The 144,179-nt window shown below is 42.6% G+C and overlaps 7 protein-coding genes and 1 long non-coding RNA gene across 17 annotated transcripts in view; 6 read left to right on the top strand and 2 right to left on the bottom strand.

Annotated features, from left to right (window-relative positions):
• Positions 1-591: 591 nt before the first annotated feature.
• On the top strand, positions 592-10,408 carry hsf2 (heat shock transcription factor 2). Its single transcript, XM_077017864.1, has 12 exons — positions 592-810; positions 1,505-1,613; positions 1,703-1,830; positions 2,320-2,444; positions 2,550-2,625; positions 2,756-2,817; positions 2,915-2,993; positions 3,521-3,645; positions 8,518-8,778; positions 9,139-9,241; positions 9,469-9,532; positions 9,675-10,408. Exons 1-12 carry the CDS (start codon positions 718-720, stop codon positions 9,971-9,973), a joined length of 1,524 nt encoding a protein of 507 aa, XP_076873979.1. The 5' UTR covers positions 592-717; the 3' UTR covers positions 9,974-10,408.
• An 83-nt stretch (positions 10,409-10,491) lies between these two features.
• On the bottom strand, positions 10,492-15,251 carry serinc1 (serine incorporator 1). Its single transcript, XM_077017865.1, has 10 exons — positions 15,112-15,251; positions 14,546-14,707; positions 13,517-13,710; positions 13,226-13,305; positions 12,884-13,021; positions 12,470-12,639; positions 12,225-12,315; positions 11,990-12,131; positions 11,656-11,880; positions 10,492-11,506 (listed from the first exon to the last, which is right to left on the bottom strand). The coding sequence occupies exons 1-10, from the start codon at positions 15,148-15,150 to the stop codon at positions 11,368-11,370; spliced, it is 1,380 nt and encodes a 459-aa protein (XP_076873980.1). The 5' UTR covers positions 15,151-15,251; the 3' UTR covers positions 10,492-11,367.
• Positions 15,252-22,098: 6,847 nt separating this feature from the next.
• pkib (protein kinase (cAMP-dependent, catalytic) inhibitor beta) lies at positions 22,099-41,350 on the top strand. The gene is made up of 3 exons (XM_077016249.1): positions 22,099-22,299; positions 38,892-39,063; positions 40,355-41,350. Exons 2-3 carry the CDS (start codon positions 38,919-38,921, stop codon positions 40,441-40,443), a joined length of 234 nt encoding a protein of 77 aa, XP_076872364.1. The 5' UTR covers positions 22,099-22,299; positions 38,892-38,918; the 3' UTR covers positions 40,444-41,350.
• A 7,785-nt stretch (positions 41,351-49,135) lies between these two features.
• Positions 49,136-52,966, top strand: smpdl3a (sphingomyelin phosphodiesterase acid like 3A). Its single transcript, XM_077017863.1, has 8 exons — positions 49,136-49,333; positions 49,536-49,749; positions 50,200-50,344; positions 50,483-50,579; positions 50,761-50,924; positions 51,063-51,243; positions 51,542-51,666; positions 52,069-52,966. The coding sequence occupies exons 1-8, from the start codon at positions 49,231-49,233 to the stop codon at positions 52,381-52,383; spliced, it is 1,344 nt and encodes a 447-aa protein (XP_076873978.1). The 5' UTR covers positions 49,136-49,230; the 3' UTR covers positions 52,384-52,966.
• Positions 52,967-64,295: 11,329 nt separating this feature from the next.
• clvs2 (clavesin 2) lies at positions 64,296-81,263 on the top strand. The gene is made up of 5 exons (XM_077017862.1): positions 64,296-65,909; positions 66,749-66,923; positions 73,905-74,015; positions 74,169-74,389; positions 76,790-81,263. The coding sequence occupies exons 1-5, from the start codon at positions 65,521-65,523 to the stop codon at positions 76,881-76,883; spliced, it is 990 nt and encodes a 329-aa protein (XP_076873977.1). The 5' UTR covers positions 64,296-65,520; the 3' UTR covers positions 76,884-81,263.
• Positions 81,264-85,460: 4,197 nt separating this feature from the next.
• Positions 85,461-120,553, bottom strand: trdn (triadin). 9 transcript variants are annotated; one of them, XM_077017860.1, is made up of 29 exons: positions 120,237-120,553; positions 118,137-118,349; positions 111,962-112,090; positions 107,489-107,515; positions 106,860-106,886; positions 104,306-105,589; positions 103,013-103,093; positions 99,456-99,539; positions 97,991-98,083; positions 96,120-96,173; positions 95,865-95,909; positions 94,677-94,709; positions 94,471-94,524; positions 94,316-94,363; positions 93,408-93,458; positions 93,263-93,310; positions 93,106-93,150; positions 92,849-92,884; positions 92,615-92,662; positions 92,492-92,533; positions 92,360-92,389; positions 89,572-89,613; positions 88,845-88,946; positions 88,722-88,751; positions 88,160-88,204; positions 88,039-88,068; positions 87,775-87,803; positions 87,154-87,198; positions 85,850-86,017 (listed from the first exon to the last, which is right to left on the bottom strand). In XM_077017860.1, exons 1-29 carry the CDS (start codon positions 120,241-120,243, stop codon positions 85,988-85,990), a joined length of 2,832 nt encoding a protein of 943 aa, XP_076873975.1. In that variant the 5' UTR covers positions 120,244-120,553; the 3' UTR covers positions 85,850-85,987. The 9 variants fall into 9 exon arrangements, with proteins under 9 accessions (XP_076873969.1, XP_076873970.1, XP_076873967.1 ...); XM_077017854.1 differs by lacking the exon at positions 87,775-87,803 and having other exon boundaries at positions 85,461-86,017; positions 87,154-87,195; XM_077017855.1 differs by lacking the exon at positions 87,775-87,803 and having other exon boundaries at positions 85,461-86,017; positions 104,306-105,583.
• Positions 101,082-103,115, top strand: LOC143523416 (uncharacterized). 2 transcript variants are annotated; one of them, XR_013133333.1, is made up of 3 exons: positions 101,082-101,269; positions 101,377-101,754; positions 102,806-103,115. It is a non-coding gene; the product is annotated as an uncharacterized LOC143523416 (long non-coding RNA). The 2 variants fall into 2 exon arrangements; XR_013133332.1 differs by adding an exon at positions 102,314-102,400 and having other exon boundaries at positions 101,082-101,754.
• Positions 120,554-127,346: 6,793 nt separating the features above from the next.
• Positions 127,347-144,179, top strand: part of nkain2 (sodium/potassium transporting ATPase interacting 2) — a 99,877-nt gene continuing 83,044 nt past the window's right edge. The window contains exon 1 of the mRNA XM_077017850.1: positions 127,347-128,458. Within this exon, the coding sequence (XP_076873965.1) occupies positions 128,405-128,458 (54 nt within the window). The 5' untranslated portion in view covers positions 127,347-128,404. The remainder of the gene's footprint in view (positions 128,459-144,179) is intronic.

Below are 144,179 nucleotides of genomic sequence, written 5' to 3'. Positions count from 1 at the left end.
TTTTTGTTGCTGTTTTTTGTCCTTTTGATATATACCTATACACTATCGACCTACCCATCCAATACATTTACGTGGGGGTGATTTTAAAAATCTAGTAGGCTTATAACTTAGACATGTATATTGTATATAATAGACACTTAGTATATTGGTCTAAATAGCAAATGTGTTCACAATGCCTTTAAAATGAAACACTGATGGGTAGATAAGCCAATTTAAACCTATTTTACAACTCCGCAGGAACATTATTTGAAATTGTGGTTGGCTGGCTGTCTGACACAATCTAATCTATTGGAATATTGAAATAATGAATTTTTTTTTTTTTCTGCTCCAAGCTATTTTTTCACAATAGGCCAACCAGCGAATACAAAATAGCCATGCATTCCATTTTCACGATAGCTTGATCACAGTTAGCCGAAAGTTCATGTTCGATCATGCTATAATGAAATGAAATAAACACCCCAAGATGATAAACAGTGAAACTTTGCGAACCTGTAAGATTAAAAACCCCGTTTTACGGCGCATCTGTACGTGTCGGTTTACGTCATGACGTTGCACGCAACACACGCAGGTCCGCGGCGGACCAATCACAGTGCGGGACTCTGTCGGGAAGTTGTGTAGTTGCGTCGTTGTTTTCTACGGTGTTTTGTCCTAAGAAACTCGCCGAACTAAAACGCGTATTTCTTTTGAGGAAAAACGTTTAATTTCCCTTTAGGCAAAATGAAGCACAACTCTAACGTGCCCGCATTCCTCACAAAGCTCTGGACTCTGGTGGAGGACTCGGATACTAATGAATTCATTTGCTGGAGTCAGGTAGCCTAAGCTCACAACGTCTATAGGAGTTCAGCACACTGGTTAGCTTAGCATAGCCGTCGCAGCTAACAGCTAACCGCTAGTTGTGTTGCAGAACAGCTACACGGCCCATAAAACTGCAGTGGGCTTATTCAGCCCGCAAAATAACATGTTTAACCAACTCGTATATATGTTAGCGCGCTTAAATAACTGCCCATGGCGTATAATCCCCGTTTTTGTTGGCTAACTAGCTAAGAAGCTACTAAATACGCAGTTTGGGCCATTTCTGTATGATGTGGACTAATGTTGCACCACTGAAGTCATGTGTAACTGGGCTGACTAATGTGTTCTGTGTTCAGGTGTTGTAGGTATCTATGATAAAATATAATCATAATCTATAGATATGTTGTAGATATCTGTCTACCAGTAGCTTTATTATAGTGTTTTTTGTATTGCCAGTTAGGTATGGCAATAGGTAGGTGCCTTAATCCTGCTGGCAGATTTAAGTAGCTATATTTAACTTTATAACTATGTAGATATTGATGCAGACAGTCAGCATAGATAAAGGCTGATTCTGTTTTTTCCCTCTACAGTGAACACGTTTCTTATTGTTACTTGTGTTGATTGACGAGCAGAAAACACCAGCTATGTAAAAGTGCAATCTTTGTGGTCGTAATTGTTATTTGACCAGTTTTGTCTTTGTTTTTTTTTACAGGAGGGAAACAGTTTTCTTGTGTTGAACGAGCAGCGATTTGCAAAAGAGATCCTCCCAAAGTTTTTTAAGCACAACAACATGGCCAGCTTTGTCCGACAGCTGAACATGTGTAGGTGTTGTGATCAAGCACATACGGCCCCTTCCGTCTTCACTTTATGGAAATGAAGTGTTTGCCTAATTTGTTATTCCTTTTCGCAGACGGCTTTCGCAAAGTGATGCACGTCGACACTGGCGTAGTGAAGCAGGAACGAGACGGACCGGTGGAGTTTCAGCATCCGTATTTCAAGCACGGCCAAGATGATTTGCTGGAGCACATCAAGAGAAAGGTCAGTGGTCTGGGAGCAAACAGATAAAGACACTTTGCTGTAAAGCTGAATGATGAGGTTTGAGTATAACAGAATAGCCTGAGAATACATTCAGGTTGTGAATCAAGAGGAATTTTTAGGAGAGTAACATGCAATTGATGATTGGCTCATACACTATAGTGTTAAATCGACAGATATTATGTCCGTTTTTACACTTGAATCCAGGCTGTTAAACATGGTGGCACTGACGTGTAAATATTAGTGGTTAATGTCATTGACCAACAGCCGTTATATTGTGTATTCCCAGTCATAAGAATTGGGACTTTTGAGGTGAGATACTGGGAGTAGTTTTACCTTTAGATAGAAATGCCTAAATTTGTCCACTAAATATGGACTGGCTTATAGACGTTGACATTTTAATATTCTAATTGACTGAATGCTTAACAGTTAATATATCAAGGAGTGTTATTGGTCATTATTTGGAGTCACTTGAGAATTTGCATATTTTAGGTGTCCAACGCCAGACCAGAGGAAAACAAACTGAGGCAGGAGGACCTATCCAAAATTCTGTCTAGTGTACAAACTGTTCATGACAAACAAGAAAATATGGATGCTCGCCTTGCCACTTTGAAACGGTAACTTTAGACACTTTGTAATATGATAAGTGTCTGTTATGTTTTACAACTTTGGACTCCATACATGTGGAACCAGCTCTTATTTCAATTTCTGTCATTATTCAGTGAAAATGAGGCTCTATGGAGAGAGATGTCAGATCTGAGGCAGAAACATGTCCAGCAACAACAAGCTATAAAAGAGGTACATTCAATACGTTTGGATCACACAAATTAGCTCACATTTTTTTTACATATGGCATAGTGTATGAAGAAAAATCCTTTTTTACGCACATTATTTAGTCTAACACCAATAATTCTTTCTTCCCTTTTAGCTTGTACAGTTCATTTTCACGCTTGTCCAGAACAACCGAATGCTAAACTTGAAACGTAAAAGGTAAGAATTACCACCTTGAGGGGGGGCACCATGAATGTATAAATGCTCTGCTTGGACTAGCGGCTAATCTGTCTCCCCACCACTGTGTTGAAACCAGGCCACTGTTATTGAGCAGCAATGGAAAAAAGTCCAAATTCATCTCCCAGATCTATGAGGAACCAGTGGACCACGGGATGGTATGTGTGAAGAGGGGTACAGGGATGATTACTGCTGTCTTCGTTAGTGCTGCAGACACAGTCATGAGAAGGAGAACAGTGAAGTGGTAGCCTGTGCACTCCGCTGTTTTAAGGAGGACCGGTTTATGCTCCAGTACTTTTCCAGGCCCCATGTCCGTTGCCAGGTTTCCCCTAGTGAACAATGCTTGGTGTCAAAGGTTGGAGATTAAAGCTTAAAGCTGTAGCGCACAGAGTCTTAAGACTCTTGTTTAAATATTCTGGGCTATATTGATTTAAGAATTTTTCTTCAAATTGTTGTTGTGGCTTTAATGCCCCATAGTGCTTTTGGCTTTAACTCTCACATTACTGTAGTTGATCCTCCTATGTTTTCTGTCACTGAGATGTAAGGCTCGCTACGGTATACAGTTTACGTTTGGGAGTCGGTGTCTTATTTTTGCTTTGTGACTGATTTAATGATCTATTAATAATAACTAGCTTATTAACATAGACGTGCTGGCTGTTGATGCATGTTGAGCGTTCTGTGTTAGTCTGCCGTCAGTGAGCTCAGCGGACTGACGAACAGCTCGGACGTTTCTGACGACGTCGTCATCTGCGACATTACTCATGAGGATGCAGAAGTCGTAGTGGATCCGTCAAGAACGCCAGATGATGGGTAAGTGTTCATGAGCATGTGTGCGTGCATGTGTGTGCAAGGCATCTTGAAGGATTTTCTTGGTTTTTCTTTTTTTGTTTTGTTGGTTGGTCTTGTTTTTTTAATTTGTGTTATTTACATAATATGGAATAGTCTTTCATGTATTGGAGGTTCATACACACATTTTTTGGAAATTCTTTGCTTTTGATTTCAAATTTATTTCTGATTTGACCAAAAATTTAAACCAGTAGTCAGTCAACAATGTGGTAACAAAAGGAAAATGAGCTTTATCCTTCACTTTGGAAGGCTGTTCAAATAGGCCCCTCATTAAACAGCCAGTTGCTATAAATAGCTGTTTTTCTCCAGCCGTCGCAACCAGTGAAAAAGGAGAATGACTAAAATCAGCTGCACTCTATGCAGTTGCTCGCACACAGAACAGAAATAAAAACGTTTCCTTTTCTCTCATAGCTGAGAGTTCATAGCTTTCTACATGAGAGGCTTTAGATGAACTTGTCAGAGCCAGTACAGAGCCAATTGACCTTACAGTGGCCTTATTGAAAATCCATTGTTAGAATTCACATGGGCTGAAAGACCTTTGACACTTGTAATGCACACGCTCTGTTTTCTAATGGTATATATTTCATCCACTGAAGTCTGGCATTGCTCATGTTTCAGAACTGTAATGTTTTCCAAGCTCCATCAAATCCTAAATTTCTTTAGAACTTGTTAGTATAAACAAAAGCGATCATATTGAAATATGAAATTTCAATTTTTTATGGAAGAAAAAAATGGTTTATTTTCATAAACAATAACAAACTTAATTTGAGAACACAAATAAGTTGTGACCAACATGTGACAGAAAAATACTAATGGTGTTTCTGGACTCCCATATAATGTGAAAAGTAAGAGTGTACCTCATTACCTACTGCAGAAGAATAAATTGCAATTCATCCTGGAAAACTTTCATGTACCTTTAAACATTAACTCACCTGCATTTGCATGCAAATGAGCTTGAAGAAATTAGCATACTCCCGTTGTTATCCACTGTATTCCCTTGTGTGCCCGACTAAGAAATTGTTCCAGTTATATTTTTCCATTTGATGATTGTAACTGATTTACCAACATGGAATGAAAAATTATCATGTGAACTTGGTTAGCTAGCAGTTTGTAATATCAGACTGACTGATGTCATTTTTTGCAGTTATTATTATCTAAGTAATATAGTATGGTAATAATTTTATAAGCAGTGAGTATTAGGTAACTCGCAAACCTTCCATTTCAAACTAATATGGGAAATAAATAAGCTAACAATAATTATATTGTTTATATTAGGGGTGCACGATATGGACTAGAATTACGATGTGCGATAACATTGTTGGATATCCCGATATCGATGTGAACCACGATAAATTAAGATTAAAATACAGAGATGTAGTGTCTCTCTGAACAGCAGCACGTTAATTAGTTTTTTTTTTACTGTGTAATGAATCCAGAATAATTCCAAATATTTTGCAGGTTTATTCAACAATAGATTCAATCTAGGTTTATACTTTCACGAGTGACCGTAGCGCGACTCCGCACACCTCGCGTAAACCTCCGCGAACGACGGAAGCGTTTAATCATGCCATGTCACATTCTTTGCAGTGTTGTCCGAAACGATATGTAGGCCTAGTAGTATAGAAAAAAACACCCCTCAAATACAGGGGAATGAACATTTACCTGACCAATTTTAATGTTGCTTTGTGTATCAGGTTTGAAAAGTGCTGGAATTTAGGCTAAAGTACTTGAAATTGTAACTACTTCGTTTCACAACAAATATCTGTCTGACTGAACAGTTCTCTTAGGCCCCGTCCACACGACGCCGGAGGTTTTTAAAAACGGAGGTTTTTGTCTCCGTTTTCAAAAATATCTCCGTCCACACGATCAGCGTTTTCAAAAATATCTACATCCACACGACGCCGGAGGTTTTTAAAAACGGAGGTTTTTGTCTCCGTTTTCAAAAATATCTACGTCCACACGACGCCGGAGGTTTTTAAAAACGGAGGTTTTTGTCTCCGTTTTCAAAAATATCTACGTCCACACGACGCCGGAGGTTTTTAAAAACGGAGGTTTTTAGCCTCCCGTCCACACGAAAACGGCGTTTTCGGTCACCGAAAACGGAGGTTTTTGAAAACGCCTTCCAAGGTGGAGACTTTTGAAAACTCCGGTCTCGGCGTATTCGTGTGGACGGGGGAAAACGCATGTTTAGGAGTCTGCGCATGTCTTTTTTTTTGTTTACATTCGCTCAGCTTGTTCAGCATGGATACGCAGCTGATACGCAGCCGTGAAACGCTGCAATTAACATGCCAGCCCAGTAGAGGGCGATCGTACTTCCCACAGAATGACATCAAAACACTTGAAGAATCAAATTAAAGCAAATATATTTGTATAACGCTTTTCACAACACACGTTGTCCCAAAGCGCTTTACAGGATTTACAAAGTTAACAATAATGTAGCGTGTAGTGCGGATGATTGATTCAGGGAACGAGCCATTTTGAATACTTGCTTTCTTTATTAGAAAGCAGCCCTGTTTCAACACAACGGTTAATGCTTGTGAACTCGGACTTACACATACATTGAATGGGTGCGGGGTATCGAATGAGTACGAACACACGGGGGTGGTAGGTTTGACAAGCACATTAAAAACACTCATACATACATCGATTAGAAGCTTACATTGTACAGACACATTCATCACATAGCACTTTGTCACAAGCACATTACAGACATTATAACACTAAACTTAGCGACCAAATATGACACGAAAGGGATTATGGGAACGATTTGAAAAAACTGAACGCAGCGCATTTAGGCACCTCCGCTGTGTTATGTAATGCGAAAGTAACATTAAATTAAACTGTACACATGTTAATAATCCGCCAATTGCAGTGACAACGAAAGCAATCACGGAGCTGTCCATGCTGAACAAGCTGAACGAATGTAAACAAAAAAAGACATGCGCAGAATCCCTATGTGACGTCAGCGTTTTCCTAAACATGCGTTTTCCCCGTCCACACGACAACGCCGAGACCGGAGTTTTCAAAAGTCTCCACCTTGGAAGGCGTTTTCAAAAACCTCCGTTTTCGTGTGGACGGGAGGCTAAAACGGAGACAAAAACCTCCGTTTTTAAAAACCTCCGGTGTCGTGTGGACGGAGATATTTTTGAAAACGGAGACAAAAACCTCCGTTTTTAAAAACCTCCGGCGTCGTGTGGACGGGAGGCTAAAACGGAGACAAAAACCTCCGTTTTTAAAAACCTCCGGCGTCGTGTGGACGGGGCCTTAATTACATTAACAAATACGAGCCTCTTGTAATTCCAGGACGAAACATGAAAGAACGTGAAGACGTTAAGATTGGGCGTTTTGAAAATAAACAACCATTAAATAATGTGATTAAAAAAAAGCGAATTATTTCAAATCATTTAGAGTATATGTATAAATATTTAACTCAATTAAGTTTAACGAGCTGGGAATTATTGAAATGGACCTTGAAAGTGACGTACAAGTGCTTTAATTCCACCTTGTATAGGTGTATGAACCCTGCAAATATGACTGTTCTCATTGCGCTGAGACGCGGCGCGCGCGAACTTACAAAATTCGAGAGGTGCACGACCTCGTGAATTGACAGCGCGCGAGACCATCGCACACGGGCGAAGCCACCGTGATTACGTTAAGCTGGGCGTACACTGTACGATATTTTAAATCGTGTACTCAGCTCCAGCTCAAACTGTACGACTAAATCGCAGGGTTTAAAAATTCACAGCTCAGGATTCATATACTCACACTATACGACCCGACGCTCTCATGCGATCTCACGAGGAGCGATTTGAATTTCAAACATGTTTGATATTCTTGCGACGCTGCGATTTCTGATCGGGAGTTGGTCGTGAGGTGTGAATCGCTCCTCGTTTACCTGTGTAAACTATACGATGCACGACACGCGATTGAGCCGAAACTCGGCCCGATCGAAAAATAGTCGCACGAGTGAAAAATCGGCTGAAAATGGGCCAAATATCGTACAGTGTACGCCCAGCTTTATTTTCGCCTTGCGGACCCTCGCGCTGCATCAAGTGTAAACCAGGCTTAAACCAAATCGCGTGTCTGATGAGCGTGTTCACCTCACTCTGCCTCTTGCCTACTTACGTCACGTGATCATAGTCTGCAGCGCGAATAGCTCCCTCTATTGCTGGACGAGGATAATGCAATTTGAGTTTGCTGTTATTCAAGGAGTTATCGTGGCTCTTTCGATGTGTTTATCGTGAAACTTCACATCGCGATAACGATAAAAATACGATTCATCGTGCAGCCCTAGTTTATATGCACAATTCAAATGAAAACACATCATACCACAGCCATATATGTTGTGAATATGCCACTTCCAGGTGTAATGTAAATTTACATGTACAAACAAATATGCATATGAAAAAAAAAACTTGGTGGTCAAAAATATTTCTCAGGCATTGAGTGACAAGTGTAGAGAACACAGAGAGCAGTCTGTAGATGGGTGAGAAGATTCAGCATGTGATACAGCAACGTCTGTTCTTGTTCACATACTTATCTTCTAGCTCTAATTCTGGTTTAAGATGTCAGGTTTCTACAGTTGGGGTTCGGCATTGTCCTGGGCTGACGGTTGAGGACATTGTCCATGATCTGGGTGTGTAACCACACAGGGCCAGAGTACTACGCAGTTTAGTCTCCAGACTGAACTCATCCAGAGCTCCATGTTAGTGGCATGGTGCTTCAGGACTGCTGTTTGATGTCTCTGTCCTAGATATTACTCAGTTCCACTCTTCTCCAACGGTGCCATAAAGAATATACTTGAACTCATCTGTTTCTCAATATATTGTCCTGTAGGGACGTTGAAATTGTTGAGATAAACTATGAAGAACAGCAGACAACGGCAGAAAAGACAGATCCCACGAGAAATATATCGGCAGACATTACTATCGAAGATGAAGAAGAAATACCCAGAAGCGCTGTAAACACTCCGACAGCCCCCAGCATGCCACAGCTGAATAATAGCTCATGCCTAAATCATGAGGACCCTGTGAAGATGATGGACTCCATCCTGAGTGAGAGTGGAGCCATTTCACAGAACATTAACCTTTTGGGCAAGTAAGTAAGAACTACGCTTTACCTCTAAGACTGCATTGATGCACTCTTAAGGTAGAGCTCGTTGCTCTTGTCAGATGAAATGTGGGCCTCCTTGTGAACAACGTGGATTTGTTGATTCATCCGATTTTTAAAGGCTTAAGTGATTAACTAATTGGTTTGCACTGAAGCCCAGGGGAAAACAGAGTAGTAAGTCGCTGGGTCCTAAGCTGCAGTTGGAGTTGTGCTATATTTACACATTTTAATGAAGAATTTTGAAGGGTCAGGAAGTAGTTAACCTATCCCTGTTTTAAATGTGGATTTAGGTGATGGGTGAAATCATGGGTTTGCACTGCTCTAAAGAAAATGTGATCTGTCCAATAGAGTTGAGCTGATGGACTATTTGGACAGTATTGACTGCAGTTTGGAGGACTTCCAGGCCATGCTCTATGGGAAACAGTTCAGCCTTGACCCCAGTATCCTGGAGGTGGGTGTAATTCCAGCGATCAAAGGCCATATTCATCCATGTTGATTTTCCCTGTGAATTTTCCATTTACCTTCATTTTGCAGTTTCGTGTTTCTTAGTGATCTCGTGCTTCCCTTACTCCCCTTGAGGAGCCTGGCCCAGCCTAACGGGCATTTCAGTGTGGAAAACCTTTCAGTGACGTCAGCCCTCTTTGTTTTTCTCCCTTCTGCCCACAATGGTCTCAACAGGAAACACTTTCAAACTCAAAAGGTGAACTTTCCACAAAAGACGAGACGGGCACAGACAACGCAGGTAAAGGCTTCCGCCGATTCATGAGCCTGTTGCGAGTTCAGTTGGAAATATTAGAACAGGGTTTAAAAAAAAAGTGCATTTGCTCTCTAACACCAAAGATTGTCACCAGTGTTCAGACTGAAACATTCACCCTTCTCCTCAGACAAACAGCTCATTCAGTATACCAGCTGCCCCCTGCTGGCCTTCCTGGATGGCTGCAGTCCCCTCCCCTCCGAAGCAGATCCCCAGCCTGAAGACCCGAGCCAGTCCGCCCTGAAGCAGGACGCCGAGGCGGCCGTGGACCTGCTGGACTCTGCCCTGGAGGCAAACGACGCCCCACGCAGCACGATGATCCGCCTGGAGCCCCTCACAGAGGAGGAGGCCAGCGAGGCGACGCTCTTCTACCTGTGTGAACTAGACTCAGACCTGCCTCCCTCTGACCCACATCAGCTCGGGGTCTGACGGGTAACCGTGGGGCGAGACCGGACCTAATCTGTACATAATTGTCAAAATGATCTATTTATTAGATGGGTTTGTTTGTTTTTTTTTTTTTTTATCTTTGAACCCATCCCCTTCTTGGCCATGTAGAAGTATGACATTCCATATACACTTCCTGTTACCATCCCGTCACATTTCAAGAACCACAAGGGAACATGGCTGCAGTTGGGACGCTGGTTTACTGTATTCCAGATTTGTTTGTTTTTCTTCCATTTTGATTTCTGTGATGAGATTGGTGTGGGTGTTGTACAGTGGTATAGAAGTACCTGCCTTCAGATCTCTGTGCATACCAGTACTCTTTCTTTAGATTGTGTTCTGAAAGTAGCTATTTGCATCCTGTCAAGCTTTGTCAGTATCCAAAGCTTATGGTAATTCCATTAAAGATGTTAGCGGACATCACCGCCCTGTCGAGCTGCTTAATGTGACCACCACTCACACGGCCTTTTCAAGCTGAAGCAATCATGGTGCAAACATAGTAATCGTGAGGGTGATGGGGTTTTAAACCTTTAATGATTGATATAATCAACAAAAATAACCCATAACAGCCATCACTAGACCAACGTCAGTATAGGTGTGTGAACACAAGCTGCAGATTTCAAATCAGGACACATTCATAAATTTTTTTTTTTTACATAAGCAAAGGATCAGTGCAGAAATTCACATGAATAAAGTAAAATAATGAAAAAAAAACCTGTGCAAGTTGCAAAAGAGTTAGCACTGACATTGTACAGTCCTAACTAATATTTGACTTCGTAAAGCATGCACAAAACTAGCAACAAGGTAAGAGTTATCTGTTAACTGATCATATTACTGGAACACCACATCTGTTCAAATGAGCAACACCTCTCCAGCGTAATGTCATTATCAACAGGAAAGCAGCACAGCCAATGTTCTTGTTAGCAGTGAACCTTCTCATGCCAAAGCAGTAATACTGAATTCTGATGCCCATTCTACAGGAAATTACAGTATCATGACTTATGAGCTTCAATAATGTGCGCTGTTGCTATATCTCCACAAACAACTTAACGAACGTCTTAACATAATGGACAAGTTCACTCATATCTTAACACTTTTTAAAGGAAAAAAAATGCTTCCTTCCTACTCTGTGGGGCGTGTACACAATAATCCCATCTGCCGTCTTTAAAAACCCGAGCGGAGCCGATCGTTTGGACCATATAACTTTACGCCACAAATAAATATTACTACACGACATGCACTAGTTTAAAAACAAAGCAAAGGGCTTAGCCACAGGGGAATGCTCAGGTATTTACAACAGACACAACTTGCCCATTCCTTTATAGACGTATATTCACAACACAGATGAGCGAGCTTGGCGCAGGACTCCTTCAGCCAGCTCGTCAGTCGAAGTCACGGTTGGTGAGGACCAGAGGAGCCACCAGGGTCCACACGTACAGGGACACGCAGATCCAGCTGGACGAGATCTTCACCCAGACAGACGGCCATTTGCTGGTCATCACTTCATAGTTGGAGTCGGGGCTGAAGGGATGGAAAAGATGTAGATGGAACCGAGAGCAGGGCTGTTGTGTTGTGTTATGAATTTCATAAACTAAGGGTAACCAAGTCTTACTGTTGATGATAGGCTAAAAGTCATAATCAAGTTATGATTATTGTACCAAGAGACTTACCTGTACCAGTTGGTCAGCGTCATCATGATGTAAAGTGAAGCCAGGAAGAGCATGAAGTGGAAGAAAGAGTAGCTGTACGTGACGCCGTCCTTCTCGTTGTCCACGGCACGGTTTGAGCCGTCTCCTTCATCGAAGTTCTCTGGGGCGGGGCCGTCCTCGATTAGAGCAGACTCGTCACTGGTCAAGGTCAGCTTGTTCACTTGGGTGTTGTTGGAGTTGCGAATGCTGGGGGGAAAATTTTTTTTAAAATCACCGAGACTGACAAAGAAAAGTGCCTTTCGTTTCATGACAAAGCAGATACTGCATTCCATTGGAAAAATAAAATAAATCTCACCTAGAGTACAAAACGCACAACAGGAACAAGATCAGTCCCACAATGCCCTGGGCATCCCACCACTGGACCACTTGCGTCTTGCCTGCCGGGGTGGTGCTGTTCATGCCGATAATCCCCAGCAGGCTTGGGTTGCATTTGCGGTCTTTAAAAAAATAAAACAATAATTTTGATGGATGCTTTTTTAAATACAGGCTGGCGTGTGTGTTCGTATGGAGAAATACCACAGAAGCCCTACCAGGCTCATTGGTCATGGCAGACCACGTCAGATACATGGTGTAGAGGGTAACGACAGAAGACTGTAGGAGGCCAGACCTGGGCTGAGACTCCTGGATGAAGAGGGAAAAGAACTTGATTGTGGCAAAATGTGGCAAATATCAAACCATGGTTTAGAGGTTCTAGCAGTGAAGGTCCAGTTTCCAAAGCTAAACTGCAGCGCTAGGCTGTAAAACAATTACTGTGCTTTCTGCCGGTGCTCATTACCTGGATCTTTGGCAAGATGGAGACGATGGAGGCCCCCACACACAGCAGCATGTTGATGCTGATGAAGACCTTGTTCTCAGTACAGCCATCAGCGTGGGTGTAGTAAACGTAGAACAACACCAGCGACACCGAGGACAGGATGTAGTTAACAGCCGTGGCAGAGAGAAGAGCTATGAAGAACAAGAAATAGAGACGTACAATGGTTTTGGGGGGGTTTTTTGTGCCACCATCACTCCACTAGTCTTTTTCTTCTTCTACTCGACATTTCCACAGCTCCACGAGACCTCTAAATGACACCAGCTCAAATGGTCATCCTTGCTCTGAGGACCACGTGCCTGCATTGTCCTCTCTGGGGGGCAGTGATGCCAACTCCTCCTGCCAGTGCAGAAGTGGACCACAGCATCTCATGCCTACCTGCATACCAGCAGCGGAAGTTCCCCTCCTCCATCTTCTCCACCCAAGACTCATTCCAGGAGTGAGCAAAGTCGATGAGAAGCACCAGCTGAATCAGGATGAAGCAGAAAGCACCGGCCATGCCAACATAGAACCACACTGGAGGAAAAACAAGAAAAGACCAGCTTACTTTCCTGGTATATCAATATCCAATGTATATGAAGGGTTATCTGATCTGCCAACCGACAGCATGCTTGTAGACATTTACGGCACTTAGCATTTATAGACTCAGTATGCACTCTTGTTAACATGGTTATGAACAGATTTAGTAAGTTTAAGTGAGATATTATTTGACAAAATTACCAGTTGTAAAGGGGCCCTCAGGAATGAAGAAAGCTCCAACTGTAATTGCGGTAGCAGCAGCAAACTTGAAAAACCAAAACCTTCAGGAAAATGAAAAAAATACCATCATACAGACCATCTCTACAAATAATTACATAAATTCTTGGCAAAACCAACTTGTGAAAAGAACTACTACCACATAATTTGCCTACCGTGCTACGTATAGTTTCTGGTCAACAATTTGTTACAAAATAACCAAGACACCACCCCCCCCCCCCCCACCCCCCCCAGCAGTGTGCGTGGCTCATGTACCCATTATGCACAGTGGCACGCGGATCCTGGCTGCTCTTGACCTTGATCATAAGGAGGGAGAAGAGGAGGAAGAACATGGCCATGCCGAAGCACACGCGGTACACCGCCTTATAGCCCACCAGCACGTCACAGTTAACGTGCCCCTCAACACCTGGGATAGAGGAGCCCATCCCCCCTTCACAAAAGCCCGGGATCTGCAGGGAGAACACACAACGACGTCAAGAACGTCCTCAATACAGACGTGTTTTGTTAATAAGACCCTTGGCATTAGAGTAAATATCACATTGCCTATTTTATATAAAGAGCTGTTTTTCTCTGTGAAGTGGAATGATTTCAGTATATTATTGAGTACATTAGATTGCATTACAGCTATAAAAGACTTGTTTTCCAGTAACATTTTTAAAGTAAATGAAAAAAAGACGGAGATCCTGATCATCAGAGATTTTTCAAAATATGTGAAGGCAGCTCTTTGTCCACAGACACCAATAATTAATCCATTGCCACTAATGTCTATATTTTTGACTAGCAGTTAAGTTTCAAATTGTATATAAACTCAGTGAATCATGTTTTTTTTTATTTGACAAATATAGCAAAAAGCAGGTTTAGTATAGTGAGAGTTTCTCTCATCTCATCCGCATTAATGCAATGCCCTTTTCACTCATCTTAGTCAGGGTTAATGCAGCAAGCTCCAGCGTGCTAGTTAAAAACAGCTGCTCATATTCTCACTGGGACCATGTGTGCAAACACATTAGTCTAAAACTGCCATCACTTCACTGGCAACCAGTGAGATTGACTGTAAATGACTGGATCTTTCCTTAGGCATCGTCAGGTGAAGCTGCAGAGTATATACATGAACGGTTAGTGCCTCATGTTGGTAGGGGACTACTGAGGGGCACTTGTTTGTTAGTACAGAGGACCAAACCTAAGTGGAAGGATGACTGTGCCCTCGCTGCTCTGACTCCCAACCTCTACAACAGCCTGCCCCTTAGAAAAGTGCAACATAAATCAAACCGTCTGCCTGCTGGCTACCTTCTTCAGCTGCCCCTCCATGCCCGGCATCAACATGATGCAGGCGATGCCTACTCCCAGCAGCATGAAGAAGGCGTAGATCAGCCGTGTGACCGTCGAGTTGTTTCCACTGGGGCAGCATCTGCACAGCAGGCACGGGGCACTGCCACACAGGCAGGGGATCTACAGGGGGACGCAAGGTTTCAGGTCACGTGACACGGCTGAAAATGAACCCGACCAGGCCCAGGGAACCACCCAGAAAACTGGCTGGCTAGCTCACAGGCTAACGAAGCCATAAAAGGATTGACATATGACATTATTTATTATAAACCGACAAAACATGGATGTTATTGAACTGTAACGTGAATATTTTGGTTAATTAATGTAAATAAAACTGCATATTCGGAATACGAGACGTGATAAACAGGCACGGCCCTGGCTAGCATGACACAGTAGCTAAGCGTATTAGCTACACAGCTAGTTCGCTAATTAATTTAATATTTTTTACAGTAAAATATTGGCATTTTGTTTAAACGATGTTTTATATTGATGTGAATTAACACAGATATGAAAAAACAATTACGTACCCAACTCGCCATAGAACAAAGTCCAAGAACGGACCCCATATTCGCGCTGCGGGAAGATGGACGCGGTTCTGAGAATGTTTACAACGCGCTGCGCTGTTCGAGAACCTTATCGGAATATGTGATATTTCAAAATAAAAGTCCGAATTACGTCACCCTTTCTGTTTATTGTAGAAACAGACGGCCTCTTTCTGGAACCCTTTCAGTCAAGGCCTGACTGAATACCAACACTGTAGCCTACCTCACCAGTCTACCTACAGTTGCTTTATACACATTAATTCATGCCCCTCTTATTCATTGTGTGTCTAGTCCATAATACACAGTCAGACAAATGTTTCTTAAACTGGCATTTTAAACATAATTTATCATAACATAAAATATGTATATTATCAAAACATGCCATCAGGAAAATTCTTATTTGTCCAGTAGCAAGTTAACTAAATATGACATTCATTTATTGCAAACCAAATATGTAATCTAGCATAAATGTTTAGGCTAACGTTACAGAAGGCTTTGACTTTGTATTCTGTTGTGTACTGTTGATGTGGTGGAGAGGTCCATTTGTAACAAAGATCCTGCACCTACAAATACCACAGTGCTGTGGGTGGCCATATAGGTGACATGGCTCAACATCCCTCCAGACATCTTCCGTCGTTTAGTGGAATTTATTCCAGACAGAGGGGGTCCTACATGATATCAGCACTCATAGAACATATCTGGACCTATAAATAAATTGGCATATATAAATTGGTGTATGTACAGTATACACACATATAGTGAACATATATACTATACTGTAGTGCTCATGGACGTAATTTTGATTTCAAAAGTGGGGGGGACATGGATTCGTCGCTACTTAAATATTTGGTTTTAACCGTAAAAACTGGGGGGGACCAAAACCGCCTTTTGAAAAAGTGGGGGGGACATGTCCCCCCCGTCCCCCCACCAAAATTACATCCGTGGTAGTGCTTGTATAAAACCTCCACACTGAAATTAATTAAACATACAAGACTGATCACTAAATCGCTAAAAATAAAGTCCAAATCTGACCCGATATATTAGGTTCTCCACTATATGGCATATGTCTATCACTGGCAATTATACAAATGTCACTGGGGTAAATATAGGACCACCTGTGCCCTGGTCCAAAAATAGATCAGTCACTCAATGTGCCAAAAGTCATGGGACAGGAACTAGTATATAACCATGTACAGAGTGCTGATCGATTATCAATTGTCATGCTTATTTTCAGTATAACAGAACTCGCTCTTTCTTATGTGATATTGACAGATTTAATCATCACTAAACTGAGAAACATATTTACAGTATATTTGAAAATATTTACAAAATAAAAAGTATTTACTTAACATTTATAAAAATGTATTCAAACTATATGGAATTGTGCAAATAGTGCAAAAGTGTTGAGGATTTTCTGTCAGACATGTAACTTGTTTGGGGTACTTTTTGAGGTACTTTATACTTCTGTTAAGTAAAGGCAGTCTGTCAGTGATGAAGCAGCAGCTACATGGTGATGTCTCGCGTGTTTGTTTCAACTTACTCTCACCTTACTCTTACTCTTATAACAACCATTCACGCCGCTAGGGGGTGCTGTGGGTGCTATACACTAGCACTCTTGCCAGCATACAGATTATCACAGCTAAAACAAAGAAAACGGATCATTTATAACTAAAGTGGATTTAACTGAAAATAAATCAATTTTAACAGGTAAGGTTTGAATTTCCAACCAATCTAAACGTTCTCTTCTACATTTTTTTTAACGTATATTTTGTTTTGGAGCATTAGACCTCAGCAAAATATTAAACTTTAAATATTTAAATAAATATTAAATCTTTTATATTTTCAATCTCAACACTAAACGTTTCCACCCATGTCGTTTCACAAAGGCCTAAAGTAATGCGAGATGTAGGGATAAAAAAGAAAACAGACTTTACACTCGTTCAGTTACTGTACATTTATATTTGCAGTTGCACAATCCCTTAATTTCACCACCTGTCAAACCGTAGCTCAGCGGAGACATAAAGAAAGCGTTCAGTCGACGAATATAGGCAATTTCATAGAACTGTTAAAAGTAATAGTCAGGTTTAACAGAATTTAAAGTATGCGCACCGTAACCTTAAGAGGGCCATTCTCAGAAGAGAAACCCATGCTCCTTTGGGCAACACAGCAGGTCTCATACATAAGATCACATAACAAGGGAGTACGTACAACTACAGCAACCTGTCCTGGGTCATCAGAGAGGCAAAACATACTGTACACACAGACAACCCAATGCTTTCTTGACACTAAAGATACATGGTGTATGTGGCAGGGCCCTTGGCCCATCGCTGACATCAAAGTGTGCTCACGTGTATTTGATGGAGATCCGTCACTCTCAAACCCACAATGTCATCTCTGCATGAATTGTACCATAGGGCCACTGGCTGGAACGGGAGACCCCCCCATCTCCCACAGACCAAATATGTTGTTCAAACGTAGCGGATGTCAGGAAAACACAGTCTAGAGTTAACCTGTGGAAAAGTGTTAGCCCTGGCAGGGTTCTCGGTCATTAACATCTCCCTGAACCAGGATGTTGTTCCTGAGAGCTTCAAAATGACTGCTATCATTCCTGTGCCATTCCTGTGAAATCACCCGTGTCATGCCTCAGTGACCATCAACCTGTAAGTCACACACCAATCACCACAAAGTACTTTGAGCACATAGTTTTGTCATGGAAGACAGAGAGAAGCCTCTCCATCACCTCCCACACTGCACTTCCTGACTGGGAGACCTCAGTCTGTCAGGAAAGGCAGAAGAAAAAAACCCCTGCGTGCTCAGTCCTTGCTGTTTGCGTTGGTGACTCATGACAAGTACAAATCGCATCATAATGTTTGCTGATGACACAACAGTAGTGGGTCTCATCAGCAACAATGATGAATCAGCACACTGGGAGGAGGTGTTTCAGTTTATGGTGCAGGCACAAGAGTCTAGCACAAATTTGTCCCTCCTTCCTCACAACCTTCTAGAAATGGACCTGACCAACTATCTTAAAGCGTGGTAAAGGAATTGCACTGCAAAACCCTACATCTGAGATCACAATCTACCCACAATCAACAACACCTACCAAAAGCAATGCAGTCCCTGCACCCTCAGGCCCATCTGGCAGTGGTATCACTACCATCAACACAACTCTGGCCTAGACACAGTCAGACTGTTTTAACACACTGCCTGTACATCACTGCACCCGCACTTTAAATTACAGCATTGCCTTGGGGACTCTAAGTGTGAGTGATTCTTCGCATTCTGATCTCCCACAGTCTATTTTACAGTATTTACAGACTACTCTAGTTTGCACACAATGATCACACCTAATTTAAAAACCCCACAGCTATCTTCAAGCTATTTCACCTCTTCTTGGATGACAAAGAACCCAGCCACTAAAATGTGTGATGTTGTCGTGACAAGTCAGCACGCTCTGTCCTGCACGATTGTGTTAATGTCCCGTCTACCTAATGCCCTATATATTTCGTATTTCCTCCCTTTCTCTTCACTTTTCTCACACCGTTGTGCATTTATACATATGTAGTGCTGAATACTCTGCTGCTGTATCATTGCATTTATGTGTTGCCTATGTATTGGAAGATATGTTAGCATGTTATACTCTGCATGGTATCACTTGCCCGTACTGGCCCGTACACAATATAAAAACTCCTTAAGGCAACCGTGAAATGCAGGTGTTGATAAGGAGGTCAATGAGAGTGGCGATGAATACAGATAACACTACCGTTATCTTACTCAGAAGATGAAGGTGAACACAGCCCTGCAGGCCTGATCCATTCTGCTCTTTGTTACCTTACAGAACACAGCAATATAAGTGGACATCCTTAAGTGTACAGGCTCTACCTCACACCACTGCATTACTGAGATAGACGATGCAAAAGGTATAGCATCCTATACGCAAGAGCAGACAAGGAAATGCTGAATAATCTGTATTCTTAACAGGAAATGGTTGTGGTCAATCTCAAAAAGTTCATTAATAATCTTCTGAGAGATGTTACCTATAAATGCACATTGCATATTTCTGTGAGATTTTCCTTATTTGACATGAATGCAGATATAAAAAAATATATATATAATATACATAATATGTAATATGTGTTTATGTGTTATAGTTTGAATCATTGAAATGAAAAATGATCAAGGCAGGTCTGCCTGCTGTATGACTGTGGCACTGAACTGTGGGTGTGTCAAGGGGTGTGACCTGTGGGTGTGTCAAGGGGTGGGTGTGTCAAAGGGTGTGACCTGTGGGTGTGTCAAGTGGTGTGGCCTGTGGGTGTGTCAAGGGGTGTGACCTGTGGGTGTGTCAAGTGGTGTGACCTGTGGGTGTGTCAAGGGGTGTGACCTGTGGGTGTGTCAAGCCTCTATCCATGCCGCGCGTCTCACTCCAACACACCCTTTTACCCGCCCACTGTCACCACTGTCATACTTGCCACTAAATGCTCCCACCTGTTCCCCATCCTAAATTCACTCTCTCTCTCTCTCTCTCTCTCTCTCTCTCTCTCTCTCTCTCTCTCTCTCTCTCTCTCTCTCTCTCTCTTTCTCTCTCTCTCTCTCTCTCTCTCTCTCTCTCTGCAGACACACCCACTTCCTCTAAGTCACTGCTCTGTTCATCCTCCCCTCAACATTGTTATTCCCTTCACCTGATGCTCGTTTATGTGCGTGCTCCTCTCTCTCTATTTAAGGCCTGCAGGTCTTACTGTCTTTGCTGTGCATTGCATGTTGAGTGGTTGAGATGGCAGTCTGAGATCTATGGTGTGTTGAGTGTTCGTTCTGCTACATTCTCTAAGCCAATGGATGTTCTGCTGCACAGCCAGCTTTTACTGTTTTGTTTAAAGTCTTATGGTGTATACAAAGCTCATTCCAAAGCTCTCATCTCTCACTCCCTCATTGCAGCTGTTAAAACCCTTTCCCCCATTTTCTCCATTATGTTTAATCTGTAGTGTGTAGAGTGATTGATCTGAGTGGGTTTATTATGAAAACTCTATTCGTCATTCATTTGTAATTGATTAATTTGGTTGGCCTTAACTGATCTCCAGTTGTGTCTATTGTATTTAACTAAACAAGTATACCAAACATGAGCAAGTAAGATCTCTTTTGAAGTCCATCGTGGACTTGAAGTCCAATACATTTTCAATAGTATTGTTTAAAGGAGATATATTCCTTGAAGGTATTGAGATAATAAGTATACTGTATAATAAGTGTAATTGCATTGTTGTCTATTAAATACACTGCTCAAAAAAAATAAAGGGAACACTCAAATAACATCCTAGATCTGAATGAATGAACTATTCTCATTGAATACTTTGTTCTGTACAAAGTTGAATGTGCCGACAACAAAATCACACAAAAATCATCAATGGAAATCAAATTTATTAACCAATGGAGGCCTGGATTTGGAGCCACACACAAATGTAAAGTGGAAAAACACTACAGGCTGATCCAACTTTGATGTAATGTCTTTAAAACAAGTCAAAATGAGGCTCAGTATTGTGTGTGGCCTCTACGTGCCTGTATGACCTCCCTACAACGCCTGGGCATGCTCCTGGTGAGGTGGCGGATGGTCTCCTGAGGGATCTCCTCCCAGACCTGGACTAAAGCATCCGCCAACTCCTGGACAGTCTGTGGTGCAACGTGACGGTGGATGGAGCGAGACATGATGTCCCAGATGTGCTCAATCTGATTCAGGTCTGGGGAACGGGCGGCCCAGTCCATAGCTTCAATGCCTTCATCTTGCAGGAAGTGCTGACACACTCCAGCCACATGAGGTCTAGCATTGTCCTGCATTAGGAGGAACCCAGGGCCAACCGCACCAGCATATGGTCTCACAAGGGGTCTGAGGATCTCATCTCGGTACCTAATGGCAGTCAGGCTACCTCTGGTGAGCACATGGAGGGCTGTGCGGCCCTCCAAAGAAATGCCACCCCACACCATTACTGACCCACTGCCAAACCGGCCATGCTGAAGGATGTTGCAGGCAGATCGCTCTCCACGGCGTCTCCAGACTCTGTCACGTCTGTCACATGTGCTCAGTGTGAACCTGCTTTCATCTGTGAAGAGCACAAGGCGCCAGTGGCGAATTTGCCAATCCTGGTGTTCTCTGGCAAATGCCAAGCGTCCTGCACGGTGTTGAGCTGTGAGCACAACCCCCATCTGTGGACGTCGGGCCCTCATACCATCCTCATGGAGTCGGTTTCTAACCGTTTGTGTAGTAATAAGTAGTCTAATCTTCAGCTGTTATGAAAGTGAGCCTATGGTGTGATTAATGGAATCTTGTGCTCCTGTGTTTAGTTGAAGGCATTACCTAAAATCAGATATAATTCTCACAGGATGGGACTTATTTTCTGAAAGTGCTAAGTAGCTAAATCTACTGCAAGGAAGCAAAACAAAAGGTAGGACTATGCAAAACACACACATACACAGAGTCCTGCATGTGCCCACCATCAAAATAGGCAAAAGACCTGCCATTCAGTGCTACGCAAATCTATGTAAAATAACCTGCTTGCCGCACTGACCATGACACCTGGGCTGCTTGCTCTCGGCTGTCACATATTTGCACATTTTAAAACATTCAATTTTACCTCAAAAGTTGAATATTTTCTGTGACCACTACAACAACTGTTCTGTTACCAAATAAGATGTCCTAGAGCAGGGCAAAGGGGTCACCTGCAGTGTATTAGCTTTAGAGAAAAGCCATGTTTCTAACTGCCTCTTTGACTTGGGGAATACTATAGCCACCCTATACATCACCATCATTTTAAATGTGGCTCCCATACCAGCCAATCAACAATTAAATGAAGGAATGAATGGATGAATGGGGCCATCTTAGTTTACTCTTACTCTTCCTCGGAGTAAACACTCGGGTTACATTTCATTTCGAGTCACTACGAGACTGGAGATGTAACACTAGACCCCAGCGCTGAGCTCGCTGCGCGCTCCCGTTTCTAGTGCGCGTGCACGTGTGATGTCACCGCCGCGGGGTAGTTGCGCTCGCCTCTGAATCGGTGTCGGGGCGAGAGAGAGAATCACGACGAGGATGGTCTCCGCATGCGGACTTCTCCTTGTGGACAGCCAGTGTTTCTCCTGAGTGTCGGAGTGTGGGCTACACGGCATCTCGACACCGGCTTCGTACACTCGGTAGGTAATGTGTGTGTTTTTGGCGTTCACGGTACACGGACCTTGGGTCAGTAACACGTTTAGGAAAACACAGGCGGCGCTTTGAAGTTCGTCAGTGTTGAATTCCGCTGGTTGTTGTTGTATCGTATATTTGTTGCCCTACTATTAGTTTCTCACTGCTGTACGGACGAAGATACTCAGAAGATGCCATCCTGTGTCTCCCAAAGCAACATCCCATTGTTCCGAACCAAACGTCTACCGGTCCACTTCTGACCCGGTCCTGCATGACATGCATTATACCGGCAGGCGAGCATAGCATTTCATGTCTTGGCTCAGTATAAATATTTGAGATCTTTTTTATTTTTAGGGCTACATTATTATTTTTAACATTTCTGTGTAAATATAAAATGACAACGTGTTTTTGGACTACGTTAAAAACGAGTGTTTTGTGCACCTAATAGGAGAAATGCTGCAAAAACCAGACATGACTTACCTTAACTGTAACTTGAAATGGTGTGCTTATTGAATGATCTAGAATTTATTTATGACTTTAAATCAAACTAACTTGAAGTATTTTGTTTTGTTTGCGTCCCAACGCACTGATTTGACTTGGTATATATGCCTGTTGTGGGATTACTTCAGGAAATATTTACTAGGCTCTTGAAATAATGTCTTTATGGACAGCACATGTGAGGAAAAGGAAGACTGGCTCCTTCCTGCTCAGTTTTAGGAAACAGCCTTTAGGCTCATAGCGCCTGAATGTCAACCAGTGTCCATCAAATGCATCTCCGCCCAGACATGTTTAGATAATGTGCTCCATCTTCCCTGTGGGAACAGTAGTACTGGTAACATAAATGTAATGTGATGGCTCAATTTGTTAAGCCCCATACCTCTCCCACACACACATACACACAAACACACACATACACACACACATACACGCGCTCGCACACTCAGAGGAAAACTTGAGATAATTGTATTGCAATTCTAGAAGAAAAATTCTGCTGTTTCCTTGGGTCGAACAGTATATTTATTATACCGGGATAATTGGACTTTTGGGAGTCATGTAAACTCTATAAATGTTCTTTTTTTTTTGTATTTTTTACTATAAATGACCTAAAATGTGTGTGTGTGTGTGTGTGTGTGTGTGTACAGTTTTCCAAACCTGTCACGCTCTCAGCATGTGGTCAATAAACTCTTCACCTCCATTCTCCTACTTCGCTACTCCGTACTACTGACTGAACCATTGTGTAGGTGAACCAGCCTTCAGGTCAATTCTGTAGTCATGACTACTATCATGATTCTGATGTCATGACATCCCCGTCAGTCACTGACACAACATGCTGCACGTTGGACAATTCCGTGCTCCTGCTGGGAACTCACCTTTTAATTAGCCTCATTGATAATAACAGAAACTTTGCAAATGTGCGTGCCTGCTAGCAATGCTAATTGAACTCAAGGGAATGAGCGAGTATTGTTTGCCACAGTTTACTGTCCCCATAACCACATGCACTCTGGGTCCTCATTATTGCGGTGTAGAATTTCTGTGTCCATGCGTTTTGGCTGAGCTCATTATATTACATGCTCATTATGTTTATGTCTATATATGAAGCACATATGATGTACCTGAAAGAATAAAACAGAAATCAGAGACTAATGATAAGATCTGGTCCTTGCAAGCCTCTTGTTCTAGAGCACGTGATTCGCAGACTGTTTTGAGGGAATTTGCATATGCAACGTTTCAGGTTTGACCTTGATAAATGCAACATTTGTCTTAGATGGCATGCATATTGCATCTCACTCTGTCCTCGTCTTTCTTTCTCTGTCTCTCAACAACTGCGGTTCAGTTCATCCTCCCCTGGAGTGCTGTGAAAACCTTCACTGCTTTTCTGCTGGAATTGTGCTGGCAATTCTCCAGGAGGCAAATCTCACTCCTTGCCCAACTCGGCCTTTGCTTCAAATATTCTTTCACCACTATATTATTCTGGATTTCTATACAAATCCAGCTTTTTACTGAACCAAAAGGGTGTGTCCCCTGTGGTCTGTACAACACCTGTGTAAACCTTATGGTTTATCTTATGTGCTTTCACCTGGACCCAACAATTGGCACTTTTTCCCTAGCTGACAGTGTGCACACATGCACCTGGCACTGATGCATCGGTTGTAGTTACAGAGTATAATGCAGTTGGGAAAAAAAGGTGTTGCTTTTTATAGCAGAGTCCATTTGGCACATGCATAGCGGCGATTACCCTCACAGCTCGTGGAAGCATTAAAGACCTCATGAACACTCGTAGGATAAAGGATGATCCCAATCCCCAGTGTTGGGGCTTAGTCAGAGATGAGGAGATGGAGAACTTGCTGTGCTATCATGAATCGCTGGATCTGAGCGAGTCATCACCTGCCCTAAAAATAAACCACAGATCTGGGCTACGAGGCGTCTGTAATGTCCTGCCACCAACCTTCAAGACGTTTTGTACCAGGAATGTCCCGCGACACGCGGCGCACCGTGATTTACTGTCTTGGTTCGGCCGCACAGATGTCGGGTAAATAGATGCAGTAGCCGCACACACAACCAACCTGTACGACTCCCAGTTTTTGTCCAATAAGGCTTCTGTTTACACTGATAATTGGCTGCAACAGGATAGACGGAGCAATAAAAAGCCAAGCGTAGCACTCACAAAGAGCTCACAATCGATCCCACACAGAATCCCTGTCTGGTCATAGGGATACATAATTTATTAAGGCTTTTGGGACTGTAGGGGTAGGATGTATCTTATAGACAATGTGTAGACATAGATCACCTGGATTGTATTGTACTGGTGCAGTGAAAATGGCAAAAGGTGAATCAATGCTAGTAAAAGTGGAATGACTAGCAGTGTTTAAGATTTACAGTCTTTGAATATGTGAATTGTTGCTGTGTCAGCAAATGTAGCTAAAAACACCTTATAAAAATACCTTATACATTTACTGCTTGACCAAATATCGGTATTTGACATAGGTGTGAAAAGAGCAGTTTGGAATAACTAGTGATCAGTGCTCAGTGTTCATAACGACAGCACAGTAGACTTTAGCTGGAGGATCCGTGTTTATTTTTAATGCTTAACTTGCCATGCATAGGACTGCAATCTGTGGGTTTGGCTGTGTGTGCGCATGCGCCGTGTGTGTGTGTGTGTGTGTGTGTGTGTGTGTGTGTGTGTGTGTGTGTGTGTGTGTGTGTAATGACTACAATTTTTTGATCAATTTTCATGTCTGTTTCAGTCATCAGTCCTTCTCTTGTAATTTGTCTCCAGTGTGTAGTAGTTCCAGGTCACATACAGAGTTAGGCCAGAGGTCATGGTAAATCCTACTGGGGTTTTCTGATCAGCAACACACCTTTATCATAAAGACTGAAAAATGCAGGAAACCTGACACGGTTTTGTAGATTTGAAGAAGGGCCAACATTTATTTCCCTGATGAAACATAACAGTAATCCTTGATATGCATTTAAAACTGTAGCCTTGAATCAGTTTTTGTAATGTAGGCTATTACTGCATTACAAGCTGATGAGAGTCTTTTTCTGCATAGATGTGTGGGAGATGTGTGGGAGATGTGTGGGAGATGTGTGGGAGATGTGGGGCAGATGTGGGGCAGATGTGTGGGAGATGTGTGGGAGATGTGGGGGAGATGTGTGGGAGATGTGGGGGAGATGTGTGGGAGATGTGTGGGAGATGTGTGGGAGATGTGGGGCAGATGTGGGGGAGATGTGTGGGAGATGTGGGGGAGATGTGGGGGAGATGTGGGGGAGATGTGTGGGAGATGTGTGGGAGATGTGGGGGAGATGTGTGGGAGATGTGGGGGAGATGTGTAGGAGATGTCTAGCCGACTATCCGGTTCAAAGAGATTGAGCAAATCCCTAAGGGGATTTTTTTTCCAACCTAGTTAAAAACCCGATTTAGCAGCTCCAAAAGGAGTCGGAAAAAGATGAAGATGTTTGTATGATTTGAATGATTTCATTAAGAGATGTAAAAAGCAGGTGATATCACAACTGCATAAATTATGGTTAAGAATAGATACATAAATATATACACAATAATATATACACAATATGACAATGAATACAGATTTGAGTAACATTTTGTTGAATGTGAAAATTCCACTTTATTTGTTTAAATGTATTTTACGCTATGGACTTAAATGTTTTCCCTTGCATTGCAGTTGTGGTCTGTTTTAGGGAACAATAGTGACTTTGTTAGAGGTCCATTTATCATGTTCAGTTGACTTTCTAATTCATCATATGGTACAAAATGTTTCCTGTCGTATTAAAATCTGCAGAATTGCAATATAGATGCCTTGGGTTTAATTTTAATATTTTCTCCAAGAACAAAACCAAGCAAGCTACATCACATTTGCAACATTTTTATCATCCAGCACCAATATGTAGGATTAGGGAGCATGTTGTCATTAATTACCAGATATCACAGTACTATGGGGCTTTGGAAAATATCTTGTCAGTATCAAGCAGCACTATTGTGGACCGAATCTACACTATCAGCTTTGGTCAGCATGACCACCGTGTTACACCAACATGATAATAGATTTTTTTCATGTGGTCCACTGGTACCATGGCAATGACACTGAAGATTCTAAACACACCCACTCACCACACTAATTCATAGGGCCCTTCCTGACTCAGTGCCCCATTATGTGCCAAGCAAGCCAGCCTCGTTCTTGGTCTAAATAGGTTTAATGAGAGAGTGTGGAGCACTAATCAGAAAAGAGTATTTGATTTATTTATATAAATCCCTCTCTCACCCTTCCGGTGGGTGAGTCATGTATGTTTTCTCACAGTTAGGCCGTCTGCCTGGGAGACTGAGGGCATGGTTCAGTATTTTGACTTTTCTCTGCCCGCTTCGGGTCAATGTTGTCATTGCTGGGATCTGTTGGTGCAAATTCCTCCAACTGTGTCCAACGTCACTGGAACAACCTTGGCGTTAACCTTCCATATTCTGTCTGTTTCATCTTTCAGTCATCTTTCTGGTCTTACATTGCTTACTTTGAATGCTTCTGTCACTTGGGATTGCCACATCTATTACCACAGCTGTTTTCTGCATCTGATTCACCACCATCACATCATCTGGTTGGTTCGATGCTTTGCCATTACATGCTCGTCTCTCTGGGTCTGGACCACCTCTTTGTTGTTTTCCACCTGTTTGGACTCGGGGAACCCAGCTCATGTGTTTCTGGGTGGGTGTGTGTGGGTGTTTGTGTGTATCAGTGGGAAAGCTATTCAGAGGGGACATGTGAACCTGATTCGTCTGCTTTCCAAAGCACTCAAGATGATGAACCGCATCTAATCTGTGTATTTCTCCTGCAGTCTGAATGTGTGGCCTTCATCTCAGATATTCCAAATCATCAGCTGCAGTAATAAATAGGCTTGAATTAAAAGGTTTTTTTTTTTCATCTAGTCGACCTGCAGTGCGTCTTCATATCTCCTTTATTTCACTACCATTAAGTATGTTTGTGTTTCAGTGTTTGCTCCAGCCAATCGGAGGGAAATGTACTTGGTGCCTGGTTATTTTTAGGCCCTGCGTGTGCTGTGATGTAGAGAATCACTTTCATAACTATGGTGATAGCTTAAGGCAACAGCATAATGCTAAACTAACTGTCTCTGTTCATTATCACACAGATAATGAACAGATAACAGCGATACTGGTGATCAAAATGTCAGGACTACATGTAAATTTGAATGAATCCAGTTAGAACTCAAAAGCATTTGTCTGATCTCTGTACGAGCCAGGAGACAGACTGACGTGCATTTGAGTTTGTGTGGCAGTATCTGCATGTGGATAAACGCGGCCCAAACATCCTCCGATATCTCATGGCTGTAAGTCACGAAAATATCCAGTGTCCCCATGTATGGAACACATTTAAGGGCACACTGGATATTTTAAACAGAATAGTTTAAATGGAAAAGTCTCTGTTTGCTGTGTTTGTTTTGCCTTTGATCAGTAAGAAGTCTTACCATGAACCCCTCAGGAATATTCAGTGTGAAATCACATTGTCACATTGTTTTATGATTGTACCCAGCAGCTCCCCACAACATGATTTACTTCGAATGCAGCACTTCAGGTGCTTTCGGGACAGAGTAAAAGTGCAGATGGTTGTTGTGGATATATTTTCAGCATCTGCTATGCGGCAGGCGACCTCAATCAACTGCTCTCCTGACAAGCTGACAAAAGTGACTTAGTCACACCAGACCTTAACTGACGGACATCCTTCCTCACCTTCAATAAGGCAACGGCAGTTGACTAAATATGTCATCGTTGTAATTGTGGCAAAAAAGAACATAAAAAATAAAATAACAGACTAAATTGGTAACGTTTGGAGTGTATTTCATTAAACAATCAAACCTTGTCTGCAGGCTGCTGACAAGAGAATAGTATTTTCAATAGGGCAGCTGAACCTGCCCCCACACAAGCTTGAGTTTGCTCGTGTGGCTCAGACGCATATCACTGTAAGGGCCGCATGGTGCCGGGGGGGGGGCAGCCCCCGTACTGGGCTCCTGCTTTCCAGCGCTCATCCACTTGTTGATGTCAGCGTAAGCCTCCTGAGACCGAGGGCTCGCCTGCAAGCCTCTGACATGACAGAATCACGTTCTAATCTTGGGCCAGTTTTAAGGCAAAGCACTGACTGCCTGTCATGATGTCCCTGGGTGCAAAGTGGATAAGATTTAAACCGTTCTGTAGCAGGAAGACCTACCCGGGGTCTGTTAGCCAACCAAGTCTGTATGTGTCCTCATACTGAGCTCCTGGAAGCTATGTGCAGTCAGTGAATATTAATAAATGATTATTACCCAAAACACACCACCACTATTGTAAGGCTAACTGTGGGCAGCTGTATGAAGGGTCATAGTATTAGGGTTTATTTGATAAGGCCCTGAAACAAAGTGAATTATCACTGACATTACAGTCAATGTGCATTATGTCTCCAATTAAGTACAGTGTGATTAAGCTGTGCTCTCAGGTTCTGCTTGGCCCTGTTGTTCTGACTAAGCACAACTCCAGTTTCCACGGGGCATCGCTGAGCTCTGGCAGCTGAACGTTTGGCACTGGCCCAGACAGGACTCCTGAGCGCCCACTCTGAAATCAAACAGGGTAGAGTTTTATTCCACACACACCACAGAAATGTCAATGTAGCAATGTAGTATTTTTACCGAAGCAAAATATTACAGACCATGACCTCGGTTATTTCTGGGTCGCAGCCTAGTGTTGTCCGATAGTCATTTCTTCTTCTGCTTCTCACGCAGTTGAACACATGAAGGCAGATTTGCAGTTGCAAAATTGTATTAAATATAGCCATTCTAAATAAGATGAAGTTGTGACCACCACCAAGATGACGGTTTGTTTGTGAACACCTCCTGGAAATTGTCATGGTCTCCTGAAGAAACTTATCACTGATCATACACCACAATTCCTGAACCATTAATTTGGGCAGCAAGTGACCTATTTTCCTATATGATGTGCCATGATAAGATCATACTGCGTTTCAAAAATGTAGGGATACGTCTAGAGCACTTGTTTGGGAAACTAAGTCTCGAATTGGCCGTTAAGGTAGATGGCTTCAATACCTTAGCAGCTGTGAAAAAAGGATGTCTTTGCACTCTGCATTTCAAGCTCTCGTAGGTCACTTGTAGACCTCTGATGCCAGCAGTCTGATTTTGGCCGTGTCCTCCATGGTAGGATGACATGATGCAGAATCGCCTAAATTTCCTTCTGTATGTTTCAGCTTCACTCCTTCGGGTTGCATCTTTTACTTAAAAAATAGGTAATCTCACAACAGGGCTCCAGACTGTGACATAAATATTAATTTGCGAGTTATATAATTATTTCACTCGCCTGTGGCGACAGGTGATACAGCAGCATTTTTATGGGTGAGGATTTTTTGTAATTGGAAAAAAAAATCCACCATTTTCTTTTGAGTTTGTATTTTATAAGTTAAACGACTTTAGCTCCCACTCACATCGACGTCTATGCGGGAATTCGCCCACCAGAGTCACTCGAAAAGCAGCGCAGCCGAGCTGAAACTTTAGCACTAAGCGTTAGCTTGTTGAAAATGGATTTTTCACATAGTCTACATCTCTGTCGGACCATAAGAGTCCACACTTCTTTATAACTGCACATAGTTTTCATTTAATTTTAAAGTCTAATGTCTTACAGTTATTGAAGACAGAATTGCGAATATGCGAACGTGAAACCAACGTTACCGAAGTTGTATGCATATGAGTGACTTTTGATCCTATTAAGACATTATGCAAAACCTATTAATTTGTATATTATCATGGCATCTAGAAAAAGTTATTGGCGCCTGATTGTTTTCCTTTTAGGAGCCGCTGGCTCTGGAGCCTTGTCACTACTATAAGTGCCTTCATGAAGAGGAACATCTGGTGTGTGTCAGTTTTTGCATGCTCTTACCTCCTATGGGCTTGTTGCCAACTTATGTAAAGTAGGTTATGTAAAGCTTTATGTGAAACTTTTTCCCTGTTCCCATGTAGGTGTGCTAGATAGTTTTGGTAAGCTTCCATGCTTAGTCATCAGCCAGCTGTTGTTCATGCTTGCTTGGACATAAAACATCATGATAAAATTGCATGTGTTCAAGTAATAATGGAACACAACACAGACGATTCCCCCAAATATGCTACTAGACGGACCGATAGGTGTTGGAGGCCTTGCGCAGAAACTTTTCACGATTGCTTTTTTGTCTCTGTGCTTTACAAATCGTTATCTACACTGTTAATTTTCAGACAATTTGACAGGTCTCACGCATCTTAAGTGTTTGGTCTGCTTGGTGTCCCTGACCATTTGTGTTACTTTGTGTGGCAAGTTGTGAAGCTTTGACCGCCACTGGTGCCTTTCGACCGTCTCGCTGGTCGTTAACTGTGCTAGCGCTTAATTTGCAGCAAATGGTGGCACACCAGAAAAATACATAAGAAAATACATCCTGCTTATCAGCAATTTGGCATCACGCACTTCGTTTTCAGGTCACCGTTATAAATAAATTGGTAGTTGTCCTCTTTATTGCCCTTCTGATGAGATCCCGAGGAAGAGAGATAAAACACAAGATGACAGTCTCAGTGTAATACTGACAGACCACAGAGGACTCATCTGTCAAACACAAGCATGCATTTGGAGGCCGTGTCCCCTGCTGTCCCGTACCACCTGAGGGACACTTGTGCCATTAGAGCAAGTAGTCTGTATAAACTAGTGAAGGAGAAAAAATACTAATAAGGTTCTCGCCACCAAAGGACATCTACAGGTCATCGGCTCTGAAATGGCTTCCCAAGACCTTGTCGTCGATGTCACTACCTGTGAACAAACAAAAGCTGTGTCGTGTTTGTTGTGCAGGACAGAAGTAGCTTGCCCACCACTGCAGTTTATATCTGGATGACTGTTAAAAATACACATCCTTCTCATGGAGGAGTTACTAATGTAGGCCTGTGAGGTCATTTCGTCTTATCACTGTTCTTTCAAGACGGAACATGTTGAAAGGATCCTGCCAGTGCAGCAAAGTAAGGTTGTCTTCAAATGTCATCTTTCTATGGACTTACGCAGACCCACAGAGACTGAGAGAGAGGACAGAGAGAATGATTCTCCTGCGAGAACGTCTTTGCTGTGTCCATGAATAAAAGAGATGGCCAATGCCCAGAGCTTCCTGTTACAGTGTTGAGATTAACTTGTCTTGTTGGGGCTCAGAGTGGAGAGAATTCAACAAGCTTTCTCTCCACTCTCCTCTTGAAGGAGCAACAATTCAAGTGCTTTGATTTCCATTCATGATTAAACCTAATGACCTTTTTTGGCCCTGTTATGTTAATTGTTGTTTGCGAAGTCATTCAGCACGATTTAATTTGAATAACTGTTAAATATACATATTCATAACTGCCGTTTTTTTCCTATAAATAAATTCCTTGTCAGCTAAAGAACTCATGAACATACACTGAGTGATCATGTCTAAGGAAGTGCTTCATTAGGAAATGGGGTGAATGTTTCATAAATCTATCATTATTATAAGTAATAGTAGCAGCAGTAAGAGTAGAAATAGGAGTAGGGCTAGTAGAAATAAGAAGTAGGGTTATGAGTAGGAGTAGTAGGGTTATGAGTAGGAATAGTAGGGTTATGAGTAGGAGTAGTAGGGTTATGAGTAGTAGGAGTAGTAGGGTTATGAGTAGTAGGAGTAGTAGGGTTATGAGTAGTAATAGTAGGGTTATGAGTAGTAGGAATAGTAGGGTTATGAGTAGTAGGAGTAGTAGGGTTTGAGTAGTAGGAATAGTAGGGTTATGAGTAGTAGGAGTAGTAGGGTTTGAGTAGTAGGAGTAGTAGAGTTATGAGTAGTAGGAGTAGGGTTATGAGTAGTAGGAATAGGGTTACGAGTAGTAGTAGTAGGGTTATGAGTAGTAGGAGTAGTAGGGTTTGAGTAGTAGGAGTAGTAGAGTTATGAGTAGTAGGAGTAGTAGGGTTATGAGTAGTAGGAATTGTAGGGTTATGAGTAGTAGGAATTGTAGGGTTATGAGTAGGAGTAGTAGGGTTATGAGTAGTAGGAGTAGTAGGGTTATGAGTAGTAATAGTAGGGTTATGAGTAGGAGTAATAGGGTTATGAGTAGTAGGAATAGTAGGGTTATGAGTAGTAATAGTAGGGTTATGAGTAGGAGTAGTAGGGTATGAGTAGTAGGAGTAGTAGGGTTATGAGTAGTAGGAGTAGTAGGGTTATGAGTAGTAATAGTAGGATTATGAGTAGTAGTAATAGTAGGGTTATGAGTAGGATTAGTAGGGTTATTAGTAGTAGGGTTATGAGTAGTAATAGTAGGGTTATGAGTAGTAGGAGTAATAGGGTTATGAGTAGTAGGAATAGTAGGGTTATGAGTAGTAGGAGTAGTAGGGTAATGAGTAGTAATAGTAGGGTTATGAGTAGGAGTAATAGGGTTATGAGTAGTAGGAATAGTAGTAGGGATGCACCGAAATGAAAATTCTTAGCCGAAACCGAAAATGAGGAAACCAAGGCCGAAAGCCGAAAACCGAAACACCGAAATACATTATGCCAATTATTAGTAACATTGGATTTATGGCTAACCTCACTAAAATCAAAGCATTGCTATTCAAAGAATAAATCAACTACAAAATTTGATTTGAAAATATGTATTTAGCACTGACATTACAGTAATGCATATTATAAAATAAAATTAGTGGTGGGCCGTTAACGGCGATAACGCTGACAATGGCCGACCATTAATTAAATTTAACTCGCTTCCAGACCGTTTTTATCTGAGAGGATAAATATATGTATTTTATACGAGTTAAATTTTATTATAACTGACTGGCCTGAAAGATAAATATAAATTCTCTCATAAAAACGTGACGTGAGTTGCAACAACATTAAACAGCTCAGGTAAACACGCTTTTGAGAAATGTCGTCTGCTCGGCAAAACATAACGGGGCTCAATGTTCTCTATTAGCCTACGAAATCCCGCATCCTCTACGACAGAGAACGGCTGATCATCTAAGGCACATATGTCAAAGTCAAGGCCCGCGGGCCAGATCCGGCCCGCGAATTGATTATCCATGGCCCCCTGGATGATATTTAATTACTATTAGAACCGGCCCGCAGGCCACAGCCGCCTGATGGTGTTTTGCACGCACAAACACTACATTCCCCACAATGCAACGGTAGCCTGCGAAGTCACTGCAGCGCACACAAGCGGCGAGGGTCTGCGCGGCGAAAATGACGCAATCGCAGTGGCTCCGCCCGTGCGCGAGGGCGTCGCACGCTGTCTACTCGCAAGGTCGTGCACCTCTCGAATTTTGTAACTGCGCGCACCAGTTAAACTTAATTAAGTTAGATATTTATACATATAGTCGAAATGATTCGAAATAATTCGCTTTTTTATTCACATTATTTAATGGTTGTTTATTTTCAAATAAACAACCATCATGTTTTGTCCTGGAATTACAAGAGGCTCGTATTTGTTAACGTAATACATTTGTTGTGAAACGAAGTCGTTACAATTTCAAGCATTTTCAAGTACTTTAGCCTAAATTCCAGCACTTTTCAAACCTTTATTACTTTATTAATTTAATGTACAGGACATGTTTTCTTTGAAGGAAGTTTGTTTTTATCTGTTTGCTTGTTGAAAAATGTTTTCACTTGAAATTACTGACAGATCCATAAGAAAATATTGCTTTATTCATTTAAGCATTAAATAGTATACACTGTGTTGGGTCTTGGTTCAATAGGCTATGTGCAATCATTTCAATATGTTTTAATAAACATTGAACCAGTCCGGCCCTCGGCTTGTAGCAAATTTGTTTTTTTGGCCCTCGGTGTTTTTGACTTTGACATCCCTGATCTAAGGCAACGAGTTCCATAATTTTTGGTGTAATGTCCTTTTCCTTGGCACCATCACTGGAAAACGTTTTTGCTAGCTTTATCCAAATAAACACGTGCAGGCGATTTTTGCTTGCGTCATCACAACACATTGTTTCGGCCGTGTTGTTTCGGTGATGAAAGTATTTCGGCCGAAAACCGAAAATGCAAATTTAAGCCATTTCGGCCGAAAATTTTCGGTGGCCGAATTTAGTAGTAGTAGTAGGGTTATGAGTAGTAGGAGTAGTAGGGTTATGAGTAGTAGGAGTAGTAGGGTTATGAGTAGTAGGAGTAGTAGGGTTATGAGTAGTAGGAGTAGTAGGGTTATGAGAAGGAGTAATAGGGTTATGAGTAGTAGGAATAGTAGGGTTATGAGTAGTAGTAGTAGGGTTATGAGTAGGAGTAGTAGGGTTATGAGTAGGAGTAATAGGGTTATGAGTAGTAAGAATAGTAGGGTTATGAGTAGTAGTAGTAGTAGGATTATGAGTAGTAGTAGTAGTAGGGTTATGAGTAGGAGTAATAGGGTTATGAGTAGTAGGAATAGTAGGGTTATGAGTAGTAGTAGTAGTAGGGTTATGAGTAGTAGTAGTAGTAGGGTTATGAGTAGGAGTAATAGGGTTATGAGTAGTAGGAATAGTAGGGTTATGAGTAGTAGTAGTAGTAGGATTATGAGTAGTAGTAGTAGTAGGGTTATGAGTAGGAGTAATAGGGTTATGAGTAGTAGGAATAGTAGGTTTATGAGTAGTAGTAGTAGTAGGGTTATGAGTAGTAGGAATAGTAGGGTTATGAGTAGTAGTAGTAGGATTATGAGTAGTAGTAGTAGTAGGGTTATGAGTAGGAGTAGTAGGGTTATGAGTAGTAGGAGTAGGATCAATTTTCATGATAACAGAATATTCACAGACTAGTATAAGATTTCTTATAAAAATGTGTGTGTATACCTACATGTACAAGTGAGCTTCTTCACCCAGTTACTATTTGCTTAATCTGTAGAAGTGCTATCTTAATGCTATAATGCTTCTTACACAGCTTTGCATGGGTGGCTGATCCTGTATAGATGTGTCTATAAACACTTAACAGGGCTGATAAACATGTTAAATGAAGTCTTTTGAGACCCAAGCGCAGGTGCGCATGTGTGCGCATGTGTACACGATGCCAGCAATTCTGTTTACCACACACACTCTCAGATGGTGTCATACAACATCTCAAGCTGCCAACATAAGTATAAAGATGAGTATAAAGGTTAATGGGTGACTTCTGTGGGGTTTTTTTTTTTTTGCTTTTGAGGGGGTGTGAACACCCACACACACACACACACCCACACACACACACCCACACACACACGTTTCCAGACAAAGGCAGCTGAGACTACAACCTCACAGTATCTCAGCTGGTTGAGAATAACACACGATTGGCTGGGGAGATATAGGGCCTCCCTCTTTTTTTGTTTTCTAAGCCCACTGGAGTGCACAGAACCGTTCTTAAAGACAACTCAATGGCGTGTGTCTCGGGCCGCCCACCCATGCATGTCCTGTAGCTCATGTACACAAAACACACACACACACACACACACACACACACACACACACACACACACACACACACACAGAGACTTCTTACCAAAGCCATCGCAAATCCCACACTAAGCCCTTAAGGATCTCTGTGTTAGTAACAGCACAAGGATGAGTTTGGTTTAGGCACGTTACTTTCAAGCCACTATAGTCCCTCAGCAATATCTCAGAGTGTTGCACAGAGCCGACACATCCGTGCTCATTGTTTCATCATACAGAGACAGATCCATCGATTTTGGTACCATCTGAGCCCTGTGGTGGCAGAAGTTTAAGCCTGAGCCATGTAACGTTGACCCAGTTACCACTGGTGTTAGGTTGAGGGTTTTTTTTAACCCATAAATAACTGCGGGCTAATTCCCAGAATAGTTATAGCTGACCTAAGGGGACTTGTTTAAATTTTAAATCTTGCTCCATCCAACAGGTGATTATCTCCTCAAATATCTCTTCTGGGGACAGAGCACCATATGTTGAATAGATAGAGCGCAGATGGAGGGAGAGATACAATTTTATACATATATACAGATTTTATATAAACTAATATTTTGGAATAAACAGACAACAACATAAGAATTTTTTGTTATTTCTGCCATCTTTCAACACCTTAACAGTTGAAACGGTATTGGAGCAAATTGAGCATAACAATGTAATGCAACCACCCTGTTGGCCAACATTTTGGTCCTGTATGTGATCGCCTGATGACGATCCATTAATAAGTAATATTTTAATTCAGTTTCTACCCCTATGATAACTTGGTATATTACATTCTTGTAACTGAGGGTCAGTGTTGGCTTAATTGTTACTGATTTCAGAGAGCAGAAGAGACTTCTAGAGTTGTGCTGCTGCTCCCCAGAGCCAACTAACATCACATTTAATTACAGTAGAAATAGCAACCACCGTGACATGCACTGGACTGCAAATGGATTAAAGGTTAAAAATATTTTCCCCTCCTAGTTATTTAGGAACTCTAGCAAATTGGATTTGAGATGAAGCGAAGACTCTGACATTATAGTGCAGACTGTAAGCTTTAATTTGCCAATACATAGATTAACTCAAACAGAAGCGAGAGAGAGAGAGAGAGAGAGAGAGAGAGAGAGAGAGAGAGAGAGAGAGAGAGAGAGAGAGAGGATAATAATTATATACATATTGTAAATGCAGTTTTTATTATTTATCTTCATTTGAGGGGAGGCCTCCGGAGGACATTGAAAGGCTGAAAATCTTGAACCAGTGCAGTGATGGGCTTAGCAAAAGCAAAGCAATCATAGAAGACCACAGCAGTGATGATAGTCATCATGTTTATCATGTTTGAGGTTCAGTACTGCCAATGCCTCCAGCAACTGAGGTAATATGTGAAAGATTTATATTTTACTACTTAAACATTGTAACACAGTAAGTTACATATTGTGGTATACTGCTGCATGATGGTTGTGGTCAGAAGGCCAATCACATTCCACTTCTATATGTTCTGGGATGAACCCTAATCCTAACCCAAACCCAGATTGGCATTATGATTTATTTGGACACAGAGACAACAATGCTGTGGTCCCACAGTCCGTACACTGAAAGAGTAACAAAATGCTCGAAATACAAAATATACAAAATACTGAAGCTTCCTCGAGGAATTTGACTATAGAAGGTTTCATACATACAGTAGCTTAGAATTTATGTAGAAGTGCTATGAAAATATTTTCCAATTGAAAACTTTGCAGTTTTCAGCAGAGCTGCCTTTGCATTCAGTGGCAATTTGCATCAGTCTACATTTTGTACCTTTGTTCACTCAATAATTTTCTAGGTGTACTTGTGAGTTTTTAATCATGCATTTTATTGTTTCTCTATTTCATTTTTTTAATTAATGTTAAGTATAAGTTCTCAACTTTCAACAAATATACTTTCTTCTAACTTTCTACAACATTCAATATCTGTATGTCAGTTCTAATACTTTACAGGCTTAACTAAACTCAGATGTTTTAGATCAGGAATTCACAGTTCCAGTTGTGGACACACTGCTTCTCGTAGTTTCAAGCACTCTCAATCCAGCCCAAGAAGGGCTTGGTAATTAGCTGATGAGCCCGATCAGATGTGTTGGGTTAAGGAAAAACTCTTCAGGGCGGTGACTCCCTAGAGCTGAAGCTGAGAGTGCTTACTTCTCAGAGCCAGCAGGCCTATTAGACTAAACGCTTGATTTCTGACAGCCATTATACCAGTGTGTGTCTAGCTAAGCAGAGTTTCAGATAAAATCAGCATAAATAAATTAGAAGGCAGTAAGGTGGTTTGTTTGGTGGTTGGTTATGGCCCTGTATTTTAAATAGCCTTCATGACAGCAGTCATTGCTGGTTTCACCCACACTTTTGCGAGGATGCAGGCCCTGCTATTCAAACTTATTCATTTTTCTGTGTTTATGTATTCAGTAGTTTGTGTATTCCAACTGGCTCGTTTACATTAAATATTTACAAAGAAACCCACATCATTGTTCTATTTATAATGTTGCCATGGCATCTGATTTCTTAGACCAAAAGCAAAAAAGAATTGAGACAAAGAAACTGACATATGCTTATTATGAATGGAAAAGCCTGATCATATTATATATATATATGTATATATTATTATAAATGCTACATGCATGAATAAATGAATGCAGAGCCATCTGATGTCTTGCAGATGATGATATGAGGAGAAAGTCCAGAGATGACGGATGTGGAGCCTGTAGTCACTGACTTTGCTGCCACAGGAAGAACTGGCCGGCGGAACGCCATGCCGGATATTTTGGGTTCCACCGCCGGGCCTGGAGCAGCGGAACTGCCCGGCAAGCTCGCCGAGCTTTCTGTTGGAGGTACGCTACCCGCTGGACCATAGCGCCTGTGTCGTCATCTTAGGCGGGGGGACCCATCTGTGGTCCTGGAACTCTGCCTTACTGCAGAGTCCATTTCCCATCCTAATCCGACCTTGATTACCTGACGCGGTTAATCAAACCCTTCAGTAGCATGTGGATATTAGTGGCAGGTGTTGGAACTAAACTCTGCAGGGTCATAGCTATTCAAAGGCAGACCTGGGCACCCCTGACCTGGGCTCAACCTGCTCACTGTTTCCAGATGTCTAACACAAGTTGAAGTGGTGATGTAATACAAATTAATATTGTGGTTTAAACCTGCCTTTTGGCCAATGTAAACATGTAATATGCACCCGCACTGCATTGTTTAGCTGTGAGAGACAAAGGGGCACTTTGCTTAGAAGAGAAAAAGTGCTTTGTCATTACAGGAACACTTAAGCTCAAACGCTTAAGTGGCTCCATGTGGTTTGGCTATTGTCCATCACTGTTATCAAGAGGGTGTTTGGAACTGCCAGACAGCACAACTATGACTCGCTTGATCTTGGTTTGTAGCTGCTGGAGGTATAGAAAGTCTGTGATGTATTTATGTATTTATTTTCTGATTGATTTATCTACTTAATTATTTTTGAGCTAAATTGTTTGTAGGCGTAATATAAAAGCTTAATATAAAGGATTTTTGCCTTTTGTCACAACATCTGAAATCAAATCCCAATGCCACCTTTATCTGAAAAGAGAGGTGTAGGAAGGAGGCATGAAGACCGTGTTTGGACTGTTGTGGGGTGATTTTAGTAATGAGCCGTTATTCCAGAGTCATCCTCAAATACACTAAAGTGCTTTCCTTTCATACACTTGATGTTGGTTCTACATAGCCGAACCCCACCCAGCAGGAGTGTTGTGAAAATCTATAAGTCAGACTACAGGAGAGTAATTCACAGGATCCACCCAGGTGCATGTATGAAGGCCGTGAGAGAGGCTCCGTTAGTGATGTGTAGCGTCGGCTACAAAAGATTCCCGTCTAAACAAAACAGAAGGCACAGTGATCAGTAACGTTTTTGCATTGTGCATATCGGAGGAATCTCACTCCCAACATCACAGCATAAACATCAGTGTCATGCTTGTAAGTCAACACGGTCAAAGCTTCAAAAAACCTGTAGAATAAAATAACGCTCATAGCAGTCAAATACGGAAAACGATGTCCGCTAATTAAAATGTGTAAAGCGGAGGAAGGAAGCGGCGTTAGCTTGTACAGTAATGCAGTCTCATGTTTCTGTTCATGTGGATACGCTTTTCATAGACGACGGGGAGCAGGAGGGAGAGGGGACGTCTTCAGGTGTCCGGACCCAGGACGCCGCAGAGGACGAAGCCAAAGTCAAGGACACATAGCTTCACCCGCCGCAGTGGTGAACCAGACCAGGGACAGTGCTGCGGGCCCCCCCGGCGTCCAGCCGCCTTGACCAGACTACTGTTATTACCTCTCTCTGTGCTATGCAAGGGTAGCACCACCACCAGATGATGTTCTGATGGAGGCCAGTGGAGGAGAACACCACCCTAAAGGGTCAGCTGATGGTTGATTTTCATACATCTTAGTGGATCTCACATGGCACATAAAGTCTGAGGAGGCCACCATAGGAAGAGCACAATGGTGGGCTGTTTCATCTAAAAACTGATGGGACTGATGAAAAAATTAGCTTTTGATTTATTTACAGGAAAAACCACTGAATGTTGGTCTGTAGTTCCAGGAACATCCTTTTTGCACAACCCCCCCCAACAAAAAAAAGAAAAGAATAAAAACATTCCATTCAGTGATGTACAAATAAAATTTTGAGCGAAATTTGTTTAGTAATCTACCTTGTTTTCTTACTGTAAAGAATATGCATTGTTCACATTTCTGTGATGAGAAGTTCTGTGATGTGTAAATATGGAATTGTGAGTCCTGTTTACTGACTTCACTGTCTGATGATGTTGAATGTAATGCTTTATGGCTGACTGTATTGTTGATCATGTAAACCTCACTTCTGGTTGTTGTGTGGCTAAAACGGTACATAACGGTACATCATTTCCCTCAGTGCGGTCAACAGCAAGGTAAAGATAATATCAATGATTCAGTCAGTATAGAAATTAACATTTTGCTTTCCTTTTCACTCACTGTTAATATACAGTTCAACTGTGTGAAATCAAATGTATAATTTCTTTGTAAACACATCCTGTTTATTGTCTTGTTATGAATCCCCTTTGTTGTAGGATACATACAAAATGCGATCATACCGGTAAAATAAATCCTTTGCTTATTTTTTTGTTGTTTTTAGCTTGGTCGTTGTAGATCTCTAACAACTGGTGCCTACATTTAACCATCAAATGGCACTGCATATTCCATTATGTACTTACATTCTGTAAGCCTTAAAGTTCTCATATTTAAGATTTAAGCCACGTCAGACATCTTTAGGTACAAATATTATACATGGTTTAAATGGAAGGTATCGATAAACTGGCTGGTTAACTTAGTAATGAGTGTGGATGTGTCTCACAGTCCTGAAAGTTAACGAATGAAAAAAATGGATATGGCTTAGTATAGAAACAGTAGAATGGCGAAAATCATAAAGTCGCCTGCTGTGGCTTCACCGATGGTCAAAGCAGAAAGACATTTCTGAAGAGAGCTGGCAAACTCCTAGCTAGAGCTAGCACCCACGTCAGCATCAGCATGGCTTCCAAAGATCAGAGATGAGAACAGCACTGTGTCCTGAAGAAGTTCAGGATGTTCTGTCTTCTGTACATGAAAAATACACGCTGGAATTCTGTGGATATTACACAGGGAATACGCTTAGCTAGTAATGACAGCACATGACAGTTAGCCTACACTTCAAACCTGAAACTCCAAACATACAAACAAGCTATGTAAGACACTGATGGTTTTTTAAAATGTTCTTACATTGCTTTTCACACACTGTTTTAGCTACTAATTTATGGTGACGCTCCTTGCTATGGTTTAACATAGTAATGGAACACAATATTGTAGTTGCAAATTGTTTTGTGTTTGTACCTCTGTCCATATTCAGAATGCATTAGTGTTTCTTTGTTTTCCCATCCCAAAATGAGCAATGTGAATTTTTGTTTATAAAAATCATAATAATAATAAGAATAATTTTCTTTTATATTTTTAAAGGTTTTACCAACTATTTGCTGGAGTAAGGTGATCAAAATGATAATGTAAAAGGCTTTTTTAATGTGAAGAGCAGACATGGAGAGATTGTGGTAGTGTGTTCCACAGTTTCGGGGCCATGACATTAATCTGCCCCATGTAGAGACCAGTCTGAGTTTAGACCAGCGTCAGAAGACCTAAGTCCATGCAGAGGTCCATTTGTATGTGAGCAGGAGGAGATTAAAGTGAAGACAGAATGGAAGTCAAGTGCATCTGATCCGGAAGAGGCTGAAGTAATGTTGGCAGATTTTTTTAGTATGTGAAGCAATTCTGGCAGCTGAATTTTGGACATACTGAAGTGAGCGAATGCTTTTGTTTGAGAATCAGAGAACTGCAAAAATCAAGATGGGATTAGATGAAAACAACGAACTAGCATTTCAACATCTTGTTTGGTGAGCATATTTATTATTACAATAATAATATTACAATATTACAGAGGTGGAAAAGGACATTTTTAACCAGTTACCTGACGTGGGGTATAAAGTAAAATGTGGAGCCAAAGCAACAAAATGATGATATGTGAAAAAAAAATGAAATATTAGAAGTGAATCGTACAAGTGCAGAGCTAGAGATTCCAGTGGCTGGTGGATGGGTGATGTCGTGATCACTTGTGTCAAATACGGCTCTTCAGTCTAGAAGGAGATGAATACAGACAATGCCTGGAGTGGTGGGGGAGGAGATTGTTGAAGGCCTGCAGCAGAGAGATCTCAGTGCTGTGGATGGTGCGGATGCCAGACTGGAGAAGTTCAAAAGGTTGTGAGAGGCTGCAACCTTTTTGAAATGGGGAGTTTGGAAATAGGTTGATTATCAAGGATCACTATATATAGAGCAGAATGGGAGATATGGCTGAGGTTTTGAGGGCCATGGGACGAAATCCTAAAACAGGATGCACTGATGAAATGACGAACAGCAACAGAATAACGCGTGAAGAACACGTCTTAAAGAGAAGTGTTTGGGTAGGATCAAGCTGGCTGGAGAGTTTAAACGTTGATTACAGTGCCACCTTGTTCACAAGTCACACCACACACCATGAATATACTTGTGCTTGTATATGCTTATGATGTAGGGTTTTGCTCTTTCCCTCAAGGAATTATTATAATTTGATAATCATAAGTATAATCTCAAAATTATACTATTAAGTATCCATGCACCTTAATCACATTGGATATGTCAGAACAGCGTAACTAAACGTAAAGACTAAAGACCTCAGAGATAAAGTATGAGTTTAGAATCTTGTACAGGCTTATTTTGTGCAAATTACAGGTGAGGCATTGCTTCTAAATCTCTTTGGTAAGCCATGTCAGTTCGCCTCACTGTGACTTCCTCTCACAAGCTCTCCGTACTCTTTCCTGCCATCACCGTATCAGATTCATTATGACCTATATAAACTGCATTACCCAGGAGGCACTGTTTCTTTGAATATGAGCACATTATGCTCTAAAAAAAACACCCACTGTTGATTGTCTCAAAGCATCAAAGCTTCTGAGTGAGTCAGGGATCATCATATACTTCATAATGTAATAATAGTAACATAAAATGTTACCTGACACTTTACTCAATGACTTATTAGTCTATTGTAGTGTACTGTAGCATCCAGCAAGTCAAGGAAGCCATACAAGCATTGCTCAATTTATGATTTTTATTAACAGTGTAAAGTTTTCACACTAGTGTTTGAAATATCTGTAGGGCTGACCTAACCAGCTGGCAAAACCCATGGAACATAAACTAAACAAACAAAGAAAGCCATCTGCTGTTTACTTCTCACGGACATGCTTGGCCATCGTAGGTAGCAGCTCTCTGTAGTTCTGCTGGAAATATGGGGCAGCGGTCCATACGCACTGCCTACCACGATCTCCACAAAGGCTCGGCAATCCTACACCACTGCATAATCTTCACACACCATCAGTTTGTGAATTTAGAGAAAGTCTCTTTCCTCGTGTGTTAGCATGAGAACACTCATTGCACTGGCGACACCCTGCCAGAGGAAGCTTCATGGAAGACACCAGAGAAGCGTGCGAGGCCGTGTGCACCCCACGGTTCTCCTGCAGCTCCTCTACATGCTCATCTAAGGACTCCCCCCCCCCCCCCCCCCCCCCCCAACCCAGGGGGAAGGAAAGTCTTGTGCAAGTCAGACGCAGTCCATGACAGGAGGTGCGTTCCTGTGACTCACAGGTCCAACATTTGAGTTAGACTCGTTGTCGAGGTGGACATCCCAATGCTCACACTCTGAAGAGCTCTGATGTCTGAAGAAGAAGAATTTGTATAACACTTTATACTGAATCTAAAATGTCAGTGATTTACACAAACACAATGACCAAAACGTTAGTTAGTTACAAATCATGACATGTAAAAGAACTAAATCAAAACAAGGTATGAGTAGGCCAGGCTAAACATGCAGGTCTTTATTCTGCAGTTAAAAAGACCCATAGATCTTGCCTTCCATGTCACACCCTGCTTGTCAACCATAGGGACCGTAGTGTCTTTAGGAACCACAGTGTCTTTAGGAAGAGGCTTCAGTACTTTTATAGCCAGCCCTATAAACCTGCTTCTGCCAGCTGGTGTTTCTTAGGCCGTGTGCATCTTCATTAAAATCTTTTTGAATTCTTTGTGGGTACTCCCGTGCTCGTGTGCTTTAAGCTTTAAATACATTTCTCTCTCTCTCTCCCTCTCTCTCTCTCTCTCTCTCTCTCTCTCTCTCTCTCTCTCTCTCTCTCACACACACACACACACACACACTTACAGTAGAAATGCACCAATTATGACTGTTACATGTTCATCTCAACCAATACCAAATTCATGTATCTATGTATTTAAAATTATTGCCATTATTCATAGCCTGGGGTTAAGATCATCGCCTCACAGCAAGGCAGTCTGGGATCAATTCTCGGTCTGGGCTGCTCTGTGTGGAGTTTGCATGTTCTCACTGTGCGTGTGGGTTTTCTCTGGGTACTCCGGTTTCCTCCCACAGTCCAAAGACATGCGTGTTAGGTTGATTGGTGACTCTCAATTGCCCGTAGGTGTGAGTGCGTGTGTGTTGACCATGTGGTGGGCTGGCGGGCTGCCCAGTGTACCCTGCATTCGCCAGAGATGCTGGGATTGGCTCCAGTGCCCCTGTGACCAAGACTAGCGGGATTAAGCGGTACAGATAATGGATGGATGGATGGATGGATGGATTAAGATCAAATTATCTAATGAAAAGTACAACTTTTATGATTTTATTTATTTAGTCAAAACTAGTTAGTCAAAACTTTTTTTCATTATCCTTCCCAGGTTCCCAGGACCTTGCTAATAAGAAGATAACAACTACGTAGCTTCTTGAGCAGTTTAAGATAATTAAACAAGCTATTGTTTTGTTTTGACCGTCAAGAGCTCCAGGCGTAATTCCTCAACGTAGTTCACCTATAAACCTGCCATTGTGCAACAGAGAACATTCTGACACTGACTTTAACCCAAATTTCTTTGAGGTCTTGCAGAACTCCAGTTCCCACAGTCCACAGTCTCAAACTAGTCTAATAAAGTTTGGCCAGAACTAGCTCATGAAACGCCCCATGTAATCCAGGAAGGCAGCATATCAACACGTATTCTGCTGCTCTGGTTGGGGACCGCACCCAAGCACCCTTCAGTGATACCATGTTGAAGAATGTTAACCAAAACTCCTTCAGTCTTGTTAAGGAGTGCCTATGTCATGCATCAGATCATGAAGGAGGTGGAACTTTTTGCTACTCTGATAGGTTTCGAAGGTTACATTAAATCAACATCGTTTGTAAGAACATTAGCCTGATCAGCTACTGAATCAGTGTTTGTTTGTTCAGTGTTATGTCTTCCTGATTTTTCAATGGCCAATAGCAGTAGCAAGATCTATGCTAACATCAGGGATCAACATCGATTCGATGGTTATCCATGACATCAAATCAATGTTGTTTCGATCAATTTCAGCTATCTGGGCTACCACTGATGTGTACGTGTGTGTGGTGGGGCTTTCTCTTTTTCCTCACATGAGTCGCAAGGCAAGGAAAAACATTGTTTTCAACAGACGACAATCTGACTTTGTGAGGTCTGTTTGACCTTGTTCCTGGGCTGTAAAGGTGAATGTGACCAGTCCACAGCACAAAGACTTCTGTTTGCACACAGGCAGGCCACTAATCATAAAAACTTGCATTAGCCAGCCAACTTAGGGTAGTTAGTGAGCTAACGCAGCTAGGGTTCAATAAGGCTCACGGCCTGCACTAAAATGGATTGCAGTATTATACACGACTCAAGTCAGACTCAAGTCAGACTCAAGCCCAAAGACCGACTGGATCCCTCTAGCAACCAAATGATCAAAAACCTCCCAGAATTGCCGTTCAAGCTCCAAGCATGTTTGTCAGGAGACTGATACCTGTTGATAGACGGCCAACACTCAAGCCCAGGTTTTCTCTATCAGCAGAGACATAAGGCATAAGATCCTGCTTGCATCAGTGGCACTGCAGTCCATGAGCAGAGAGTAGTAAATAGAACATTGTATTCAAAATCCCTCTGCGTTTTCCTGCTGAGGCATTGTGCTTATCTGAAGGAACTAAGTATTCCGACAAGTCAGAATGGGAATACAGATAAGGAGGCGGTGTGGATCGGGCTGCTACCTGGTGTGCTGAAACGTTTGCCGGTCTGAAGGCGGCAGCGAGTTCCTGTCAAGCGCCGAGCGGCTTCACTTGGGCGACGTGAGTTCCCAGCATTGCGCCTTGGCTGGATAAGGCAACTCACAGTTCTTGCAGTTCGCTGGATCTTGTGATAACAGCAAAGTCTTTTGTAACATTGCTCAGTGAGACGGTTGGGATCCACATGCGGTGTAATAATAATGATTGGGGTGAATAGGTTGCGAAATTCAGCATAATCCTAATTATTTTGTGAAATATAGTCAAATAATCAGAGATGCAGAATAGAAACAGCCAAATGAGAGTTTGTAGCCTACGCATAAATTAATGGGCACAATAGTAACCGAATTAGACTGAACAAAGTTGAGAGGAGACGTCACATTGAGAGGATGACTGAACAGGTTTATACTGGGAACTAATAAGGGATAATAATAACGAGACAGATTGAGAGAAGTGAGAGGTTAGAATTCAGATGATGGCTCCCTCTGGTGGTAGGTTAGACTAACAGCAGTGATGTATGCCACTGTGATAAGTGACCTGGAAGGGGAGAAGATGTTGTGACCCCTAGGCTGGACAAGTGGCTGCAACAGATCCCAAGAATGACACAGTTTTTAAGATCACTTTCTGCTTCACCAATTTCATCTTCTTTATTTCATCTTCTTGACTTCATCTAAGGGGAACTATTGTGTGTCTACCGAAGGAAGAAGGTGCAGGTTTTTTTTTGCAAAGGTAATATGGTGACTGAACTGTTGATTTTATGAATTCCAAATCCAATGATCAGTCTGGACATTGATAAATGTCTATAAATCATTGCCCACACAATCAGACTGCATTCATTAGCCTGTCCTGCTGATTCCAGATGGCACAAGGACTTAGGCTGGTGTTCTCTATATGAATCCTTCCTTCAATATGCTATCACAGAAACCTAGATTCATCCATCTTCATTATTCTTCCTTACTCTTTGCATGGCATTCTGCCCAACAGCACTGAATATGGACCTTATTTGTCTTGTTTTAAAGATTTAAGGCACATGACAATGTGAAGACTTCAATGCAATTAGTAGGTGTGATTCTAGGGACCTCACTGTGTTTACGGGGACCTGCAGGAGTTGAGCTACTAACATTGATGTGTTAACACTAAACAGAAAGTGTAAAAAAGAACAGTGCACTCCACCTCTGTATACTGTGTAGTGAGTGATACAGAAAGAGGATGGACATCACCACAGTTTCCTCATCGTGCGGGAACCATTTTGCAAGTTCAAGAAAAGCTAAGGTTAGTAAATGAGATGAGAGGATGAGAAATACAGTGATCCGGGAAAGAGGGAGAGCCATTAACAATACATGGAGGCTCCCATATGAAGAACTAGTAGTATTTAAAATATATGATTAGTATTTATATCATATTATTAATATTTACAACATATTATTAGCATTTAGAATATTTTAGGGCTGCATTAAATCTTATGGGCACTGCAGACATGCATGTCAAAAACAGATTTAGATTTCTTTTTTACCAGTTTTTTCAGAGACATAATGTCTGATTTGATACACTATTTAAAAGGTTGATCGAACAAAAAAGATCAGAAATGCTCCATGTACAGCACGACCTCATTTGACAGAGAAAACACAAATGGGTTTAAATACACAGCATAATAATGTGAACAATTCAAAAGCTACACTAACTCTGGTGAACGCTCCCCCTGGTGGTCAGAGAGGGTATGACGGGGGCTAGCATGGCTTTATATTCCTGGTCGTGGTCCGTCTGGGTTTTCCTATCGTCTTTCTCCTTTAACCCTTGTAATCCAAGCCTGATTTTGACATTGCAATAAATTGATGTCCTCCATATTCGACTGATGACTGTACTGAATAATTATTAATCACTGATTCATCACAAGACAAGCTGTGTCTTCTTTTATTGTAAGATCAGTGTTGTACTGAATCAGGCCCACCTGCCATAACTGTCGCCACCTAATGGCGCTTGGGGAGCGTTGGTTTTGGTTTTCCTGAATTGCTACAGACAAGTCCATATTGTGAACACACTGATAGCCTATAGTCGTTAATTTACGGTGAATTTGTTGCTATTAACTGTAAAACTAGATACAATATAATAACAAAGACCAATAAACCAAGCAAACAAATAAATAAACAAATACATAAATGCACACAAAGCGCTGCGGACTATATGATGGACCGTCCAGTCTGCTCCAGTGAACGCCTGAAGCGGTTAAACCACAGCTGCACGTCACGTGATCAAAATACACTTCCTGTTTGGATTTTGCTCGGAAAAGAATAATAAGGTTCGTGGGGAGAAGGTGTCGAGAAGGTTCTGAGAAGGTGTTGAGATATGGGGTTGATGTGGCTCTTCTTGGCGTGTGCGCTTTTGTATCGGCTGATTTGTGCTGCACCAATAAACGACCACTTTCAGGACTGGCACAGACCGAATATAAGTAAGTGTTTGGTGGTCTTATGGATCTTTGTATATGTTTGTATTCGCTAAAGTAAGAATTTCAACCATAAACCCAAATGAAGATCTCGTATTATACATTATATATATATATATATATATATATATATATATATATATATATAACACGTAAGAAACAACATGGTCTAAACATTCCTGCTATGGAATTTTGTTTTCATTTGCAGGAAAGTTCTGGCATATCTCTGACCTACATTTGGATCCCACGTATCATATCACAGAAGATCCCACCAAAGTGTGTTTCTCCTCCAAGGGCTTCCCTGCGTCAGACCCGGGGCTGTTTGGAGATTTCCTCTGTGATTCTCCCTACCAGCTAATTGAGTCTGCCTTCAGTTACATGAAGGACGTGGACCTACAGCCTGAGTTTATTATCTGGACAGGGTAGGAGGTTTTAATTGCTGTAGCTCTGCAATTAAATGTACGTATGGTGTCTGTTTTTTTTTTGAGAGGTCAGCTGTTATATCTAAGATATCAGAGCAAACTTCTGCAAACACCAAAGCGGTCTTTTAAAGAGGAATTACACTTTTCCCCCACACAAATATCTGTTCTGGACAGAGATCTTGGACATTGTTCCTGGGATCTGCTGCAGACATTCTCCCAGTGACCGCCCCTAGCGCCTGATTACCATGGCAACCACTGTTGCCTTTACTTTCCACATCTTTTCTACCTGTTCTCTCAGCCCTTGATATTTCTGAAGCTTAGACTCCTATTCCTTGTTCTGTTGCAATTGCTTGGGTTTGATCTTCCTCTTCTATCAGTGGTGTGTGTGTGTGTGTGTGTGTGTGTGTGTGTGTGTGTGTGTAATGCCCCTCTGTGTGTGATTATCTCTAGAGACAGCCCCCCTCATGTTCCAGTAGATGAGCTCTCTACAGACATTGTGATCAGTGTAATCAGCAACATGACTCACACCGTACGCCAGTTCTTCTCCCAGCTGCCAGTGTACCCTGCTCTGGGCAACCATGACAACTGGCCACAAGTAATTCACCTCCTTACCCTCAGTCTGACCAGTCACAGTGTGTGTGTGTGTGTGTGTGTGTGTGTGTGTGTAAATAGATCTGTCAGATTGTGTAATGATACATCGGCCGATTTTGAGTTTTGCCGTGGTCTCTTTCAGGATCAGCTTGCAGTGAACACATGTGCCATTTATGAGGCTGCTGCCAGTCTATGGGCTCCATGGCTGCACCCAGAAGCCCTTGCTACTCTGAGGAAAGGTACATTTAATAGACAGCAGCATTTATTGTATGCTCATTATGAGTATTATAGTGTACTAGTAACAATATTAGATCTGTGTGTGTGTGTTTGGGAGGGGGGGGGGGGGTGTCTAAAATAGAAATAATATTCATAATGTTTTTGTTTGTTTTTATTTCTTTATCTGCTGCTCCTCCCGTAAAGGCGGTTTTTACTCTCAGCTGATTAAGCCGGGTCTCCGTCTGGTGAGCCTGAACACAAACCTTTACTACAGTCCCAACAAGGTGACCGTCAACATGACCGACCCGGGGGGCCAGTTCCAGTGGCTGGAAGACACGCTGGAGCTGTCCAGACAGAGCAGAGAGCGAGTGAGTACATACTTCACCACATCTTGGATGCTTTGAGTGAGGGTTGCACACAGGTTTGTCACAGAAGGGGGGGGGGGGGGGGGTGTTTACATGCAGTTCCACTGATGCTTTCACACTCTGTTTTTCTCTGTCATTGAGGCCTATGTGATTGCACATGTTCCGATCGGTTACCTGCCGTACGCTAAAAACACCACGGACTTGAGGGAACATTTCAACGAGAGACTAGTGGATGTTTTCCGCAACTACAGCGACGTAATTCTGGGCCAGTTCTACGGTCACACTCACCGTGACAGCATAATGGTTCTGCTGGATCGTCAAGGTAACAGACTGTTCTAGGTTCAAGCGGTTTCAGACTGCAAAAGCCTGCTCACCGTCTTGTCCTGAAGTGACCTCAGTGGAGAACTGAGTAGAGGGCTTGTCTCTGCCTTTTCTTACCTCTATATATAGTTCCAAACGAATGGTGTCCCTACCCCAACATAAAAGCCAGCATTACAGCTGGGAGAATAAATGTTGTATTTTTTTTAAATACATGCTGTTAATACTCAAAAGCCTGTATAATATGGATATAGTTCTTTGAGGGTCCTCTTACTGTGCCTTAAATCCTCACTCATTTATAGGGAAGCCTGTCAACTCTGTCTTTGTCACTCCGGCCGTGACCCCAATCAGAAGTGTTCAAGAGCAGATTTCAAATAACCCTGCTGTCCGCATGTACCTCTACGATACCCAGGACTATGGCTTACAGGTAGGTAACACCAGGTAGAAACCCACATCACAGGAATGTGCCCCTTTGCTTGTCTCAGTCAGACTTAACATCTGTAAATCTATACTCATTCAAATTCTCACATTTCCAAAAGCTTTTGCAAGTTTTTTATGACAGAAGTTCCAAGTAAGCTTTGTAAGAATCTAAACAAAAGAACGTGTGCATGTGAAAAACTGAAAAACTCCCATTTGGAGAGAGAGGTCATTTAGTTTCAGAATGTGAGCGTATCAGCTGATTGTATTCACCCGTGGTCTGCTGTGAGTGATTAATGACAGTGTCCGCTTTAATTGTATGGTCTGCTTTAATCAAGGTGCTTCTGCAGAACAGAACTCCCACAATGCCTTTCACCATTTTGGTAAACACATTCTCTTCCCTTTTCTAAAGGATCTTTGGCAGTTCTATTTGAACCTCACCAAAGCAAACAAAGAAGAACGACCCGGTTGGACTCTTGAATATGTCATGACTGAAGCATTTGGTATCAAAGATATTCAACCACAAAGTCTGTATGAACTTGCCCTGAAGTTTGAGGAGCCACAAAGCAAAGCCTTTCAGAAATATTTCAGTCATTACATGGTGAGTTATAATGTCACCATTACTTGTGAGGACGAATGTAAAACGGTACAGGTCTGCTCTGTTCGCTTTTTGGACAACGAGTCCTACTCACAGTGCATAAAGAATGCAGCATTAATTAATGCTTAAAAGACAAAAGGGATATTCTATTTTGCACTTTACACCAACAAAGGAAGTGAACCATAGGGAGTGAACCATAGGGAGTGAACCATAGGGAGTGAACCATAGGGAGGGAACCATAGGGAGTGAACCATAGCTTTTCTGTTCTTACAGTGAGTATATATTTTTTAATAAATACAAATACTTTATTATCAGGGAAGTGCACAAAGCTGCAACTTTGTTAAAGAGATTTGTGGCCACTGTTTCTTCACTTGTTTGTCCTTACATGTCCAGCTGATTACTTGAAAATTATTCTTTACTGTTGCTGTTTTCCTGGAGCCAGTCGTCGGATCGCATTTAATTCATTTTAATATTTCTGGCTGATAATGCAGATGTATTGTGAGACCACATCTCTTCATACGACGCGAGTGCAACATGAGGTCATTTGTTTCCCAATGATGAGACTCTTTAATCAGAACCAAACCTGCTGCTCAATGTTTACTTTAATTTAGGTGTGATTCATTGAAAATGCCACGTATCCAGGCCAGTTAACAAGGATCATGAAAGAGTGTCTTCTTTGCACAATAAATCAATTAACCTGAAACAGCTGCTAGTCTGTAGTTTTTCTCTATTACAAATTCCCCTAAATGCAAATCTAGGTTGCACAACAGGGAATTCGGACAAGGGGGTTGAGTATTTGGGGTCCAAGGATCCTGTACTCTAACACAGGATGTACATATTCATCCCAAACCAGCATTGCTACACCTCTCTGTCCACATGTAGGAAATATCATTAGTTTGTGTAGTTGCTGCCATTGTAAATGTCTTCACCATGATTTAAGGTTTGACTTTAGCATGGAAAACAAGAGGACAGCAGAAAGTTCTCCACATCGATCAGTTATGACATTTCTCCAAGCTTAGCTGATCGTTACCATCATTCTTCACAAAGACCGGTGTAGGTTAGCTGGGTTGGTCTTTCCAGGGAGTTTGACTGCTCTGGGTAAGCACATGGTCCTTTCCTTTAACAATGCAGCTCAATCACACACGACTCTCACAGAATGTCTTGAAGATCTGCTGACCTCCGCAGTAGCATAGAATATGAGCTTGTGCTTTGTACATCGGCTGAGGACACTTCAAATTTGTTTCGCTTTTTCAGCAGCCAAACTGGTCCTTTCGGCCCATTTAATCAGGCGGTCATCTGACACATGTTCCGTTGCTCTATAAACAGAACTAACACAATGGGAATCGGACTTGGATTTCACCTCTTGCCATCTGCTTTCTGACCCCCAAGGGCTTTGACAGAAATGATGTTCCCGTCTCTTACATCTATTTAGCATGTTTTCCCCAATGGCCCGTTAGCTGGTTCTTGATGTCACATATGCTGAGCCTCCCTGACTAGCAGTCAGCTCAGGACTGCCTACAAGGCCTCGTAGCACTTAAGCACATCCTCATCTCTGCACTGTGTTCAGGCCCTGCCTTCTGCCATCCTGTTTAAAAACTGGATATTCCCTTATTGATGACAAGTCCATGAGCAGTTGTAGGGGATGAGGAACTGCTCACTTGAAAAAAGTGGAGGTTATTCCTCAGTTAGCTTAGCCCCAAACAGCTTGTTTAAGAGTATTTACTATAGGAGCACGAAGATTCAGTATGACATCAAAAGATACCCACACCTCCTTAATACTGATGGATTTCAGTTCTCTGGGCCTTTGTGAAGATACTCTGCTTACTTTGATCATCTTCAGTGAACCTGTCAAATGAAACAGGGATGTTTCAGCCTGCCAAGAAAAATGGTGATGTTTTAGTCTGTCCAATGAAATGGTGATGTTTCAGTCTGCCCCATGAAATGGTGATATTTCAGCCTGCCAAGAGAAATGGAAAGGAAGTTGATTTATCTTCGCTCTTTTGCAGTATCGTATCAATGCAGTTTTCCTTACAATAATTAGGTACATTAAACCAGACATGCTCCTGTGTTTTATTTGTATGCATCGTACATGAGTCTGATGTAGTCAGTCGGCTGGTTCCAGAGTGCAACGGATCTTCTAGTAGTGGTAGATTTAAATGTATAACTGGCTGTAGATTAAAGAGCAGCTCATTAGGTTCAACGATGGAGTACCTGTGCAGAAATGATCACACACAGCACTGCACAACGATTCTAGAGGCAAATGAATGAGTGAGTGAGTAAGATCACTTGATTACACCTGGAACCCAGGTGATGGCTGTCTCTGATGTTGACATTAGAAATGAAATGGCTCAGTGGTGAAAAATCTATTTATCTCGTGTTCAGTAGGGACAGTGCGACTGCTCTCAATGGTGTGCTCAAGATACAGTAATGCAGTGTGTCTGTTGTTCTGAGACCAGAATATAAAAGGTTCATCTCTGCTGCAGCGCTCTCTTAGAACAACCTGAAGAAAGAAGAAACCAACCTCCTCCTTCCTCCTATCTTCTGCAGGTTCCTGCATCTCCATCTACTTCATCTGCTTACTGCAGAAACTGGAGAAGCACCAGCTCATAAGATGCCATGTGCATTGTACTTTCTGCTGCATTTTTAGATTTAAACCAATTATTATGGAAGAGATTAATGTTGTTAAATGAACTGAAACATCTAAACAAAAGCTCTGTACCGCTCGACCTACATCCCCTTTACACCTATGATCACGAGCGGTGGCTGAAAGAATAAGTAAATGCCTCTTACTGGAAGGAGGCCCAGAATCAGACCCAGAACCTGCTGGATGGATTAAACCTCACAGCGTCTAGGTGTCCAACAGTATGAGCTGGAATCTGTCACAGGGAACAGGGAAGCCTGAGCTGATCTTCTGAGCCTGCTACCGCCGCAAAGCCCAACGTTTTATTGAACACTTATTAAAAGATAGATTTAATACTTAATTAAAGACTCCCATGGCCTCCCTCTGCAGCACACCCAGGGTGCTACAGGGGTGATCTAGACAATTACGCTGGGGGGCTATCTGTCTTCTGCCCCTCCTCACAAGCAGATCCAGCCAGCAGCTCCCTGCACCATCCGAGAGGAAGTGCGATGATCTGAAGCGGCAGCTTCCTGCACCGTGAGAGACGACCTGAAGACAACCATCTTCTACAGGCTCCATCAGACCTCCGAGCAGCACAGACGGCATTTAAGCACGCTTACTCTCAGGGAATTCAGATGACCTTCATGCTCAGACAGAAGCTCTGGGATTCCTGGAGGACATGGCGTCTCTCCAAAAAAAAAACAAAACATAGCTCGGAAGAGGTCTTGACCTTACGATAGTGGAGCAGTTTGTCTCCTGAACGCCAGAGGGGATGATGGTGTGGAACCAGCACCCTGAGCCACCAGAAGAAGCCATCAGGGTAGTAGAGGCCTACATTTGCATAACACCAAGGTGCATCACCTCATTCCTCATCCCTCTCTACCGTTTTTTCACCTCCTTCACGGTAAAAGCACACCGCGGACACCCAGACGTGCTGGTGGACGTGACTCACTCTCAGTCTCTCTAATGACACTCAGCCTTAACCCGCACTGGCCGAATTTTGTTTCAAGTGATGACATCATCTTTTATGTTGGACATGCCTAATAAAAGCAGGTTTTGAGAGGAATGCTGTGCTCTTAGATTGTTATTATAATATATTAAGTCCTACATCACCCACAAATTGTATTTCGTGTGATCAAACCAGCCCTCAGGGTTTTGGCGACTTGTGAATGTGAACTGACAGCTAGGCTAATCATTCTCTCACCTTGTGCATTCCCACTTTGTTGTGTGTTTTTTTTATATTCTTCACCATCAAAGTGTGTCATGCTGAAAACCCATGAGGGGTTTTTAGAGATGGGCAAATCGATATTGAAGAAACTTTTGATCCTGACAGTTCCTTTTAAATTTATTCTGACATGCATTTGTTTTTGGGTGATGTGAAGAATCTCAAAGGCGTTGATGTAGTGTATTAGTATAAAATTAACATTAATGTAGTAGTATTAATACACTGCACATTAGTGCAGTTTATTAACACTACAAAGACTTTACATTTTATATATTTTGATGTACATGTTTACAAATTGTTACCATAGATATGGCAAAGATTTTCTCTTTTATGTATTAAAAATCACATTGGATGTAAAATCAATCAATCAATCAATCAAATTTTATTTATATAGCGCTTTTTACAACAGTTGTTGTCACAAAGCAGCTTTACAAGTGCCGAGTCCTAGCCCCCAGTGAGCAAGCCAAAGGCGACAGTGGCAAGGAAAAACTCCCTAGTTTTTTGCATGAGGAAGAAACCTTGAGAGGAACCAAGACTCAGGGGGGGAACCCATCCTCCTCTGGCCGACACCGGTCACCATGACAACAACAACAATATAGACAGAATGTAGACAGAATGTAAAAGATGCAATAATGTCCATTTAGACCGAAAAATATGTAATAATGTCCATCATGGTGTAGGCATCCGGTTAGGCAGGAGGTGGCCGGCCAGGATGGATCGCTTGTCTCTCCTCATCTCATTATTCCTCAAGCAGGCGGGCAGCCATGTGGAGAAATGAAACAGGGAAAATTAGCTCTGTATGAGGACATATACGGGACAGGTAAAATTATAAACATTTCTGGAGTGTGGCAGCAACTCCGGCACTAAGTTAAATTATTACAGCCTAGCTAAAAAAAAGGCAGAACCAGAAGGTAACATAGGCTTGGGGGCATTCTGAGACAATGGCATCCGTCCACTGCACTGTCAACAAACTTGAGTGACCACGAGCAGTGACAGGATGACAGCACCAGCACCCCAGTCTACCATAAAACCCTTCGTCTATGAACCCCTGGATCTGTACCTTTATCTAAGGGGGATATTAATTATCAAACGCTAGACTAAATAAGTGGGTTTTCAACCTAGATTTAAAGATTGTGACTGTGTCAGAGTCCCGGACACATTTAGGAAGATTATTCCAAAGCTGGGGGGCCTTATAAGAAAAGGCTCTTCCCCCTGCTGTTACCTTGTTAATTTGTGGAACTAATAACAGACCAGCACCCTGTGATCTTAGTTGACGTGGGGGTTCATAGTAGGAAATAAGTTCCTGGAGGTATTCAGGAGCAAGCCCGTGTAGTGCTTTATATGCTAATAATAGAATTTTAAAATCAATACGAAATTTAACTGGGAGCCAATGCAGGGCTGATAGGACTGGTCTAATATGCTGAAATTTTCTAGTTCTGGTCAGAACTCTAGCTGCGGCATTTTGAACTACTTGAAGTTTATTTAGATTCTTATTTGAACATCCTGACAGTAGTGAATTGCAGTAGTCTAGTCTAGAGCTAACAAAGGCGTGCACCAATTTTTCTGCATCATCCTGTGATAATGCATTTCTTAATTTGGCAATGTTGCGGAGATGTAGAAAAGCTATCCTAGTAGTATTATCTATATATTTATCAAATGATAGGTCGGAGTCGAGTATGACGCCTAGGTTTTTGGCTACTGTGCCAGGTGTAATGGGATAGTCTGCAAGATTAAGCATTAAATTAGGAATTTTCTGTCTTGCGGCCTTAGGGCCCACAAGGAGAACTTCTGTTTTGTCCTCATTTAATTGTAGGAAGTTTAGAGACATCCAGCATTTAATATCTCTTACACAGGCCTCAATTTTTCCTAAACTGAGTTTGTCATCGGGTTTGGCTGATATGTAAAGTTGAGTGTCATCCGCATAGCAGTGAAAATTGACACCATGTTTGTTTATAACTGTGCCCAATGGTAGCATATATAATGTAAATAATAATGGTCCTAAGATGGAGCCTTGCGGGACCCCATATTTAACCATTGTACGTTTGGATGAAATATTATTGAGCTCTACAAACTGATAGCGATTTGTTAAGTAAGACTGAAACCATGAAAGGGCTGTGCCTGAGACTCCAACCCAGCGTTCTAACCTTTCTAGCAAGATCCTATGATCAATTGTGTCGAAAGCTGCACTAAGATCAAGAAGCACTAACAGTGATACATAGCCTTGATCTGATGCAAGGAGGAGATCATTTGTTACTTTAACTAATGCTGTTTCAGTACTGTGATGGGGCCTAAAACCAGATTGGAACTTTTCAAATGTGTTATTCCTATACAGATATAGGCATAATTGCTGGGCAACAGCTTTTTCTATGATCTTAGATATAAATGATGTGTTTGAAATGGGTCTATAATTAGACAGCACAGTCGGATCAAGATTTGGTTTCTTGATCAGAGGTTTGATAATTGCTAATTTACATGATTTGGGCATGTGACCTATTGTAATGGATGAGTTAACTATAGTTAGAAGAGGTTCAGTTACAGCTGGTAATACCTCTTTTAATAACTTTGAGGGAACTGAGTCTAATGTGCAGGTAGTACAATTTAAGGAAGAAATTATTTTCTCTAATTCTGATTTTGGGAGTGGATGAAAAGCATCAAGTTTTTCTCCCGGTATGTAATTTAAAACAATATCAACCAAACCAGATGACATACCAGTTGTATTGCTAATAAAGGGTTTTATATTTTGTCTAATATTCTCTATTTTATTATCAAAGAAATCTATAAATACATTACTAGTGAGGTTTACTGGAATCTGAGGTTCTGTGCCTGCTTGATTTTTTGTAAGTTTAGAAATAGTATTAAAAAGAAATCTAGGATTGTTTTTATTTTTCTCTATCAGTGAGGCTAAGTATGCTGAGCGTGCTTTAGTGAGTGCCCGTTTGTAGTCAATAATGCTATCCTTCCAGGCAGGGTTGCAATTACTTACTTTCTGAGGTGTATGCAAACATACTATCGGCGCCCCCCGCACTCCACCCGAACGTAAGATGGACACAAATTCAGTATTATATCTCATCGATTTGGCGCCCCCTCTAGTGCAGCACCCCTATGCGTCGCATACACTGCATACCCCCTTTTTGCGCCACTGCTTCCAGGCACAGTGGAATACTTCCAATTTAGTAGATCGCCATTTCCGCTCTAATTTACGTGCTATTTGTTTTAAGTTTCTAGTTTGGTCGGTGTACCATGGGGCGAGCTTTTTGGATCTAGCTTTTTTATATTTTAGTGGAGCTACTATATCTAGAGCTGATCTGCAGGTATTCTCTAAGTAGTCGGTTAGGCTATCTAACTCTCCTGGATCGGATGGCGAGTGGGCTAGAGCAGTTAAATCAGGGAGGGTTTCAATAAACTGTGTTGCTGTTGATGAATTTATTGAGCGCTTTATACACTGCCGAGGAGATGGGCGGGTATTTATGTTAAGGTGAAAATCAAATTTTACTAAATAATGATCGGAGATTGCTACGGTTTGCGGGAGTATGTTTATATTATCTACGTCGATACCCAGTGTTAATATTAGATCTAGGGTATGATTTCGATAATGTGTAGGTCCTACTACGTTTTGTTTAATGCCGACAGAGTTCAATATAGAAGTAAAAGCCCTTGTCAGTGGATCCTCCGCATTATCAAAGTGTATGTTAAAGTCTCCTACCATTATTATTTTGTCACTACATACTGCTAAATTTGCTGCAAAATCGGTGAAATCATTTAAGAAATCTGAGTAAGGCCCTGGTGGTCTGTATACATTAGTTAGGGAGAATGTACTTTTATTTTCAGATGGACTAATTACATTAATAGACTGCATCTCAAATGAGTTTGAGATATCTAAGTATTTCTGATGAATTTCTAAACAATCACGATAGATTATACATATTCCACCTCCTCTGCCTGACAGTCTAGGTCTATGTATATAACTATATCCCACAGGAGTGGCTTCGTTTAGAGTTAAATAATCACCAGATTGAACCCACGTTTCAGTTAGACAAAGAATATCAATTTTCTGGTCTGTTATAAGTTCATTTACAAAAACTGCTTTTGAGTTGAGCGATCGAATATTGATTAATCCAATTTTCAGATCGGTCATATAGGTTGTAATAATTTGATGTGAAGTCTGAATATTAGTTAAAAACTTCGGGCGGACTATTTTCTTATGATTTAGTTTAACCCGGGGCACAGACACAGTCTCAATCCTAAGGGAACTGGTGACGCCTCTAAGCAGCTCGCAGACAGGTTTAACCCGTTAGTCTGCGGCCTGGTCGCGACCCTGGACAGTCAGCAGCTCCTAGTGCTACTCTGCCGACTAGCTAACAGGCTATGGGCTATGCTGCAAGATAACAGGGCAGCGCCATCCCGGGTGGGGTGGACACCGTCCCTGCCTAAAAGACCAGGCTTGCCCTCGAACTCTTCCCAATTATTAATAAAGCCCACTTGATTTTCTGAACACCACTTGGACATCCAGCGGTTTAGCGACGTGAGCCTGCTGTACTGCTCATCACCGCGCCGCATTGGGATGGGGCCAGAGCAGATTACGGCATCGGACATCGTCTGGGCTAATTTAACCACCTCTTTAACATTTAAAAGAAAATGAGCCTGTCATCTTCTTAATCGTGCGACCAGGCATCTTAATTCTGCACTTTGATCGCCATGCTTTCTAACCACACAGCATGATTCTTTTATCTTTTCAGGTTCCAGTTACAAACAAAACATTTGAACATGAATAAATCTGAATGGTAATGTTATTTAAAACATATAGTATACTAATCTCAGGGATCACACTACATATAATTTAGATTTGAAGATTACTTCGGTTTTACTACACTTGTATATTAACATATGAAAGAATACAGTGTATTGGTTGACATGGTTCATCAAGCATCTTCTTTCGGTAATGTATCGCATGCAGTGAAGGTGTCATTCTGAGCGGTACAGTACTGCCACCTTCTGGTTAAGTGTAGTAACTTTATTCAACCTGGGAAAATCCCAAGCAGGACCACACTGGTTAGATCCTCAGTAGCAGTAATAAAACCTGCTACAGCAAGAAAACTTCTGTCCCCACAGACTCTTTCATAGAATTGTGTTACCCCCCCTTATAACAGGGATGCATAAGATGAAACATAAGAATAAAGCCAGCAAAGATAGCAAATTTATTTTTCAATAAATCAAGGTGATATTTGATACCACACAGAGACTACCACCTCATGCTGAAAAATATGTAGATTTTATACAATGCATGCAATGATTAAACATGACATTATTTGTCAGCAAATGGTATTTTGGCCACAAGCCAGCTGATTACATTCTTTTTTTAACAATTTTATATTAACTGGACCTGTCTGTACGAATAACAATATGTGTGTGTGTCCAGATGTCAGTAAGAGGAATGAGTGGGTCATGCCAATGCCGATGGCGGACTTACCATATGGCGTGTAATTTATCGTGAGTTATGCCAGGATGAGGGCTTACCACTGCCCTGAAAACAAACACACCACAGTGCCCACAATAGCGACATCTCTGGCCACTCTCCAGTGAGAGCCACAAGCCCAGTATGTGTCTGCTGAACTGAGGCAAAACATCCCAGGGCCGGTGGAGACGCTTCGCCTGGCTGTGTGTGTCCTTGATTAAACAACACAAAACAAAAGATGGCTACGAATAAACATAATATAACGTTTGCATGATAATTATCAGCTTTACTTCTCATGGACAACTGTGTAGTCAGATTGATGCAATGCGGTGATTGTGTGTACCGGGGCTGAGACAGAAATAGCTGCTCTAACCATCTGGATTTTCAGAGGAGCTCAAGTACACCACGTTAATGAGTTCCCAGTCTAATATTTATTGGTTAAGAGTGATTTTCACACATATGCACGTGGAATCATCTAAGGTCAGATACTTGGCACTTTCAATTGACATTTTGTTTTTACTAATCTTTACAAGTTCTTGTAAGTTCCTCAAGCCCCAGAATTTTTGTCATCTCACCAAATTCCTCACTTGTACACTGTCATGGTTCCCCTTACTTGTGTATGTCCTGTCCTGTTCTCTGTTTTCTCCAGTCTGCAATGTCCCAACTGTCTGTAGTGTTATTAGTCTTGGTCTACCTTGTTTTGCTGTTTTTTGTGTGTTTCGTTTACAAGTGTTTTCTGAATGCTAGGGCTTAGCTCTTCATTTTGTTTCATTATTGCAGTTCCTTGTTATTATCTAGTCATATTCTGTTAGTTCTGTATTCTTTTTTTCTTTTCTTTGTTTTTGCTAGGTTTTCCCCATCCTTGGACACCAGGAAAAAATAATATATGTTTAGTGAATGAATGAATGAATGAATGTTCAATTTATATAGCGCCTTTCCAGATTCCCAAGGCGCTTTACAATTTAACACAGGTACAAGTCACAGACAATCAATCACACACACACCGTTTAGTGTTTAGTGTTAATAAATTATTATTATTATTATTATTATTATTATTATTATTATTATTATTATTATTATTATTATTATTATTATTATATTTTCCCCCAAAGTTCAGTTGAATGTTTTTTATGGATTTGATTAGTGGATTGGCTTGTTACAGTTGTAATTATAAGGGTAAATCAATTACCATATAGCAAAGGTTAAAAGGGTGCTGTCCACTATTTAGGTGCTGAAACTGATTTTGCCAAACTGATTTTTACCAGTGTTTTCTGGGAGATGTAAATTCATTTCAAAATGAACTGCCGTGTCACCCTTACACACATGTGCTATAATTCATTCAAAGGTTAATAGACATTTGCAGGAGAAAAATTTAGACATTGATATATTTTATGAATCTTCAAGTTTTCATGCTCTAATAATCATATCACCCTACTGAGGTATATAGATACACAGCTCTATTTGTTAATGATAATCCTTGTCGTTCCAAGAAAGCTCAAGGACCCAGATCCTAAAAATAGAAGACAAAATGGCTGACTAACCCATTTTAAGTGACAGCTGCTTTTCTGCAACAACGGTCATTTCTGATGCGAGGAAGGGCGTTCATTGGATATCCTCAACATCTCCTGGAGAGCCGAATGTAATTATCACGCATCCATCTCGCTGTCCCTAGGGAGCCCCTCCCCCTTGCTCACACTACTGCGCTGTCCCCGCACCCTCGGGCCCCTCCCCTGGGCGGGGCCTTCACCCTACTCCGCCTACTTCCTGCCCCACACCGTACCCCTAGCCAGATGTATGAACTGGATAATTCCCTGCGCTAAAGATAAACAATAATCTGGATATTAATTTTTAATGCTTCACTTTAAAAAAATTGTATATGGGACTTTCTTAAGTCTGATTGGATTTTTCACACCTAGATTGAGTCAGCAAAATAAATGAGGCTTCACCACTGACACTCTGAAATGGGTTGTGGGTGATGAATAGGGTTGTAAAAGGTGGCTGGTGGCAACAGCTGTTGTCTTCAACATCCCAACCAGTTGTAGCATAGCACTGTGTGGCTTCCAACCATGTCTTCCAACTGAACATTTCAAATACTATGTTATATCAGTGTTGTGCTTAGCCAGTTTAGCTGTACAGTTTCAGAACAGTCACTGGAATCCACTGAACAATGATCAGTCCACTCACAGTGTAATAGAATGAGGCTGCCTTGTCACAGATGGGGCATAAAAGCAGGGGTTGCATTCAGTCATGTGTCTTTGTATGTATGTGGGTTATGCTGTGTGGGTTCATGTGCACAAAAGTAGGCCTGTATAATCCTTAGCCCATAGGTTTGTGTGTGTGTGTGTGTGTGTGTGTGTGTGTGTGTGTGTGTGTGAGAGAGAGAGAGAGAGAGAGAGAGAGAGAGAGAGAGAGAGCGAGCGAGCATTGATTTTCTGACAAACGTGTACATGCAGACTAATAGCGTAACTAAAAAAAACTATTTTAAAAATCTTATTATTATATTAATCTCTTTCATAAGGTAAATACCGTTGCTAATTCGTAAATTAATTCGGTATCATGAGAAACACTACATGGACAATGGAGAAAACACCAGGTAAAAAGAGTCTTTGGAAGCAATCGTGAAAATGCCCATAAGGAATTTCGATTCCGCTCCTGAATGAGACAGGGGACTGGGTTTATACGTCATATGTTATAATGGTATGGTCCAACGCACTGTTGACGTAATGCCAAAATGTAATATCTTCATGCCTTTTATGCATGCTAATTCTGATTTGTATCCATTAATGTGTGATTTTAAAATTATTTATTAAAGTCCAGCGTGTTTGTCACATAAGGACTTTGCGATTGGAATGTCTGTTGACTTGCATAAGGACTGACAGGTCTTTCTCCGTAGGCGATTCATCCCGGGTTAAACGTCTTCAGCACGCGTGCATATAGACAGCTCCAGCAAATATTCACAGCTGCAAAATAATAATAATCTGGGTAGCAATTAGGAAACGGTACGCTACGAATGCTCAGAACTAGGGTAGAGAATTTAGGGAAACGCGATGCCTGGTTGCACCGAGCAGGTGTTAAGGATGACATGAATAGCGAGTGGTCACTTCCCCCTCCTCCGCCATGTGACGACGGACGGACTGACTCTATCACCGGAGCCCTGGTTTTAAGTCACTTTCACCAGCAACAAAGCGGCAACAGCAACACTGACGCAAGCCATCCGCCACAGCACCAGAACCGTACGGCGACGTGAACCTGGGACCGCAACCGAGACCTTACTGGTACCGGAACATACAGGATGGGAATCAGCTGCTGGGAGAGACAGGCACCTGCGATCGATCCTTTTTTCCTGATGAAGCTTTGACTTGATTTTTTCTTCATATCTGTTACTGCTTGGCCAACATTTGAGATGCACGCTAAATGGAGACTTATGACAAGAGTTGCTGCAGGGTGCCGCATTGCATGGGCGCTTCATGGTAGGATAGTGTAGCTTCATGTTGTTTTATTCCATGGTGATGCTACATTTTTAGATCTTTCGGGTGGGGAAGGATGAATGACCGTCTGCTGTTTTAACGTATTTTGTGTTAAGGTACTAACGTCGTGTTCAAAGCTTCCTATTTCATCATTCTCATGCAATTACGACTTTGGACCACCGGAGCCATAGACGGGGCTGTTTCAATCGATGAGAACGACCGGGTGAATGTACGCAAACTAATTTCATCAAGAAAACAGTCAGATTTCTTCATTACAGGTAAAGCCATAGCGGCTCGGTTCGGGAAGTAGACCGGTACAGCCTACAGGAAACCACAGTGCGTTGGTAGCTTACTCAGGACGGTCTCTGAAGTCCGGTTTAAATTCGACAGACCCACAGAGAGGAGCATTAGTGACGCATTTATAGGTACCGCTTGGTCCTGTCTTTTGTGGCCCACGTTCTCTCGCTTCTCCATACGCATACGTACTGGTACACGGAGGACAATGACTCATTTGCAGGCAGGCCTTTCTCCAGAAACACTGGAAAAGGCCAAGGTGGAGCTGAAGGAGAACCCCGACACTTTACATCAGGACATACAGGAGGTTAGGGACATGATCATCACTCGTCCAGACATTGGCTTTCTCAGGACAGACGACGCCTTCATCCTCCGCTTTCTCAGAGCGCGGAAATTTAACCATTTCGAGGCTTTCCGTCTCTTGGCCCAATATTTCGAGTACAGACAACAGAACCTGGATATGTTCAAAAACTTAAAGGCTACCGACCCGGGCATCAAACAGGCTCTGAAGGACGGATTTCCAGGAGTTCTGTCGAACTTGGATAGATACGGCAGGAAAATACTGGTTCTGTTCGCTGCGAACTGGGATCAAAGCAGGTAATATTGGATTTTCGCTAATTGTGAGTAACGGTGCGTGTCATTCGGTGCTGTCCTTCAGTAGCTACCGACACACCGTAATTCATGCTTGACATTTCTCCCCGAGCCTGACGTGTCAAGTTGTGACACTTCCATAGTTTTACAAATTTTAATAGACACTTTATCATAGGCATATCTTTAATAACACACATGTGACATGAGTACGTTTAGAGGGATTTATAGTTTTGGAAACGTGCGTGAGTCTGAACGAATAACATATAAATGTTTATATTTAGTGACATTTAACATTGAATGAGTTCATTAACACAAGTAGACCATACTGTTGTGTGTACTTGGATGAATAGTGAACATTTGTAGCTATTCGCCACAATGAAATCTAATGAATCTCAGCTAATTAGACTCAGAAGTGCACACAATGCCTCAGTCAATTTCCAAAGGTCTTTGAATACTAGCCAGTCACACCACTACCTCAGAGGGCAGTAGAGCCATTTGCAGTGGCTCACTAAAACGTGTGACAAACCCCAAAGAGAGTAAAGATGTACCTCCATTAGCTTGATTAATTTATGCACATCTAAAATTACTTCAGTTTTTTTCTTACATTTTTATACATTTCTTTATCAAATGTAATATAGGCATGTTCAGAAACCTGTCTTGGTCGTGTGAAATTTGTCTGTGTTTCAGAATGATAGACAAAATAAGAGGATGCTGTGCTGGTCAATTTTACACAAAAAGTGTAGAGAAATCAACACCTTTCCACACTAGGAGAGTCAATGTACCCCGTCTTCAAACTGGGGCCAAGGTGGGTTTATTTACTCCAAAAATACTTCATCTGTTTTTAGATACACATTTGTGGACATACTGCGGGCAATTTTGTTGTCACTGGAAGCGATGATTGAAGACCCGGAACTGCAAGTCAATGGTTTTGTGCTGATCATCGACTGGAGTAACTTCACGTTCAAGCAGGCTTCCAAACTCACACCAAGCATGTTGAGGCTGGCCATCGAAGGCCTACAGGTAACATTACACACATCTCAGACATTAGCTGTCACACTTCACACTGCCATCACACTGTCGGTTAGGTAGCACATTCGAATATCATACGTTGATTTCTTTAACTGCTCTGAAATTTGTGGCAAAATTATAATATCCCTTCTTAAAAGTGCAGGCGGTAGAAAGTTTCTGGACAATACTCTTTAAGATGCCTGTGCAGGCCTGCTACTTATATTGTCATATTTATTGCCATAGCGCTTGTCATTATTCATAAAGCTGCTTTCTGAAAGTTCATCAGGTGACCATCCCAATGGCATCTTCAGACAAGGAGGCCGTGTAAGTAGTGGGCTTATCGTCCAATCAGAAATGAGTAGCTGCCAAATACATGTAGAATTGACCACAATGTGGACTGAAGCAAAACTCAGAGAGTTGCATGTCATGTGGCTACAGCAGGTCGGTTAAAGTCATAAGAAAGATGGATGTCATTTTAGTAACTTGCTCCTGGTCTTGAATCAGTGCATGCCCATTTGAACTGCAGAAACCCAATGAGCCTCTGAATTGTACGTCAGGTGTCTGCTTCACCTGCCGCACCGACCAAAAGCAGGTGCTCGGGGTCTGCTGGAATCTCCCTCGCAAGGAGCATTTGCTATTCTGTCTGTAAATTACACGAACAGGAGTTGACCTTATGCTCGGAGACTCTAAAACACAGCCCGCATAGCAATTAAGAAGGTGCCCTCCACCACGATCATCACTCATCTCTGCTGCGTAGCTCCAACCGTTTCTCCCATCGGAGTGTGTCGGCTCGCGCCTTTCGCTTTCAGAGTTGTTGTTACAGTGCAGGAATTCTGTTAGTCAGGGGCGATTTTAGGATCTGGTCTTTAGGGGTGCCCAGCCCCCAGTGCTCACAGAGGCACAATACCAAAGTATTGCGCAGGTGCAGAGCAAGGTTTTTGCATAATATAATATTTAAAAAATGTGTTGAGCCAGGGGGTGCTGAGCAACTTCACGGTGGTGCTCTAGCACCACTAAAAATACCCTAGCCTCGCCCCTGCTGTTAGTTATAGCTAGTGAATGCACGGCGTAGCAGTACGTGAAAGATCTCAGGTGCGGTGACCTGGGTTTAAGTCCTGTTGCTGGCATGTGGCGTCTGTGGCTGAGTGTGTAGCTGTGTTTTCATTGGGATGGAAAATGGCAGCGAATGAACTGATTATATGGTTGCATAGCACAGTGCGTAGTGTTTTGCTCTGAGTTCACTAGAGTGGGCCTACATGCAACCATCACTAAAAACACTGCATAGCCGACAGTTGGGAAAGATTCACTTGCATTAATATGCGTTCATTTACCTTGATGGTCTCACTGATGTGATAGTGGAGAGACTGAAATGGAAATTTGTCTATAATTAAATTGATATCTTTAATTAGTTTTTTATTTTACTGTAATTTAATTCTGATATATAACAAGGGCTGGATTTACAGTAATGCCTTTATCTTTATTACTGGGAACATTTTTAATAACCTTATAATTTCCAACTTTTCTGACCAATCTACCAATTTTAGCTATTTTGCAATGTAACAACGGTATGGTGCTGTGTTTTAAGTCTTGACTATCCAGCTGGTGTACGGTGGTGGTCCATTCTTGGTCCTGCGTGGAAAGCTCAGCCCTGACGCCTCACGCAAGCAGGCGGCGTGGAGCGAGACCTGTCGGCTTGATATGAAAGCGAGCCAACATTCCGGGGCCTCTTCAGACAGATTAGCGGATGAATAATTGATCGTGGTCATTAGCATCTCGCCTCCGGACCGTGCTGGATCGCCAAGCGAACGGGACCGCGCTTTTGTGGCCGTTTAATAGAAAAACAAGAGCTGTGCGTGGAAAAGACGCCTGTAGCTCGTTAGTCAAATCGAATGCTCAACGGTTAACGTCTGCAAGTATACTTGTTTGCACGTGTTCGAGCGTCACTGAAGGTTTCACACCATTTAACGTCCAGCGTTTGAACTCTTAACACTTTAACGCTACAGTGCGGGCCTCGGCCCTGCTGCGCCTGTGTGACGCTCGAAAGGTCGCGCGAGGCATCTGCGCGAGCCCCTCCCGCGTGCGCTCGAGGCAGGCGGGTCTGCTCTGATTCCGTCTGAACGCTGCATTTCATACGCGTGCTTGATTATGGGCGGAGGTATTACACACTTCACCCTTAAGCTGTGGCATCACGTTGGGTCCATTTACATGCATTTACATGTTAACTTGCAAGTGCTAATGCCAGCTAGCAGCTATACAGAGAGGCAGAGAGAGGGAGAAACCTGCATCTGTGCATTTGTTGATTTTCTGTTTAGTGGATAGTGCAAAGAACCATGTACAATCCAGTATATTAGTGTGACAAAGCAGATAAGCTGTATATTCAGACCCCGTGGGGAAAACTCCTGTGTACCACAAGGTTTTGTCGGTCTGATAATTTGAAGTGAAAGTTCAATATTTTTCACAGTTAATGACTCTTTCTTATCTTTCTTATTAGCCACACTAAGATTTTTATTTTCACTTTGCAGTGCATTTTGAAAATCCTTCCCTTAAAGATGCAAGTTGTTTCTTTTCTTTTGTTGAGTTTTCCTTTTTTCAGTGTACGGTAGTTGAAACTCATGATTGCTTTCGTTGACAGGGTCCTTCCATATGCACACCCACGTCTGAATCTATTGTGTCATCCAACATCCACCAATGGCAGCGCAGCTCTGTGGCAGGGCTGTCTGTCTCTTTTGAAGTCTATATTTAACTTAGTAGAAGCAGAACTAGTATAGTAGGAGGATCTGTAAGGACATTGAAGGAGAATAATCAAAGACACAGTAATGGAGCTATGAAGCTTCCAATGCATTTAGTACACCGAGGCTAGTCACAGTAGTTTTTAAGGTAATGATGCTAATTTTGGGGTTTTGTGGCTCCCACGGATTCCACGGATGTCTATTCCTTAATCTCATAAACATAAAATAATAATAATAAAAAAAAACATTTGCGAAAACTTTCAGGTAGGAAAAATGTTTCGGTTGGCAAAATGTTGAACGTGTAGTTTTCGTGTTTTAAAGGGTCCTTGGAGAGGCCAGAATGCTGACTCTTTAGGGTCGCGTTTTTAAAAGGGTTTCGGCACAAACGGGGGCCCAAAGAAAGCACTTGATGCGGGCGTAGAAAATGGCTGTTCTTCACCAGAGCGGCGAGGCGGCGTGGTCCCCAGCTGAAGGGAGGACGGCGAGCGTGAGCACGTCTCTCTCGGTCCTCTATGTTACCGCAGCCCTCTGTTGTTTCTTTCTGTGTCTTGGACTTGCCTTTTGTCTCTCTTATTCTTGAGAAATAACCCACGCTTGGCAGCCAATCACAGCGGACCGATCTTCCTCATCCCACCCCATGCCGAGTTTCCCTGGCAACCTGTCCAACCGCCATGCTATGCACCCTCCAGATGGGCTGTGCTCACAGAAAGACACACACTCATGTCACTCAGCCACCATGACTCTGTGTGTGTGTGCATGCATGTGTGTGTGTGTGTGTGTGTGTGTGTGTGTGTGTGTGTGTGTGTGTGTGTGTGTGTGTGTGTGTGTATGTGTGTGTGTTGTGATTTAGGTTTATATATGAGGTTTTGGAATGCGTGTGTGAAAGAGCGTTAGGTCTGACAGAGGATATTAGAATCTGCTCTCTAACCAAGTGTTGTCAGGTAATTCACACAGCATTGCTTGTCTTTTCCTGGAAATGCACGGAGGTTTAAAAGGTTTAACTGCTACAGGTCTAATAATACTGAATGACATCACCATTTCAGTCACCGTGGATGATAAAACCTTACTCAGCATTTACATACATACTAGAGCTTAACTGATGCACTTTTCTGAAAATTCATCAAGAAATTAATGAGATTTGAAGCTAGCAGTTGACTTTATGAATAAATAATGAAGGAGACTCGAGCCGTGTATCCGCATCGATTTAAACAATCACAATCTTTTCAAGTCTGTATGATGTTACGGATCGATTCCGATGGCCAGAGTGACGGGGCTTTCATGGCCGTTCCAAAAATAGGTCGTCGGGCCACTTGCCTCCTGATGACCGCGTTATCAAATCTGCACGACATTATTGGATGAGAGCAGCCAGAGATGAAAAAAAAAACCAGGTCTTAGTGGAACAGCAGCTGGGTTGCCTGTTACATCCAAATCTTTACCACAAAATCTGCTGATTCCTTTAATAAAGCCTGTATGTTCTGACTGGCAACCTTTATGCCCGTGTATATGCACAGTGAAGTTCATAATCTTTGTGCAAAGGACAGGGGGCGTATGCAATATTTATTGGGCAGCGGTGGTTTTCTTAGTGCAAACACAGGACGGAGGGAGTGGAAGACAGAGACCGTTCCGGGGGGGATGTCGGAGACCCTGCTGTGCTGGAGCAGTTTACACTAGAGACAAGGCTGCCTTTCTCACTGTGGCCGATGTGAAGGTGCCGCTACAGCACAAAGCCCCAGACCACGTCGCTGTGGACGAGAGGCAGGAGTTGGGGCAGTTGTTTGGCTGGCTAGGGGAAAGTAGGCCTTCTTCATAGTTCTACCTTCCGGGTACACTGAAAACCACTTCAGCCCAGCTTCAGTTACGTTGCCCAAGCTTCTGCGTTCTTAGTGGCTACTTGGTTCTTGGGAACATCTGTGCAGATGTGTGTGACTAGTCTGGGACAGCTGTGTTTGGCTTGTAGAGTGGACTAGAGTTTGTGTTTGAGACATCTGTATGGCTTGTCTCGAAAGGCTTGCTCCAGATACGGACTTAGTGACATGTGTGGCTACATCGGCTGGCGTGCTATTAGTGGAGGGAGCTGTTGAAGTATGCATTGACTCGTGTGCATTATTTGGTACAGGAACGGTGCTAAAGGGCTAACCTCTCCACGGGGCTACGGCTGTCAACAGACCCACAGCGTATGGGTGGTTTTCTAAGAGTTACCTCAGTGGAGTTCCCTCTCGCTCAATCAATAGGTCCTGACATGATGGGACTGTCAGTCACTAGCCAAATGAAGCGGGGGATGTGTGTGTGTGTGTGTGTGTGTGTGGGGGGGGGGGGGGGGGGGGGGGGGGGGGGTGGAGGCTGGGGTGGAAAAGGATGGAGGCATCATATAGAGCAAAACAAACGACGTGAAGCTGTCACAGCCTGTCATGTAAAATGCATGTGTCCTGGCTCTGGGACTCCGACCGACCGCACTGCTTTCTTCTCTGGTCCAAATTCGATGGACTCACTCCATGAAAGCAGCCCGGTGGCCTGGTGCTCCTCCAGTCATTAATGAGAAAGAGCATCCATGCTTTATAAATGTAGCTCTGCTTCCTAGAACTCCCATTTCACCTGATATAATAAAAACCTAGCCATGAGCGATAGCTCCAAGCAGGCTAGGTATAGCCCGTGAGAATAAGGGGTGAAATCATAGCATTAGAATTATGCCTTAATTTGGCTTGAGAATCTGGCATTAATGTATGTATTAACGACCCTATAAAATTAGATCCCATTTTCACACCACTGGTTGAAACTAGATTCCATTTTTGTTGTGATACGGGATCTGATCAAACAGAAATACTGTAGTATAACTTGAAATAAGAGTTGTGTTGTGATGTTCTCAAATGACCTTCACAAAATAGATGCGCCATAACTGCTGTGGACCAAACACGCCATATTTGAATGTTTTTATATGAACCACGATATAGTTTTGGAAGTGCTGAGTGCTTCTGTATTCCTAAGCAACAGATGAACATCTAATTTACTGAATATAAGTTCCTATAAACAATAACAGCCTGGCATAACACAGCAAGCACGTCCATCTGTTCATGTTCAGTTCTAGTGTGTGATACTCTTATAATGCCATATTCTAGACAACAACAAACGGGAGGCCTCCCAGATGATTGGCTCCACCGTGGGCCAATCAAACAGAGCTCTGTGTGTGTTCCCTCTCCACCTCCCTCCCCTTTTCCTTTCCTTTTTTGTCTTTGGTGCCTCGGTGCTGTGGATCAATCAAACCTCAGTGGCTCACGCAAGAGGAAGAGACAACCGTCACGTATTCCGGCCTTTATCTCTTATATCTATCGCGGTCCTCACGTTTGCCAGTCTGAATGGTGGAATCGCAGGGGTCGGGATCAGCTCAGGCCTACGGCTGCGCTGATTGGTTATTTCTCCATGCCCCTCCCCTCGAGGCTAGGACAGGCTTCATGCCCTCACCCCACTCGACATCAGCAGGGGCTGCATTTGATCCGGAGCCAGGGCCCCCCCTCCAGGGAGCCTCCACCCTGATGACAGACGTAGCCCATGCTCCACCCGCGGTCTAGCCCCGCCCTCAGGCTCAGGACCCGGGCAGTGCAGAGCAGTTTAGTCACTGCCTCAGGTCCTCTGTCTTTGGAGTGCCACCTCAAAAGAGATAAAACCACAAAAATTTCATTTTTGGCAAACTGGGTGTGCCCCCCTCCCCTTTTTTTTTTCTTACATTACATATTATATAGTAACTGTCTCTGAAACTCTATGGTTAAACAGTAGGTGGCTTCTTTTTTTCAAAGATTGAGATCAAGCTTTTTACAATCAAAAAATCTCAAAGTTAGGATTAATCAAGGCACATCTGGGGACTGTTCAAGTTAGGCTTAAAAGGGAGAAGCTGTTCACATCAGATTAGAGAATGAATCGTTTGGAGACATTATCAACCTCTGACAGGTAGGCGGTTATTCATCTCTTGGGATGAATCCTTCATAATCCTTTATAATTTGGTACTAGGCATGAAGGTACTCAAAACCTCCACTAATGTGTCACGTGTCAACACCATTTTCCTCTGAGTGCCTGAGGGAAACATGGGAATTCTGGCACTGAATCTGACTTGTTCCTTTTTTAGTGTCCATTATACATTACATTTTTATATACTCTCTAATATAAACAGCAGTGTAATTAAATGTATTTATTCTGTGAATGTAATGGTAAGTGAATATTTTAATCATTAATAATTGGGGGAGGGTCATTCATTTTTGTGTTCTTATATTTACAGGATAGCTTTCCAGCAAGGTTTGGAGGGATTCATTTTGTTAACCAGCCCTGGTACATCCATGCTCTCTACACGGTCATCCGGCCCTTCCTGAAGGACAAAACAAGAAAAAGGGTGGGTGACAGAGAGAGAGAGAGAGAGAGAGAGAGAGAGCACTAATCAGATTAGCACAGACATCAATAACCTGATAGAATGTGGCTAGATAAGAGCCAGTAGGACTGCAGATAAGCTTTAACTGTTTGATTTCCTGTTGTGTGGCCGGGGCAGATCTTCATGCATGGGAACAACCTGAACAGCCTACACCAGCTGATCGTGCCCGAGATCCTGCCCTCGGAGCTGGGGGGCATGCTGCCACCCTACGACATGGGCACGTGGGCCCGGACACTGCTGGACCACGCCTACGACGAGGAGACGGACTACTGCCCCGAGTCCTACACCCTCTCGGTCAAAGACCTGGAGAAAGATCTCTCTCCCAAATCAATGAAGAGGTCAGTGCACCCCCCCCCCCCCCCCCCCAACTCCCACATATGTGACGTGTGTTTATGTGATGAGTATGCATATTTGATTAGCCTTTATGTATTGTTCATGCTGTTATGAAATTAAAACTGAATCCTCAAACTGATTTGCACTGTGTTGCCGAGGATGTGAAATCATTATAATGTGCACACATTACAAAATGTGGTGTGGTGTGTGTGTGTGTGTGTGCGCGTGTGTGTTTCTTCTTCATTAAAAGTGCTTCAAGGTTTCCATTATGTGAGGTTATTTTGAGGTTATAACGCTCACAGAGAAATTATGATTAATGAGAGACGTAGGGACTGGAGTTTAACATTAAGCAAAAGCAGTTACACTGACTCATGGGGTGGCGGGCTATAGAAACCCAGAACCTGTTCGGTCCATGGCTTCCTTTCTTTTGAATCATCCAGGGGTTCTGAGTAATCACCTCACTGACTCTCTGGCTATGAACGTGAATGAGATCCCTCAAAAATTCTCACCACTCCTTACATTTATAAGTATTTACTACAATTTAATGCTCACAAGCCAATACTGTGTATTAATGATTTAATATTGACAAATCTGTCAATGTTTCTTATTTCTCCTTGGTAGAGGTAGATGGCAGATGGTTAAGTTATATTAACGAGACTGAAAGTGTCAGTTTGTGGTCTTAACATGCTGTCTTGAGGATCAGGGCTGGTCGGGTCCTGACATCAGCATTAGACAGGTAAAGGTGTTTCTGTGAGACCCCCTCAGTGTGTGACAGGCTGGGCCTGCACGCTGACCTTCGGAGCAGGAACAGACCCAATGGAGCTTCACCCCTGGCTTCAGTCTGCCTCTCGCACTACCCCCCCCCCCCCCCCCCCCCCCCCCCCCCCTTCCGCGTGCAGCACCACGGACAGCTCCGTGATGAAAAGGCGTGTTGACTTGTGCGAGATGGCGTGGCACCACGCCGGGCACAGTGGCTCCAGCCGCGTGTGTCCATCGCAGCCTCGTGGTGCGACTCCTGTTCTTTCCGGTCCTGTATCATCCAGCAGATCTCCGTCCTGCCCACAGACATCTCCGCCTCCACAGCCGCTGACCGAATAGATTACGCAGGCTCGCGTTTTTGATTTGATTGATTTCGTCAAGGCCCACATTGTGTTTCTTACTAATCCTCCTCTTGCATAACAGTGTTGCAGATAATTCGTTAATTCCTAATATCTGCTCCTAAACTGCCCACCTCTTCCACAAGTCGTCAAATGCTGCGTTAGTCGCAGTAATTATCCACACGCACATCCAGTCGTCTGCTCTTAGATGGTCATGGGGACATTTTATAAGCATCGTCTCGTCCCCTCTCCGCTAAAGTTGCAGCGTGCGGTACACCACTGTGAAATTTGTCCCACGAGACGCCGAAAATATAAAGCCGAGGTACTCGAGGTGGCGTGGAGCGGAGAGGTGGTGGAACGCAAGAGCACTTTGGGGGGGGAAACACATCTGTTAACACGAGCGAGCGAACAAAAGAGAAAAGAGCGACTTCAGAGAAGAGCGGCGAGCAGCCGTAGCGAGGCTGGTGTCTCCGGCGAGGACGTGAACGTGACGTCGTGCAGACAGGTTCCTGTGGGCTTGAGGACGTTAGCATGAGACGGGTGTGAGTGGTTCTGACAAATAACAAAGGGGTTGAGAGTGTGGTGCGCGTAACTTTGGCTGGACCGTGACCCTCGCAGTGATTTTTGAGCTTCTGCAGATTCTTGCCCTGATTTTGACTCGGACACGTGGACACATCGTCTGTTGATTTTTATGAATTGCTTAGCGATTACTTAAAAGTGCAAAGGGTTCAAGTTTAAGGGGCCAAAGTTGAGTATAAAGGGTATAAGTTGAGTATAAAGGGTATAAAGGGTCATGTGTTTTTAGGAGGTTTTTACTATTTGCATCATCGGTTTTTGTCATAAAAAGTGAAATGTGTTCTGTTTGTTTCATTGGACTGTCATGATGTTACAAGTCACCAGAATCATCCATATAAATGCATCTGTCACAGTGAACTGGCCCAGATTTGCGCGTGATGAATGGTAGCATGCTGTCCCAAAAGCTGCTTATGCCTCTGCTTGGTAAATTATATCTAAACTAGGCCAACGCCGCGTCCTGTGCTGACGGCTTTTTTGTACTAAATGACCCTTCCTGGCTCAATCAGCAGATGACACACTAATTGGAAACACGCAGCACAGCACATGTTAATGATGAAATGCTTACTTATTACATTTCATACTGCTTCCCCCCATATACGCGTCTGTTGTAGCGCGTGTGATTTCTGGGCCTTGTTCGCTTCCACCGAGCGCAGAGGGAGAAACGGAGCCGTCGGTGCCGGCTAGCGTACCGCACCCCCTCTCAGCCCGGTCCTGTTTTATTCATGCGTGCAGGTCCCAGTCGGTGGTGGAGCCCGGAGTGCTGAAACGGGCCGAGAAGGTGAAGAGCGAGGAGGACAACACGCAGCCGCTACTCTCGCTGGACTAACGGCTCCGAGCTCCTCGAACATTAACGCCCGGACGCGGGCGACGAGGGCGATGCGGGCGACGAGGGCGATGCGGGCGACGAGGGTGTGCGGCTCCCTCGACCGGAGGAGGAAATGTACAAAGAAAAAAAAACAACACGTTCAAGGGGAGAAAGAGAAGGAAGATGTGGAGAGCCACCCCCACCCCCTTCCGAAATTTAAGGGGAGGGGCAGGGGGAGGAGTCATACGTTCAGAGCGAAGACCTCAAAGGAAGAATTCCATATGTAATTGTTAAGTGCCAATTTAAGTCTGTAAATACATGTCAGATCTAAGCTTAGGATGTGGGGAAGTAATCGTGACACGAACACATGTAAAGGCCGCTGTGAATATTCTGTACGTGCTTCTCGTAATGCGTTTGTGGAGAGCGCTGTTGTAGGAGACTGGCGGGGGGGCGGGGCAGGGGGGCGTGGCTTTTGGTATTTCCAGTGTCCAAATCACCAAGTGCAGCTCAGGATTTACGATCGTGATTAGTACCTAAAAGAGCAAAGCATATGGCTTCTAACTGGCGTACGAGCATATGCTGCTTTCATTAGTGGAAATACCAAGCACCTATTGTTCAGGTCTTGGGCTTTCAAAAGCAAATACCCCTTTACACCACAGCATAGTGAATTATAGTTTTCTTTTTCTTTTTTAAGATGCTATTTCTGCATAGCCCGAGGTGTGTCAGGACAGCCCAGCGAGTATGGACTGGGGGTTGGTTGTTCACGTTTATTATAGTGACGGAAACTTCACCACATTTCCATCTTCATTTAGAGCTGAAGGCCTGCAATTAATTGAGGTCTTGACTAGTTATAATGCCTACTGTTCAAATCAATATGGAAATGATATTTCTTGAAATACATTGAAAGCATAATTATAGTGGCGTTGTACCAGGACAGCGTAATTTGTCGATATACCGAGAGCAGATGCAGCCAGAGCATTTTGCAGTCTGTGATCCTGTTTTTGGAGTTTGGAAAATCTTTCATAACTGACATAATTGGGTAATTTTGGATATGAACCATTAATTTATGGATGTTTATAAGGGGAATAAAGATAGGCATGATAGGATTTGGAGGGTACTGTGCTCAGAAGTGTATAGTTCAGTATTGTGAGGTAAAAGTCCTCCTCAGTATTTCATTCCACTTGTTTAGCTTTGCTAATTAGTTCAAGCCAGAAAGTAGAATTAATTAGTGAAAACAAGAGGGTGATACAAATTCAGGGCAGGACTTTTATTTTGTGAGCATAAACCTTTACACCTCCGACTGTGTTCAGCTTTCAGCCACAATAATGAAAGGTGCTGTGTCTAATTAGGCCTGCTAATGCTAGATGAGAAAAATGCCAGTGTGGAAGGATTTTAAAGGCTGAAAAATCTTATCCGGTGGATAATGGCTTTTAATCATCATTTGGCATTTCAAATGCGGTATCCATTTCGTATGCTTCCGACTTTTTTGCAGGTTTTAACAAACAAAAAACCACCGCATACCTTTTTGCAAGTTCACATAAGATAGCACACTGAAGAAGTATGTTTTAGGTCTAACTACTTTATTCCATTTTTGGTTCTAACATGTGAATTAGATGATCCACATTGTACTTTGTAGAAATTAACATTGCTATAAATTATTATCTGTTAATTTTAGGCAATTTTAGTAAACACATATAATGCTTACTGGAAATGGTTTGGCCTAACCATGTTGTCTATAGTAAAGCTTTGGCCATGTCTATAGTAGTTTCCAGATTGGGTGTTGATCTCTGGTTGGTCTTTGCAGACTGCCTCATTGAGTTCTTCATTTTGGCTCTAATGTGGTGTTTCCCAATCCTGGTCCTGTAAAAGCTTTGCAAAGCTTTTTCAAATTTTTGTATTTTTGTGCAAGCCTGAGATCACTTATTTCAAAGCTACAGGTCTGGGGTGGGTTTCCCGAAACGTTCGTAGCGCTAAGTACTTCGTAACCTCATATGAAACGTACAAGGTTAAGAAGTACTTAGCGCTACGAACGTTTCGGGAAACCCTCCCCTGTTCTGTATGATGTTCCTGAATGACAGTTGGATTGCACACGGCTCTTGTCATCGAGAAGAGCCGCACGTGTCGTCACGTTAACGTTTCCAGCATCACGTGTATCACTCCACGTATGAACATGGTCCACGTTCTCCTGTAATGTGAACCATACCACAGTTCGATTGGCGCTGTTCTTGGGTGATCTCACGTACAGTTTCTTGGTCTGCTCCTGAGTTTAAGAAAAGCTTTTACTTCAGCAATTTTTCGACACAATCCGTACTCTTCATGGACAGAACAAGGTGAAAGGCACCTTGGTGGGTTTTTTTTTTTTTTTTTGCTTCCAACACATCCCCAGACCTTACTCCACTCAGCCAATAAGCTAATTTAATAAACCCTTCACAATTCTAAAACGGAGCTCAGAACCACCCAGCGCAGGGTCATTCCTGGGCCAGGACTGGAAACAACGGTTCTGTCACACTGAATTTGGACAAGACAATTATTCCCCCCTCTGCCCTCCTAAAAACATTATTTTCTTCCTCCCCTGCTTGAAAGTACAAGTCACGATAAGGCTACAACCCCAAGATAGCACAGGGATTGTGCAGCACCTCTATTACGGAGGAATACATGTACGAGGTAAACAAGTAAATCGTCCTGGAGTACCACACCATTTTCCCTGATCTAATACAAAGTCTGAGGCCAGTTTGCATCCAAGATTTGCACCGTGATAAGCAGCAACCACTTGCAACTTGAATAAAAAAAGATTAAAAACCCAAGGCAGTTAGTATCAAAACAAGGAACTGAAATACTTTGTGGAAAACACCCACTTTGCACCATCTGATACGATGGTGAGCACCAGAGCTATCCATTTTAACCAATCAAAAACAAGCACAATCTAATCAACCAACGGGCAAAATCCCAGAATCTAAATTATTATGGGTTAATTCGAGGCTATTTTAAGAAACACAGGGTCCCTTGCTAGAAATGTATGGCAAACACATACAGAAAAAAGTCTCCATGCCTCGGTAACACTGAAGCAATTTGAACTCGTTGTAGATCTTAAATTTAAACTGGCCTTAAGACCGTGGAGCAGGGCGGTGTAGCCTGGTTTCTTTCATGATGTCTGTTCTGCAACACCCGTGACTCAGGCCCTGAAGGGCTCGATAATTATCTGATGAGTCCAGTCAGGTGGAGGGTTTAAGTTTATGCCGATAAACTGAGTGAAATAGCAGCACTGCAGGAATGTTCAACTTCAGCGCAGTGGTATTTCAGGACCAAGACTCTGATACACTTAATTAATGATTGTGTATTATGTGTTTGTGTTCAGATTATATGTACATGTAAGATAAGATAAATCGAGAACTTTCAAAGATCTTCATGTGGACAAAAGGTTAGAAGACAGCTTGGTGCAAGTTCAGTGCAGTAGAGTTTTAAGACAAAACTTACATAGGTTTAGAACTAGACAAGCCATGTGCATAAGTGTTTTTTGTACCTAAGTTTTCACATAAGACTTTCAAGGGCATATCTTAGACATGTAGTTTTATTTTTCTTTTTTTTCTGACCAAGTCTAGACTGGACAAGTCCCCTGTCAGACTTGGGAGTTTAAAAAAACAAACAGTAACACTTTGAATTCAACAAGCAAACATTGTTTTTTTGCTGCTCTGTGTTCTGCCAAAAGATTTCCTACAGCCAGTCTGTATTAGTTTCACGGTTTTTATAGAGTTGTGACTTGTAAAAAATGTAGAATTTGTTTACCAGCAAAGTGTTTGCAGTTGTTGGTCCTCAAACGGTGCTGTGGACTGAGCCGGGTTTGGGACGCTAGAATTACTGTCAGGACCAGTGTTTTAGGACATCGCTAATTTGTCCTTTGTACTTCGTCATGCAACATTGTGGACAGCCTTTTAAAAATATTTTTAAGCATTCGGAATGTTTTTCGAACTGTCGTCATGTTCACGCCTTGCTTTATATGAGCACATTCATGTACTGAGAACAGTGTATCACCACTACAACCAAAGCCACCCAACTGAATGAAACCAAGACGAAACCTTGCTATAGGAATATCTCAGTATTATTACAGTATTTCTTGATTATTCAAAGCATTTTTTCTTTTGTTGTTGATTTCTTTCGCATATCACTTTGATTGTATGTAATAATAATAACAATAATAATAATGAATAATAATAATAATAATAATAGAAATGAAAGGCCCCATACAGTATAAAGATATCAGAAAGATAACCATGTGTGATTGACAGGAATGTATTGAACAGGAGTAATTATGTGTATATGTCTTTATGAACATAATGCTGAAATAAGTTATGTAACTGAAACAGAACTATGAAAGATAGAACCAATAAATATTGATACACCTCGTTTAAACCGTGCCCATTTATTCATTTAAGCGTTCGGTCTCTGTTTTGTTTTATGTATTTGCATGTTGTTTATGCAAGCGTTGGTTATAAAACTTGGTTCTTTTCAGTGCAGTGCTTCAGAGCACTTATTCCGTATCATTATCTAAGAGCTCACAGAAGATGCAGTGCTGACCCAATACACATCGGGCCACACGTGTACATGGACAAATGACAGTATCTGGCTGTCGATAACGAGCCTTTGTCCCCCTGGGCCCTTTTTTCTTCTTGAAAAGGAGGCAGGTGACGTTTGAGTGCTGCACTAGTGCATGCTGGATCCTTCCTCTGTACCCCCTCACCCCGTGATGCCCATTCATGTTCTTGCTGATGCTTGTTACCCCCACCCCACCCCCACGCTCAACAGCATATGAGGGTCTACTGCATTATTTAGTGCAAGATTCCCTGGAATGTAGCATAGTGACTTCAGCACAGCAGCCATTGGTTCAGCTGCCCGGCGCATGCTAACAATCTACGCTAGCGGCACCTAGACTAATTAAGACGTGTTTGTCAAATTCGGGCCCGTCCCGCAGCGTCAGCTGTATTTCGGTATGCTACGCTTCTGCAAAGTGTGCCTGAGGGGAGACTGAGAACTCCAGTGCGTGTTTGGCTCGGGGCCAGCGAACATCCTTCATCAGTACGTTGACTGAATTCAACTCCAGGGCCTCTCGCTGCCTGCTGAGATCACGAGACGGCGGGGTTAATAGCAGAGTCACAGCCAAGATGCATACTGGAACCAGCAGCCTGCGTATTGTACAGATTGGTCTGGTCGACACCAGACACTCTCCCGTTGGAAGGGGACGAGGGGAGGTGGCCCTCAGGCTACCGCAACGCTGCTACTATTCCCATATTCACTGTGTCCACATATTATGCTACGAAAACACCTGGAACATGTAAAGTGGAACACTGAACATGTCACATGCAGATTAATAACATGGGTGATGCTGGTTTAAGTAGTAAAACAAGTAGAAAACATTACATACTTGATGTCATTTGTTAGAAGGTGAAGGGGAAAAGGGATTTTGTTGGATGTTTAAGAATAGAAGCACATTTCAAGGGAAAAGTGATAATATACGGACTATAATTACTTTAGAAATATCTGGATATCCTGTTAGAGATGCTTTAGACACCACAAGACATCATGTAAAATGAGAAACAATCTGTTTGACATTTGCTCCAAACACTTGTAGGTCAAGCTCAATATAGTACACGAAATGTTTTTGGAGCGGGAGGGGGCAGTGCTCACGTGGCTTCGAAAACACTGTTTATACGGAGAGGCAGTTCTGTGTTAAACATGCAGCACATTGCAGCAGTTCAATCCCCTGACTGACCCACATATCCGCACCCATCAGCAGATGTGGCCTGCTTGAGTCGCTCTCACATTCTGGGGTCCGGAGCCCGCACCTTGGCTAAGATAATGTTTATTTTGGCCGTGGAGAATTTGGCTTAAAATAGTGCCTTCCTTTTAATGGTGCTCTTAGTGAATGTGGGCTAAGTCAGGTGGTACGGCAGGGAAGTGGAGCTACACAGAGTCACAGTCAGTTCATCTGCTTCTGCCCAATAGGGGAAGAGATTTGATTCACATTAAAACCAGCATGAATAGCTGCACCATGGATGCCCAAGCAACAAGGATTAAAGTGCATCCTCTCTCTGCAAGGATGAACCTAATCTTTCCACTTGTGTTTATACATATATTATATACATATATATGTATGTATATACATACACTTGTATATACGTATACTTGTGTACTTGTGTGAGTGTATATATATATATATATATATATATATATATATATATATATATATATATATATATATATATATATATATTATAGAGAGAGAGAGAGAGAGAGAGAGAGAGAATTTAGGCAATTTTGACTATAATGTATGGCAAGATTTTTTATTATTTGTAAACATTAATTTAAATAATAAAAGATGCTTTTCAATATAACATTCAGAATGCAACACTGTAAAAGCACCCCCCACCTCCCTCCCCCCGCTGGCTGGCCCGTGTGCTGTGAGCTGTCAGGTTCACCCCTCCCTCCAGGACGCACTGTATGCAGAGGTACAAGTTTAAGCAAAGGCTTCCCGTAACATTTTCACTGTAATGAAATGCAAAAAAAAAAGAGAAAAGCTTTTGAATATGTATTGTAAAAAGAATACAGTTAGTATTAGTAAACAGCCTCAGAAATAGGGCATCGACAATGGTTCAAATGGGGAGAACTCTCAATTATGCATGACATCATTAGTCGTATAATTATTCGTATAATGACATCATTATTCGTTATTATTTGATGTTTTAAAGAAAACATGTCTTCTCATTCTTAAATATTTCCCAAATAAGCCAAGAATAAACAACAAAAAAGTCACTTATTTAAAATCCTCAGTAGTGGTAGGTCATATTCCCAGTTTTACATTACTAAGCCATTTAAAATAGATTCCTCGTGATTCATTGTTACCGCAGATCAGATCATCAAAGCACATTTCAAATCACAATGGCCAGGCTGTCCCAGACGGGTCCCTGGGTTCAGAAAGCACTGGCCTAAATGCATTCGCATTCTATAAGACATCAAGGAAGAAAGCAAGACCATAGAGAAATAAAGCCCAAGTCAGCAGAACCATGCAGGAGGAATAGTCAGTCTAGCAAGCTATAATAACCCTGGGGAGAAGCCTGTTTTGTTAGTGATGCATTTTTCTACTTTAATGACAAAATTATGTGACAATGTGCTATTTAATAGAAATATCTACAACACAACAGACTTGTCATGCAAAGGGGGGAAAAATCAATTACATGGGCAAAAATTAAATGTGCCCGCAAAATGACAATATTATGAGCAGCATGAATGGGCCTCCCCAACTCAATTTGTGGGGTGTCTTTTATTGAGAGTTGATGAGTCAGTACTTGTAATCAAGGTTACTTAATAGCATCATTCATTATTATCGTCACTCATTACCACACACACATTTGGATGTAACCGTTGTCCGTCAACAACACAAAGCTGTTGCACGTCTGGACACCGTGTCTCATAAAGCACATTTCCTCGGGACGTCTAACTCAAGGTCATCCCAGGATCCTCATAAACAGCGCAGTCAGAACAGGGCGTTTCTGAGGTCCACGGTTCTGATCTCAGCCACCCCGGAACAGCTGACCGCCCGTCGAGATCAAAGTCACGACCACGGGGCAATAAAACGGGGCAGAAAGCATGCGGTCCGTTCCCGCCGTGAGACTCGTTATGCGAATCACGTCTGCCCGCTCGTTCCTGATCCGTCCGGTTAAGGGTAATACCATTACGGCCCAGCTCCAGGTCCAGTGACCCTTCACTCGACAGAGATGAACGATCGATAGTTTGCATAAATGAATTCTTGAATAAGACAATGAAGGAAATCAAGTTAAATGCCAGTCCGGGAATATTTACCCACACGCTGTGAAAGCGGTGCGGCATTGGGACGGTGGTGCGTTTCGCATGCGTGTGTGAACAGGCATGGAGCGAGCGGGCCACCGTCTACAAATATCCATTGGTCATAATAAGAAAGTCAAAACACGTCCTTGCACCCTTATCCTTGTTTTGACACGATGTGCAGAATACACATTCGAAGATAAGATCTCTCCCTGTGCATGGGAGCATCTGGTGGCTAAATATTTCTTTCACCTTTCCACTTAAACAAACAAAAGAAGAGTTAACCACATAGGCTAAATGGGTTACAAAAGTTTAACACACACACATGCTCTTAGCATTCCGAGTTTAAGTTATCAGGTTTCGGCTATCAAATTAGGAGCATTAGTTGCTTGCTCTGTTTCAGTCAAGTCAAGGATTTCAAGTGTTTCTTCTTGGTAAACAACACGTTCTGTCTCGATATAGGCCTTCTGCGAATGCACATTAGTAGGAGATGCGTTATAGTGGCCAAGCAAGCCAACTCTTTCCCTAATCTTATTACACTAGGCCAAAGAAATTGACCTGGACCGAGACACAAGGCCCACGGGGCACAACAGGGACAAAAACACATTTACTGCAGTTTTCATAGGAGTCTCAAAACCTAGATGGCTATAAATAAGTAAATAAATAAATATTTAGAGCATGTAATGTTTAGAGCATGTATGTACGTTTCTGTGAAATATATTCTGTATTATGTTCAAAATAAAAGCAACAGAATTTTCCCCAAACTTCACAAATGTAAACAGATTTTATGAATACTGTACATTCTTACAGTTACATATTACAGTATATTCAAATACTTACTCAACCACAGTTCAAAATGTACATAAACAATAATTTTGTGAATAGATTTGTCCATGTAGACTTTGAGTGACTGTGCTCCTCTTGCTGTAATAGTGATTGTAATTGTTAAACTTATCCATAAAGGAAAAGGCTCTGAAACCCCTAACCTCACAAAAAGATGATCGCAATAAGGTTTGGGGTCTGTCTTGGGTGTTTAGTCTCGGTGTTTAGTCGTTTAGCTCTGAAGCTCTACTGTCAGAGGAGAGTCAAAAGTAGCTCAGGAGAGTAGCTCAGGAGAGAAGACCTCACAGAGTTGGGGGAGTGGCTTCTGGGCTACTGCCCCGCCCCCCGGGCCCTCTGCTCCAGGACACTGGCTCTCTGCTCCATCATGGCCCTCATCATGGCAGGGTTTATAGCAGGAGTCACAGCAGGAGATAATGGACGCAGTGGATACTGGCCAGACTTCCCTCCGACTAGCACACACTGGAAGTACGGAATCTTGCCTGTTGAACAGGGAAAAATACAGCTGATTTTTTCAAATACTCCTCCATAAGTATCAGTTTGCACAGTAGTCTTCATTAGGCTGCACTGTCAAATACATTTCCACATTAAAATGTAAATGGGATTCATGTGTTTGACAGTTCTTTTAGATTTTTGCTAATAGCTTTTGATATCCTTTCATGCCCTGTTACAAGCAGGTCTGGTATTAATTATCTAGAGATATTAAATTGAGTGTGTCCCGTTTATTTAGCATCTCAGCATCAACCAATAAAATATGCAGATTGGTGTAGGGGTGACAGGATGTTCCTGTGGCGGGATGCAGGATTTGGCGTCCCTGTGTAAAACAATAGGTGCCAACAGATGGTGGTCTTTCCCTGGAGGTCGCAGACAGCCACAGTTTGGGAAGGGTGCCTCAAGAAGTTCCCATAGAAATGGGATAAAACCGACCATTTGTACTTTGGTTAAATTAATGTGTTTGCTTGGCTTGTTGGGACTCATTTTGCAGCATGTTTTCTAGTGGGGAAGACGTTAAGATTAAGGGTTACATCACTTATTGGGAAAGTGAATTACTCTGCATGTAAATGTACTCTGTCGTCGACAGCATCAACCTGATTCTCATCGGCTAACCTGTTGTTTATATCTGCTCCCCAGATATGCTGGAGGGTATAAAAGGGAGAGGATTTTGGTGTGGACCCTTTCTTTTTATTCTCTTCATCTTCTATTGTTTTCTCCTTTTCTCTTTCTTCTTCTATTCTCTTTCTTCTTCTCCTATTCACTTTCTTCTTCTTTCTCTTTATTCTTCCTCTTCTATTGTTTCTTCTTCTATTCTCTTTCTTCTTCTCCTATTCACTTTCTTCTTCTTTTCTCTTTCTTCTTATTCTTTTTCTTTTCATCCCTTTATTCCCTTTCTTGCCCCTTGAGGCTCCCTGCACTGGTGCACTGGTCTGCATAACTCCATTTCATACACTATTTCTAGTTACTTTGATTTAGAAAAGTTGTTCTATTGGTTAATATTTAATTGGTTGATTAATAAATCAGGCTAATGGTGTAACTATGGTCTCCCTTGTTTATATTTATAGTGGGCCAGATGAACTCATAATTTATATATATAGTATGTGTTGAAGTGTGTGCAGCTTACTTGGCTTCTTCTCCTCAGTAACGTTTTCTTCTGCTTTAGACTCTTCTATTTCATAAACACAGGGAGGAATGGAGACAAATTAGGGGCATGATGCACCCAAACCATAGAACACAACCAGCCGTGTTAACAATGGATCACCAGTTCAGTTAGAGCATTTCAGTCAATGTCCTTTGTGGTGGATGTATAAAGTGACAAGGCTTCAGGATCTGCGATATTTTACACACATCAGACCAGGACCACTCCAGAAATTTCCACTGGGGTGGAAAGGGTTTTGAATTTCAGTAGCAATGTTTATAAAGTACTTTGATGATGAAAACAAAGGAGTTAAAAAGATGTGTTAAGCATGCAGTTATAGACAAAAAGGGTGAGCATGGGAAGAAGTTGGTGAATGATAGCAAGCATGAGAGCACAATTCATTCCCTGAACAATAGTAAAACTTTATTTCCATGTGAAGTGATGCTGTGAAATGTAGCATTTGGGTCTAAAAACTCTTGCGATGAATTACTGAAACATCACACAGATCATTGACTTCCAGAGACGTAGCCACAGCCAGTTTTTAGAAGATAGTGATGTTAATTGACCTGGGCCCCCGGTGTATGGAGAAGGTATCTTTTGTCATACCTGGTAGCTTTGGGTAATGTTCCCTTGTCCTAGAATAGCAAGCATGTAAGAGCTCTTGAACTTGTGAAATACGCAGATCTGCACTAGTCACAAAGCGTCAACATCACATGAGCGTGCACACGTCCCTCACTCATCTCCAAATGAATGCGCACCTTGGGAAAGCCCCGGTGGTTAGACGCAGCACCACCGTGTGGTATATTAGACTTAAATGGAACAAACGCTGTCCCAACAACCCCCCAAAGTTAGATCCTGTACCATACTCACTGGCTGGAACTGCGGTCTCGGCTGTTCCTGCTGTGGACAAGAACGGAGAAACAAGGTGAGGTTTTATAGCAGCTTAAAGTCACGTCCTTTGAGTGATAAAGCGACTGAAGCTTCTACGTACCTTCCAAGTCCTTGTCAGCTTCTTTCTCCTTTGGAACAGGTTTAGCTGTGAACAGATGCGAACAGGGACCGGTAACATTGATTTAGCTGTTTTCTGCTCCCAGTGCTATAACTCTAACACCGTCTGACACATTAGCAGTGCCAGTTCAACTTTGCATGCACAACCGTCAAACGGGGCCTCAAAAGTGAGCGATTTCTGCTCTCTTGTTCCTGCTTCTTATGTGATGGGAATACACAGAGGTCTGTAATTACAGAGCGACGTAACGGGCAATCAAAGGAATGCACGTATCTTCTCTGCTGTCACAGGATAGGAAGTCTGCCAGGCTTTTATTCTAAGTTATGTCACTTGACAGATCCAATTTTCTTGTGTCAATTAGAGTTAAGAGCTTAACAAGGATGGGAATGACTACAGTAGTCAGCATATGATCACTTACTGATTAAGCTGTAGTCTGAACTTTAATGGGACATACTTACTAATCGCACTATCTAGTTGTTCACAGTCTATTGAATATATGTAAATCATCTCAGTAAAAAAGCAAACGATGCTTGTAGCGGAAACTTACCTGTTACAGGTGCTGTTTTAGGCTCTGTTGCTAAACAGATCAAAGGGAGAATTTGGGCAGAACTGACGGATTATTCTTTAAAGGGAATTGGTAATTAATGTCAAAACCTGCGGTAATACTTACATGGAGCTTGTGCTTTAACAGGGTGTACTTTAACAGGGCGTAGTTTAACAGGATGTGCTTTAACTGCTTGTTTAGTCTTTGCAGGCTTGGTCTTCCTTTTTTCTATCAATAGAGCAAATTAAACATATTTCCTATTACTTTTTGGTGATTATACCAGTAGAGAGCACACAAGACTACACGAGCTGACTGCATTAAGCTGTTTCCAGCAGACACTGTCGCTAAGATTCTCCTCTTTTATTTGTTCTCTCAGTGTTTATAAGATGTGACAGGCTACAGGGGGTGTTGATTATCTGTCATACGCTATTCATATTCAGTAAAGTGATTTCACTCTTACTAGTTTAATGACTAAAAGATCAGAATTAGAAGTGGAACACAATTACGTTCACTTAATTTATACTTCTCTATAGTACACACACACACACACACACACACACACACACACACACACACACACACACACACACACACACACACATTCAAAAACATACATACAGTCCTTTATCAAAAGTGAATTATATGAACTGAAACTTTCCAGAGGTCTAAAAATATCCATGGCTCATCATACCTCGGGCTATTCATTAAATGGATCAATTTTCATCAAAATGATTAATTAACTCCACCCCCAGCCCCCCCCCCCCTTGGTATTAACGGCTGCATCCAGGGCCTAGTTCATTTTATACCGCGAACACTTTGAATTTGTTTCAAAATGCAGCGAGCAGCATCTTACCCTCCACAGTGGGCTTCACATCTTTGACTATTTTCATCTCTTCTTCTCATGTTGAGACGATCAAAAGAGCAGAAAATGTAATATGTTTAGTGCACCTTAATACATTTAGTTCATGGTAACACATTTCTGCTTATGCCAGGAATGGCCCTTAACACAGTCTAGAGGAATACAGTGCACAAAATGGAGTCATCCTTGAACTGTGATACATTTTAATCCAAAAATGGAATATGCATAGACATTGGAACAATGCAGTCTTGACTTTTATTATTATTTATTTATTATTATTATGATTTATTATTATTAAAGTAGCTCAGCTAAAACATAGTACATTTGGATTATATATTTTTTCTAATTTTCATTTGATTAATGTACTATGGCTGCAATTATCTTTAATAGCATTAGCTGGATATGTTCCCCACTTATAATGATATAATTGTTCAGCGCCAAAGCTCATTGTATATGATTTGTCCAATCATAATGAAATATTATTGACATGTAATTCAGATTCATGTATAAGCTTTTAAAAATATGTTTGATTTCATAATTTGTGGTAGTGTCTATCTTCGGGCATGTTTTTGAATAAAATACTCATTTTAAGCACTTACGATATACATGCTGTGTTTGTGCGCATTACAATTGATAACGCTAATGTTAATTACTAAATATGCTCTAAATTTAAATTTATTTAAAGAGTAGAATTGACAGTCTATTTTGAGGTACATTTCTTGTTTCCAGTCAGAAGAAGTTAAATAAAATTCATTTCAAAATTTTCTTAACAGAAATACGTTATATAAAAAAGATGTCCAAATGTCAAAAGCTATCAGGTTTGGGAAGAATGTTTTGTTTGTAGTGTTGGTGCTATCAGGTGTAAGATAACAAGAAATCCACAAAAAAACGGATGTGCCTTTAAGAAGGAAGGGAACGCCCTGACAGTGAATTGTGGTGACAGATTGTGATGGTGAGTTGTGATGGTGAGTTGTGATGGTGGGTTGTGATGGTGGGTTGTGATGGTGGGTTGTGATGGTGGGTTGTGATGATGGGTTGTGATGGTGGAGTGTGATGGTGAGTTGTGATGGTGGGTTGTGGTGGTGGGTTGTGGTGGTGGGTTGTGATGGTGAGTTGTGATGGTGGGTTGTGATGGTGGAGTGTGATGGTGGGTTGTGATGGTGGAGTGTGATGGTGGATTGTGATGGTGGGTTGTGATGGTGGATTGTGATCGTGGGATCATGGGTATTCTTCGGATTAAACTGTGATCTGGTCAGCAAAATCATTAAATGGCCCAGCTGATTGCTTACTATCTGACTGACTTACTTGATCTACCTGACTTAGTTCACCTGACTCATCTTTTAAGACTCCGTAGATGTCATAAATTGCACAGATGGAAATGCCCCCGCACAGATTAACAAAGTACCAACTTGCCATCTAATTTACTCTGATGTCAAATTGTAAACATCCAGTAATGTATAATCTTCAAGGTGTGATATTTGCTTATATTGGTTGATAACCCATTGTTTCATTATTTCTATTCATTATTTGGTCATTAATTTCCATTGTTCGTCCTAATCAATGTATGTTTACTTGTATGTTGTTACTTGTATGTTGCTTACCTCATGTTTACAAAAACAAATTGTTAACCACTTGTGTTTCCTAGAAATTTTATATGAACCAATTAGGCAAAATATATTTTGTAAGTAGTTTATTACTTCAAGAAACTGATGATGTGATAACGTTTTTGCAAAGTTTTTGCTAAGACAATGAGGTATAAATTGTTTCCTTTATTCATGTTATTGGTGGTGGACCTTAATAGACCTTTGAAAACAAAGGCTATTTAACATTCATGAACCAAGGTGTGACCTTTTCTTGATGGAGACCTTAAAGATTTGACCCCCTAATTAGAGTAAAGTGTAGAGGAAACAAGAGGGGATGTGACACAGGAAGTGATTCACACCCAGAAACTTCAATGAGGAGACATCTTTTGAAACTAAGTCAGCAGCCTTCCAGTAAGCAGTTTCAACAATTTAAATTTGTTATCCTGTTTTTTTCTGTTTTTGTTGGTTTGCTTAATGTTGGTTGGCTTAAAACCATCCAGACGGTTTGACATGGTTGAGCCCAATGAGTTGTAAGGCCAGGCATCTACTTTTTACATTGAAGATTGATATCAATAGTTAATTTTACTTACTTAGTTTATACATCAAAATTGGATCAGTTAACCCTTTCCTCTCTGACTAGTTACCCCTCAGATGAACCTACAACCCACAACGTACGCATACTCACCACAAATGGTGTTTGATTAAGTCGTTTTTTACTGTTTGGTCTGATAAGCTTGATCTGCCTTGTTCATAATTGTCTCAGACTGCTTAAACAGTTTTTCTTTTCTTCTGTTTATTGTCTTTCTATTGATGTGTAATCTTCAATCGATCCAGATTGGATTCAATTGTTTTAGTTTGGTGTACTATAATGATTTTAGTGAACTTAATACCTCTGATTAGTACAACTGAATTCAGTGATTTGTATATTTGTTATCCTGTCTCTATAGCTAGAAATTTAGCTATAATGTTTGTCAGTTGAGTGTGATATTCACATTTATTGTAGACAAGAAGTAGTTACGTTATTGAAATGGCGATTTGAGTTGAGACTGAATTAATAATCTTTAGGAAATTAACTAAAATAAATTACATTTTTATCAATTTCTATCAATTATGATTGTCAAGTTATGCAAGTATAGTTAATATAGCTACGTATATGAATAAATGTAACTATTAAACTGAGCAGTTCAGTTCAAACTAACCTTTCCCCACTGCTTTGGTCTTCCGTTTTACTGTGTGTAGAAACATTTCACTATTAGTCATCTGAAGTCAATTCAAATCAATGTCAAAATTAGGACAATTCAGCTTGAAGGAAGCCATTTAGGTTGCCCTACCTTGTCCAACTGACTTGGTGGATTTGACCAGCTTCTGGGCTTCTGTTGGGGATGTCAGCACAAACAGTAACCAACATACCTCTTCTTTATTCACCTGATTCAGTTTAATCTTTTGCTACTAACCTCGTCTATGAGGGACCAGTCTGAGAATTTCTTTTGAAGCCTTCCGATCTAGAACAAAGGATAAAGCAGTGACAGGACTGTCTGTGTGACAGGACTGTCTGTGTGACATGACTGTGTGACAGGATTGTCTATGTGACAGGACTATCTATGTGACAGGACTGTCTATGTGACAGGACAGAGGCATGCCCTGTGCAGCACATATTTGTCTAAACATTTGGTTATACATTATTATACCTTTCCTCGAAGGCGTAATTTTCAGTTCCTCTTTTGCTGCAGCCAAAGGTGATAACATAATGGTTAAATACCATTACTGTCCACTACTAATACTGTAAATGTAATAAAAAAATTAAGGTAACATTCTGGAAATTAAATTCTGTGTATCTTTGGATAAGCAGAGAAGAGTCAGGTCTTCAAGTACATAGAACATTCATTAGGTTGACCGCTTTAAATTATTTTGATGAGGATATTTCTTTATAATGCTCCTTCCTTACCCTTCTTCAAGGGAGCTTTTGCCCTCTTCTTTTGAGTAGGTGGTCCTGAAATGGATCCATAATCATGGACACATGAATGAAGGTCACAGAACATATCGGTGTGCTGTACATATGTCATGAAACTATACGCATACAACAGATGAGCTGTCAGTCTTACTTTTCTTCCCTGAGGTTTCCTTTGGTTTCTCTTTATTGGTATCTTCATCTGCAAGTGATATAAACAATATTATGTATCAGAAGAAAAGAAATATGGTGATTCATATGATTTCCAGTTACACTGTATTGAATTGTAAGGTGCACACCTGTTCTTTGTATAGTAATCTCATGGGTTGCTACTGCAGCAACCTGATATTCTGAAAAACATGTCAAAACATTATAAATGTCAGGAGCAAAGTGTATTGGGAACTCAAAAGGTTAGACCTGTAGATAAGATAGGGCTATGGGAGTCGTTTTATGTCTGATCCACACAGCGCTGGATGGTATGTCCAGGCTGAACACATAACACAAGACCAGAGTAATCATGCTGAGAGTAATCGCGCTGTTGACCAACCTTTGCCACACGCAGCCATTTCAACATTCATTACGAAAAACAATGTCAAAGTGAGCCAGCAAACTGCTTCGGTCCATAATACTTGCCGTATTACCATGCATGGTTTATTAGCTGAGCTAAGCACTGTGACAGAGACGGCAGACAGGAGAAAAACACCAAAAGTAATAGACAGTGGAAGTCCTTCAGTGCCAAAATTAATAAGCAGTTTTATTGTAACAAATGACTCTGTCAGGGGAATAGTGTCGCCTGGGCCTTTGCATTTTTAATCTCTTTATCTCTTGAAAAAATGCTCTTTTTCACTATTAAGATGTGAATGTGCCTTCTAGAAATGAGGCACTTTGACTAAAAGAGCAACTAGGCTTTTGTAGTGACCAAGAATGGCAGACACTACAGATTGAAGAAAGAGCACATGGAGTAAAATGTTATCGTCCTGCAGTCAACAACAACCACGACGACCAGCACAAGATGCTGATGAAAACACATACAAACCGAACATAACCACATCCTTCAGCCAACATTGTGGACGTACTATAGCACATCAGACATTCACTTGGGTTAAGTACACTCTTGTGCCTTCACACACTTTAGGCATGTACACCAGCATCGTATGCTATTATAATAACAAACCACTTGTGCTTGGAGAGGAATGGCTTTTTATACCTCGCAAAACCGTTGGTGGCAATGGGTTATCTGTGACTATGTGATGAACTGCAAGGTAAATGGTGATTGTGGTTATTCAATCCGATCCAAACCAAAAATGCAGAAATATGGTGCACATAATGTTGTTGTAAGTGGGCTATTGCTGCAGTACTCACCATACCAGCCAGGGGGCGCTGGACAGTACACCGGAGCTGGGCGGCATGCAGGAACTAAAAATGAGGTGGTTAGTAAGAAAACATCTACCCTGATACTTTATCAAATAGGGGGGTGGTGGTAATGTCAGTGATTTTGTAATTGTGAGGATATGAATGCAGTCTGATATGGATACACAAACTATATATCAACCGAAATGCACACTTAGGGTCCTGCAGAGGTTTCACGACATCAACTTCTTCTGGGTTTACAATGGTGGGAAACAAAATTGTATATCATTTTAAAGACATTTTAAAGACCACGTTAACACATCTCTGACAGTAAAAATCAATTCAGTACAAGTCTGGCTTATTTGAACTTTTCCCTCTTGAACATTTTTCTTCCCCTTTCCTGTAACAGTTTAAGGCTTGAATGCAGTGTAAAAATTCTAGATCAATTCCAGGATTTTCCCATTACATTTCCAAAACTGCCAGGACGTTTTCAGCTTTTTTTTCCAAACAGAGGTTATTTTGAAAGGTTTAATAGACTTTTAACGTCAATTTATATGCACTGATCAGCTAGCCGGACGTATTGTAATCACTTTGCATGGATTACTCCAACTGCTGTATGATGTACAATCAATAATTGCGAAAATGACCAAACACACAATGGCTCCACCAATTTAAATGTGATATAAGACTCTTGCTCATTTTCTTGTAGCTCCCAGCAAGCGAAGCCACAGTCAAGCACAGCTCTGACACTTGGCACCGCAGCTTGTGGCTGTGATTGGCTACAATCGGAGGAGCAGTCAGTCGGTCCACTTTGCCCTGCTGACATAGCAGTTCCAGACTAGCTGTGTCATGTTGAATGCTGGTGTTGCTCTTTAATATCACTTCTATACTGTGCGTGTGTGTGTGTGTGTGTGTGTGTGTGTGTGTGTGTTTCACTTTCACATTGGTACACATAAAACTGTGTGTGCTGTCCGGATTGAAAGCTATGCAAAACTGCACTTTTAAAGCCTGGATGAAGAATTGCTTATGTAATGACATATGTCGTGGGTTACCTTTTAGTGGCCTCTACAACTGCAAATGGTATTGATCAATTGTGTTTCCCTCATAAATTGACGTCTGCAGTGTGTATGTGTAGCATACAGCCTTCATAAATTCATTGCCGTGTCTCCTCTACCACTGTTTTGACTACTTTGATGTTTCTGGAATATATATGACAACCTTTTAAAATGGATCAAGGTTTTGCTTACAGTTATGTACAAATCTACAGTTATCTAACAGGCCCACAAGGACTTCTCCACCCGCTGTGGTGGAGAGTGCCATTACTGGGGTGAGCCGTTATCATTTTAAGGTTACGGGAATAAACATCAAAGCAGCAGCCAAATAGAAAAAAATGTTCCTGCTTTTACCTTTTTCTTTCGGCAGTTCAAATTTCGCCATTTTCTCCGTTACTTCTGTAATATAGATATCAAATATCACAACATTACAATCTGTGTTAACTGAATCTTCAAATGATCCATGTAAAAAAGCTGTGTTTTGTTTTGTTTTGTTTTTTGTCTATTGAGGTTAGCAGACGTTAACCTCAGAGCACTCTAATCTAGGGCTTTAGATTCCCTGTAGCCATGGTGAGTGTAGTGTCTCGATGCTGGTGCAAGGCTGGGTACCTTCCTCCTTCACTTTATCTGACTCTTCTTTCTTCATCTTTTCATCTTCATCATCTGAAAATGTAGACACCTTTCATGAGAATGCAAACTCTGATTGACCCGTCAGCCCATAACTCCTTTCACTGGTGTGTGTCCACTAACAATCAAACCTTTTTTTAACTATAATAGACCTGGTGACATTTTTGTGTTTCTTAAATTAAACAATTATGTTTTTTGGACAGAGACTCATGAAGGGTTGCATCTTTCCCCCAGAAAAGATTTACCGATATCTACATGAATTATATTTCAAAACAATCTCTTATCTAGACTGAATTCTACATTATGAAGAGATGCAACTTTATGATTAATTATGCATTGTATGACTGAAAGATCACATCCTTCAGTCACATCCTTGGAATCCAGCAAGTGTGGTGTGGTTTGTTGAATTGACAGCAGGGGGCACTGTTGCATGGTGCACGTCAGTCTAGAACTGGAAAAAGTAGTGGGTGTGGCTTATGTAAAACCTTTAATTAAATAAATTTGCATATGCTGGTGTATCTTTTCTGGTGCTGATAGATACAGAGCTACATTAATACTACATTAATACCTATTGCACTTTAATTTACTTCTGGAAAAATAACCGAATTGCTAGAGAAATATAATATTGCTGTGCCCTGCACAATACACAGCTAAGAGTACGCAGCTGTGCACTTCCGCTATATATAGGCTCAAACATCATTAAGATAAAAAGCATGAAGTATTCCTAATGAGCGTTACAGTGTTCTCCACCAGATGGCAACATTGAGCAGAACACGAGTAGTTTTCCCTGTGAAAGGAAAGTGCATTTCACGGAGAGATTCTGGTCTCAGAATACATCAGGCCACAATCGATTACTGGTCAAGAGCGCAGTAGCATCTATTATGTGGCACAAGAGCGTAAAAGTAATAAAGTTCTATTAATCGGCAGAGATGTGTCCCTGAGCCATTTTTTTCACACAGCATTTCACTGTAACAGCAGTGTTCGAACAACATGTACCCTTCCTGTTTATGGTAATTAGGCTACTGTAACTAAAATAGTCTCTGGACACTTCTAGAATATCTCAGTGAGATATTTTGTGAATTTATCCTTTTTTGGTGTTGTTGACATTTAGTAAGCACTGTCAAATCTCACAGGCTCTCAATGTCCAGTGTTACAACATGACATCATGTCAGGAAAGTCCTGGACAATGTATGCAGCATAATGTCCTCATTTCGTAATACATGCACCATGCCTGTTTTCGTCTCGAGGCTGCAGTGTGCCATATTGACTGCTTAGCTTTTAAAGTTATTAGCAGCTAGCAAAGCAGAGTAAACAATGTTCCTAATTATATTCATCTAATAGCCATAATTTATTGTCTCTTTGTGTTATCCTCGCTCTACTGATTTGCTTGTTTGTTAATGTATTGTTCTGTATGATGTGTTGCAGTGTGCTGAACACATCAGAATTCTAGACCATGTTGAGACATCTTTTTTTTTTGGCCATATCATCTGTCCCCAAGGCCGTGTTTGGTCTGTTTGCAGCTGGATTATACCTGTCCATAGACACAAATGGCTTTGACCGAAGAACCCCCCCACTGACAGTGGACTCTGAGACTTGCATTAATCTGTATGCAGAAAACCAGCCATGAATCTCCATTTCTAAGGTGAGCAATAAACTAAAAATGAATGAGCCCAGATTTAATTTCTAGATACCTGCTGCCACCTTAATGAGCCACCTTTGCTAGATGTAAGCATTGCTAGATGTAAGGCCATGTAAGCAGCAGTGTAAATGTGTGGTGTGGATCGCTCTGGCTACCCTCAGTCACACTGAACAGGAAACACACAACATGGACCTCGGAAGTCAGTATCAAGTACCTGTGTCTTGCTTGGGTGTGGTGTCTTGTTTTTGAGGTTCTGTCGCTTGCTCCGGTGCCGCACACACACAGGTTGTAGATTCCTTTTGTTCTTCTGAATGGAAACAAGCACAAGATGTTATGACAAATTATTCCAGTATTTTACTTTCAGTTAACCTACACATTTTAGATACCTTTGAGCCATTGTGAATGCAAGCATCTTGTATGTGTTTGAATTGTATGGTCTTTAAGTTCTGAAAAGCAAATGCACTAACTAGACAACCATTTTCAAGTTAAAAGTCTTTAGGGTTTCAAAGGGAAGCAGAAAACATATCATCAGATAAGCGTACAAATGAACACTGCAATTCAAAAAATCACTTCTGCTGATAATCATCGGATTATGGGCAGCTTTATGAAACTGACGCCACTGGAAGCTTCACCATGTCCTTGTTTGAGGGCATTTCATTAGCCTGGCTGTTCCCTGGGTGTTGTGCAGAGAATCTGACAAATCCAATAATGTACTTGCGTCATAAAAGCCCAGACAGCTTTTTGCACTCATTCATCAAACTAGAAAAATTAATTAAAAAAAAGCGAATTTAAGTCATGCTACAAATGTGACAGCTTTATTAGGGGTCTGAATTACTTACATTTGTCAAAATTAATGTGACACTTTTTGATCAAATGCCACCCTCTCTGAAAAAGGATTGGATCATTACAATAAGACAGCCTTAAGTCAGCAAAAAGATAATAGATGATGTATGGTGTAATTTTATGAGCATGTCTCCAAGATGTAGAAATATTAAAGTGCGACACATATCCATGTGTCTTAGCAATAATAGTTGGTGTTGGGCCTTTGTATTCAAGCTTTCAAAGCCTTTTAGAGAAATCTTATTTAAAGGCTTTGTGCCTAAAATGCTAATGGTGGTTTTCATATGGCTCTGCCTTGCAGCTCAATATAGTGTCTGTGTTATTAAACCAGCTTGGTCATGGTCCCCTTTCCAATGACCTTTAGTAGAATATATTTATTTATTTATTTATTTATTTCATAAACACATCACATTGTCATTAAAAAGCAGCAGGAACACACTTGCAATTAAAACAACAACAAAAACAAATGCAAGTTGATTGTGCTGGTCCCATATGTTGTGCAAGCTTTGGAGTCAAACCAAAATTCAGATGTGATGAAAACTAATGATTTTTAATCTAAACTGAATGTTGGATCGAGTTGAGTTTTTAATGTTCTTCCACAGATGTGTCTTTACTGATTGAGTTGTTCTGTTCACATTACTATAGGTCTTAAATTAGATCTCACGTCAGCTAATTCTGCAATTTCAATAGAACATAGTGCAAAATTGGTCTGGAGCATCATATACATAATATGATGATAGATACATAATACACAGATACATAACAGGAAATTATGTCTGCTGAATAAAACAAGTTACATCAGTTAAATGAACTACATTTACATACTCTTGTTTACTAACCTTCTTTCTCAGCTTCTGTCTTTTTCTTGAGTATGTCTCTATCTTCCTCTTCATCATCTTTATCTTCAGATTCTTTTGGTTCTTCTGACATTTGGAAAAATAAACCAAGATAGTCAGAATTGTAGCTATGACATACAACTGATGTTCAGAGTGTTCTGAGTAGAGTCTGCTCAAGCCACTGGGTTCATACAAAACGTCTAAAAGTCTCATGTCGGTTGAACTCTCCCGGCAGGTTCTTGCTCAGCAGGAACTTGGAATGCATTGTGAAGTACATTTAAAGACGTTCTTGATAGAGGAATGGCGGAGTTGGCTCATAAGCAGAGGTTGGACCACTGCTTTTCAAGCTCGTTTCAGGTGACGTGGTAACAGGGCACTTTAAAGGTGAAGGTAATGTTGGACCATTGCAATTTGAAACTGAAATACCTGATTAGAGATTAGAGACCCAGACATCACATTTTTCAGTACAATCAAATATTCATCAAATGAATCACTGTTACATGGATGGCTGATTGTGGCCATTGTATAGGTAAGGTCTTTGCACTGCTGATGGTGATACTAGAATGATTTAATATAGACCCACTACATGATAAGCCCTTAAAAAGTGAGCTTGTGTATCTGAAAAGTGTGAACCAGGATAATGCGCTGCTTACTTTATCTAAGCCCAGAACATCAGTGTGTTCCATTAGGCCTTTCATCTCTTGTATATCCGAGTACAAATCTAAGGACTATGCCTCCTGTCACAAAAACCCTTCCCACACGACTCTTGTACCATATTTAGAGGTTTTTGTGTATTATTTCACAGTTCGGCTCAAAAGAGAATTAATGGGTGACAAGTTAGATACTTGATGACAAATCCTTTCCTGAAGGATTTCTTTGAAATCATAGCATCTGTGTCTGAATAGCAGATTTAGAAAGAAACAGATTGTAAAGAAATTTTGTAAATTTCCTCACAGTTATGAACTGAAAATACTGCTGAGCAAAATTGCGTCCTAAAGGGTTTATGAAAACGTGTTCCATCAAACTGCGAGTGAGACAGTGCTGTTCTATACTAACATCTCAATGTGTTATGCCATATGAGACTTCTAGCTCTTGCAGATAATACCAGGAGACTCATAACAGAGGAAGATAAGGAAGAGAGATGTTCCTCCCTGGCAAGCCCAGAGGCTTCCTTGTTGAAATCTCTGTGGGTTAAGATCAAGCCAAGATTTTTCTTAAGAATCACAGAGCAATGAATCAACGAATTAAGTTAGCAATTATTGTTACAATGAACACATTTGAATATATGCCATTTGAATTGGTATTTGTTCACATTTAGGTGGCAGCAGGGAAAATGCAAATTAAGCGAGACATGGGTGAAGCTAATTAAGTGACCATAACAGCATAAAATCGTTAGCTCGTGCAGTCAAATAAGCAGTAGTGTCAGGACCAGGTCAGACATGGGGGTCCATTTACAAGATGGAAGAATATAGGGGCAAGGCAAAAAGAAACACACAAAAACAACAGGAAATCAAGTAAATCTCCAGTTAATCAGAAGGCAGAGGTCTAAAAACTGAGCGGCTCTGAACCAGGGGAAAAACTCTCAGAAAGAGAGCGCATGTACAGTGAGTTTACAGGAAAAACGATCAGTCATTTCACAGGTGGAGAGTGTTAGCACTTTGGCGAAGGCATCCGAGGGGGCGTGGTCTGTGATTAGAGGTGATCGACTGCTTGTCTAGGGGACGGAGCGGGTTGCAGACGTGACAAGTACCCTAATTATAGCTTAAACATTTTTAACAACAAGACCAATTTTGTGCATTTGGAAAGTGATTTGAGAGGTAAAAATACGTATACTCAAGCATTCGCGTACTGCTGTAAAGTAGCAACAACTCGTGCTGTTTAAAGGATCGTGTTAACCTGCAATTCTCGCTGTCTGAGACTTTAGAAGGCTACAGAAGCAGCTCAGAAGGATGTGCTCAACACGGCATGTGTCAACTCCGGCTCAAGCAGAACACCAGCCCTACTCCGTCTGGGACGCGCTCGCCCGTCCGTCTCTGGCTGAGACTCTTGCGGGGGCGCTCGATGTGCACGCCTCGCTCTCTCGAGTGCAGACGGAAAGACTGACACTCCTCCACATGCTCAGACCGAGGCCACGTGGCGTCATCACCACCACCATCACCGTCGTCGTCCCTTACTTTCACATGCCACTCGATTTCCACTCCAGTCTAACTTGGAGTCATAGGCTGGCCCTTTAAAAACTTCCATTTTAGTCGTAATGATACATCGTCAGCTTCACAAAAGAGGGCAGACGTTCACATTGGAGGTACAGTGCCCTTTGCTCCACGGGGTTTAGAAGTGATACCAGTCCTTTTTTGTGACTCACCATAACTGTCAAGACACAGGAACAGAATACTGGCTAGGATTCTACAAACAGGTAGAACGGGGAGGGCTATGAGCGTTCAACATCACGAAGACGGAGAAAACACAGGGACTTGCTATGTGTACAGGCAGTTGATAATGTGTATAACAAAAACCAAGCGAACCGCTTTAATGGGAGGCGGAGCAGCCGGGTCTGTGGTCATGGCAACTGCGATACAACATTTGTCCCTTACACGGGGAGCTGGCAAAGTGAATAACTGTCAATAAGTCAACAAGACGAAGAGAGAGAATACATCTAGCTAGAGGGATGTCTTGTACCCTTTCATTTCTCAGTGTAGTTATTCCCTATTCTCATGGACCTAACCCATTTATTGCTTAGATTTATTTTCCACTTTTATACTGGCCTTTATATCTATAATTATGCATCCATTTGTATATGTAGTGGAATTTTAAACACTTTTGTGAGTCCTATTTTTGTCTCTGTTTCATACTTCAACATGAAGAAAACCCAAAGCCATACTGAGCACCTAGGCAGACATGAACAACCTCATGATGCAATGGAAGCGATAGAGAAATGAGGAGGTCAAAAGGTCAAATGGTCATAGCCTTCTTCTAATCTCTTCCTCTTATTTATACGCCTCTCTGAAAGCTCTGTGGATTCACTCATTTCCTTCAGTCCAGATGCAACCTGCAGTGTGAACCTGCTGTGATCTTTTTCACTTTTTAATTCTGAGATTTCGCTAAGAATCTATTAATAGAAGTCAATTAATTCAGCCAGTTAATTGTATTCACAAAGTTTATACTGGTTTGATGACTTTTCCACTCATGTGCTGGATATGTGAAGTAGCTTAAGCTACGTTCACTTTCCCTACTCAAACAGCGAACAACCTACGTGGAAAAGTTGAAATATAGATTAAATCATTCCAGTCACTTATTTATTTGCTGAATTCACTTGTTCATTTCACTGTGCTGCCCCTATGGTTCTGTCTCCTCAGAGACGCGGAGGCCAGGCGTGTCAGACCAGACCTGGATCTGGGAGCGTTTCATGCACAGGGCAAGGCAGCTCGTGCACCTACTCCTGATTCTGTTTGAAATGCTACATCAGGCCTTCAGGTGTGAAAGTCATGCTGTCTTCTCATGAGCAATTCCTGGTCTTGTTTGCAATGCTACATGTTAGGGGTCTGGGGTTGATGAATCATCACCTGCAAATCTTTCTTTCTCCTTTTCGTCTGCCTCCGCTTCCTGCTCCGTCTTCTTTTGTTCAACATCTAATTTTTGGATCTCTGTAAATAAACAAGATGTTTAAAAAATCATAAAAGGATAATAATAATAATAATAATAATAATAATAATAATAATAAATGAATTTTTTTTACTCAATTGGATTGATGAATTAAGTAAAACATAATAATGATTTAAAAATTAAACTTTATTAAAAATAAAATCTTACTGCTATCATCCTCAGTCACTATTAATGCAAGTTAGCACTGCATGGACACTTTGAGAATGATAAATATATGCTACACACTTGATGAATGAAATATTTAAATTAAGTAAAATAAAAATTAGAAATTAGAAAGTAAATTAAAATTGAAAATTTTTAAAATTGTGATACAATTTAGTTAGGCGCTTGCCTAACAATCAAAAGGTTGCTGACTCGAGCCAAGTTATCACTGTTGGGTGCTTGAGCAAGTCACCTTAATCATTAACTTTTTCAAATGGTAAGAATTCAACTGTTGTCATATATGTAAAAGGTAAGTCTTGTCAGTCTTCCCTGGTTTGTTGCTATAGTTTGCCAGTAATGGCAGGTTTATTATGGTGGGTGTAGTGAAGTGGGCAACAATGCCTCCTCTTGTGTGTGAGACCGGGGTTCAGTCCCTGTCTGGCTATTATCTGGTATAGCAATAAGAGTCCCTGGGCAAGACTCCTAACATCTGTCTGCTTCTATAACATGATTGAAAATAATAAGTTGTTCTGGACAACTTATGCACAACTGTGTAAAATGTACAACTGTGTAAAAGTATCATCACCATCCTTGTCATGCCCCTCACCTTCCAGAACCTTCTCTCCCACCTACTAATATTCTCCTCTGCCTCCACTTCCTTTGCCTCTGAAATATCATCAGCTAATTTCAGATCTTCAGTCACTCTCTCTACAGTTTCCACTTTCCTCTCAGTTTCTCCAATAGTCATCAATATGATCTAGAGCGCCATTTGTGGTATTATCATCCGTCTGTTCACTGCCAATTTTGTACTCATCATCAGAGTCCCTATTGTTAGCCTCTGCTAAAGTAAGTGATTTCCTTGTAGTGACTGTCACTGATTCCACTTTCTGACTTGTAATTGTCATTGGTAGGAGTATCCTAGCCATCAATTCTACTGTTCCCTTTGTAAGCTAAATTAACAGACTTATCATCTTTGTCATTGTCATCTTCATCACTGTTCACATCCATCCTTGTGAGTCATACATCATAATTTTTTACCTCAGAATTCTTACCAGTTTCTTGTACTGCAATGCCAATGACGATTGCATCATCTTTGGTTTGCTGCTCAAGGTCAGTATCAACTGTGAGTGTCTCGTCTTCATCCTTCTTATCTTCCTCATCTTCAGTTTGGTCAAGTTTGTCTTTTTGGTCATCGTCTCTTGTGTCATCGTCCTCAGCTGTGGTATCTGTGGTGACTGGCTCGGTTACTTTGTCGGGTTTGTGTTTCCCTTCTGCAGTTTCTGTCGTATCTATGACTTTGAGGTCTTCCTCGTGCTTCTCATCTTCCTCGTCGTCTGCTTTGCTGTCGGTAGTGTCAGGCACTTTATCCTTCTCTCTGTCAACTATGTCTTTTTCATCAGATGCTGTTGGAACAGTGATTGTCTCTACCCCATCATCAGTCTTAGAGTCCTTGTCATCCACGGTTCCTGCGGGTGAAGGCACCTCTTTACGAGGAGTGACTCCATCACCTTTAGCAGTAGGAGTTGCTTCATCATCTTTGGCTGAAGGCTCTTCGATGGCTTTGTCTGCCTCATCCTCACCAGTAATGCCAGCAGTCACCACAGTAGCGGCGGCTTGCTCCTCTTCCTCCTCCTCTTCGTCGGCAAGTTCTGGTGCCTCTTCTTTTGCCTTCTCATCAGCAACTCCTGCAAGTTCCACAGGGACAGTGATGGCTTCGTCTTCCTCTAATTCAGCAGGCTTTTCAGTGGAAGTCAGCCTTTCCTCTTCCTCCTCTGCTGCTTTTTGTCCCTCAGCGGGGACTGCTTCGTGCACCTTGACCTCTGCCTCTGCTTTGGGCTCCTCTCTGTCCTTCGCTTTGGTTTCAGACACATTCTGAGCTTTTGGCTTGGCCTCTATTACTTCTTCAGCCTCTTCTATCTTCTCCTCCTCTTCCTCTTCCACTTCTTTTTCCTTCTCCCCCTCCTCAGCCTCTCCAGCTGTTTTGCCATCTTCCTGTTCTTCTTCCACTTCTATCACCTTCTCCACTGCAACCTCCTCTTCCTCTTCTGTCTCTTCCACAACCTCCTCTTCCTCCTCCTCCTCCTCCACAACCTCCTCTTCCTCCTCCTCCTCCTCCTCACCAATCTCCTCCTCTTCCTCCTCCTCCTCACCAATCTCCTCTTCCTCCTCCTCCTCACCAATCTCCTCCTCTTCCTCCTCCTCTTCAACAACCTCCTCTTCCTCCTCCTCCTTCTCCACAATCTCCTCTTCCTCCTCCTCCTCTTCTTCCTCTGTTTCTTGTTGCTTCTTCTCCTCTTCTTCCTTCTCAATTATCTCCTTGGCCTGCAACTCTGTAACTACATCATATCTTTTTCTCACCGAGCAGTTGAATCTCAGTTTAGAATAAATATACCACAATGCAATAAAGCAGCTCCATCAATAAATATATAATTAACATTTTGTCATCTGTGTATAATGCAGCTCAAATTTCATCAAGCCTATAATGACGTTTAAACGGTAGAAGCCAAATTCTGTTTACATTGCGTAAATATTCGGCGTGTGTCTGTGTGTTCAGCCAGTATGTAGAATAATTTTATCAACCGTCAACAGTTTGCAGGATGTTGCTTAAGCAGAATGTGAGATTAATCAGTGTGAACTGCTTCATGCATACAGACACATCTTGGTTAGATGATTGAAGTTAATGGATTGGTTCACTGTAACATTGCTGTGAGCAGGGTGACAACATAAGAGACCCATAGGGGAAAGTGCTGGACTCGTGCTTAGCATTGCAGAGGAATGACACCCAGGCGCTTGCTTAACGCCTGACTCAATAAGCCTACCCCGAGGCAGCATGATTTCATATTGTGACTTTTTACAATTTTTTGTGAGAAAAATATCTTGTCATTACCATTTTCATAAATGGCACACTTTCATGGAAAAATATTGTATAAAATTAACACTGCCAGTATGCCAGAGTAATTTCATGGTTGCAGAACTCTGTGAAAACTATATATTGAATGTAGCTTGGAGACCCTAAGCATGTGATAAAAAAACACGCATCATTAAAAGAACAAGCTTAATTTAAAAGTGGACTAAATTAAAATACCCAAATGATCATCACAGTACAAAAGTGAGATTTTAGTTAAAAATGCTGTTTATTATGTAAACGTTGTTCATTATGTAAACTAAATTAGCTGAAGCTTAAACCGATAATGGATTTGAGATGTTTGCTATCATAACTGCACCATTTTGGGCACTAAGACATGATTTAATGATCAGCTCATCGAGTTGTTAATGGATGATGGAGTGATATGCTTATTGCTTTAATGCTGATTAGGTTCTTGTTGACATGCAAACCAGGGACACTCATTTTGTTGCTGTTTTGAGAAAAACAACATTTCAGGAAGGAATGAAAAACAAACTTCCACTAGCAACAATTCCAAAATATGTCACTCTTCAATTCATGTGTACCAAACGCAATCTGTTAAAAATCCTGGTAAGACATTTTCTCATGACATTAGTATAGTTTACTATTTACACACTTAAAATGTTCAAATTAAAATTGATGGTTTTAATAGATTAATCATTAGATTTGCAGTCTGATTAGTAGGGCTTTCTGTCACAAACCTTTTTTCCTTGGTGGTAGGAATTCCCCTGGAGAAAAGAGGAATGGTTTCCATGATATTGAGCTATGCAGTAATTATATGCAAATGCAATAAAATGCGTTAGGCAAAAACCGAGAGCAATGTGATTTATTTAAAAACATGTTTAATGAAGGCTAACCCCTCCCATCCACAAACACACACACACAGACGCACACATTTTGACATGTGCTATTTGAGTCTACTTTTCATTATGCCAGCCCCAGTATGCCTTGTCACTGTCACATACACCGGCTCATCTGACATCAGCTTGGGTTTAATACTTTAAAAGTTAACTGCATGTAACAAGACATTTGAGTATGTCGGTCCTCACCATCCATGTGAAGATTCAGAATATGATTCAGAATATGTGAAGATTAAGTATATTTTGTTTAAAAAAATCCAGTGGGTTGTGAAGTTTGAGGTCAGTTTAACCAGATTTTGCCTTGCGTAGTCTAACACATACGTCCCATTAGCTGATTGGTGGTGTTTTGGTAGACTAGAGCTGGTTGTTGCACATCTAGCATTAGCATCTTAGCAAAATGAACTTCCATTCATATCATAAAGGTGAGTTTTAAAGAAGCTAAAACAAAGGCCTGAGCCCCACATACAGACCTTTTTTCTTCACTGAATGCCATTCTCCTGTGGGCAAAGAAGAAAATGGTGATGTAAGACATTAATGCATTAATGAGGGCAGAAATGAGGCTCAGCTCAACAAAACGGCAGCCACCTCCTGACCTCTCAGCCAGAGAGGGAGCAGTAGCTTCACGGACAGATGTACAACACACACACAAACACACACACACACACTACAACACAACAGATTATTGCATCATGTAAATGCATCATGACAAAGATAAAAAGCTAAATAGCAATGTGTGAATTAAAGTGTGAATTATATTTAGCGAACATGTAAAATATGACTGTAGGACCGAACCAGGCATATTGTATCGGTTCCGCAGGCACTTAAAGTAATCTCCATACATCCTGCTATAGAGAGGACTGTTTTTCCTGTATGTGTCAAACAGGTGAATATGAGGCAAAACGGTTAGTTAGTTTGGATTTGTGTGTACACTCCCCACTTCAGATAAACATCAGTGTTGTGATGGACGGGAGGCCTGTTATTTTAGTCACAACACCGCCTGCCGTTCATTCATCAGTTTTTATTGCGAATCTTGTTTATGCGAATTGACTTCCAAAAGTGAACATTTGCATATTTTAGTACATTTTCCCAATGTCTATATTCTTGAAACCACAATGGGAGAGAGAGAAAGTGGTTGTGGAACCAAAGAGAGACACATGGGCTCCCAGCATTTCTATAAACTCAATATGACTTTTTACAATTTTGCCTCACATTAGTCATAACAGCCAAACAATGTGGCTAATACTGATGTTACCTGTACTTAAGGAGAATACTGTCCATGCCTGCTGACTCATTTTACATGTGATTATCTGTGAATGAATGATTATGGTTAAACCGCTAGCCTGGTAGTGTACGGGGAGGTTTGGTTTCACAAGACAGGGATTTTCCCCTGCGAGATGTGTTCATAAAGCTGGCCAGGATCCACCGAGGAGCCACACACTTCACCGTTATTTGTATCTGAATCCAGAATGTTTTTTTTCTCCAGTGTTGTACTGACCTGACTTGTCTTGACCTGATTTTGTGCAGAAAGGTGTTTTTTTCTGTGCCAACTGTGTTACTGAAGTGTTGCCTTTATCTCTCCGGCACTCACGGCTTGTTAGCATTTACAGTAAAGCCAGTTGCCTCCTTATTTGGTAAACACTGCTTCAGTGCCCTCTTTCTCTCTCAATATTCTCATACCCCTCATGTTTACACACACACACACACACACACACAAACACACACACACACACACACACACACACACACACACACACACACACACACACACACAGAATGTATGTAGGGAGCTCACTGATGTCAGTGGGTCATTATGGTGCGAGGAGGCAACCAGGCTCTTGGTTACGTTGCCCAGGCCTGCTACTGTGAGTACACAGTACTCTCGCATTCCTTCCACTGACCTCAGATCAGATGCCATAATTATTATTGCCAGCCTTATGATTTACAGTTGATCAGCACTAATAAGTTAAATATGGAAATATATTGATACTGCGTGAATAGATAAATCACTGCTCCTGCTTATACTTTTAAAAGGTCACATAACCCATTAAAGATATTTATTAATTGGGTTAAGCTTTTCCGCTGGATGCAACATTTAACATTTCAGTTAATCCAACAATTTCAATGAATAGGGTCTTCAGTAAGTAGATTAAATCTTAATGAAGGTCAAATTTATCATTAATTTATATGTTCATCTAATAGAGTTTGACACGTTGGTAAGATATTAGGGATTTCTTAAAGGTTAAAGGGTTCTGTCATGGTCCCCTCGGCTACCCCTATTGTTTTGGTTTGGTTTGTTTCCTGGTGTCCCCTCTGTGTGCTTTTATTTTGAAATTATCGTGTCTGGTTTCGCGTCCCTCCTTGTACTCCGCCCCCCTCATTATGGTCTTCAGGTGTATCTCATTTAGTTCTTGGTTTGTCTGTGTATTTTAGCCCTGTGTTTTACCATTGGTTTTATCAGTCATTGCATGTATGGTAGTTGGTATGCTTCGTTTATGCTTCTAGTGCTTAGCTAGTGTGTGTGGTTGTAAGTACTGTGAGTTTGTGTGCTGTATGTGATCTTGCTGTTTCATTACTTGCTAGCCTTTGTCTCCCCTGTTCAGTGTATTAGTGTTTTCTGTATTATCACATTCTTGGTTTGTTATTTGAGTTGTCCTTGTTTCATGCTTGTGTTCTGTTAGATTTGTTCTTTTCATTAAACCACTTAATTGTCCAGCCTCCAACAGCCCAGTGTTACAGTAACATATAACTAACCTTTCCCCTACACCCACCTAAACTTGCTCTCAAATTTAAAAACTTAATACCGTAATTGTATGTGTCTGCACTTATAGAAGCAGGGTAAATTTAGAAGTGTGTGGCTTGGGTCAGGACAAACTGAGTCTTATTTATAGATTTCACTCTTAAGGGGGACAGTGTGCAGTGTCTAAGAACAGCAATTACGTGTTCTGCTTGATCATTTGAAAAATATTTGATACATGAAAACAGAATGAACTAGACTCTTCTGAGGAATCTACAGTAAAGAAGCATTACAAAATAATTAAGAGCTTTTTACCTCTTCACAGTACACTAGACTAGTGTTACAGGCCAAACGGGTGTCTATTGTTTAGCCTGGAACACTGATGCATGTCCATTTGAAGAAAGTGAGGGTTGTGCAGTTGGTAAGACTGCCTGAGCTGCCTGCTACCTCATTCCAACAGCTAGCCTTCCTGAAGCACCCAAGCTATGGGTAGTCTACCAGAGCCCAGGGTGCATTCCCAGACTGGTCCTGAAACGACACCCTTTGGAGTTTGAATCAAGGTCAAAAAGTGGAATAAACCCACACTGCCAAGTTCAATCTAAACGGTAGTATAGAATGGAAGTCTGAGCTGAGAGTGCCTGAGCTTATATGTTTGAGAGGTTTATATCTCTCTGAAGTGCATTTGTGGCTCAAGCCAAGACTACGTGTGAATGCTTAAAAACACCTCAGCCTCCCTTTAGCTTCCAAAATTAAACAGGGCACGAGGGCCATTGGAGGTTGTACTCTGGCTATTGGGCTGTCCTTAAAGGGACAGGTCGCGTTAAGGACACACTGCACCAGTGGGTTTCTGTGCAGAACTTATTCATTGTGGATTTGTCCAATCATCCCAATGGTGCTTCCAGTATTGGTTATGGCATAAAATATTCAATCCTTAGCCTAGCTGTGGCACTAATGCGCTCTTGAGTTACGCGTTATGGTGGCATGGATTCTTTTGCTGTTTTGCCCTTCACTCCTGTAACATGCTTATAATGTGATGGAACTGTGTACCCTGCAGTAATGTACAGTACGAAACGACAAGAGACATTCTCCAAATAGAAACAGACGTTATGGAAGTGACTTACAGAAAGACAGATTGCCCTTTTTTTCGTGACTGACTTTATTTTTAGTTTGGAACAATCACAAATGTGGCACAGAGCATATGGTTTACTCGTCTGGATACACGGTCTCATTCTTCTGTCTCAAATATCTTCCATGAGGGGTACGGCTGGAAAACAACGTTCCATTCCGGATTATTCCTCTTATAAACAAGAAACCTCATGCACACCAGATCATCACATCACACCTTTCTCCAATGTTGGGGTTTGGAGGTGTATGGACAACAGTACTATATTGCGATTATACTACTGCATATCGGGAATGTGATATGCCTAGTGAAATATAAAAAATCCCTTGGTGAACATGGGTAAAAAATGGCTTGCAGCACTTTGACTAAGATTTTTATGTTTTGTTGGGTTGCGGTTGGGAATGTGAATTCTTAAACATGGTTCTTAAAGCAAAGAGCATTTATTTGAAAAGGTCAGGATGCTCAAATCATAAAAAAAAGAAATTGTGACTGGTTATTGGGTTCGCTGACATATTGCGGCCTGGTGTGATATCAGTAGGTCAAAGGCAAATACTGTGGTGATTAACAAACAATATATTGTGCAGTGTTAACTGTGCCACAAATGTGCACATAGCAGCATCTTGCGTATAGTGATTCCTATTGGCTGTGTGTATCGTGTGAATCTGAAGGAGGATATGAGGCAGGTCGACAGTGATCTATCCTGCCCCGCTAAACCCGCGGATCTGAGCTGCAGCGTAACGGGCGGAGCTGGCTTTAGCCGGAGGCCTCCAGAAGGAGAATTCTCATCTGATTTCAGCACGCAAGCTATCTGATGGTTTCCCCATGGATGCTGAATAAGTCCCCTGGGCCTGCTGTTTGGATATGATAGTGACGTTCCCTAATCTCTGTGTGAATGTAATTCCCCAGACATGTGGCATATCCCACAGTGGTGAAAGGGAGTGACCCTCGGTGGTAAAAGTTTATAATAAACACTACTGGTTCTCAAGACTTGTTAAATCAAACCTCTGCCTGTGGTTTTGGATGCATTTCATATGGCATTGCGTGGGTTAGTTCTGGTACGGTGTACACCTCTATGATGAAAAATACCTTCTTCCTCTTCCTCTGGTGCTACCAAATTAGTCATAAAGGTCAAGATTGCGTTCATCCAGTGGGTGGACTCTTCCACGGCCTTGTCCACTGTCTTCATGGGATCCCTGCTCATGTGTTCAATGCCCCCTGAGTGCATTTTGTAACAGACTGACGTGAGAAAAAGGACCCCCACATGTTCAAAATACACTTCTTGGATACATGCTATAAGGAAAAGTTCAGAAAAAACATCAGCTCACTCAACAACTAGACATTAGAACACACTTAAGCATCACCTCTCAGCAACACTCATAAACCAAACCATGAGCTGTCCCTTCATTCTGATTGGTGGATGAGATAAGCCCTCGGCTCCTTCAAAGTCCTTCTGATCGATCGATAACCAAACCGGCGGCTGAGCAACAATAGGCTAGACAATGAGATGCAGCCGTGAGTGTGAAAAGCATGTGAATCATGTTTGGTTGTGGGGGGTGGGGGTGGTAGTGCCTTGTGTCGTGTGCCTTTCGGGTTTCCGTCCTTTCCCTCTGTCCATCCACAGATGCGAGACGTCCGTCGATATAGTATGCGGCGTAGCCGATGTGAATGTTTGCTCAGATCTGTCTGGCTGCAGTGTTCAGGCCAGACAGCTCTAGGCGGAGATGAGAGCAGAGCGTGCAACAGGATCCAAACTCCCCCGACTCGCACCGCGTTCAACCACTACACACACTCTCCTGTTAGTGACTATTCCCATTAGAATCCACTGCATGCGGATTTGTACGCTGTAGTCAAAACCAGGTTACATCTCCATCATTCTGTCGAAAGCCGTGATGAGTCAGAGACTTTTTTGTTTACATCCAAGATAGCAGGTGTGAGATTCGGATGGAGCTTGTATTATGTACACAAACTCACCACGACAAAAGAAACTCGTCTACAGAAATTATTTATTTAATTAGTAAGTTAAAGGTCAATTAAGATAACAGTTCTTACACATTCTTGGTAATTAGTTGATGAAGTGACACAATTGTCCACTGCAAACTTCAAAGTGTGAATCCATAAGACGGCTTGCCTCTAAGGCTGCCTGCCTCCTTGAAGGCTTTTCTGAGCCGGCCTGGCTGAGGTCCTGTTCAAACGACACACAAGGCAGAGGAGTTGTGCAGCAGCACGTACAGGGGCACACGGCGCACACCGTCTGCAGGGAGAGCGTGCAGTAGAGCAGAGGAGTCGCACAACACGCCCGCTCTTCCGCCGCGTTAACTAGGACCAAACTGGCAGCAATGGCAAACATGCATGTGGTTGAAACAGATGAAGGCAGCACACACGAGGAACATGCTGAGATGATCACGGAGAGCGGCCATGCAGAATGGACGCGCTGCAGGTGCGGAGTGACTACGCTGATTTTATCCCTGGAAAACTCGCACGAGCCCCGCAAAATGTAAAATGGAATTTTATTTCAAGGGGAAATCAATGCCAGGATTGGGGCTTCGCCAGGTTCAAGATTATACTGCTTCATGGGATTTTAACAGATATTACGTTCATACTGTATTTATATGCCTAATCTATGCCTAATCCATACTAAAGTAATGAGCTTGTGTGATGTTTTTATGAAATATTAACCAGTAACATTTTTTTTTTACAGTGCATCGTAGAGTGTGTTCTGTTAAAAGCTTTTGTCAGTCTTCCTTCATTTTGTGTTGTGCAGTAGATCCTTTATTTTCATCACCTCCAGCTGTCTTCATCGGAATTCAGGCTGCAGCTCGTCATTGTGAAAACTGCCCCATATAGAAATGTTAATGCGGCGCTGATAAATTCAGTGACATTTGTTTGATTAACTTTATAACCTACTTCATGAAAATCCATTATTGTCCTCCGAGCTCCCACACACCGGTCTCCCTCATTTCTCACTGTCTATGCTGATCATGTCATGGCCTCCCCGGCTAGAGCCCCAGTAAACAGCAGATGCCAGTCCAGAGAGGAAGAGGGAGGGAGGGAAAGAGAAGAAAGAGAGAGAGGGGGAGAGAGAGAAAGAGCGTGTCCCTTCCAGACTCAAGCTCAGACACTGGCAGAGACTCCTTAAACTCCCTCACTCTATATGGCAGAGGGCTCGAGCCAGAACTCTTGAGAGACTTTAAAAGTGAATTTATTTCGCTATTTGAGGGACTCTGGGAGGACAGACTGAAGGCTGCTCTTAGACTGTGTCACCTGGCAACCCATTCGCATGAGTCACCACCGTGCTGTCTTTTCCTTCATCCGCTGCTAAAGTTCAGGACTAAGATGTATAAAGTAAGCGTGAGTCAGAACAGCTAACACTGCCCCTCTTCTGCCACTAGCCTTCCATTTGTTTGGTGCCCCGTGTGAGGCGGCGTGTGTGTGAGGACCATTTGTGGTGTGGGCTTCATTGTTATTTCTCCTTAGGTGCTGTTGACTCGAAAGTCACAGAGGAAATTAAATAAGATTATTTATCAGGAAGTTTGAACGGATAATTTGTCAAAAGACATGGCTAAGACATACAGATTTTGACATGCTGCCCAATAGCTCTAAGGCTGTCATTCTGACCATCTAAAAGGTTTATCTTTCCTCACGTTTATGCAAAAGATCTTTTTTCCCCTTCAGTTTCAAACTTGGTCTTACAAATTATATTTCTGTTCTGTTAACGTGGGTTTTTTTGTGGTTTTGTTTTTTATGAACATGCTATATTGTTTTACTACCATTGCTAATGTAAAACACATAATTTGTATAAATTAGAATGGTCATGGTGCTGTTACTGAGAAACCACATCCCTATTGGTAATAATTCTGAAAATTAATTTAAATGATCTTAATAGAGGCTTAGAGGATGCTGGATAATTTGAGATCTTGAAGGACAGTGAGGGTTCATCTCCTGCAGCGAGTGCGCTGAGAAGTTCTCATGCAGAGAACTGCTCTTTACAGCCACAACACAACAAAAAAAGAGATTTGAATTGAGTCTTTATTAAAGAAGTGACAACAGTTCCCTCTAAGTTTGGGCTCTGAAAGCCTATAAAGCCTTGGACATTCAGTACCATGGTGATGTGGCGTGATGTATTAGCTTTGTGCCACACTGCACTGGTCATCACATCTTTACACATTCGCTTGGTTTAATGATGGCTGCCTTGGTGCTGTTTCACGCGGCGCACGAGTACCGCTGTTCTCAGGGCAACGACTACAAAGGCAGTGCTGTGTTAGTTAAGCCGAAGTGTATCATTCCTCCCCATGGTTCCACATGATACGGCCCAAGATCCTGTTTCTCCCAAGATGACCCACTCAGGCCTCTCTGGTTTAGTGGTCACTGAGTGCACTGAGAGGAAAAACTATATTTCTCTTCTTCTGACAAGAACTGGAGTATCTGAAACATAAAATACTGCATTAAAATTCTGTTAAATCGATCCCTCTCCCTCTCTCTCTCTCAAAGCACTGAATATGAATACAAGTGTTTGAATCATTCTGCATGGCAAGTATGGGTTACTGGTCACTACCACACAGTTAATAAACCAGGACAAGCCACAATGCTTTAATTGTGTGATTCTCAGCATAACGACTGCATGAGTAGTGAATCATTTGGAACTACACAAAGCCATATTGTAAACATAACTTTAAACAGACCGATGTGGAACTTGATAGGACAGACGGGGTCAATGGGCACACCAGCGATAAAAGCCATGCTGTCCTGAACAAAGTCCTTGTTCCAGTCGGTTATGTTTGACTAAAGTAATACTGAGGGCTGAACTTGAGCTGGACTTCTGTAGTTGACCCATGCCAGTGTTCTGGTGCTCTGCATAGTTGTTCCAGGTTTTTCACATTATTTTCACTTCCATTAGTTCTTCAGGCCTGAGACTGCACATACGTTTAGCGTGAGGCGCTATCGTATATCAAAATGCCAATCCAAAATCCCTGCTGCTGAGAGAACTTGAGGTTCTGGGAAAAAATAGGGGCCAGAAACGCGACGACCGTGTAAAGTCCACCAACTTGCTCTCCTGTCCTGACTAAACTGCTTCTAAACTGTACTGTAGTCAGTAACTGTACGACACTTTCTATTTTATACATTTCGTTTCCTGTGTAGTCAGGGAGTAGTCCGTTTCCCCTGCGTTTCTGTATCGTCTTGCTCCAGATGAGCTGTGACTTGCTGGTATTTTGTTTTGTTGTTGTTTGTTCTATTGTTGTTCTATGTTAGCTTGTTTTTTTCAATTAGCTGTAGCTAAGGACACTTGTTTTGACTTGACAACTGCAGCACATTTGTAAACCACCCTGGATGGGAGCATCTACTAAATGCCATAAATGCACACGTGAGCGTTTCTGCCCCACGGGTCTGTATACTCACACATATTCACACTTGTGTTTTATTGTCTTCTTTGAGTGTTTTCCTTTATATATTCATTTGATCTGCAGGCCCAGAGGAAAGCTTTAAATATAAGGTGACTTTTATTTTAAATTAATTATGAGCATTAAATGCTTTTATTTTCTCTGCTTTCTTTGCAGTAAGAAACCTCATGGTTTTCAGTATCAGTTGGCCTCCTTTTGCAGAGGAATGTAGAGGAGGTCAGAGCGGCAGTATGTCCTGCTAATATATCCAATGGATATGACTCCTTTTATGAGCTGCAGTGGAACTCATAAATGTTGTGCCATTACCAGACGGATTCAACATCAACATCCTTGCTTTGTCCTGGAGCTGAGAGTAAATATATATATATATCAAGCACAGTTGCCAGAAGGTGTGGAGTTAGCTGCTGGCCCCCAAGAAGCCCGTGTAGCGCACATGTTGGCATTTACCCTGCTGTGCCACCCAGAGAAGGGCACATGAAGGGCTCGTTAATGAGCTGATGAGTTGACTCCGGTGTGCCGGGAGCAGGGAAAACACTGAAACAAGCAGTTCGGCGTAGCCGAAGACCGAGGAACAGCACTCCGAGGCACAGAGTCACGCCAAAGGGGAATTAATAAAGCAGAAAGGAGGCGAGGCGAGGGCGTGTTTAATGAAACACAAGACAACCATTGGTTAATCTGCGTCACAAGATACATCACAGCACGGAGACGGTCGCTCCCCGTTTGCATGCACGCACAAGCACACGCAAACGCGGGCGTGGAGAAACACACATACACACACACACACACACACAAACTCAGGCAAGAGCACTTCACTGCAAGCAGAGAGTCTTTACCAGGTGGCAAACAGGGGTCGTCACAGTATAAAGTATGGGCTTTTTATTGGATGGCAACAGGATGACACATGGGGATGGACAGGGTGGAAAAAGGAGGGAAACTTATTAGAAATGAACGAGTGAAAGTGGCCACGAGGGAGAGGTACAGTTTGCTACAGGGTCTTAAAGAGCTGTGGGTTAGGCCCAGTTACGCCAACACACTAAATATGAAAAGGTCTCCACTTCTGAAATACTTTCAAAAATATGTTCTGTGTCATGAAGCAGGCCTTTTTTAGGGAGTTGAAATGGAATGAAATGTGAGTGAAATATGATATGAAAGGTATGTATGAAAATTGTATTTGCAAAATCCATCTAAGCGCTGACAATTTTCACAAAATCCACATTCAGCAATCTTGAAACAGCTCGCTGAGCAACATCTCCTGATGTAATTTCATATCAAATGTGACCATATGCAGCCATCATATGCAAGATTGCCTAAAGTATTATCTCATCAAGAGATGATGCAATGTTGTTCTTCTCAAAAGAGTGATTATGCTAGACAGGGCCTGGCTTGGCCTGGCTCTTTGACTGCTACTGTCTGGAAGGGAACCCAGCTCATGGAACACTCTATCTGTCCTTATCACTGTCAGTGCTATCAGGACCTGGCCAATAAACTTCCATGCTACCCCCAGCACCCACTCGCAGTGGTGCTCTAGATAAACTCTCAGCCAATGAAAAACAACCATCAGGACTTATCGCATTTCCTAGTCTAACATCTCGTCCAAGCCTATTAGTCCGACCCAGAGCCGGTTTCTACCCTAAGCGTGAATCTGTAGATGATGTCAGTACTTTGCTGATACAGGCTCCTATGAAGATTGAGTTAATCGGCTCTGGGCTCCGTCCATACCAAAATGTACACTGCAGAGACATTAGAGAGCCATGGCAGTACCATCCCCCCACCCAAACCCCCGGCCTCCTGCTGGTTTCTGGACACGTTCCGCTCCGGCGAGGCCTCCCACGGCGGTAGGAAAGAGGAGCAAGAGTCGCGCTTACCTTCTAGGCTCCTGGTGTCCAGCAGGTCGAACACGATGACGGCCACGGCTGACCAGGTGATGACGAGGGCCAGAACCAGCACCCAGGCCATGGGCGAGCTGAACGTGGTGTACAGGTCATCCTTCATGGTTCTCTTGGAGGAGCGGCCCGCGATCCCGGCCCCGTCGCCGGCCCTGCTCTCCAGCACGGTGGTGGTGGTGCTGGAACCCCGCACTGTGGAGACACACAGGAGGATTTAGGCCGTCGCCTTACTCCCCACGAGGGGGTGTGGAAGGGGGGATGGGGTCAAGAGGCCTGAAAGACGACTCCCTGGCCTTTGTCTCTTGGCCAGGGCACCACAGCAACAGAAGACTGAAAAAGGCTCCATAAGAATGGTACATGACTGCAGTATCAATCACTTATTGTTAAAGTATCTTCAAGGCCACAGTAAAGAAAAATGCAGCCTTTGTATCTGTTGGGGAGATGTATTGATGTAACTGTTCCTGTCAAAAGGCTCATTCTAAATGGATATAAAACCCCGGTGCCGTACAGGCTGAATAGCCGCTCAGCGATTCCTTACACACACCGTGCGTGACCTTTGTAAACACCGTTCCTTTTACAGAGCCCTTTATTGATCTGATCCGATGCGGCCCGAATTTGGTCTGAGTCGGGAATTGATTCTTATATGAGCCATTGTGATTCTGCGTATGGTTTCTTCAATTTGATATGCGACTCATCTGTTGTACGTCTAAAAGGAGATGGGGTTCTGCTCACTGTCTGCCATGACCTGTGGCAGATCAAATCTGCCTGAAATCCCTTTTAGACTGCCTCCACTTTCACTTGAATCTCATGTGCGCGCGCACCCTCCATTAGGGCCAATCACTGTATCTGCACTTATGTGTGTGTGTATGTGTGTGCGCACACGTGTGTGTGTGTGTGTGTGTGTGTGTGTGTGTGTGTGTGTGTGTGTGTGTATTCAGCTTGGCCCACCTGTTGAAGCACTTCACACTACATCGTGTTGTCCAGCTGGGAATTAGAGAGTGTGCCTCCAGCTGCTGACTCAAGAAGCCAACAAGCAGTCTGCCCTGTCACTGCCTTACTAAAAACAACGGACTACAACATTTTGTGTCAGAAACCCTTGTCTTGAATGAACTCTAAAGCTCATTATATATGATGTAATAATTATTATTACGCTATTAAATAATGTAATCCTAGGTGTGATGTGTGAGGCAGCATAAGAGTGTTATCACATTAACCACTGTGCGTTGTACTGGGCTGCCGGTTCACTCCCCACTCAAAATGGCCGCCTATCATCACCTGTTCTGATAGGAGACCTTGCGCTTGGGTCCCCTTGTTGATATCCATGGCAACTAACATCGGCCGGTGAGTTAGAGCTGTTGAAGGAAGCAAGCTAACAGACAGAGCGTCTCCTCCTGGTCTACAGACCCCCCACCACACCGCTCCCCTGACACCTTTAATAGAGCTTATTTACATCCATCTGACCAGCCGTCTTTATAGTTTCATCAGAATATCAAATTCAGTTTAAAGCCTCTGCAACAATAAGCTATTTCACGCAAGGCTGGAATCCATTTAGCGACCTTCCATCATGTTAATAATTGCTTTTGAGACAACTTCATCTCAAGTCAGGGAATAGAGCTCTGGAGAAGTTTTCAAACTTATTTCAAAAGAGCTTCAATAATGTGTGCAAATTGACAGTTTTTTTTTTTTTTTGTTGTTTGTCCGACATCCTTAATGTCCATGCAATCCCTTTGAGCATATTAAAATTACTTTCATATCTGAGACCTGATATCACCTGTCTACAAAAAAATACAAGGCAGAGCCCCAGATATGTAAACTGAATTAAGTAGCCATATTTCCTGACAGGCAAACTGAGCCATAATGCAATTGACGGCCATATCTGAAGACCCTTTAAGAGCTTCAGCAGTATCACGTATGTTTCAGGAGAATTACACGTAGGCAATGAGCTACGTGATACAGAGTATTTTTAGAGGCCTTCAGTCAGGACATTCCTCCTCGAAGCAGTCCCTGAAAACTGTTCATTCTCACAGTTGAAATGCATGACACAAAACAGCTAAAGATGTGAAAAAAATCTGACCGTACCTTCCATCTCTGTTGAACTGTTAAAACCCCAATCTCGAAAGATAATCCACGAATGCAAATCCTGTTAGCGTCCCGACTAAAAACGCGTCCTTGCCAAATCCGGGAACCCCACGAGGAAGCACAAAAACATGCCACCTGTTGCCGGGAGTGAAAAACCCAACGGCGCCGCTCCGTGCCGGTTCGCTCCAGAGAAGGGCGTTTTTCGAAGACCGTGGCCTTCCTGCGGGGAAGCAATCGCTAACGGGAGTGTCAGGACGCTTGAGCTCGCTGCGTTTCCCAACCCCCCTACGACTCCCCCCCCAGCACTTGTTGAGTGGAGGTCTGTAAGCATGGGAGGCCTGGAGGTAACCTTATCCCCTATTGGACCAGCCAGTTTATTCTTAGAGCCCCCAGACATGGCAGCAGCATTCTGCCTAGCCTTTTTAGGCCATGGGTGTGACCCACTAGCCGGGTTGTCAGCGGCTGGTGGACCATCCAGCAACACGTACACATAGGCCTTTGACGATATTGATACCAAGGAGTTAGGGTCTCTGGTCCAAAACTACAACAACAACACAACAACAACAACAATGTATGCTGGTGTCTCCGTAAAGCTCTTTAGTTTGTACTGAGGCATTGGTATAAGAAACATCTTATAACTGTCTGGAGTTGCCATAGTTTCAGACTTTGTTCGTCACAGAGAGAGCCGAGGAGCCCACACGAGCGAAGCTACCATGCTTCATTAAATGTGCCAGCAAAACAAGCACAACCTTTCTCATAAATTGTGCAAATGGAATGTTTAATGCACTTGATCTTTAAAGAGCAAATTGCATTTTGTCCCCAGAATGCCACTTCCTCGGTAGGAGTGTGTCTCATCTGAACCAAAAAAAATAAAACACAACGCGTTACCACGGCTGTAAAGCCAAGGTGGCTGGATGAGCAATTTAACTGAGCAAAGAACAGATGAAAAGAGGTGGAATATTTTACCTTCGATCACTGCACATCCCACTGGGTCCCGAGCATCATCTCGCGTCTTTTTTACGAGGCTCCCTGTAAGGCAGAGTGAACCGCGCAGTCACGCATTTTTATGCCGGAGCGTCGTGAAGTGTGTGAGAGGGAGAGTGTGTCACCTACGAGTCTGCTTCGCCTCGCCAGTGTGCAGGCAGCGACCCTTTCACGGGTCAAGATGAAACACGCAGGTGTGATGAAATCAGATGCAATGATGGGAAAAAAATGACTGACATTCGGTGTGTGTGTGTGTGTGTGTGTGTGTGTGTGTGCGTGGGTAGGTGTGTGTGAGAGTGTGTGTGTTTGTAGAGGACTTATGCAGAAGTAAGGTCCAGGTTAATGTTCTGATCTGGCTCTGCACAAGTCTCTCCTAATGCAGACTGAGATGAATTGGTGACCTGCTTATCTGCTTTGTGGAGTGAATTTTAGATTTACATCTAAATGCAACATGGCTAAACTGCTTCTGAAAGCACACTTCATAAGAGAGGTGAGTCCATGAAAGTTCAGAATGAAATCTGTGCTACTCAAACTTTAGTAAAAGATGCTGTTTTGATTGAGCTAAAACCTACATTCAAAGGGCCATCTTCGTGTAGACGCTGCTACAACCATGAACTGAATATGAAAAACACACCACGCTCTCGGATTAAGCAGGATTATGGCTGGATTATGAATAGCCTTTAATGGCCTGTAATGGTATTTCTGTGGGTTTCACATTTGTGATGCAAGTTCCTAATAGAATTGCAGTGATATTGAATTAATAATAAAAGTTTCATTAGCTTCCAAAAATCACTTCACTTTTCTTGTTCTAGTTTCTGTCCGACTGAGGAAATTTGGGTGATTTATAGCAAGGGAAAATTATAAATTAAAAAGACAAATTTGATGAAAAGAAAATTTTAAATCGATTTTGGCTTGATTCATTCCTTGTCAACATTTTGTCTCAAAAACAACAAACAATTTGGTCATGAATCATCATCAATCAGCAGTCATAAACGATCATGTCAATCATGGCCGTCCTCCTAACAGCCTGGGAGCGCTCGTGAGACACAGCGGTACACCAACACAAGCTGTGAAATGAAAGAAATATAACACATACAACACCATCTGTACAAACAAAGCACTTCATAATACTAACGATGGTCCTTGGCCGAAAAAGCGTCACGCGAGCGTTCTCCGGCGAGCTGCCATCGACTCCAGGAGCACGACCCCGTACCCTCACCCACCTTTATTTCCTCTAGATGTGCAGAAGCCCAACTAAATGGAGCATCAGAGGACCGGTCAGAGGAGCAAAACGTAGCAGCACCAACCTGGCATGGCGCAGGGCTACGTGGCTTCATCGGTAACGGGTCCCTGGGTGGAGAGGCTTCCCCTGATGGCTTGAACCTCCACCTGGCGTGGTGAAAGCCTTCGCGCTTCTGGCCCTCTCCACACTTCGAGAGCGCAGTGCAGGCAGACATGGAGGGGAGGAGCGCACTGTGTAAAGGGTGGAGGTGAATCAGCGTCTGCGCAGCTAATTTGGAAGAACTGCTGATGTAGCCATTAATACTTAAAGACAGCCTGTGTGCAGTGCAATAACCACCAGCCCTAAATGACCATAATGGGCAGAGGAGTCGAGACCTGATGCTACTAGCTTTCAGTGTGCCGAACTCAGGAAAATATATAATGGTGCTGTCATACAGTAACACAGGCAGAAAGAGGCATTTCGCTCCAAACGCATCAGAACCTGTTATGCTGTGTCAAACTTGATTATAATTTATTTCTCTCAGCTCTAAACAGCCAATCCAGGTGCCAAGGGCGCTAGACACCGGTAGAGATGCAAGCAATAAGGGGCATGAAGAGGGTACAACATCGAGACATCTAAGCTGGCCAAACACGAACCCCTTTGACATTACGGAAAGCCTTTAATGAGACCGTAGTGCACAAAACAGGCAACTTTAACCAATTAGCCCGCTAATGAGTCAGCACCACTCGTGCCTGTGGAAGTGAAGGGGATTTGTTAAGAGTTGTCTTTTTCAGTCACAGCTGTTGCCTGGTTATGTAGCTCTGATCTGATCACATTAAAATCTGTCCCGAAAACCACTGGGACATCAAAAGGAACTTGTCTGGGAATTCATCCAATAACCCCCCCCCCCCCCCCCCCCCCCCCAATCACTCTTTCAGTCTGAAGTCCCCAACACAATGTAGAGGGATCTGACATCCAGTGCACACCTGGAGCTACACCCGTGTCAACTGTGGCCCATGCCTTGGGCGGATGCATTCATGTGTAATTAGGGCCGACAGGGTGGAGGGCGACCTGGGGTGTGGATCGTTGCGTCGTGGAGGGGTAGCGCAGGTGCCGCCCCAGATGCGCCCGCAGGGTACGGGGTACTTTGTGCGGATGCCGTGGTGAGGGTTCGGGGCCTCCGCCCTGTGGGCGGAGAGCGCGCATGATCACAGCAACCTTCTCCCATTCATTCATTATCAAGATGTGAAGTTCAGCGGCGCCTCGGAGGGTGTCACATCGTGCACGCCGCCGTCTCTCCTGCCCTCCGCACACAACACAGCCTCCGGGAAAATATTCTGAGAAACGAGCTAGTCGCTCCAACGGGCTCTTTCTCCATAAATGGGGAGGGATGATTATGAAGGTTTTGCGAGTGTAATCTATAACTATATAGATTAACTAATCTATAACTAATCTATAACTACTTTAGGATCACGGAAAAGCTCATTTGAACTACAGATTTATTGTGTTTGATATATTTTACTGTATTTCCATTTATTTTGAATAACTACATATTTGATATGCCACCATGTGAATATATCATTTGAATAATTACATAATAGTATGAAGACAAACCATTAAGAGAAGACATTTAATTAAACATTATTAACTGTTATGATTGCCTGCTACATACTGTCGAATTACATCAGATGTGAGTTGAATCGCTTGTACAATCACTGTGGCTAGACCTGAAAATTTGACACTGGCTGCCTGCTCTAAGACACACACTTTATTCAAGTCCTGAACAGTTAACTGCCAAGACTTGAGACACAATTTCGAATTTAGATACAAAACCACAAGGGGGCACTGCATAACTCAACTGGGCTTGTTCGGTTCTTATTAAAATATTAATTACTAAACAGCCTCAAAGGCACTTTTATTGAATTTAATTGCTTATTCATATATATAATTATACAAGCAGACAACTTTGGCATCATTGACTCAGACAGGTAGAAAGCAACATGACCACTGTGTCCATTCTCTACGCATCATATCAAAGGGATATAATAATGTCAAATGTACATTAAAAACAAACAACAGCAGACCTTGCAACAGGAAAGTGGATGAAAACCGTGAATGCAAATGCTCTCTCAATAGACCATCGCATCATTTGATGACAGTGGTTCTGTGTGAGTCTCATTAGGAAAATGACTTACCTTTATAGTTCAAAGTGAACATGTGTCGCAGTGAATGTAACTGGTGATGCTTCTAGAGGAGCTGGGAATTTAAAAGTGAATTATGCGGTACAATTATTATAAAGACTCACCAGACTAATTACCTGTGTTCATAAACCTATTTCTCATAATGTACAAATACCATCAGGTCTAAGCACTTTTATTATAGTCTATTAAAGTAAAAGCATCTTGTTTTAAGTCCTTTAAAATTTGTTTATTATTATGTATTTGCATAACTGTGTGCCACCATGGTTGAATTATTTCATATAGCAGACATGCAGCACTGTTGGCTATAATTATGTGTGATTTTTATAATAGCACAACATGCTGGACTAATTCATCTCCATTATACCTCTATCACTCTAAACGCAGTTTTAGATGTTGAAACAACCCCTTGAAAAACAAAAACGAGCCCATGTCCTTCGCCCTGGTAGTGATAAAGCCGTGCGTGCTCAAAGCCACAGCCGATGGACGACAAGAACCAGAAGGACGGATCAAATGAAACATTCAGACAAGCCTGAAGTTCAGCTGCACTAAAGCATTAAAGAGGGAAGTGCATTTATCTAGTGTCCAATTTAAAGCGATAGAAGTCAAGAGCTTTGCAGAGGCTCATGAATTTTTCAGGGATCGATATCTCTCTGTACAGCAGCCGCAGATCCCTGACTCTTGTTCATACCTTCATACCTTATGCCTATGTAGTTTAACGGTTTGCCCCAGTTTACCACAACCAAACATCTCTGCTCTGTCTCTCTGATATATATATATATATATCATGAATATTTGTGTCGTTTCTTAGCCGTTCCCGTGTTGCCTGTTCGAAGTTCCCTCTCCTGCCGTTTGCCCATCACTACCCGGTTGGTTAGACGTTACCATTGTCACTCTGTATCTGGAAGTCCCAACGGGATCCTAGCTCAGTCACTCTCTCCACCACCTTCAGTGGCCTTTCCCACTTTTCCAGCCATTGGAAGGATTTTTCCACACTGGCCACTCCCGGCAGTACGTCCCATGATGGTACGTCCCGTGATGGTTCCTGCTCCATGTTATTTCCACCCCACCTCAGGTTTCTTCTTCATCACCCTCTTCTTGGCCAGCTCATGGATCTTGGGTGTTTCATCCTGGATGGTGGCTCTGATGTCCCTGGCTCCCGTCCCAATGTATAGAGCATTTTCTGAATTTATAGACACAATCTCTGGGTGGACTCTTTTTACTTCAGATTCGTGTCCTCTACCAGAGACGTGGAATCTCAACTGTTCCCAGGTCTACACTCTTCTGGCCAGAGATCTTGGATTGCTGTTCCTGGGATTTGCTGAAGCCATTTTCCCAGTTTGGGGATCACAGTCCCTAATGCTCGGATTACCATGGGAACCACTCTAGCCTTCCACATGTCTCTTCTCTCAGTCCTCGGTATTCCTCCAGGTTTCCGTGTTCCTTCTTCCTGATGTTGCTATCACTTGGGACCGCCACATCTATCACTACAGCCCTCTACTGCTGTTTGTCCATCACTACCATATAGATATTTTGCGTGTAGTTCATACTAGCTGTCTAGCTTTTCATTAAATGTATTATGCACCAAAACGTACAGCTCCTATTTTGTCTCAAATTTCGCGGGATATATTGCCCGTTCGTTGTGATGGTCAGCATGGTTACTGAAGTGGCCATACTTACTGATCCCAGTAACCCTCTCACAAATGACAGCTGGAGTTCAACTAAACGTACAAAAGCATCTCAGTGCTAAACTATTAGAGTTTTGAGTGACAGTCGGGGTTGTCTGTCATCCATGGTTATCTTAGAGTGAAGATCAGACAACTTAAGGGCAGATAAATTTATCTCACCCCTAGAACACGAGACAAAGTCAAAAAGTTTGATCGATACTGTCAGAGCATAGAGGGGACCGTCTCAGTTAGCCACTGTGCGCTACTGTCAGCACACAGACGAGTTTCAGGGCATCTCCGGACAATATATGGAGGAACAGCAGTAAGATCAAACGCTGCGCTCCGAATGCAAACTATCCGACAAGGTTAGGCACAAAGGAAGAGTGAGGAAAGGCCTGAAATATTCTTCAGTTAAGGGCCTTGTGCAGCGGTTTCATGAGAATCTTATTATTGTCTATATGCTTTCCAGTTATTTTCTGGGGGGGGGGGGGGGGGGGGGGGTATTTGTTGGTTTGTTTTGTTGTTTGCTTGAAACTTTGAAGCAGAACCGTGATAGGTGACGTCAGGCTGTCCTGTAATGACGTGGGAGCTTCAAAAGATTGTAAATATATTGCTGACGTCATTGACCTACCTGAGGACACAACGAAATCCTTGATCCTACCACTCAGTATGACGACCTATATATCTCTCTCTCTCTAGTCTCTGTGTGTTTGTTTGTGTATGCCTGTCCCCTGTGACTAAAGGTTAATTATTTAACACTAATTGCGAAGTTAACTGCAAACATAACTGTATGCTTTGTCATTACTTGCAGTGCAATTCTCCGTATGTCACGTCCATGTCTGTCACCTACGATAGTAGCCTGAACTGTTCTCATGTAATTGTCATATTTTTGGGACATCTGAATGTCAAATGATTTATACAGTACCCCTCGGCTCTTGTCCAATATTTCCCGAGTGACCCGACACACTATTCTCATCAGTTCAATATTGCGTTTCAGCTGCTTTCTACTCACGCCCACTGCGTGTCGGAGCAAAGAGCTAATCCCGTGCATTCAGAGACGGCCCGGTCCTCGCCCGCGCTCTATATCACATCAGAACCAAGCGCAGCGTGAGAAAGGAACCCAGCCGCTTCCCCGCCGCGCGCAGCACCGCGTGCGCTTTCGTTCAATCTGGAGCGTCAGATGGTAGTCCTGGCGCGAGCGTCTTTTGTCCCGCTTGCACCGGGTGTTCGGTGTTTGTCGCCGAGCATACGAGTTTCGTAAGTACCGAGCGGCTGTCGTAAGGCACGTTGGCTGCCACGGAATGGATCTCCGAGGATGCAAAAACGCTTTAGCCCGGCACCAGCGTCACTGACACCGGGAGAGCAGTTTTAATTCGCAGCATCAGTCAACATTCCCCGTTTTATACGGGCTTAAATCTGGGAAGTGACACAAAGTTGAAGACTCGAGGTTGCAGTTACAGTTTTCAAACGCGTTCATTCGTTTTCACATCGCGACCCAGTGGACGTGTGTTCCGAGGGAGGAGCGATGAGTGCGGCTCTATCGCCCTAAACAACACTGGCTCGCTTTGTCTCACGCGCCGACCGTGCGGAGGACGAGTGACGCGCTACCGAACCGGGCCAGGCGATTCGAAGAGGCTCGTGCGCTCCATTTTGTGCGTCGACGTTTTCTCGGGAGGTTTTGTACGCGATCGTTCTGACAGTAACTTGACAAGTCTTGTGTTGTCACAAATGCATTTTGCTTAGACTTTCCCGTTGTGCGGTGGACAGAGCTGACGTTATTCGTGCGCACTGTTCGAATAATCGGGACTTTCTACACCTCTCGCACCTGGACGCAAGCAGTTTGACTCTACTGGAAACGTTTTATTCTGCTTTCCTGGCGAACATTTTGTTCGGATTTCCTTCACGAGTAAGGGGGGACGTTTGGCATTAAGGTATGATATCAAAAGGAAGACCAGTTGAATTCGTCCACACCACCTTGGAGCGTTAAGTTGCTCTTTGCGCAGGACGCGCCGCCGTGGTCTTCTGCCGAGAGATTTGGGCATTTTTTGGAGTTACAGCGACCCACGTGCATCAAGACCCCGGAGTGGCCAGATCATCATGGGCTGCTGCAGTGGTCGATGTACTCTAGCCTTTATCTGTGGCATGCAACTGGTAAGTTTCAGTCTGGATCGCAAGCTCCGAGAACACCTGGTTTGTGCCAAATGCACGTTACGGTTTTCATGCAACCCTAACAGGTGCGCTCTTGGGATTTGGGTATTACAGTAACGGTTAGTTACAAAGCGCGCAAGCCTAAAGTTACCAGGGAGTTTGCTCACGCAATTAAAGGCGTGCGGTGTGTTCCTGTTTTCTGTTTCTGTTTGGACTTAATGTTTTATTGACCTACCTGAGCAGTGATGCAATACAATGCGGGTCACAAGAGGGCACGGAAAGGCATGAGTGTGTGTAATCTCGGTGGAAACAGGGGAATGTGTATTGTATCTTATTGGAAGGTGAGCTGTGGTCATAGGAAGTCCGATGTGTACCGTTATCGTGTATGTAGGCTTGTTTTACTCCTGCTGTTGTATGCAGGAGGATGGCACTTGGGAAAGTCACTGTAAACACGGATGATCTAGTGTCTGGATATGTTAACCTATATACGGTTGGACGGTCTTCCACTGCTTACACGATTCTAGTACTGAAGTCTGAAGAAATATAATTGCGCTCATATTAGACAAATACGCGAGTTTGTTTTTCACTAAAGGCGCTAATTAATCTGCGAACCCATCGTTTCTCTTTATTTAAACGAATGAATGAACTTGCATTCCTGAAAAAGCACTGAATTGTATCTGTAATTGTGTCGGTAATTGCACTGCGTTAAGTATACAAAGCCAGTTCAGTCTCCCCTGATTCATATTAATGGGCACAGAACTGAAACTTAATGTTTAGTTTTAATTTTTCTTAGTTCGGTGGTGTTAATTGAAATAATAATATGGGCAAAATGTTTTTAGAGTGTAATATTGTTTGACAAAGTGTAATCTAGTTACCTCCCAAATGATCAAACCATTGGGAAAAAAAACAGCCTGTTACTCATTCTAACTCACTCTAGTGGTCAGTGATGATGCCATCATGCCAACCTGCTAGCATGGTGAATCAGGCCGGTGTAATATGACACTTGACAATTGGCAAGGACAGCTCAGTTAGCCCTTAAGCAAATGCAGTTGGCCATTTTGTGTGTTAATGTATTATGTTGGCCGTGGTTCCAACGAAGCAGCTTTAGTGGGTGATGTCACCCTCTGGACTCTGTTGATTAGAGCTTGCTTTACGTCGGTGGCAGGAGCCCTGGTCTTTGGCAGTGGGCTACATGATGTCATACTTAGCAGCAAATGACTTAGTCATCTTGGTGGACATCAAGAGTGAAACTTGAAAGTGAATCATGCCCTGTAGGTCGCAGCGCTGAGAAGGAAATGTGACTGGATCACTGAATCACTTCTCTTACAAAATACTCCCATGTTTTGTGGTGAATAATTGACGCTGGAGGAGCCCCGTGCCAAAGGACGGAGTGTGAGCTACTCTTTTGTAGAGTTTGTTTGATGTGGAGGGAGATCGGGCTGCATCTGCTGGACCATCGGAGCTGGACTGGACCTCCTCTGAGGGAGAGACACCCTGTTCAGCCTCGGCAACACTCCATGATCAATGGGTGTCTCGCTTTTACACATGCACACACCCCCTTCCATCTCTCTCTCTGTCTGTCTCTCTCTCTCTCTCTCTCTCTCTCTCACACACACACACACACACACACACACACACACACACACACACACACACACACACAAACACTGACCTTTTCTAATCTCTCCAGTGCCTCATCCTTGTCATTGCCGTGGGATTGCTCATTCTGAGCACAGCTCTGTCCCCGAATGCGGGCTCGCGGAGGTGCAAACATCAGGATCTCTTGGGATTTTTTTTCCCCAGGTGAAGCAGTGCGTGTCTATGCCATGATGTCAAAGTTTGATTTGCTGGTCTGATGAGTGTTCTGTGCAGTCCTATGTTGGGACATTACCATGCTTTATGTTAAATGGATCCCTAAATAGTTTTTGCTTCTCTTGGGCTGGTATTTGTGGATTCAAGTGAGAGAACCTTGCTGGACCCTGTTATTATATTCTATTTGGTTAAAAATGTCATATTTGAGAAGCTGTTGCACAAACATTTATGGAAAAGTTCATGCTAGAGTGATATTATATCATGAAAGTATGCAATGGTGATTAATTGAAACAAAATCCAGCAAATTTCACTAAAAAGCCAAATACCCCAATACTTTAGTGAGTAGTGTGTAATAGATAAGAACAGTCCCACATTCAAAAGTGACAACCTCAAGTAGCCTCATTTATAGTGAAGTTTATACGGTTATTGAGCTTAACCAGTGTTAGCATTGACTGAGTAATTCCCTCACAGTTGTATTAGTATTGTATACCAGATTGAATGTTTTTTCTCATTCAATTCCAGCTCCATCTTCATGGTGCTTTGAACAGCCAGCTTTCTGGGTGTTTTTTGTTGGGGTTGCTGAAGATCGTAGTGCTGGAACAGTGCTTGTGTTGGAAGCTCCAGCCGTCTTTCTGAATATTGCGATTCCTGAATGAGTTTCTCCCCACGTAAAGAATGAACTCGTGGTGTCTGCCTGTTCTGGAAACTGATGTTGTGCTCAATAGAACATCACATCCTTCTCGAAATGCAACTAGAAATTCCAGGCGAGTTCCTTCTTCCACTCAATCCTGAACCTTCAAATTGTAACTTGTTCCATGTCCAATAACAGGAGAATAGAGGAAGTATTTGCTTCACAATTAATGATACATATTTATGGAGGTGGTTTAAGCAGACAGAAAGGCTATGGTAACTCAACCATTCTTCATAGGCAAAAAATAATAAAATCTCAGAATGAACAGGCAGATGTGCTACATCGGGGTCCGTTCCTATCAGGCAAACCGAGTCTGAAGCAACAGCAGGTGTAGTTGAGGCTGTTCTTCAGTTCTATGTTCTTCGTTTGCTTTCTCCATCACCTGGTCTGAATCCCAAAGAGCACCTCTGAGAAGTGGTAGAATGGTAGATTAGCCAAATGAATGCGCAACGGACAACTCAGCATCTGTAATGTGATGCAATCATGTCAACATGGACAAATATCGAAGAGGAATGCTTCTGACACCTTGCGGAACGGATGGCACAGAGAATTCAGGTGGGAGCAAGTCCTATTCACTATCATCGGGGTGTTCTAAATAAAGTGTCTGCTAAGTGTATGTGTATATGTGTACATAAATTCACCTCAGTGGAGAGAGTGCAGTTTTATCCATTAAAATGTTTTGTGTGTGCGGTATTGTATTACACGGCAACACAGCGAGTGCCCTCGTCTTAGTTTGTGTTCTTTTAGTATCATGTTGCATGTTTTCACACACAGAGGACTTTGCTCGTTCGAACGTACGGCACCTCAGTGTGGGCGAGTCCAGCTGAAAGAGAACAGATAGCGCTGCTTTCCCTGCTGTACATTAACGGCCCCCACGAGTCACCGGACTGAAATATAATACGGTGTGAGAGACTTTCACTTTATTGAGTGAATCTGGCAAAAAAAGCTACTTATTGTTCTGGTTTTAATGCCTCAAGAAAATGAAATTAGTAGGTTTAACGTCTCCAGCTCAGCCATTTCAAAAAAGAAGCTATGATATGTTACAGAAGCAGTCCTTGTCATGGGAGCTGTGCAGGCATAGTGTCTGACGTTTTTTGCTGTTTGGATATTAAGAACTCTCAGTCTGGCCGACCCTGGGGCACCACGCAGTGATGCTAATGGATTAAAATGCATAAGTAATGTTCACATGTGACTGGAGCTTCAGATTAATAGACACATGGTGCAGTAGTTAAGCCTGTTTGTTGATGCCCGTGTCTAGTCAAGCCACTCCATTTCGGTTATTGGCCCAGCAAACTGTGTAACTCATGATCTCCTCAGATGTACAGCACTTCTGATAATTATCCTGCTCAGAGCTAAATGGATTTTGAAAATCAGGCCCTTTAAGCAACACGAAGTCCACAATCCCTGCTTCTGTGAATGGTCTTCTGCGTATTTCTTGGCATTTAGCAAAATGTACGTTGTGGTAATTTTTTTTTTTTGGAAAAAGACTAAGAGTGGCTCATTAGAGGAGTATTTCTGTAGGTAGTAGTCATTTCAAGCCAGACCACAAGAGGGAAAAGTAAGAGTAGATTGAGAAGATAATTTCTCTAAAAGTAAGAGTAGATTGAGAAGAAACATTAATAATAATGTAAGCTTTTTGAAAACTGAATGTTTTTTTGCAATATTATCCAATTTGTGGATTTTTATCTGCTGTCATGACCGGGACTGATTGCTCAGATTTCTGAAAATATTTTGCTGTTTACTGCGAGCAGAATTTAGAGTGGACTGAGGAGACCTTCTGAGGACTCACTTGTGATTTGGGCTTTAACATTGGGATATTCACTTGGTACAATCCCCGCACTCCTCTGCCAGCTGAAGCCGTTCACTCGATCTCTGAAAATCTGCGGACCGTTATCCAATTTTACACGCTCGCCGCCAAACCGTATCCAACAGCATCTTTTTCCCTCTTTTATTCCAACCCCTGCTGCCTAAACAAAGACACATTTATCCAGAAGCTGTAAAGACTGGATCTAAATTCCATTGGTATGAAAAGGACAATTTTGTAATTCTAATTTCTTATTCAAGTGTAACAGCTGGCTTGACTTTGCCCAGAGCTTTACATCCAGTGGTTTTTGTCAAGGTCGCCGACTCCCTTGTTCTGTTTCTAGACTGCAGAGAGCCGTACCTGACACGATGATACAAAGTAGCCGTCAATAAGATTTGAAACACTGCTCAGTCATATGCCTTGTGGAGGAGGGCTGCATAAAATCTCTCAAATTATAGTTTTCTCCAAAGACTGACCTTTCTGCCAATGGAAGGGGAAAGGTTATTGTTCACTGTATTGATTCCATACAAAACCACTGCAATTTCATGCCAAGGTTTTTATTTATTTGTTTGTTTGTAATGCTAGAAAGAGATGATTTGAAAAATGAGCTAGATGCAGTTTTACCAGATAAAGCAACCAGTACCAAACAAAGTTTTAGAGTAAAAACTGCTGATGTGCAATTCAAATATTTATACATTATTCAAAACTTGGTTCGAATCCTTAAGGTTGTGGGTTCTGCTGTTCTCTGGTGCTGAAGATGTGCAGTTTGGATTTTTCAAAAATGCAGATGACATCAACAAAAACAATGGTGCAGCATTACAATTTGGGGCACTGGTAGTGAATTTCACATATTTCACACTAGCATCTTCAAGAGGATTCAGCTGGTGTTTATAATACGTGACTTTGCGGCAGATCCTGGAGGCCGGTTGTGCTGTGCGTGAGCTCAGGTGGCCATGGGGCCGGTGTGGAGGTTGAGGGTGGGGAGATGCTCTCTGCACTGAGAGTGGCGGAGGGATACACGGCCAAGTCGCCTGGCAGCCGACTCACGTCCTTGATATTTGGCAAGCAAAATGAATCACCTTTCCAGTGCCGCCACCCACCAAAAGCGGAGAGATTGAACGACTCTTCAAATATTGTAAACCACAGCAAACTTAACAAGACCCATAAATTCCAGTGTGGCCGAGGGTGTTTTCAGAACGCTGCTTCGCTCTGGCGCGGCCGTCCGCCTTGCTCTCTGCCTGTGACATCACACTGACCTTTCCCCTCGGCTTGCGCCGTCATCGTAATGATGCAAGGTGTGATGCCAGCTCTCCTGTGTCAGGCCGCTGGCTTTGGTAGGTTCGCTTATGGTGGAGGTGAGTTGTAATTGATAACATGCCACAAGTCTCTCCTAGAAGCAGTAAATAGAAGAGTTCCCCCTGATAGCATAACCCTGAGACTCTGTTACTTGGAAAGTTTTTTTTTTCTTTTCTGATTTATAGTCTGGCAAAGATTGTGGCCGTGTTGCCTGTAAAAATTCAAGACTTTCAAGTGTAAACAGAAGTTCGGTCACACTCCCTGGGATTCCTTTACTTCCAAATACTCTTCTGTTAGTCTGATTCTCACGCTGAATCAGATCAAGCTGAGAAGTGAAAACCAAATCAATTTTAGGTGACAACACCTAATTAGAGAGCAGTGTTTCTCCATATCAAAACCAAAAGCATATCGCAACATATATCAAAAAAGCACAGAACATTAGGGCCAATGTGCAACCCAGCGTCTAGATACAAAGTCATGCTTGTCAAAAGATAGCAAGAAATCAATACAGAAATGAAATGTGTTCAGCACAATCCCACGCTGTTCTGTAATGGGTATATATTCTGTGAAGTGGTAACACAAGTCCATGGGAGACGACTGGCAGCTCTAATTTTTCTGTTTCCTTTTTAAAATAAATGTCTCAGCTGTGTTTTATCAAAATTTATTTGCCTGTAAGGCTAAGTCGGTCTTAAAATATAAGCATTGCCAAATGTGTCGAGAATCAAATAACCAGTTAATTTGCTGAAAGTCAGCTGACTCTGTGGCACTGTGGGGTGTGGCAGCATTGGAGGTTGTAATGTTGGAATTAAACCCGTTTTAAAGCGATTTGACTTTGAAAAACGAGGAAAAACTGCAAGGGAGATGAGTAATAAGGCGCAACACTGCTTAAACAGCAGCGTTGGAAAAGCCCTTGGAATGCAATTGCAGGAACAAACATCTGGATGTGGTACTTCCGAGGCAGGATGAGATATGTAACCCCATCCCTGGAAGCCAGCAGGATCCTCATGGATCCCATGCAGAGCTTGGATATTTGACCAGGGGGCAGAGTGCAACATGTGTGATGTTACATTCATCATGCTCCGGTTCTCATGTTACATGTGCAAAACACGCTGTTACGGCGTTGTAAATATCACAGTGCGTCAGTGTCTTGCGGCTGCGTAAGTAGCTTCTTACGTTGTTGTACATTGTTCACAAAACCATCAGATGATGTAATGGCGTCATGGTTTATTCATTGGTTGTACTGACGGATCACACGGTAACGCTGTAACATGAGGTGTGGTATTTTTTGCTCGGGCCAGATTTTACAGTTAGTTCAGCACTGAAGGAGACACCCTTATGGAGCCTTATGGGGGGCACTGCCTATATCACTGTTTTTTTTCTAGCTATATTCCAGATACGGTAAGAGCATCTTTTTCCACATGCCTTTGCCTATTGTTTATGATCTAATAATAAACACTCCCCAATGCTGTTGTCAAGAAATATGAATACCCATAATGCCCGGGCTTTAGCTGTCTCTGATAAATCCCGCGTGTTGTTTTGTCGTGGCACAGGCCTCCTTGCCTTCGGCGGGGAGGTGGGGAGGAGGCCTGTCCCTCAGGGGCCCACACAAAGGCGATTATGTGCTTTGGCTCAGTGGAATGAAGCAGGCTAGCAGGAATCACTGAGAATGTAGCCTAGTTTCTTATTTCACTCCAGCATTGTGTGTGTGTGTGTGTGTATGTGTGTGTGTGGGTGTGGGTGAGTGTGTGGGTGTGGGTGTGTCTGTATACATGTGTATGTCTGTGTTTATATGTAGCTTACCACAAAGTACTTCCTGGAGCACGACCCCCTGGTTGGTGTACGTGGTGTCACTGCAGTTATCTCTCTCTCTCTCTCTCTCTCTCTTGCTTAGCTGTAATTTTCACCTCATAACAGGATGCAATAATGACAGCGTGGTCGGTGACCTTTGCAAGAGGCTTGCTTAGGCAGTGAGAATACACGCACTGGATCGTGCGTTCGCTTCCAGGTCGTTTAGAGGTCTTTAAGTAGGGGGCTTTGTCCACCGGCGGTGAAGACCCTGAACTTGTGTGCGGTGTGATTGGTCTTTCTCAGCATTCTCCCAGAAACCGTATGTCTCTTGCAGTTAATGAGGCCCTTCAAATACGCATGGTTTTAAATATAGGGAGTAGCTACCAGCACAGCAAGTTGTATGACTCACTCTTTAAATGTTTTGATTGCACCCCATTAAGAAAGGTGGCATTCAGGCTTCATTTGAACTTGCAAATGCTGTATTAATTAGACCACTTGTAGCTTTGGAGTGTCAATGACACTATAAAAGCTAGTTTAGAATACTGCTAGCATAGCTAGCTAGCTTACCAATCTTTTGTGCTTATCCTAGACTTATCAATTTTGTCAAAGGACTTTTTTTTCTAGCAGTATATCATTCAATGTCATTTAAAAATAAGTATAATAAAAACCACTGAGATACTTGAGGACGTTACATGATATACCTCCTGCTTCTAATTTGAGCTAGTATAGTTGTGTGTGTCCCTATGGTCTGTTCTTAACATTGCCTAGTCTAGCTTAACTGTGTTCCTTATTGGGTTTCAGAAGGCAACCAACAGCGCGACATTTGCCCTGTAATTGTATCTGTAATCTGATGATCACACGGCAGGCAATCAATAGACAAGCACACCGACAACACCACTGCAAACAGACACGTTAGGCCGAAGCAGCTTGTCCTGGGCCACCGCTAACCTCCAGTGAGTAATGTCTCTCTGGTCCCTGCTTCCAAATATGACTGGAATTTACAGTTCGCCCTTAAGAGTGAGACAGGGCTGTATTTTCCACAAGATGTTTTATGAGTGTCTGAAAAGTCACTGAAAAGTGGGGGATTAAGTGGGGTTTTGGGCCTCCTCATGATGTTTAACTTGATTAAAGCAGGGGCGGGGAGTATGCTAATGTGATATGAGCTAAGAGAGATGAGTGCCGGGCAGCGGAGGAGTGGGCGGGACAAAAGCTTCTTCTGTCGGAGCGGTGGAGCTCTGGTTCCTGCCCGTGCTGCACCTGCGTTTGGAGCTGGGCTTCTGGATGAGACCACCAAACCCTTGTAGCTTCACCATCCCCCTCAACCTTGCATCTCGCCTCAAAACGGACGTTTATGTCCGCATCAGCCGCCATAATGTCCAGGCATGACGAAACGATTGGAAAACAGAGGCATGCAAGAACTTAGGATAATTCCACCCAGTTCAGTGGCTTTAAAAGGATCGAGCAGAGTTCATCAAAGCAATTTCGAGTGCAGGGTTTCAGTGCAGGGTTTTCGTCTCTAAGACGTTTGCCCAAATCCCGCTCGCGAGCATGCCAGGTATTGCATGTGCCATCCTTTTTCTCAGGGGTTTTGATTTGAAGGACATGTTAGTTCAGCCTAATTGATCACATGCTAAATATGCTTCAGCTTCCTGCCAGAAGAGTTTCTCTGCACTATGGGAAAATCCATAATTATGGTGCGCAGGGAAGGGAAGCCTCTGATGAATACATTAACAGTATTAGATGCACATTTTATCAAGCAAATTAAAAATGGGGTTTTTCTCTGAGCCTCTATGTTCGGGCTCGGACAGATAGTTGGGCATGACAAATTGATTGTTATTCTATTCACTCTGAAGATTTTAAGCTTCTGCCTGTGTGATTGGACCACCTGGGGAACCAGGAGGCTCGGAGTGGAAACGCTGTGAAGCTAGGCCAGTCGTGGCATAACTCGCTTTTGATTCATCGGTCCATTTTATTAATTAGTGTTTTCAGTGCTGCTGACTGCCTCGGTGCCAGACAGGAGGGATGCTTGTGAGCACAAATGCACACACAGCCCCTCAAGTGCCGAGTTCTGTTTGCAAACCTCGCTATCCTGCAGCTTCTGATGTTGTGACGCTTAGAGTTTTAGGCAAGCTTGACCATGCCCATTTTCTTCTACCAGTGGTCTAGAGCCTTAGAGTAACAATTACAATAATTTGTTGTAATAATTATTGTAATTGTTTGCAGTAGTAGCAATATTATTGTCTTTGCTTTGTTTTGTTATGTTTCCTCCTGCCTTATGCTGTAACCTATGGGAATATCTTTTGTCTTTTTTTTTTTTTCTCGGGTCATCTGGGGGCTTTTAGGCACAAAGCCACCCTAAATACCTCCATGACTCAAACTCAACTCCAGCAAACACCGACCGGGCCCCACGGGTCAGCTCGGCTACCTTCCCGGGCCGCGGGCGAGAAAGAGGACAGAAGTGAAGTGATTGCTGTGTGGGACTCATAAATAGCATTCAAGTCCTTCAGCCAGTGGGTTGCCATGTGGTGGCGGTAGTTGCAGAGGGGGGTGGGCCCGGTGGGCCGGGGTGGGCCCGGTGGGCCGGGAAGGGGGAGTGATTGGGGGGGTGCGGTCTGCACCTGCCCTCTGCTCTGATGCCGCTGACCTTGTGAGCTGCGCGGCTTGAGATGTGGTCTGGGATGATGGATTTCTTTGAGCCTCTGATGCTTCTTCTCGCTTCAGTGGGAAGTGTTTTCCCGGCGAAGGAGTCGAGACAATGGCCTTTTTGATTTTACAGTGGAAGACTTTTTTATTGTAAGGTTGTGACATTTAAAACACTGCATCGAGTTGGATTATTTATTTGTTTGTTTATTTTTTATATATTCTTTGTACTTTTATCTTTTCTCAACATCCAACTGTTTTAAGCTTTATTAATCATTCTCACTGTATTGTCCCTCGGTGCACTGATACGTCGAATGTTTGAAATATGTAAATCAGCAATCTGACAAATCATAATTTGCATGTGTGAGTGTAACGTGTGTGTGTGTGTGTGAGAGAGAGAGAGAGAGAGAGAGAGAGAGAGAGACAGACAGACAGACAGACAGACAGACAGACAGACAGACCAACTGCTGATGCTGTTGGTGGGTCTTCTTTAGCTGTAAGGACATTCACATAAATAATTTTAGTCCAATCATGCATGCCAGTCTTCAGTCATGTCACATTAAGAACTCACCAGTGTGCTTTAATATACTGCAAAGCATATTACAATACCACCTGAAGCAGTATTATTGCCATACTAAGTATTTCATGTGTAGTTTGTACTTCTGGAATGCAGAATCGCCAGTGTTAAGGGGGCACTGGAATGTCTGAGCCCCTGAGAACAGGGCCACACTACAGGTGTTCGTTTAACCCTGCTGCTTGTGTTGTGAGCCTGCATCTTGAAAGCTCTGCTCATTTGCATACCTCCCCACGCGCTGCACTTCCTATGCTAGTGCGACAGTAGCGGCCCCGGCTTATCTCATCAGTAGCGCACCACAACACCGCGCTTTTGTGTGTGTGTTTGTGTGTGTGTGTGTGTGTGTCTTTCTAAAACACATACACACACACGCACAGGCCACAAGCAGAATAATGGGCAGAAATTAATTACCAAGCGCCGGTTGGAGACGGGGGGTTCAGCCGCAGAGCGCGGTAGCCCACAAGGTGCTGAGCTGGCTAATGAGATGTGGAGGCCGCCTGTATTAAGCAGCCCCGGCTCTTTTAATGGGAAAGGTCAGGCGTGTCATCTGCCATTATTGTTCGCCTCGTCCGCCCAACGCTCCTGCCAGCCCGGCCAAATAGAGATCTCAGCGCGCTAATGACTCGCGCTTCAGTGGGGCCGTATGAAACTCATACAGGAGCCGACGGGATGCGACCCAACCGAGCTGTTCCGAAACACCCCCCCCCCCCCCCTTTAACGACGACAGAAACGAACCCCAAGAGTCGACATCATATCCTGTCTCGTTGATGGCCTAATGAAATGAGCCCAAATAATAAGCCTGTGCTAATAATAAGTCTAAAAAGGTTATTGGATTTTTTTTATTTATTTATTTATTAGATCACTTCGCTGCTGCTTGTGTGCCTGGGACGCCAGCGTGTCACATCCTGTCTTGTTAGAGCTATCTTCCTGTCATTTTAGCCACATGAATTCTGCAGCTTTTATTTATTAAAATCTGAGCAAACGGAGACAAGGGTGTGTTTCCTCTGGACGTGCGCAGCTGGGAGAGTTGGATGACAGCCCCGACTGTGGACGTGTCTCCATCAAGAAGAGCAGCACTATCACAAGCTCTCCGTTATGGGGCCGCTGTTTGTTCTTGTGTGGGATTGTTACTGTGTGTAATTGTTTCTGCCTGGTACTGTGTCGGTGATCGATTGTGTCTCTTTAGGATCGTCTTTGTACAGGTCTGTCACTGTCTGTGTTGGATTGCCTCTGTGCAAGATTACGCCTGTGTGGAATAATCTCTGTGCAGGACTGCCTCTGTGCAGGATAGTCTGTGCAGTGTAGTATTGGCTCTGTGTGTGTAACTCAGTGGGAATGTTTCTGTAGTACTGTCTCTGTGTCTTAGTCTTTATGTGTACTTGTGCAGGATTATTTTAGTGTGAGGTTGTCTGCTATGGACAAACAAGTTATTTCCCATTCACAGTGACTCCATGACAAATCTCTTCAGGGCACGCTATAGCACAGTTGTTTGTACATTTAAAAACCCAATGGTTAAATTAACTCCAACAATATTGCCCGTTTAATCCCATCTGATATGTATTGTGTGTTGTATATTATATTGTGAAGAGACTGGTAATGTTCTGGTCATGATATATCAAATGTAAATTGCCAATTCTTTAGGTTTGTCAAAGCAAAATATATAGTGTACATTCATATATATCATTACAGATGCAGCAATGCCAACATGGACGCATATTATTTCAGTGTTGTGATGTTATATCTGTCACATATTACGCAGATTTGAGAAGTGCTGTTTGTTGAAGTGCTGAGTGTTTTGAACTCACTGGCTAGACAGGAAGATCTTCACATCTTATGAAGTCATTGCTCATGGGAAATTCGTATGTGCGGAACGTCTTGGGCAGTACAGTTCACACACGGCGTCACGTGGATGCTAAAAGCTGCATGACCCATAAGTGCAAACGGATCCGTTCTTCATTGGTAGTCAGAGGAGCAACGTGTCAATATGACCCTCCTGTTTAATTCATTCTTATTACCTGACCTATGAAATGAAAGGTCGAGGACGCAGCGCTTGGTTCCGCGGACGCTCGGGTCTAACTGCCGGGCGTCTGTAGCTCGGCCCGTGCGTAGAGTCATGGAAGCCGTTTGGGACACGACACAGCCCTCGATACTCCTGGGCTTTGCATGCTGGACCGAATCCCGTTCACCTTGTAAATTATTAGAGGCCCGCTTAGCAACCCGCACACGTCGGCGCTAAGCAGACCAAAATGGAGGTGTGCGAGCAACGGCCGCCTCTCCGGCCTCCTGCGACTGGTAATTAAGTGGTAAAATTTTGATGTATTCATAACGACGGAGGCCACCGGCAGCACCGTTCACGGCGTTTTATAGGTCGCGACTGGTGTCAGGCTGTCAGAAAACTGTTGACGGAGGGAAATTATCATGCATTTAGAGAGCATGATTAAAAGACCACGGACACTCAACGGCTAATGAACGCAGGGCGCATTTTGAGCAGGGCTCCACCGAGCCCTTGTGTGGACCATTTTATAATTCAAGACTGCGCCCAGACGTTCCAGCTACGACGTGATTGATCACCGTTTCTGTAAAAAAAAAAAGCTTCCTTTCCCATAAAACTACGGTCCGTGTCACTTTCCTAAGTTGGCACAGGGAGAAGATGGCTACCATCTCACCTGCGGTCAGTGAGATGCACAACGGACTGCAACGTAACCAATGATTGATTGTAGCAAGTGTTTGTGCTGACCAATCGGCCGTCGGCCGTACAGGCGGGGGCGGCGTAGTGGACAGGGGGAGTGGCCAGGTCAGTCTGCGCCACGCTCCGAGAACGTGGTGTACACGGGAGCGCTCTGAACTGACACGGGAGTCACGTTCTCTTGAGCCAGGGCACGATGCTGACCAGATAGCTCACTCACACTCAGGTGAGTAAACACGACTCAGCAGAAGCTTGGACATAAACAACAGAGAGGTGCAGGGGTGTAGAAGATATGGGGTGACACGGCGAGACAGGAGAAGGAGGGAGGGAGAGAGAGGGAGAGAGAGAGGGAGCAGGAGAGAGAAGGAGTGAGGAATGGAGAGAAAGGGAAAGAGAGAGGGAGGAGGAAGGAGAAGGAGTGAGGAATGGAGAGAGGGTGAGCAGGAGAGAGAGGGAAAGAGTGAGGAATAGAGTGGGAGAGAGAGAGGGAGCAGGAGAGAGAAAGGGAGGAGGAGAGAGAGAAGGAGTGAGGAATGGAGAGAGAGGGAAAAGAGAGGGAGGAGGAAGGAGAAGGAGTGAGGAATGGAGAGAGGGTGAGCAGGAGAGAGAGGGAAAGAGTGAGGAATAGAGTGGGAGAGAGAGAGGGAGCAGGAGAGAGAAAGGGAGGAGGAGAGAGAGAAGGAGTGAGGAATGGAGAGAGAGGGAAAAGAGAGGGAGGAGGAGGGAGAAGGAGTGAGGAATAGAGAGAGAGAGAGATGGAGCAGGAGACAGAGGGAAGGAGTGAGGAATGGAGAGAGAAGGAGAGAGAGGGAGGAATGGAGAGGGAGAGAGAGTTTGGAGATCAAGTTGATAGTGCTGGCGGAGCGAGAGAATAGAGAGGAAGGGATTTAAGGCGAGGGGTTTGGGGGAGTATGAGGATGTCAGGAGTGAGTGAGAGACAGCTGGTGGGGGCAGTGCTGGGCTAAAGGTGGGACAGTGGTGGAGTTGTGGGGGAGTGGCTGGGAGATGTGGGAGGGTTCAGAGGGGCTTAGGCCAGCACGGTCAGACTGCTGATGACACTTGACTGCTGGAGGGTCTGGCTGGAAGACAAACTGTCCCTCGCTGTCTGGGCTTCAGCGCTCTGATTGATCTGTTATCTAGCCTTACAATTTATCTCTCACCAGCTTTAATGCACTCTGTTACTCTCTCCCTTTTTCTTCTTCCGTCTCTCTCTCTCTTTCTGTGTATATTGGGGTGGTTGATGTTTTCTGGTTTTAAACCTGTGCTGGAGAGATAGACATTCATTGTGTGAATGTATGTGTGTGTGTGTGTGTGTGTTTGTGTGTTGTGTGTGTGCATGCATGTTTAGTTGGGGTCATTTCCTTTCAAAGCTGCATTGTAGAGATAGACTGTGTGTGTGTGTGCACGCGTGTGTGTGTGTGTGTGCACGCGTGTGTGTGTGTGTGTGTGCTCGTGTGTGTGTGTGTGTGTGTAGAGGGGGGTGTCTTCTCATTTCAAGGCTGCTGCCACTGCGGCGTGTGCCTGAAGCGGTTCTGAGACGTCCTCGGAGTAAAGGTGTAGTTGGACAAGCTCCAGTGTTCTTTGTCCTTAACTGCATGTCAGACTCCTGATCTTTGTGGCCAGACTCAGCCCCAGTATCGCGCCCTGCTAATTGCCTGTTTTATGAACTACATCGACGTTAACTGGCCTCCACCGCCAGACTTGCTGGGGAAACCGACAGCAACAGAGACTCTGGGCTCCGGTTTATATGAAAAATCTATATGTCAACAATAGCCTCTCCATTTTTAAAAGCTGCAATGTTGACTCAGCTCAGTCGGCCATTAAACTAATGAAAAGCTCTAATTGAATCCCTGTTTCCTCCCACTGAAACGCCGTGTATTTGATTTTTTTTTTCCGATTTTCTCTGGATGAAGCAAAGGAGGAGGTGGACTTTTATTCTCACATCATAAGACTGCAGTGTGTGTGCGTGTGTGTGCGTGTGTGTGTGTGTGTGTGTGTGTGTGTAAGACCAATATCTTAAGTAGTATAAGCTTTAAAGTGCTAGAGCTTTATGAGATGGATGGAAGAGGCTGATAAATTGCATTAGTTCTGAAGCATTGAGAGAGCGCAGCCAGACGCCGGCGGAGCTGAGAGGGACGTTTGGCAGCAGGAGGGTATGACATCACACCGCAGCATTGTTAGTCTGCCTCTCCTGCACCACAGCCCCGCCCCCCCGCCATAACCCCACCCCCACCCATCCACAGCCCCGCCCCCCCGCCATAACACCCCCCCCCCCACCCATCCACAGCCCCGCCCCCCCGCCATAACACCCCCCCCCCCATCCACAGCCCCGCCCCCCCGCCATAACCCCCCCCCCACCCATCCACAGCCCCGCCCCCCCCCGCCATAACCCCCCCCCCCCCCCCCATCCACAGCCCCGCCCCCCGCCATAAC

Source organism: Brachyhypopomus gauderio, chromosome 9 (genome assembly GCF_052324685.1).
Source record: "Brachyhypopomus gauderio isolate BG-103 chromosome 9, BGAUD_0.2, whole genome shotgun sequence".
NCBI classification, from domain to species: Eukaryota; Metazoa; Chordata; class Actinopteri; order Gymnotiformes; family Hypopomidae; genus Brachyhypopomus; species Brachyhypopomus gauderio.
Note: the sequence above shows the minus strand (reverse complement) of the source record. Positions and strands in the feature narration are given on the sequence as shown.

Excerpts from the sequence above, each read along its gene's own strand:
- clvs2 (XM_077017862.1), top strand. The coding sequence starts at position 65,521 with ATGACTCATTTGCAGGCAGGCCTTTCTCCAGAAACACTGGAAAAGGCC. Across the intron at positions 66,924-73,904 it reads TGGCCATCGAAGGCCTACAG|GATAGCTTTCCAGCAAGGTT; the intron begins GTAACATTACAC and ends TTATATTTACAG. Across the intron at positions 74,016-74,168 it reads AGGACAAAACAAGAAAAAGG|ATCTTCATGCATGGGAACAA; the intron begins GTGGGTGACAGA and ends TGGCCGGGGCAG.
- serinc1 (XM_077017865.1), bottom strand. The coding sequence starts at position 15,150 with ATGGGGTCCGTTCTTGGACTTTGTTCTATGGCGAGTTGG. Across the intron at positions 13,711-14,545 it reads TGGAGGGGCAGCTGAAGAAG|ATCCCGGGCTTTTGTGAAGG; the intron begins GTAGCCAGCAGG and ends TTCTCCCTGCAG. Across the intron at positions 12,640-12,883 it reads CTTCCGCTGCTGGTATGCAG|CTCTTCTCTCTGCCACGGCT; the intron begins GTAGGCATGAGA and ends TGTTCTTCATAG.
- trdn (XM_077017852.1), bottom strand. Across the intron at positions 92,390-92,491 it reads CACCAAGTCAGTTGGACAAG|TAAAACGGAAGACCAAAGCA; the intron begins GTAGGGCAACCT and ends TTCTACACACAG. Across the intron at positions 88,947-89,571 it reads TGTGAAGCCCACTGTGGAGG|AAAAAAGGAAGACCAAGCCT; the intron begins GTAAGATGCTGC and ends CTCTATTGATAG.
- hsf2 (XM_077017864.1), top strand. The coding sequence starts at position 718 with ATGAAGCACAACTCTAACGTGCCCGCATTCCTCACAAAGCTCTGGACT. Across the intron at positions 2,626-2,755 it reads AACAACAAGCTATAAAAGAG|CTTGTACAGTTCATTTTCAC; the intron begins GTACATTCAATA and ends CTTCCCTTTTAG. Across the intron at positions 2,818-2,914 it reads CTAAACTTGAAACGTAAAAG|GCCACTGTTATTGAGCAGCA; the intron begins GTAAGAATTACC and ends TGTTGAAACCAG.
- smpdl3a (XM_077017863.1), top strand. The coding sequence starts at position 49,231 with ATGGGGTTGATGTGGCTCTTCTTGGCGTGTGCGCTTTTGTATCGGCTG. Across the intron at positions 49,334-49,535 it reads CTGGCACAGACCGAATATAA|GAAAGTTCTGGCATATCTCT; the intron begins GTAAGTGTTTGG and ends TTTCATTTGCAG. Across the intron at positions 50,345-50,482 it reads ACCATGACAACTGGCCACAA|GATCAGCTTGCAGTGAACAC; the intron begins GTAATTCACCTC and ends GGTCTCTTTCAG.
- pkib (XM_077016249.1), top strand. The coding sequence starts at position 38,919 with ATGACGGATGTGGAGCCTGTAGTCACTGACTTTGCTGCCACAGGAAGA. Across the intron at positions 39,064-40,354 it reads CGCCGAGCTTTCTGTTGGAG|ACGACGGGGAGCAGGAGGGA; the intron begins GTACGCTACCCG and ends CGCTTTTCATAG.